Below are 124,109 nucleotides of genomic sequence, written 5' to 3'. Positions count from 1 at the left end.
TTTCAAGTTGGAAGTATACATGAACATACTGAAATAAAAGTCAGAGCAACTTCCGATTCATGCAGACTTTAACGTTTTAGGTTTTGTTTTTAAATCTCTAAACTGTAAGACCCCGTTTGTCTAAATGAGTCTCTACTGATATGAAATTGAACCCAATGTTTGGGTTAGACCATATTTGACCTAATATGGGTTTAAATAACCTGGCATAAGCCTACCAGATCTCTTCACTGAGATCACTTCCCATCAGGATCTTGGTTCCCCAAACCGAGACCAAACCAAATGTAGGTTAGATCGTGCTTTCTGTATTGCAACCCCCAGGCTTTGGAATGCCTTACCACCATCAATAAGACAAGCACCTTCCATCAATATCTTTGTCTAAATTAAAGACTTTTTTGTTCTCAGAGGTATTCGGCTGTTAGGAGGAGTGGGGGTTTCATGTTTGTTTTTGTCCGTTCCCTTTCTAGTTTACTTGCTGGAACTCACTTTGATCAACGAAGGTTGTTAAAAACTGACAAATACGAGAATTAAACTGTATCAGTATATTATTGTGCATCTGTAAAAAACCGTCTCTTGGACTTGAAGATATCAGCTTGTGAATGACTTGAGCATGAATTATTCAAGTTCTGGATGTTTGTTAATGGAGAAACACTGCAATTTGGGTGTTCAGAAACAGTGCTTACTGATATACTGTTATGAACCCAGTGGGCACCTTGATGTCAAAACTACATCAAAACAAAACATGTCAAAATTACAAATAAATGTAATGTCAATTCACTAGCTTGATGTCAAAATGACATCAAATTGACATCTAACATTCCATCAAAAATCTTACAGATGTCAAGTTGATGTTGTTTTGAAATGCAAGGTGGTTTACATGCATTGTAGAGATACAACATCCAGTGTAAATTTGCATTTAAAGGTGAAGCTTTAAGATACTTGATGATCAAAACATGCTTGCTTTGGAGAAGTTGAGATATATCAATAATGATAAATTAGAGATATTTGATAAAATATGGGGACAGATATTAGAACACCTTAATGCATTGGAAGAAATGCAACCAGTGACCTCTGTCAATAACAGTAATTAAAGATTGAGTGTAATTAATATTCACTATTTATAGTCTATAATGTTTTTAATAATGTGCCCAAACTATTATTTGTGCCCAAACTATTGGTATTATTATAAAAAAAACTATAGTCAGGATAATTCATTTTTCTGGTCCCTCTGTGTTCTGTCATAGGTAAGTGTTTTTATGTATTGTATTTTATATATATTATTATTGTATTGTTTTTATTTTCTTTTATATTTTGTTGTAGTTTTGTTGTGCAAAAATGCAAAAAGCACATAAACGATAAAAAAAAAAGATGGTCAAAAGGGCATCAATGTATGGATGTCAAATAATTATAAAAGTTTTGACACCAACTCGATTAGTACACTGTAAAACCCAACAGTCAACTTTATCAAATGAAATGAGTGTAGTTAACTCAATTTACTGAAAGTTAATTCTACTCATTTGAAAAGGAAACTCTGAAAAGAGTTTAGAACTCAGTGTTGAAGGTAATGAGTTAATTAAATACCTCATTACTTCAACTTAAATGGAGTAAGTTCACAGTACTCATATAGATTAGTTTTTTTTTACTCAAATGGTTTGTAGCAATCAGTTTCCTCAAATGGTTTGAGTTGCCTTAACTTACTGGGTTTTACAGTACTCAGTTGGTTTGAGTTCTCTTCATTTATTGGGTTTTACTTTGCTCAAATTGCTTCGTTTACTCAAATGGATTAAGTTCACAGTACTCATTAGGATTAGGTTTTGAATTTAAATGGTTTGTTGCAATCGGTTTCCTCAAATGGCTTGAGTTACCTTAACTTACTGGGTTTTACAGTGTATTTATGATCATTTTTGTCTGACATCGATGTCAATTTGATATGCTTTTGGCATCAAAGTGCCTGCTGGAAACTCTGAAGTATTTTCTGTTCATTGTAACTTTGCAGATGTTTTTCCAAGCTAAAGTTAACCGAAAAATCATAATCTGACCCTTTTAATTGAGTTTTGTTTGTATTTCAGGGGCATTTTGTAAATAAAAGATTGGCTTATGTGTTTAAACATTTTCCCCATGTGCTTTGTCAGTTGTACTGAATAACATGAAACTGGATCACGGCTGACTAAAATCCACAGAAACGTTCTTAAAGGGTTTTGCAGTGCTATAAATACACGCGTTTACAATACTGAGATGAAGATTGTTGGCTTTAGACTTCGTCCTTCCTCATCAGCAAACAATTTACCTAGACAATCCAGTAAAAAGCATTCCTGTGTTTTCAAGTTTCAGTCCAAAGCCTTTGTTTGGCAATGCATTTGAGATCAGCTGGCTTGAGGAGGTTTAGAGGGAAAGACAAAACAAAAAAACTGTAGTGTCACTGAACATAGCTAAATGATTACAACTGGTGATAAAATACAGTTTTAGTACTATAAAAAATAAAAAGGAACAAATCTCTTACAAAGGTAGATTCTGCTTGTTAAATGGCAAAACGGATAATTACATACTGATTAAAATTACATGACATCAATCGTGACTACTAGGTTGATTCAGCAGTTGAACGTTCACTACACAGAACACTCTGTACACATGACATTAGCTACGTTACAATAAGAAATCAAGTAAAAACAACTAAAAATAAACCCCGCTAGAGCAACCCACCCCGATAAAAACAGAAACACACACACACACACGCACACAAAAAACACATCAGTTGAGTTTTTGTCTCTTTTTTTACATTACTGTACAGTGGAGAGAAAAACGAGAGAGAGAGAGAGAGAGAGAGAGTGAGATAAAACGGGATAGAGAGCAAGAGTTGGGGAGCAGTGCAAGAATGGCACTGATGCATAACATATGTCTACTATTACAAAGAGTTTGTATGTCAAGGTCTGTTCACATCGCAGTTCCTAAAAACAGACACACGGTCTTCATGCCACGTTCAAGGTCTGAGGACCACATATCAAACAAATGAGAGAGGGCTTCAGTCTTGTGCATTCATTTTTGTGACAGCGATTAATCATACTTTTGCTAGCCAAGCTGAACCAGCAAATAAAAGTGCTGTTAGTCTCTCTGCTGCTCTAATCTACTGCGCCTAACAGAGGAAAAGCTAGTGTTTGTGAGCTTGAACTATGACCTCTGAACCTCTATCTACTCCCCTGAGAGTCCGATATCTCCAGTTAGGCAGCAGGGTTACTTTTATTATCGTTGGGTCTCTCTTTTTTTTGTCCTGTTATTTATTTATTTAATTTTTTTTTGCTACTTTCTAAAGTTAAAGATTGTGTTTTGTATATTTTTGGATAAAATCTTGAAAATATATATACTGTACATATATCATACCTTCATGCAGAGATTAATAAAGTGTACATAAAACAATGACTATTATGCCATCAGGCATTTTGAATACTGACTTTATCTGTGACCTGCTCCAGCATTTTGAGTCATCAAGCACATCTTGATTTTTATGCAATTAAAAAAAAACATTTTAAAAATGTAGGGATTTTTTTCTAAGCATACTTTAAATAAGACAAATAATATGTCCATTAAAATGTATACTACAGGGCTGATGTATGATTGATTCAAATGCTATCACTCGATTGAATAGGCATTATCAGTGGCTATCAGCTGATAGATATGGGCCAGTAGAGGCCCTGTGTGCCTACTGGTAGGCTCAGAAGGCTGTTATCATCCATCCACATGGTTAATCAGCTATAGATCACACACGGCTGTGGCCAGAAGTTAACAAGAATTATTTATATTATTTATTAAATTTCCCATTAATTGTATTTTATTAATGTCTACCCCAACCCTACACCCAACCATCACAGTAATGTAAACACAGATCTGGAGTCTTCTCTATTAGTATAGCTGATTAACCATGTGGATGGATGATAATAGCCTTCTGAGCCTACTAGTAGGCGCAGAATGACCCTACTGACCCAAATCTATCAGCTGATAACCACTGATAATGCCCATTCAATGGAGTGATAACATTCGAAGCGGATGAATGCTTCATTCTGATTGATCTGAGTTCAGACTGCATGATTTTCAAGGTAGTCGTGTCACAGATGTTTTCACACTGCATGACTATCTGGGGCAGCGTTCTGTCGGTGCTTTGTTTACATCGCAAGATGGATCGGCAACAGGGGGTTTCACACTGCATGACTTTACAATAGGAGAATCGCCAACAACTTTGTCTTGGTCTGCAAACTACGTCTCACAACCATACACATGCAAGAAGTGACATCGAAACATTTTAACGTCTCCTCTGATCTCCCGCTGGCCTGCAGATACCCATACTAGTGGATGCTGCTCTCTCATTGGCTGTAGGTAATCGCCAATGTTACTGTCAATCAGAACACATTTTAAAAGGTATGATTTGAATCGTCGACAGTGTCTGATATTTAGCATGCCAAATATCTGTCAGCAACTCATCGGCGATGCTCTCAGATCGCCTCTTTGATAGTTCACACTGTGTGATTGTTACTCACTTGAATGAGCACTGATTTACTTGTGATTTCAGGCATTTGTCTGCGATTTCCCAAACCTGTTGGCGAGTCAAAATCGGGGCTAAAAATCATGCAGTCTGAACTCGACATATGGTGTGCAATTATTTCAACTCGATCTCACGAGGAAGCTATTTTACGTATTGTCAGAAAGTGGCTAATTCTTATAAATGCATATGTAATTTGTATAAATACTAGGGGTGGTACAAAATATCGATTTATCATGAAATTTCCGGCCGCAATACAATATCAATACTCTGGCACCAAGTATCAATATGTACAAAAGATTTGTCAATTGATCAGTCTTGCACTGACTGCAGCCATTTACCAAGTCATAAGTTTTGAGGTTAAGTTTTGAAAAGCAAGATGACTTGTGATTTGTTAGACATCTGTTAAATTTTGACAACCCGAATATGGCCTTGTTTTAGCCACACCATCTACCATTTTAGATGTCTATTAGACATTTAGTGAGGGAAAAACAATTCTTGCCGTGCAGTTTTGTGGGTAAAACAAATTGAATCTGTCTCTTTACTGGTTTTAGTTTTGTTGTTTAACAAAAATCATTTGTTGAAGTGATCTGAAGTGATCTGCAGTCTAAACTTGCCTGGAACTAATTCATCTGTGTGTTTCCTCACAAATATCTGCACACAATAGAATATTCATTAACCAATAAGAATCAAGCGGCCCTGTAGTAAAAGCCACATTAATCAGATTGAAACATTTGTTTGAGCTTCATAAAAAATAAAGCTAACTTGAAAGTTGAAAATGTACATTATTTAACTTGTATGCATCCCGTTCAGACTCAAAATAACAGAGCATGTCATGTGTATTGCATTTCTCCTCGCACAAGGCAGGAGAGTAATAACTACTTTGACTATATACAGCGATTTACTGTTTAATCAGAAGTCTCTACATGGTGCATCAGCATATTAGCAGCTACGTTGCCAGACTTCCCTGTTAAAAGATGTCAGGCAACTTCCCAGACAATTCACAGTGTAACCAGGACTCTATATCCATGTATATGTGCCACTGCAACCGTTATGCATCGTAAGTAGGGGCCCTATTGAAACATCACTGGAATGATATGATATGCGGCATCTAGCCATACCAAAAATATGACCGAACTCTCGACACCAGTATGTCCCTTCCTTATTGGCTATAAAACCAAAACAAAACACACCTAATAGCTGTGTTTTCAGCTGTAACAATCAGACAGTTTGACGTTTCCAACTCTGTTACTCACAAAAGCTAACCAGCAATTACACACTGATGATTTTGACCGATGCTACGTTTTTCGTCCAGTCCTTCTGCACGCAAACTTATCTATAGTTCAGTGTTCAATCTTGCGACCGCTTGGCTCAGCACAGCCAGATGCCTTTAAATGACACATACACACCATTTCAAGTCTCGTAACGCAAGTAGACGACAAAATAATGTACACACAAACACAAACAAACCAACTAAAATCATCAGAATACAAAGGTCTGTGCACATGTTTTTGGTAACATGCCTCTTTTTAGAGCGGGGTTAGTGTGCATACTACAGTACTGCGTCTAATGAAAACTAGCTGCTTTAGTTATCGCACACATGCTCCCCTCGGCTCCGGATTGCCAGGAAGACTAGACAGATTTGGCATTTCACGTGGAAGTTCCTACATGAAAACCTCTCGCCTTCGCCTCTAACGCTCAACATCAGCAATAACTCATCTCAAGGTGTTGGAAAACGATTCGCATATATAAAAGCAAATTGTGTGTAACCCTGAGAATGGGCTTGAGAAGTTATATGCCTCGGTCCAGATACCTCAAGTCAGTAAGAGCTCAAGACCAAATATCCTTTGTTGTTTTTGCAGATGTGCCCTCACTTCAAGGGAAATAAGAGTTGATATTCTGTTGGCCTGTTGTTTTTTTGTGTGTGTATCAGCCAGAGCATTAACTCCAACATGTATGAATAGTCTAGTCAATAGACAGTAGACATCTGAGTTAATATGGTGCATTCACTGTCATTATATGCCAATGACAACTCTTGTGAATGAAAGGAGGGCGATGAGAACATAAACAGAAATGGAAACTGAAAATAAGACTCCCCTTAACAGTGCCATTGCAACATTGCCACAAAGAATATTTGGTCTTCAGCTTTTAAACCTGACCAGCACTGCCGCCACTACACGCGCACACACACACTCACTCTCACACACAAGCCAAATCTCACTGTAGCTCCTGCTGCCGCTACAGTCACATCTCCAGACTACTCAACACAGAGTGAAAATATTGTACAATGCGCTATATACACACTGCGTGTATGCGAACACCTCCTGGATATGAACATGTCTTTTGTTTCTTTAAAAACAAACAAACGGCTGTATTAAATTATGTGAACAACAGAAAAAAAAGAAATAGGTTTTGAATGGCAACCGATTTCTCTAGAGGTTAGATTTCATAAAGCCCTTACAATATGTAAAGGTCTCCTGTCCCGCAGTGTGGGAATGGGAACCGTCCTGGGGAGGGTGGGCGGGGGTCCTCTATGCGCTGGGTGTGGGGTTCAATGTCGAGCCATTGCTTCCTGGGATGGTCAGACCAATCTCGTCCTTTTTCTCTGTCTCTTTCTCCTTCTCCGTGAGTTTGTCTTTGCCCTCGTCCTTCAGATCTTCTTTGAGAGGAGACACCTCTACAGACTCGGGGCCTGCGGTGGCGTATCGACCCTTGCGGTGCTCCTGGAGAGCCGGGCCCCAGTCCGGGTCAGGCTTCACAGAGTTCTTCAAACGCTGCAAAACAATTCAAGTTGGTTGAGTTTTGGTTGTAAAAGTTGCTGTGCTTTAAAATATGGGGGCATTACAAGACATAATTCAAATTGAATCATCTAGCAAAAGCTTTTATACAAAGAGACTTACAAATTAGGATAAAAGAAGCACTTCAAACCAGCAGTGAGACATGACAAGTCTAAGTTAGTTTAGGAGGTTTTTTTCCCCAGAAGCATAAATAAAAAAAGTGTCTGGTGCATATAGAGAGGAAACTGTTTCCAACGGGTGGTTTGTCCAGTCCACTCACCTGTTTTTTATGCCTGTTTCACAGCGCATGCGTGATCAGATATCAGCTTTGCGTGACTAAAATAGTTTTAAAACAGAATATTACCTGTCTAAAAGAAATACTTCAGCCATGGTGTCATCCTTCCTCCAGCTTGCAAAAGCACGTGCGGCTACAGTTGTACAAATCTACATTTGTTGACAGACAGTTTAGGCTACTTATCAGAATTATGGGAATTGTCTGCCCAATAACATTTAATTGGATGGACATTTTTTAGTTGTATGCCTAACCCAGAATATAAAAATACATATAAACACATTTAGATTATTTACTTTAATCATTGTTATTGGAATGTGAAGAGACTTACAACCAGCACAACAAAGTAGTTCGGGCCCAAATAAACATTTGTTGCATTTTTTAATCGTTTAAGTTCCTTTGATTTTGATTTTGATAAAAAAAATCTGAGGATACCATCGATGCATTTATTGGGTAAAATTGCTACTTTTTTACTGATATTCAATGTGTTTCTGACAGATCCACGCTCGTGCAGTGTGAAACAGGCACTATACAGGTGTGATTTTTGTCCATTAAGTGACAAACTGTATAAAAAAATGTAATACCATGTAAAAAAAAATAGAACCATTAAAAATGAATCTTCAGTAGATTTATGACTTGACTGCGTCAATTATGCTTGTCAGTTGCATGTAAATGTACATCATTTTAAACATTTACCAAAAAAGTACAAACCAAAAAATCTGGTGTGAATTTTTTTTATAAGATATATCAAAGAATGTTGGAAACATCTACTCAATGACTCGACTCCCATGATGTTTTTATTTTCCTACAATTGGCAAAGTGTAGTAAGTACCTGGGGTCCGTTCTTCATAGCTCGCTTAAATGATCTAAGATGATTTGACAAATCCTGGATCTTTTAATCTTGATAACTGATCTCTGGCTAATTTGCTTCTTTGAACAAGTTCATGAATCAGATTAAAATGTTTGGCTAAACTGATCTGAGATCGCTGCGCGTGTTGTAAAGGACAGATCTATCAATCCTCAAAATCATAATCAGCAATGACACGATTGGCTGACGGCACACCAGAGTAATGACATCATCTGATTGATATTCAATTATCCATGTGAGCTAAATTACATAACATTCATAGAAAACGTTTTGTTAAATATAATACGCAATAACTTTCCACCTTTGTTGTGGATTGCAGGCTTTACACTTTCATGTGTCAAGAGTATTTAGCAATTTATTTAGTTTTACAGTTAGAGCGGATTTTCTTTATTATAGTAGCCATAACGTTAGTAGTATTATTGTAGCCGGTTTCTTAAATGGTGTTTGATATTGGTAAAGGTGTCTGCAACTTTTGTGAAGCATCAAATCACCGTCATATTAGCTGTCAAAACATGTTCATGACTGCATATGTATTATTGCTTTTTTAAAAAGTCACATATTGTGCATGTCTATCATAAGCATATTGTACTAAAGCGATCTAAAATGTTCAAATCAATAAATGTTCTCTTTGAACCACCAGGTGGCAGTCTTTGTACTTTTATTTCTGAGTGCAGATTGCATAAGTTTTATTAATAATTTTATATATATAGTTAAAACATATATTTACTATTTTCCCAAGTGTATATATCTACTACTGTAAGAAAATATCAGAATTCGGTACATACTTTCAGTATTATCTTTGCTTGAACTGACCCAATCTAATCCTGTTTATGTGAAATGAGCCTGCTCCATAGCAGGTTTGAGCTACCAGAACTGTTGCCATGACAACAACTCTCAGATCTGTTTTGAAGAACGAAACCATCCTGGATCGTGTCAAATCGTCAATATCCAAATCCAGCTAACTGAGTAATCCATGTACGAAGAACAGACCCCTGGATACTATTATCTAAGATTGTTCAAAATATCTCTTTTGTGTTAAACAAAATAGAGAAACTCAAATAAATTTTGAAGAAGTGTGAGGGGCGAGTATTTTCACTAATGGGTGAATAATCCCTTTAAGTACTTTATATACAGCACTTAAAGCAGAACACATCTTACCTCCAAAAAGGTGGATCCTTCAGACATGGCAATCTTGAACAGAGCATATATAGGTATACAGATAACAGAAGACAAAGCCATGGCAAACCCAATGACCAATGACCAACCGGGGTAGACGTAGTCATTGTAGGTAATAGGCTTATACTGTATCACTGTAAATATCAGAATGAACTGTGGGAGAAAAAAAACAACCAAAAAGAAGGATTAGTTTGAAGAATGTGGAAAGAAATGTATAATAATGAATAAAAACAGACTGTCTCTCACAGTAATAATGAAAGGAGACACATATCTCCAGCAGATCCTGAAGAAGATTGGGGGAGGGAAGCCCAGCATCATCTCCACATCTTTAAAGTAGTTCTTGTGACCTAAAAGGAAGACAGTTGTGAAAATGAACACCTCACCTAACATGGCTTATGTAGAGCATTTAGAAAGTGACTTAGAGGACTCACCATAGACATACATTATACAAATGCACATAATGCAAGAGATGATGACCAGAGAGAAACTGGCGGCGTAGTTGTCCATGAGCAGCAACCAGTAAATTCCTGCCTACATCACAAACAGGACAAAAACTCATGTCAGGCTATGGATAAAGGATGTGTGTGCGTACCTTGCATTTCAAAATTTCAAATGCCCTCACAAGTATAGCAATACTGGTAAACTATGAAAATGCACTCCTACATGCACAGCACAATTCACCTTTACAAAATCTAATTTGTCAATTTGTAAACACACAACTTGTGAATTCACAAGCAAAAATCATGAATATTTTGACCAAATGAACTAAATTTGTGTATTTTTAAATAATGTTTTAAATTTACGGATTAGATTTGTGTGCTTTTTAATCGTGTTTTGAACTTACGAATTGGATTTGTGTGCTTTTTAATCGTGTTTTGAATTAACGAATTGGATTGGTGTACTTTTGAATGCTGCTTATCCACTGCATAAAACATGTTGGATAAGTTGGCGGTTCATTTCACTGTGGCGACTCGATTAATGAAGGGACTAAGCCGAAAAGAAAATGAATGAATCAATAAATGAATGAATCTATTTTGAATTTACGAATTGGATTTCTGTACTTTTAAGTCATGTTTGTTCGCTGCGTAAAACATATGCTGGAAAAATTCACGGTTCATTCCGCTGTGGCGACCCCAGATTAATAATGAGACTAAGCCGAAAAGAAAATGAATGAATGAATGAATGAATGAATGAATCGTGTTTTGAATTTACAAATAGGATTTTGTAAATGTAACTTGTGTTGTGGATGTATGAATTGTATTCTATAAATGTATTATTTTTGTGACTGATTTGGCTCCATAGTAAACCTTGTGAGGGCATTTTTTGGTAAATCTCATAAATGTGTGTGTGTGTGTGTGTGTGTGTGTGTGTGTGTGTGTGTGTGTGTGTGCGTGTGTGTGTGTGTGTGTGTGTGTGTGTGTGTGTGCGTGTGTGTGTGTTTGTGTTTGTGTGTGTGTGTGTGCTCACCTGTGTAGTGAGTGGCACTCCAAGAAGGAAACCTATTACAGCAACTCCCAGTGTGACATAAGTCTTATTTTTGATAATCCAGTCAGTTCCAATCTCATCTACTACAGCCGTCACCAGAGTCTCCAACAGGCAGAACTACAACAACATAAAAAACATCAGAAATTATATGAATTTTTCATAAATTATTAGTAAACAACACTTTTTTCCATATATATTCTATAAACTTCTGATGACACTTCTGCCAAATTTAAAATAAAAATAGTCATTTAGAGGCTTTAAAGAACCAAAAATGAGTTTTTAAGATTACTAAATTCAATTCAATTCATGTTTATTTCTATAGCACTTTTACAATGTAGATTCTGTCAAAGCAGCTTCACATAAAAGTTCTAGTAAATTGAAACCAATGTTATAACTTCAGAACACTGCAAAACTCATATTTGGTGTAATAATCATGGTTTTCAAAACTAATTAAAACACTGTTATTTTAACTAAGTGTAATTAAAAATAAATTAATTAATAAAATTCAAATAAAAAAATTCCTCTATATGACTTTTCAATATATAATTTGAGATGGATATATTGTGTAATAGAAGTTTATATGGCTACTTTATATTACAATTTTATATTGCTACTTAATCTCTGGTTTTCAGTATTAGAAATGTTTAAAGACTGCAAACTTTTAAGTCAGTGTAATTATAGAAACTTTAGTAATGATATATCAGGAACAGTTACAGTACAAAATGAATACCTGAGTGCCCAAACCCAATAGGATGAGCATGAAGAAGAAGAGCAGGGACCAGAGTGGTGAGATGGGCAGCAGTGTCAGGGCCTCTGGGTAGGCCACAAATGCCAGCCCTGGACCATGATCAGCCACTTCTGACACGTCCACCCCCAAATGATGAGCCATGAATCCCAGGATTGAAAAAATAACAAAGCCAGCGTACACACTGGTGCCACAATTGGTTACACTGATGATGATACTGTCCCTGTTTGAAAACAGACAAACATTTCCATTCAATTTCCAGTCAAATCAAACAAGTAACGGGATAGTCCACCAAAAAATTGCTCTTCCATAGTTTTTTTCTTACTATAGATGTACGTTATCAATTTCAAAACATTGCTCAAAAAACATATTGAAACTCATAAAGGCTTAGAACTATTTGAATAAATGTTGAGTAAATATTTTCTGTGGTGAAGTATCAGGTTAAAATCTTTCATGAGTTAAAGTGCAGTCAGTATCATCCACATGGGGGCGCTGCAGAGTAAATCAAGCCAAAGGTATTGTGAGTCACCAAACATTTACAATAGCTACAAAGCTCTTGCTCAGTAATCAGAAATGAATCAATTCAGATGGCTGATGTGTTTATTACCTAAAACAGTTATTGTGGAACTTGTTATATGATGCCATGGTGATAAGGCCCCCCCAGGCACAGCCCAGCGAATAGAAAATCTGAGAGGCAGCGTCCCCCCATACCTACACAACACAAAATATTTCATTATGCCTATTAAAATCAGTGGTCACTTGGCAAATATGCAAATGTGAAATGAACAGACCTTTGCGTCTAGAATTTTCTGCCACTGTGGGGTCAAGTAGTATTTAATACCACTGATGGCTCCGTCCAGAGTGATTCCTCTGATGAAGAGAATCGTCAGCACCACATAAGGGAAGGTCGCCGTGAAATACACCACCTGATAAAAGACGTAATTGAGTATTTATTAATCATTTGAATGAGTTAACATTTTTAGTTTTTCATTAAGTTTTAGAGATTTTGATATGTACATTTGTCTTTTTCATATTTCTATTTAGCTTTATTTGTATTTCGGTTTTAGTAATTTCTAAGTCATTATGAAATCAAATTTTGCTAGCTTTCATTGTTATTCTTTAGGTGAACAATTAATCTGTGCAAGTTAATCTACTGAAAAAAAATGGATGTTTTGGTAATCTTTAATCAAAGTCTGGCCATTTGCTTCTGCCCCTCTAACTGTAAGTTTGCTATAAGTGAATGATGCGCAAACGAAAGCCCCACCCCTTACTTAATATTCACTTTTACTTGGAAGTACAGAAGTAAGTCCCAACAACTTCCAGTTCAGGTGGGCTTTTTTATTTGTTAGTTCTAATTTGAATTAACTTTAGTTTTTTTTTTTAGTTTAAGATTTTTATTTTATACAACAACCATATGTGTGTGTGTGTGTGTATTTATTTTTATTTATTTATTAATTTCTTTTTTCATTTAAAATGTGCTGTAACCATTTTAAAGTGACTTGCCTGATGCAAAATAACATTAGAAAAGCAAAACACACAAAGAGTGGACCTATTTGGATATATTTGCTTCATTCTCTAAAGGTTACAAAAGTCCCAAAGCTTTACATAAAATGAGGGATATTCCTAAAACATCCTCTTTTGGTTAGCACTGCTGTTCAATGACTTCATGGTGATCTTCCAATTTGGTAATTTTATGTTGACATATTAAATGTTACAAAGGATGTTTGGGACATCAATATAATGTTCTCATATGGTCCTCTGTTGGTCATATAATAGCATTCCTGATATGGCAAACAATGTTTAGTATTTTTAAATAAGCGGTGTGGTGTGTTGCATCACGCCTGGTGAAAGATAGGCTTTAATAAGCAGCAGCCAGCCATTCCGTCAGAATGCAAAATGCAGGGTATGGTCTCCACCCCAAAATGGCATAAAGTCTGTTTAAATGTATCTTTTGTTAGTTTAAGGTATATATTATAAAATGTGCCATGTATATTTTATAATGAGGCAACAAACACATATAGACTGCTGAGTATAAGCCAAGTCCCTTTAACCGTCATGTGTCATATCTCTCCGCTCTTAATGTCATTTTTGGTTGAATAAGGTCCTGCCTGTATTTTCGTTTATGTTAAAGCCTCAAAATACAAATGTAAATACATATTTGTCTGTCCCTTTTGTCGAGTATGATTATAATTTTGTCTATATTTCATCCACAACACAACTCACAAGCAAAATAGCTTACTCTGGTGGTTTATATTAGATAACTCACTCCATCTAGCTAAAATAAACCTCTACAATATGGAGCCAGATCAGTTACAAAAATAATACATTTATAGAATAAAATTCATACATTCACAACATAAGTTACATTTACAAAATACAATGTGTGAATTCAAAACACAATTCATTAATACACAAATCCAATTCGTAAATTCAAAACACGATTCAAAAATACACAAATCCAACTCCTAAATTCAAAACACAATTTAAAGATACACAGATCCAATTCATAAATTTAAAACATGATTTATAAATATGCAAATCCAATTCGTAAATTCAAAACATGATTCAAAAGTACGCAAATTCAATTAATTCTCTGAAAATATTTATTATTTTTTACTTGTAAATTCACAAATTGTTGGATTTTGTAAATGTAAATTGTGTTGTGCATGTATTAGTTTTATTTAGAGAGATATAAGGCATTTTAAAAGATATAAGGCATCAACTATATAAGGCATAAAAAATTTTTTTACAAATGAAACATAAATATTTTGCACAGGTTTACTTCAGAGTACACCATGCTGTGTGTATGCATGCACTGTAAAAAGTTGCTGTAAAATTTACCAGTGCACTGTAAATGAACAATTTTAATTGTGATGTAATTTTAATAGTAGTTTTTGTAGTGTCAGTAATTATTAGCACTGTGTGGTTGTACATTTTACTGTATTACTGGCAGTTTTGATTGCCAGTAATACTGTAAAAATTACAGCAATTGTTACAGTGTGTGTGTACACATGAGCATGCGTGAGCAATGCATGTGTAAGTGTGAGTCTGTTTTTTCCACAACAATGCAATTTTGACTCTTAACTTGTATCCAGACAATACAGTAACTTGAGAATATTTGTATAAAAAAAAACATTGACCTGCAATGACCTTGGCTTTCCTGACGCCATGTTTTACTCACCTTGCCTGATGACTTGACTCCCCGAATAAGACAGAGGAACACAACAAACCAGGACACAGCCAGACAGCCCAGGATAGGCAGACGCACCTCACCAAAATTCCCAATGCCGTCAGAGATATTTAGCACATAGTTCCTGACAGAACAAAAAAAACAGCAAGAGGCATAAGAGAAGCTGCAGGATGTGAGATAAAGCAGAACCGTTCCCTCATCAATTTTATCACACTAATCTAAATCTATTTTTGTAAGTCCTTCACTTCAGGTTTAAGCATTGAGTGAAAAAAATCTAAACAATTCATTTAGAAACCAACCTCTGTCACAATGAATGAGATAACAGAATGCAAGAACAAGAATGTCTTTCATAAAACACGGAGGGCAATCATTTCTAAAGATGTTACACGGTCCACACACGACTCTGACCACTGGCAGCATAGTGAAGCATTCATTACACACACCACATGCAATCGCACTCTTGGAAAACAAAACAAAACACTCTGTGCCTTTCTGTGCCATTGTCTTGTTATGTCAGCCTACATAGCGTTCAAACATTATTCAACAAACACATCTGTCAAGTCCAATACAAGCGCCAAACATGTATTAATTACTAGCTTTCAATTATAAACCTGTCATGAATATTCAGTGCTGATGAGCAATAGATTGACTGAATAATTATACTGATATTCAGCTCTCTAGGGCTTTTATTTCCCCCTGAATTTATGTATAAAGGTCAAAGACAACACCTCCCATTTTGGTTTCACATTGTTATATATGACATTTTGGTGGGTGTCTTTTGTAAAGTATGATAGTTGTGTTTTTTAATGGAGGAGAAAATTAAAGCTGTATTAAATCTCGTATTATTTTGGTCTGAAAATCTTCCAAAAACACTAAATATGCTAACGTTTGAACATCCTCTCTGCTATTTTCATTTCTACATTTGAAAAATAAAGTGAAATGCAAGACTTATACATTTGTCTTCATATAATAAAAAATATTTGTTATTATTTATTATACCATTTCATTTTTATTTTGTAAAATATGATTTTTTAAAAGTGCTTCACACTGCTTGAGATACATTTGTCCGATCAAAGTCATGCTGTTCAATCAGCATGCAGAACATGCAGGAAAAAAACAAACGATGGAGAGAATAAATATTGGTAACACTTTATTTTGATGGTCCATTTGAGTATTAGTAGACTGTCTGCTTAATATCATCTGTTGATACTGCTCCTTCAATAGATATTTAACTGATAATAAGAAACTTTGCAAGTACAGTCAACTTACACTAACCCCACCTTACAGCCTACTTATAATCTAATGAGAATTAGTTGCAATGTAACAAATTCAACAAACGGACCATCAAAATAAAATATGACATAAATATTATACAATATTAGTGTACCTCCGGTGGTTCATTGCACTGTGGTGACCCCAGATTGATAAAGCGATTAAGCCGAAAAGAAAAAAGAATGAATGAATGAAAGTATACCTCCAGTACTCTTCACTGGGACTGGTCCTCTTGGTGCGGTTGACTATCTCAGTCACCCCAGACACAACAGCAGACATGTTGGCGAAGGTGGCATTGGCACGAGCAGTGCTCACCACTCCGCTGCAGTCAGGGGTGTTCCAGGGGTTGTTACAGTACGTCCAGGGCAACAGATTTGTCATGGACATGAAGAAGTAATAAAATGCAATGCAAATCACCACATTGTAGTAGATGCCAATGTAGGTGGAGACTACCATCATTCCATAGCCCACACCTTAAAGAAGAGAGAAACAACACAAGAGATTAAAAATGAAGCATTTTAGGGATGTTTGGATTTCAAAAACTCAGAAGGTAATACTTAAACTACATTTTTTAAAAGTTTTAAAATGTTGTACATATTAAATATTTTAGGCTTTATTTAACGATCTATTTAACGATTTAACGCAAAAGCATTAAGGGCGAGTCCGAATCTACTTTTGCTATTTTAGGGATGGAAAAATATGATCTGCATCCTGCTGCATGTTCTGAGAGGGTTGTGCTTATTCTCTTAATGAGTTATGGGTGTGTTTTGAGCATAATGTATATTAAACCAATCAGAGACTCATCTCCCTTTCCCTTTAAGAGTCAGTTGCATCGTGCCATGGCACATTTGCCTTTTTACATGGTGAACTTTGTAAGAGAAAAACTGAACGCTTCACTAGCAAGAAAACAGTTAAACAGACCATCTGCAGCACGAGGATAAAGAATGCGCCTCCTCCATTCGGTCTCTTTACTTTCACTCTTTACTCCTTTACTTTCATGGAGTAAGGAAACGGTGGTGTTACATATTGAGTAACATTATTTTGACAATGCTAGTGTGTATTGTTCCTGTGTGTGTTGTATCCTCTATCTGTCTCTCTTTCTCTCTCTCTCTCCACATGAGCGGATATCAGGTGCAGCTGTGAGTGGGGCGGCGCCAGTTATAAAAGCGTGCTGTTTGCGCTCTTCATCGAGTTCTCTTCCTGTTTCCCCTCGCTGTTGTGTGTGTGAGCAGATCGCTCTAAGTTCTCTGTGTGGCAGTGATATCTTTCTGTCTAAAACCTTTTTCCAAAGTTATCTGGTGAGATACTCTGTTAAATTCGGTACTAGGACGGTAATTTGCATTAGCGGTGGCTGATCATTTATTTCATGTCTACAACCCTGTTTCAAAGTAATCTGGTGAGATACTCTGTTAAATACGGTACTAGGACGGTATTCTGTTAGCTGTGGCTAAATGTTTACTTACTGCTGAATGATCTAAGGGAAGGCCCCTTTTTCTTTTGTCCAGTTTTCTCTTGTTTAATGGATAGTTATGGAGGTTAGAATTGTTTTTCATTTACGGATCTTTATTTTCGGTTTTAGGTAAGAAAGTTAATAATAGGTAGCGTACCTTGTTTTGTTTATTGTTGGCCTTTTTGTTCCCTGGTTCCTATACTGGAATTTTTGTTTAATAAATTTGTTACCCCTTTTTCGCAAACTTGGCCTGTGTGTGAGTGCTTGGGGAACAGGAACGGGGACTCCGGGTGACCTCTTTTAATAGCGGTCATCCTTAACCTTATGTGCGTAGCGAGGTGCATCCGCTACGTAACATAATTGGGGGCTCGTCCATAAGCTATTGTGTGAAAGCCCATCTGCCTTTTGTTTGTCTGCACGTCTAAATTGGTGAGTAAATTTTTTTCTCTCTCTTTCCTCGTGATTTGTTGTAGTAATTTGGGTGAGGGGGAGGAAATATGGAAGACGAAGTGAAAGCTTTTATTGATTTTCCGTCGTTAGAGCGCTTAGATCGCTTTCGAAAAAAGGATTTGCTGCAAGTGGCAGAGCTCTATAAAATATCCGTTTCTTCTGCTGCAGCGAAAGATGAAATTAAAGCTGAACTACTCTCTGAACTGACCTCACAAGGTGTTTTTTCAGAGGAGCTCGGAGCTGCGGTTTCTCCTGCAGCAGATTATGACGCGAATGTGGCACTGAAATTAAAGGAACTCGAGTTAAAAATTAAACGACAAGAATATGAGACTCACCTGTTACGCATTCGTGAATTAGAACTACGTCAGGAAGCTAGAGAAGTGCGAACTGTTGAGGGTAGTCAGTTTGATCCCAGTCGCTGTATGAAACTCGTTCCTCAATTTAGAGAGTCGGAAGTGGACGCTTATTTTACTGCTTTCGAGCGGGTGGCAGGCAAATTGGGCTGGCCAAAAGAAATGTGGGCGATTATGCTGCAGAGCAGTTTTGTGGGCAAAGCGCAGGAGGTGTGCTCCGCGTTGTCTATGCAAGATTCGCTGAAATATGACGTTGTTAAAGCTGCTGTACTGAAGGCGTACGAATTGGTGCCAGAGGCATATAGGCAGAAGTTCAGGGGCTATACTAAAAAAGCTCAACAAACCTTTTTGGAGTTTGCTCGCGATAAAAAGACCATGCTAGAGAAATGGTGTACTGCATCTGAGGTTACCACTTTTGCAGATCTCCAGGAATTGATTTTGTTGGAGGACTTCAAAAATGGTCTGCCTGGGAATATGGTTTTATATTTAAACGAACAAAAAGTCACTACGCTGTCTAAAGCCGCTACACTGGCCGATGAGTACGTACTCACTCACCGCGCTGTCATTCCTGCAGCCCGCCCGCACCAAAGTTTTAAAGTTGATCGTGAGAGAGATCTCACGGATACGCGTCCCATGAAGCCGGAGGCTGCGCGCACTAGAGCATCCACGAGTGGAGTGTCTGGTCGCACAGAAAAACGACTTTGCTTTTATTGTCTTGATCCTAATCATTTTATTGCGGATTGCAAGGCATGGAAATTAAAGAATGCGTCCGGTAAATCTAAAAGTGTCGTACATGCAGTAATTGAACCTCGGATGATGGAGATTGAGAACACTGGGCTGCACACTGATATCTTTAAACCTTTTCTGCTCGAAGGTTCGGTTTCCACGTCTCCAGGGGAGACCGTGAAAGCCGTGTCCATCCTGCGGGACACTGGTGCAGCCCACTCTTTCATTCGGGAGAACATCTTAAATTTATCGGAAAGGACCTATACTGGTTCAGATGTTTTAATTCGCGGAATTGAACTGGGTTGTGTGAGAATTCCGGTTCATTCTGTGTTTTTAAAATCTGCACTGGTCTCTGGAGTAGTTAAAGTGGGTGTGTGCGCACAATTTCCCGTTGAGGGAGTAGATTTTATTCTGGGTAATGATTTGGCCGGAGGTAGTGTTTTCCCCTGTCCAATTGTGTCCGATTGTCCTAATAATGTTGCTGAGGTAACTGACACATCTAAATTTTTCCCAGCCTGTGCGATTACACGCTCGCAGTCACGTAAATTTGAAAATACTGTTGACTTGTCTGATTCGTTTCTGCTACACTCGGATCCTACCGAGCTCGTTCTGTCAGTGGATGACAATGTGGTGAGTAGAAATGAAAACGTATTGGATAATCAAATTGTTAATATTGGTCGTAAACAATTGAGTGAAGCGCAAAAATCCGACCCGTCGTTATCTTATTGTGTTGACTCTGCTGTCAAAACTAAATCCGAACTAGATAGCGTTAGAATTGGGTACTTTTGGGATGGTGAAATTCTGATGCGTAAGTGGACATCAGCGTCTGTGGTTGAGCCAGACACACCGCCCACCTATCAAATTGTGTTGCCAGCCTGTTATCGTTCAGCAGTGTTGAAATTAGCCCATGATCACGTCATGGCAGGACACTTTGGTGTTAATAAAACTTTTAGTCGCATCACAAAGTATTTCTTTTGGCCTAGTCTGAGATCGAGTGTTTGTAATTATTGTCGATCATGTCATGCGTGTCAGGTCGCCGGGAAGCCTAATCAAGTCTTGCGGCCGGCTCCCTTGCACCCTATACCGGTGATGGGTGAGCCCTTTGAGCGATTAATTTTGGATTGTGTTGGTCCCCTTCCAAAATCTAAGCAGGGTTTTCAGTACATTTTAACACTGATGTGCGCGGCCACTAGATTTCCTGAAGCCGTACCTTTACGCAACATTAAAACTCAATCAATTGTAAAGGAGCTGATTAAATTCTGTTCGCTCTTTGGTCTGCCTCGCGTAATCCAAACCGATCGTGGAACGAATTTTATGTCTACTCAGTTTAAGCGAGCGCTCGAGGCAATTTCAGTGTCACATCAAGTCTCCAGCGCATATCATCCACAATCACAGGGAGCGTTAGAGCGCTTCCACCAAACACTTAAAACAATGCTGCGTACTCGCTGTGTCGATGCAGACAAAGACTGGGCAGAGAGCCTCCCGTTTTTAATGTTTGCTGTAAGGGAAACCGTGCAGGACTCGCTCGGATATAGTCCGGCAGAGCTTGTTTATGGCCACGTAATCCGCGGCCCCTTAAAGCTTATGAAGGAGCAGTTACTAGCGAGTGAATCTTCTTCTATACCAGTAACTGAGTATGTGGACTCGTTACGCAAACGTTTGTCACGCTCATGTGATCTTGCCAAAATTCATTTAACGAATTCTCAAGCGAATATGAAGGAGCGTTATGATAAACAGAGTGTTGCTCGCTCATTTGAGCCAGGTGATTTAGTGCTCTCCTTACTGCCGGTGCCAGGCTCTGCTCTCCAGACTAAATTTGAGGGCCCTTATGTTGTGAAAAGAAAAATCAATGACACCAACTACGAGATAAAAACCCCAGATCGACGCAAGAAACTTAAAATGTGTCATATCAACATGCTGAAACTCTATCACTCAAGAAACCCCAGCGAAGCGATGTGTAAATCTGCAGTGGCAGTGGCAGTGCCAGCTGTATCAAAGGACAGTGATATGGAAGTGGAAACTTGTGACGCAATGTGTATGGGGAGTTTACAAAACTCTGTCATTTTAAAGGACTTGAATGCCCGTCTGTCTTACCTATGTGATGGTCAAAGAGACAGTGTGATGTGCCTAATACAGAGTTTTCCAGAGATCTTTACCGATGTTCCATCCCGCACGAACGTTTTGCATCACGATATTGACGTAGGCAGCGCATCTCCGATCAAACAACACCCATATAGAGTCAATCCTTTTAAGCGCAAGATTATGAAAACAGAAGTGGAATATATGCTCACTCATGGTTTAGCGGAGCCATCGCAGAGTGCATGGAGCTCCCCCTGCCTTTTAGTTCCGAAATCTGATGCGTCTTTCCGTTTTTGCACTGATTTTAGAAAAGTAAATGCAGTTACCAAACCTGACTGTTTTCCTTTGCCGAGAATGGATGACTGTATCGACAAAGTTGGACCTGCTAAGTTTGTCACAAAGCTTGACTTGCTTAAAGGTTACTGGCAAATATCTCTTACTCCACGCGCTGCTGAAATTTCTGCCTTTGTCACCCCAGACTTCTTTGGTCAATATTCTGTGATGGCGTTCGGGATGAGGAACGCCCCTTCCACATTCCAAAGACTTATGAACCTTGTCTTACGAGACATTAAAAACTGTGACGCATATCTGGATGATATCGTGGTGTACTCTTCTACGTGGGAGGAGCATGTTGAAACCTTACGTGAGGTGTTTTCAAGATTGAAAGCTGCATCGTTGACCGTAAATCTCGCTAAATGCGAATTTGCTAAAGCTTATATTACCTACCTGGGTAAACGTGTGGGACAGGGTCAAGTGTTCCCTGTCAGTGCCAAAGTGGATGCAATAATGGATTTCCCTAAGCCTTCTAACAAACGAGAGCTGCGCCGTTTTCTCGGCATAGCCGGCTACTATAGAGGGTTTTGCCGCAACTTTGCCAGCCTGGTTGCTTCCCTGACTGATCTTCTTCGGCCCTCCAACGTATTCCGCTGGTCACCGGAGTGTGAACTTTCTTTTAATGGTGTAAAAGATCTGCTGAGTAACGCACCTGTTCTCACTGCTCCGGACTTTGAGCGCCCCTTTCAGCTGGAGGTAGACGCAAGCGCTGTTGGAGCAGGAGCTGTCCTTTTACAAAGTGCTGAAACTGGCATTTTAAAACCCGTGTGCTACTTCTCGAAGAAGTTTAATCGAAACCAGTGCAACTATAGCACAATTGAAAAAGAAGCCCTTGCTTTGTTGCTGGCTTTAAAACACTTCGAAGTATATCTGGGTGGATCAAGTTTCCCGATCAAAGTTTACACCGACCACAACCCTTTGGTGTTTTTAAATCGCATGTTTAATTCAAATCAACGGTTGATGCGTTGGGCACTTTCACTGCAGGAATTCAATATTGAAATTGTGTACAAGCGCGGGACTGAGAATGTGATCGCGGACGCGCTGTCCAGAGCTCCGGGTGCTGAAAGCTTTGGATAAAGTGTGTAATAGTGTAAAAAAAAAAAAAAAAAAGATTTTTTTTTTTTACTATGGGTGGGGAGGAGTGTTACATATTGAGTAACATTATTTTGACAATGCTAGTGTGTATTGTTCCTGTGTGTTGTATCCTCTATCTGTCTCTCTTTCTCTCTCTCTCTCCACATGAGCGGATATCAGGTGCAGCTGTGAGTGGGGCGGCGCCAGTTATAAAAGCGTGCTGTTTGCGCTCTTCATCGAGTTCTCTTCCTGTTTCCCCTCGCTGTTGTGTGTGTGAGCAGATCGCTCTAAGTTCTCTGTGTGGCAGTGATATCTTTCTGTCTAAAACCTTTTTCCAAAGTTATCTGGTGAGATACTCTGTTAAATTCGGTACTAGGACGGTAATTTGCATTAGCGGTGGCTGATCATTTATTTCATGTCTACAACCCTGTTTCAAAGTAATCTGGTGAGATACTCTGTTAAATACGGTACTAGGACGGTATTCTGTTAGCTGTGGCTAAATGTTTACTTACTGCTGAATGATCTAAGGGAAGGCCCCTTTTTCTTTTGTCCAGTTTTCTCTTGTTTAATGGATAGTTATGGAGGTTAGAATTGTTTTTCATTTACGGATCTTTATTTTCGGTTTTAGGTAAGAAAGTTAATAATAGGTAGCGTACCTTGTTTTGTTTATTGTTGGCCTTTTTGTTCCCTGGTTCCTATACTGGAATTTTTGTTTAATAAATTTGTTACCCCTTTTTCGCAAACTTGGCCTGTGTGTGAGTGCTTGGGGAACAGGAACGGGGACTCCGGGTGACCTCTTTTAATAGCGGTCATCCTTAACCTTATGTGCGTAGCGAGGTGCATCCGCTACGTAACAGGTGGAAACTCACTCCACTGAAGACACCCATTAGTCTACATACCTAATTTCATTTGTTAAGCGCAAAGATTTGTTTGAAAACTATTTCTAAATTCAGTTCTAATTTCCAGCAAACAAATAAATGAACAATAATAATGAAGTGTGGTTATATCCAAACACACGTCCTATTCTTATGCCCCATAAAATGTTGCATACATCTCCAAAACCCGACAGATTAACAAATCTAAACTAGTTTTTATTAAAACAAATATAAATATGCATATAATAAATAATACTGCTAATAATATTAACTTTATACAAATGCAAATTGTCATGAATAAACTGAAAAAAAGACATGAAGAAAGCATGGGGGTAGTGGTTTTTTATATCTATGTAGTAAATAATAATTTTTGTAACATTTTATTCCTTTAATTTTTTTCACATGTAAAGATATTTGTGAATTGCTGTACATCCTGTGTGTATTAAGCAATGTGTAAGCATTTGGACCCGCATAGGTGCAACAAATGCTCTCTGTACTGGACTTTAGACCAGCTTTTAGTAGGTCAATGGTGCAGTTTATTTCAGTTCCTCAAAATAGCAACACGCCAACAATGAGCCTTAACACCCCTCCTTTTTAGGAGTCCACAAAGTGGCACAAATGGATTTGCTATTTAAACAACGTGGTGCAAAATGTGAAAATTAGAGTTGCGCTGGTCTGAAAATAGCAACAAATCGCACCAAACACATCTTGCACCTTATTGTGCCAGGTGTAGGATAGGGCCCTTTATGTTCCTAAATAAATGCGGCAGTCCTGCATTTCCAGTCCTAAGAGAATGTGGACAATGTAACTAATGAATAGGAGGGTTATTACAGTTAATCAAAACTAAAACAAAAACATATTTGTCAGATATAATAATAATAATACATTTATTCAGAAAAAACTACTAAAACACTGATCAGTGATAAGCAACATTGTTCATTTTTATGGTATTCTGATAGTAGTAGAAATAGTTCATTCATGCATTAAATCATTAAATCAATCAATCAATCAATCAATCAACCAATCAACTGGCAAACCAACCAATTAATCAATGAGATAAATTCTATCAAGTTTATCCGAATTGAAAAATCTGAAGTAATATACAGTGCCCAGCATAAATTGTACACCCGTTACAGATCTTTCGTATAATGTAGTAGTTTCTATAGAATGATATAGAATAAAATATGTGTGCATATACATTAGATTAGTCGGTACAAAAGCCAAAACCGGAATTGATATAACTCAATAACTTAAGATCATGATGCAAAAAAATTGTTATTAAAAATATTAAATTAAATTTTATTAAAGAGGTAAAATCAAGAAAACCATAAAAACTATAAAAAAAATTGCAAGACCTCATTTAAATTTAAATGTATAATCTTACTATTACTAAAGATGTTACACTGTAAAAAATTATATGATCAATTAGTCCTGACAGCCCATGGTTTAGATCATTGTAACTTACTAAACTAATCATGTTCTAACTTAATTTTATAAGTTATGCAAGCTGTTTTAAGTCAGTTTAACATAAGTTCAATGGACTCATAAGATTCATTTGATTGGAGCTTAAAAATTTAAGGCAATCAGGATTTTTTACAGTGATAGGTGACCACACTTAAATGAATATAACTGTTGTATTCATTGTTTAGATGCACCAAAATATATTGTCTATATTCACTGAGAAATTGATAAGAAATACCCCTTTTTAAAGGGCGATGTACACATTCATGCTGTGCACTGTGACAGTAACTGAACATTTAACGACAATTTACTAAACATGTTTTGACTTAAAATTACAGTAAACAAATTAAGTACTATAGTACGTGCATTTTTTATAGCAAACCTCTCTGACGTGAAGAAAACTCTGAGCCTATATTTAAAATGTATTATGTTTAAAATGCTAAACAAGCTAAACAAGCCAAGACATTCATTTGATGCCAACCCAGCCACAGAGTTCCAGCTAAATTTGTTTTAGTTGTAATAAAAATGCTTCAGAGGTATTCTCACGCTTTTTATAGGGGCAGTACCATTTACACATTCTCAATTGGTTTCATATAGCCTTTGACATCTTTAGTATGGGAAAAAATATAAGGCTCAAATGACTCAAATTTCCAACATTCTTCAAAATATCTTCTTTTGTGTTTATCAAGAAGAAATGGACTCTAGGTTTTGAACCATTGGAGAGTGAGTAAATGATGAGAGAATGTTCTTTAATGGCCAAGTGCTCACCTTTAAACATAGGGCTGACCTTCCAGACACCCAGGCACCCGAGAGAGGTGAACTGGCCAAAGGAGAGCTCCAGGAAGAATAGAGGGATGCCACAAAACACCAGCATGATGAAGTATGGGAACATGAAGGCACCTGTGATTAACAGACACACCCAAATCCACAGTTACATAACATTCATTTGATTCTGACGCATCAATCAAAACAGCAATAAAGGTGTTTTTAACACAAATACCAAGAAACCAAAGGCATTTTAGAAATGACATGAAAAATTTTCTGGTTCTATTATAGTATTCTTTATTTCTTCTGTAAATTAGTCTGACACAACTGATGTTATATTGTATAATATATAATATTTATTTTGATTGGATGAGCATTCCGGCAGTGCTGATATTTAGCATTTTGCCCTGTTTACAGATCACAGACATGTTGCCTTTTTCCACTACTTTCCTAAAATATTTGAGTGAGAGGGTCTAAGTGCGGGGTGTATGTATGCAGTGTTTTCAGTCAAATGTTGCAAAATAAGCTCATTTACATTTAAATGCAAAGGGGAAATAATAATCAAATTAAAATCATTAAATCAATCAAGATCAACAGGCGGTCTACAGAAGATGTAGGTAGTCTTTAGAGGATGTTTAAATGCATTTGATCACACAAGTGTTAACATAGCAAAAGAAATCTGAAGGAATGTGTACACTACCTGACAAAAGTCTTGTCATCTATCCAAGCTTTAGAAACAACAAATAATAACTTGACTTCTAGTTGATCATTTGGTATGAGAAGTGGCTTATATGAAAGGCAAAGGCCTCTTGATTTTGCTTATTTTATCAAAATAAAATAAGACTATGTCTTGATTTTTAATAATTTAAGTAGGACAGAAAGGTCTGACTTTTCTGTAACAAAAGTATCACTTGTGTCACTTAACAGAAATAATGTACAGTACAGAATATAATATATAATATAGAATATAAAGTCATGTTTCAGTGGAAAAAGAATTAATATTTTGTATGACTCCCATGAGCTTGGAGGACTGCATCCATACATCTCTGCAATGACTCAAATAAATTACTAATAAAGTCATCTGGAATGGCATTCGTGCAGGACTCCCAGTGTTCATCGAGGTTCTTTGGGTTCATCTTCAATGCCTCCTCCATCTCACCTCGAACATGCTCAATAATGTTCATATCTGGTGACTGGGCTGGCCAATCCTACAGCACCTTAATCTTCTTAGCTTTCAGGAACTTTGATGTGGAGGCTGAAGTATGCAAAAGAGTACTATCCTGCTGAATAAATTGTCCTCTACTGTGGTTTGTAATGTAACAGGCAGTACAAATATTTTGATACATCAGGCTGTTGATGTTGCCATGCACTCTGCAGCAAGATTATATTAGTTAACGAAAACGAACGAAAAAACGAAAACTAACATGTAAAATAATTGTCGTTAACTGAAATAAAAATAAAAACGAGTGTTTTTTAAAAAACTAGAACTAACTGAAACTGTATTGTGTACATAAAAAACTAACTGAAACGAACTAAAATTATAGCAAAAACCTCCTTCGTTTTCGTATTTGGGAATGTATTTAATACATAATCTTGCTGTAAGCCTTTTAGAAGTAAATATAATTCACGCTGCAGGTGTTTAACCCTTTCACACCTCGGAGTCTGTAATCCTGCTGCCATTGGCCAGATCGAGCCGGTTCTCCTCCAGTCATCCTCACTGTTGCTCCCGCGAAAAAACGAGTGGACAAGACAGCAGCACTGTGACAGCATTAAATACAGACACTTTAAACTATTACTTAAAACCCATTATTGGGCACAAATGTGTTATTTTCTGTATAGCGATCGAATCTTTTTAACCGGATCTTCCTAGCAAACCGGTTGAACTAGTTCACCAAATTGAACTGAATCATTTGAAATGATTCGCGTCTCCAGTAAGCACTTATCCACAAAATACTTACTTTTTAACAAGCCTAATACCCCCTCTGACTCTAAATAATCCAAAATATACTCTCATTCAGTTATTAGAACAGTACCGTTGCATTGAGAAGCGGTGAACCGATAATACTGCGCATGCGTGATTCAGTGAGCCAAACACAAACAGAACAGCCTGCTGTGTGATTCAACTAAACTTGAACAACTGCAGTGCGGGTGAACCGCGAGGGTCTGGTGAAAACCGTAAATTTATTTCATAACAGACAATTGTAATGGAATTTAAATAAGTGAATTGTACTTCAGTTGGGTTGCAAAACTTTACTGTAAGACATTTTTCAGATCATGGTGATGTTTTAACTGACAGAAATTACCATTGCTGAGTACATAATGTTGAGTCCTAACATCCGCGTTAAAAATCTGAACTTCCTTTCACTACTTTGTGTCTAACCTCAGAAGCAGCCTTGCCCACATATTGTACTTAGGGCTGTTATCTTGTGGGCTGTTGTATTTGAATTTGAAAATGGGTAGATGGTTGTGGTAGATGATAGTCTTCATGTGTTCTCTGAATACATGTTTCAAAAAATGTATGAGTTTATACTATACAATATTTATCCTGTTGATTTTGAATCTTGCACCTAAACAAATATCCTCATTTAGGAAAAAAACTAAATCTAATACTGAAACTAATAAAAACTAAACAAAAACTAAGTCATTTCAAAATATAGAAACTAATAAAAACTAGCAAATCTGCCCTTTAAAACTAATTAAAACTAACTGAATTTTGAAAACAAAAAGTCTAAACGAAATAGAAATTAAAACTAATGAAAAATCCAAAACTATAACCATGCTCTGCAGATCTCTCGCATGTCCACATACTGAATGTAACCCCAAACCATGATTTTTCCTCTACTAAACTCTACTGATATCTATGAGAATCTTGGTTCCATGCAGGTTCCAATACTGTAGGCCTTCTGCAGTATTTGTGATGATTGGAATGCAGTTCAGCAGTCTAAAAATCTACCTTCTGCCACTTTTCCAAATGATCAACTAGAAGTCAAGTTATTATTTGCTGCTCCTACAACTGGGATCGATGACAAGACTTTCGACAGGAACTGTATATCATTATCTCTGGAAGTAGTCGAAACTGGACAAGCTCCAAATGTTTAGATTCCGTTAGCACTAGTATTTAACGTCTACTTGTGAGCCGATAATAATCAAAAATCTTCATAACAGGAGTAAATAGTGCTTAAGACAAATCCATTTAGTTAGTTTTGTATGTCGCCAACTTCTGGTTTAATTTAAGCATTAAAAAAAATATACAAATATTTTTTTTTTTAAAAAGTGATTTGATCTACTTAACCCTTGTGTTGTCCTAGAATTCTGTATATACGTACACCATTTGGGTCAAAAATTACCCTACTACTAAACCTCTAAAATAAAGCATTTAAATTTAAATTCAATCCTCAAATCTATTTTGCATAAAGAAGTAGCCTCATCTTCATCACAAACTCTGTGAATGTCTAGGTTTGTGGACTCTTTTATCAATGTTTAATTAGAGGACAACACTAGTTTTTGACTAAAGCAAAAAGCATATTTTCTAATGCTAAAGGCAACTGGACATATGTAAAATAAATGTAGCAGAACAGCTTATTTATAACAGTTAAAGAAGCAGATTTTATGTTGTTTGGGCGGTGTGCATGTGTGTGTCAGTGTGTACCAGTATTTTTTTTTTTGTGTGTAAAAATGGCTTTATAGCTGGCGGGTCAAAACAATCGCTGTACTCTAAATGTGTACAGCCTTCATAGAAATTTAAGAATTGAAAATGCTAAATTTCAATGAATAACCATTTTTAATAACATTGGGGTCATTTTAAGTCCCCAAAAGATATAAATAAATAAATAAACAAATAAATAAATAATTTTTTTTGCTGCTAAAATGTTGCATGGGTCAATTTTGATTGGATGGTTAAAGATGGTTAAAAACAGGAGGGTTAAAGATGTTTATATCAAAACTATATTTTTGTTATCTCAGTACATCTCTAATAATTTGTCTTTTTGAGACAGAAATAAAGATACTGTTTAGCTGAAAAGACTTCTCTGAAGCTCTACATGAAAGCTGCTGTCTTGAGATCAAAACCAGATCTGAATGTTTGCTGTGATGGAACAAATGTTTAAAAGACAGCTGAAACACTGACTTTCAGTAATTAACATAATTAGCCAGGCAGCTCTACAAATAGTAAAAATTAAGGTAAATGAAAATCTACCCACTGGTGCCAAAGGACCTTACAGGACCATAATCTGCCTGGAGTTCAGTTACTTATCTGAATTATGGGCTAATTCAGGGTATGGCCCCCGATTATAAGCAGCTCTAGGAATATGAGAATCATGGGGCACAGGTTTCTGGGCCAGGTCATCTGGGAGCTTCTGCTGGAGTCCCTTGCTTACTCTTAGCCTGGACTATTTTAAGTGTGCTGTGTTATGAGACTTGATACCAAACGAGTACCCTTTTAAGGAAGCAAGGAATTTGAAAAGGACTTATTGGCATGACATAGAAAAACAAAACCCTAAATAGCATCGGTTTAACTTTAGATTACAATAGTTATATTGGTTAACATTTTTCTAATTTTGGAATCTGAATAGAAATAATAATATGCAGCAGTGCATGACAGGTACTGAGAGGATGGAAAACAGCTATTGGACAAAAAAAAGAAGAGGAGATTAAAACGGTCACCTCCTCCATTCCTGTAGCAGAGGTAAGGGAACCTCCAGACATTTCCCAGCCCCACTGCATAACCAACACTTGTCAGGACAAACTCAATCTGGTTGCCCCAGTTTCCTCTCCTGGAGTTTTCATCTTTCTTTACTGGCTCTCCTGGAACTGCTCCATTCTGAAACATACACACACACACATGTATGAATGAAAGTAAAACTATGTTGCTGGGTGGGATCATCCTGTTGAGTCTGACAGAAGTGAAAAGTGACATTTTTCATACCAAGCACAGACAAAACAGAAACCGCAGACAAAATGGTTACACTTTACAATTAGTTCTCGTTTGTTAACATTAGTTTTTAAAGGAATAGTTCATCCTAAACTAAAGTTCACTTGTCACAATAAGAGTTTTAGTCTTTTTTTCCCATAGAAAACAAAACAAGATATTTAGAAAAATGCTGAAAACTTGAAACCCTTAGGTTCCATAGTATTTGTTTCTCCAACAAATGAAGTCAATGGTTACAGGTTTTTAACATTCTTCAAAATAACTTGTTTTGTTTAACAGAAAAAAAGAAACTTATAAAGGTTTGAAACCACTTGAGGCTGAGTAAATAACGAGTCAATTTATCTTTTTTCATGAACTATGCCTTTAATTCAAAGTATGATTATTATATTTATGAAATGAACCTATTGTAACGAGTGTATTTTTTAGCTAATAAAAGTTATTTATTGCTTGTTTATTGCTAATTCTTTATTGCTTGTTCATGTTAGCTCAGGAAGCCCTATGGATAGCTAGTTAGCAAATATAACTAATGATTTTAACACTATATTAGAAACAATTGCAAATGTTTATACAATTTGAGATTCACTAAGGTTAATAAATGCTCTGGAAGTGTTCATTGTTTCTTCATGTTAAATAATGCAGCTTACTAATGCTAACAAATTCAACTTTATTGTAAAGTGTCCCTAAAAAACTGCAATAAGGCATGGGATGATAACCGTTTTCAAGGTACAGTATACCGCAGTTTGGAAAAGTCAAGGTTTTAAACCGCCAAAATCTTCTGTAATACCATTCCTAAGGTATGTGTAAGATTTTTTATTTACTTTTTTTTTTTGTTTTTTAAGACAACAGGTTTAGAAACAAATGAAGAAAGCAGAAGTCAAAGATTGATTTGAATTATTTAGCCTGACATGTTTACTGTTCCAAAATACTTTAAATGTTTCTCAAATTAAAATATATTGTGTTCAAAGAGGGGGGAAAAAAATCGTGAAACCGTGATATTTTTATCCAAGGTTATCATACTGTCAGAGTCTTACAACGGTCCATGCATATAAGCAATATGCCCATAACCTTACATAATCAACATCAAGAGGTTAATATCGATGGATGTGAATAAATGTGTTTTACACCTTTTAAAATTCATCACTTAGATTTAATATTTATCTTGAAATGGCATACGTTTACATATATAGTAGTGCATAATGCTTGTAGAGTCTACTGTACATTCCATATAGTCTTTCAAACAACAGACACTGAAAATCCACACATCATTATTGTTTCACTTCATAAGACCTTAATGTAGCACTAGGGTTTTATTTTTGTTTTGCCGGTATGATTTTCAGCAGTGCTGGTAGATGATGATTTTCTGAATGACCAGGGACCATGTTTTCAGTGAATAAATGTTCATCACATTTTGTCTTAGATGACCTGACTAAATTCAAGCGAAAACTTGAGGGGTCTTAATGGTGAAGATATTCTGCACTTATCGTACATATGGAGCTCCCATGGTGGTGCATGCTTAAGTTGTTGTTGTTGTTTTTTAAATCACTCCAATTTCACTACTTCCTATAACTATCTATCAATAAAACTGAGTCACAAAGAATTAAAACACATGATGGAGTGTCAATCACATGTCAAAAAGTTTCTGAGAATTTCATGAAAACTCTGAGTGTATATTGCATGCAACAATGTTGAGGTCGCAGAGAGCATGCTGGAGTGCACTTGATGCAAACTGAAATCCCAGTCATAAGCTCAAAACAAACATTTGGTCTTGTCGGCCTGATTTAGAGTTTATTCTCTCCATCTGTTCCCATCAGATGTTCTTCATGTTGACCGCTAAAGCAAGCTCACGATCTGATCGGAGCACGCGCTTCGCCTGCACAGTGAGACCGCTGCGGGAGATGAACATTCAGCGTTGATGCTAGCAGTCTTCCCAAAAGCCCTGGGGATAAGACCAAATCGCAATTTTGCTTAGAAAAATTTAAATTTGATTATTATCTTAATTATTTATTTATTTATTTTTTGTATGTAACAGCTACTACAGTATGTTTCAGTTCAGAACTTCAAAATTTCACATTTAATTCAAGGCGTTACTGCTTTATTGTAATCATTTATGAATTGTAGGAATTTCTGGATGAAAATAATATTTCAGTATAGCTGACCAGCAACTGTTGAACACAAAATAAGTCATTTCCCTATTTATTTTCCACTATGGTAGTCAATGGGTACCATCAATCAGCATTTTTCAAAATATCTTCCTTTGTGTTGAACACAAGAAAGAAATTCATAAAGGTTTAAAACCACGCGGAAGAGTAAATGGTGAGGCAATTTTTATTTTTGGCTGAACAACCCCTTTAAGATGTAAAAACTATAATATTGTGTCAATGTGGTCTTTCAATTCATTTGAGTTCATAACAATTGTGTGTATAATAATAATAATAATAATAATAATAATAATAAATAAATAAATAAATACTTAGACAATCTTTAGATGAACTACTTTTAATTTGGTGTTTTCAGATGCTTGATGGTACAAAAGGCGCTAAACACACACACATTCAGAGCTGCAGCATCTGAGTCTGAGCTCCCTGGGCCATCATTCCCTGCAGGATCCCACAGACACATGTGCTTAAGCAAAATAATAAACATCCCAGTTTCCTTTCAGGCCAATTCAAGTGTTCATTTTGGAAGGACTTAAATGATGCAGAGTTAATACATTTTATTCTTACAAAAAAATAAAAACAATATAACCCAGGAGAGAACTTGACTTATTTCTGTACCTGAAATTGACCAAAATGCCACTAAGCAGAGTGAATGATCAATTCATTCTCTGCAGGAGATGTGTGGGATTGACAGCAAAACAGTGCAAGTGGTGAAAGTGTCAAACGCGCCATTAACTAAGACTCTTAGCTTGATAAACTAATTAGCTGCTTATTAACATTTAGTAAGGAGTTTAGCTATTGAGTAGAGAGAGTGGAGAGTTCTCAATGAAAATGAGAGGTGCAGCAACCAATCTCTGTGAGTTTAAGTCACTGACGTCTGACATAACTGAGAATCAGATGAAATTTCTAGTGAATTGGTGTAAATTAATATAGTAGCTTTAATTATGATTAGGTTTTGACCATATATTGAAAGCAAACACTGCCATGCTGCTGTATATTTACAGAAACAACACAAAGTGTATGCTCTGTAGCATACCTTGCACTAGTGGACACATACAGTTAAAGTCACATACAGTTAAAGTCCCCCCCCACCCCCCCACCGTTCGGCGTGCAGTTTGTGCTGCTCTGCAATAACACTTCCGAAACGCTAGCTGCCAGTAGGTTTTTATGTTCCTGTGTCGAGATTCTTAGCGAGTGTTTTGTTTTTTTCTGAATGCTACAAGTAGCTAAAACAAAAGTTTCCATCTGGAGCTCCTTCATGGGATTGAACACATGTAAACACTTTCTCCATCGGGCTCACGGCTATCTGCACCGCCCATGCTCGTCACCGGTACCAAGCCGACCAATCACAGACCTTGTGCTATGTATCGCTGTGACATGTAGTTACATTTTTTTAAAGTTGCGCAGCATGCATCAGACATGGCAAGGGCTATGTCACTGTGCGACAGCTGCGCCGATGCATACACGTGCGCTTGACGCAAAAGTATAAATCAGCCTTAAGATTCAAAGTAAGCATAAACATTCATTCATTAATTTTCTTCTCTGCATAGTCACTTTATTAATCTTGGGTCGCCACAACGGAATGAACCGCCAACTTATCCAGCATATGTTTTACGTAGCGGATGCCCTTCCAGCTGCAACCCATCACTGGGAAACACCCACACACACACTCAATTACACACATACAGTACGGCCAATTTAGCTTATTCAATTCACCTACAGCTCATGTCTTTGGACTTGTGGGGGAAACCGGAGCACCCGGAGGAAACCCACATGAACAAGGGGAGAACATGTAAACTCCACACAGAAATGCCAACTGACCCAGCCGAGGCTCGAACCAGCGACCTTCTTGCTGTGAGGTGATTGTGCTACCCACTGGGTCACCTCGTACCCATGCATATACATATAGATGTACATAATACAAAAGTGTAGTTGAAATCACCTCACACACGCACTCGTCAACATGAAGATCTGTTATTTTTTGCTGTCTTCAGTAGTTTGTTGATGTTCTCATTCAATCTCCTCCGTTTTTGTTCAGACTAAGAAAGAATGTTTCATTTCAAACACCATGTAGGCAAACTAAGTAATGCAGAAAAAGATTATGTGTGGTTAAAAAATCCACAGTGATCAAATTTTTGCCAAGCACACTGTATACATTTTCTAGCGTATGCATGAAAACTAAGTGTGGCCCATACATCCTGAATAAAAAGTTAATAAAATAGTTTACCGCCCCCTGGTGGTACCGCGAAGTCTGTCATAACCCTGCCCTCTGCATGTAAACAAACGAGATGAAAGCTACAAAAATGTTACATTTAAATTAAGTTGTTTTTTTTCTACAGTGGATGTGTTGTCCATATATATTTTTAATCTATTATAAAAATTGAAGTACACTTGGACTAACTGATTAGACTGAGGGAGTCAATGAATTTGAACAGAATTTGTTCACATCCAGATTCACACACACACAGCGGTGAGTAGGGATTGATTCAGGGATTGACCTTTGGGTTACAAATCCAACTCTCTAATCATAAGGCCACAACTTCCCCTTTTCAGACTAAAGGCCAGCAGCTGGACACCTGTAATGGTTTGTGCTGATGGCTCTCTAAACAACTGCTATAGCACAGCTGAAGGCCCTGGGTAAAAAAAAAGATCTAGAGAAGAACCTGAAACAGGTGTGAACACCTGGAAGACGAACTGTCTGTTATAGTAAATATCCACCAACATACATGCTTCAACAAAATGCTAAATCCATCTAGCACGTCCAAAACAACAAAATAACAAGAGGAGTACAGGGAATATAGCTCTATAAAACAGATTGCCGCTCTCACGCTCTAAGTTGTGTTTACTTTCCGGTAAATGAATGAATTGTTTAGCTGAATGTTTCTCCGCTGCTCACTGTGATGTCTGTCCCTGTGCTCTGGAATGCCCAGGTGTTTCAGCCTTTGCGTTTGCTCCAAGGATCAGTCTTGCTGAGCACAAAGTGAAAGAGAAAGATCGTCCAGCTGGGCCCATCTGCCCTTTTATATAAGACCAAGACACACTCATAAACACACACGGTCATGGGGTCTCATGGGGACCGGAGTCTAATGAGTGGTTCAGTGTTTAGACTTTGTAGGAAAGAAATAGGAGGGGAAAAAAGAAGAAAAAGGAAAGAAAGAAAATGTAAAGGAAAATAATGGGAAAAAAAAGAAAAAATACAAGAAAAAAGAATACTTAAGGTAAAAAAAAAAGAAACAAAACAAAGTAAATGTAAAAGAGAAGGTAAAAAATACTTTACAAAAATAAATAGCCAAAGAAAAGACAAAATCGAGAACGATTAAATAATATTAGAAAAAAAATCTAATATAAACATTTTTATATTATTAGAAATTTAAAGTAGAAAACAGATACAGAATAAAATAAATGCCTTTCAACAGAGCTAAACATTTTCTTTATATCTTAAAAATAATACATTTCTACAAAAGTTAACTGTTCCAAATAGACTATACTACAACAGAAGGAGGAGCATCTCAGAGTGAAGCCTGAAGCCTTTGACTGACAGCAGCACAGCTCTCCCGGAGTAACTCAGAGCAGGTATGTGACCCTGTCAGCTTAAGATGGGAAGTGAGAAATAACCTGTGACTTCTCAACTTAACACAGAATGCCTACAGAGGTTTATGCAGAATGTGGTGTGTGGCATAATAATAATCCTTATCCTTATCTGTTTCTTTTTTAATAACATGATCAAATACCCCACAAAAGCAAGAGTGGCTTACATTTATTTTCTTCTTATGAGTCGTGACCATCACATTGATATGTGCTCTAATAAACTCTATTAAATAAGTGAACACTCAAAAAAAAATGGGGAAACATTCGATTAAATGTAATAATTATTGATGCATTACTTTGAGAAACCTAAATATTTATAACAGAAATATTTAAATATTAGTCTAAGAAGAAATATTTTGATTGTGTTCAATGTCTCTGATTAGGTAACACTTGGGACCTACAACTAAAATGACAGTAATATTAAGCTATATAGAATAATGCAACATTAAGATTCATTTAAATAGTGTAAGACTGTTCATTCATTCATTCATTCATTTTCTACCGCTTTTCCGGGACCGGGACGCAGGGGCAGCAGTCTTAGGAGAGAACCCCAAACTTCCCTCTCCCCAGACACTTCGAGGCGTTCCCAGGCCAGCCAAGAGACATAGTCCCTTCAGCATGTCCTGGGTCTTCCCCGAGGCCTTCCCGGTGGGAAATGCCTGGAACACATCCGTAACAGATGCCCAAGCCACATCAGCTGAATTCTCTCGATGTGGAGGAGCAGCGGCTCTACTCCGAGCTCCTCACCCTATCCATAAGGGTAATATAAAAACATTATTTCTAGCCAATTTTCCTCATTTTGACCCTTACAGATGGTTGAGTAACATAATGTGCTCTGGTTGTGCATGTGCATCACTGAGTAAACACATAAGCACACTTATCAGGAGACCTTTCGCATGCCAACTCGTCTGATCGTCTGATTTCAACGATTAATTAACCCTAACACTACAGAATGAATTTATACAAAATATTTTTTAGGATTCTGAGAAAAGTCATGGCATAGATGTCTAAAATATTTTCCTATATAAGCTCATCTTTGTTTTTGAAGTCATTACAGTTCTAAAAAATCCCATCGGTTGTGTTTCAGTTGGTTTAACTCAAATACGAATGAAACAGAACCAATACTTCTAAAGAAACCAGAAACAGTACAAGATGTCGTAAGATGCAACCCATAAAAACTACAGAATACTCAACATCTACAGGATTTCATTAACATTCGCTCACCAAACATTACCTTGACATACAGCACTTTTTTGATTATTTAGTTTAGTCATTGCTTTGTAACAACCTGCGATGCTGTACTTTCTCTTAAAATCTATATTGAGTGGACCTGATTTACATTTCACTGCTAGGGGTACATCTCAAGCATTTTCCTTCAACTTGAATGACATAAAACAAAAGTACAATTTACAGTAAACTTTATCCATTGTTCATGTAAAATAATGCAAAATTATTAAATATGATAGGGAGCATTTGATTCAATGACCAACTTTTGTTTAACTCATTGTGAAACTTGTTTTAACCAGAGTTGACAATAACAGTATTGACATTTTTTATCATTTTGTGCTTTAAAGATACAAACCTTAAACTACATCGATACCACACAGCTTTTAACTTATTAATAACTGCTAAAATACCTTAGATTTGTCATGGCTTTATTAGGTACATCTGTCCAATTGCTCGTTAACGCAAATTTCTAATCAGCCAATCACATGGCAGCAACTGGTGTGACTGGTTTCTTGAACATGACAATGAGTTCACTGTACTCAAATGACCTCCACAGTAACCAGATCTCAATCCAATAGAGCACATTTAAGAACGGGAGATTCGCATCACGGATTTGCAGTCGACAAATCCGCAGCAACTGTGTGATGCTATCATGTCAATATGTACCAAAATCTCTGAGGAATTTTTCCAGTACCATGGCAAAAAGGTACCAACCCGGTACTAGTAAGGTGTACCTAATAAAGTGTCCGGGAGTGTATGTTACTGTGTATGTAAGACATTATGGTGACCAGATTTCACAGAGTGGAACAGTATATGATATTGTGCATATATTCAGCATACTTTCCTTAGTTTTAGATACTGAATGTCTTTCACTCACATTGTTCCGCCATAGAAGCACAGATTCCTCAATGTCTGTGTGATTAAACTGCACTGTTTTCTTCAATATACCTTCTAATGTTCATTTATGTGCTTATCTTGTTATAACTATTAGTAAAATTGCTTTCATGCTTGACCTCAGCTACTCTCTCTCTATTATCTTAATGTTGGATAATACAGATCTCGCCTTCTCTAACTACAACTTGATCAACATTGAAATGTGATTGGATTCTTGCAAATATACTATGATATGGCTTTATTTGAGTAGGTTATATCCGTATGACAAAGGACTACTACTAACACTCAGCAATTGAATCAGAGCATGAGTGTGACGTAGTGAAGTGGCATAGCAAGTAAACAATTTAAGTCAAGAAGGATCACAAAGAGGTCGGCTGTAATTTTGCTAATTCCTCTGTGGTTAGTGACAATTACTCTGATAACTGTACTGAATGATGCTTTGTTTGCACTTTGTCTGTGTGCATCGGAAGTTCGGTTTTCCTTTGCGCAACAAGAAAACAGAATTCTGCCCCCCATTGAGCAAGAAGACACGTCCTCTAGCGCAGCTGCAGAACATGGCTCTCGTTTCACTCAGCTTTTGTCCATTTGGTGTGTTCATGCGCAGATTTTTGGTCTGCATGCGATCCAACACACTTGGGTTTCTTGGCCCTAAAAATTGGCAGAATGTTTGTAAAGCATATAGCTTTGTAAAAAGTTATCTAGTTTAGCTTTTACTCAACAAAATAAGTGCCTTACAACAGTGCTAAAGCTTTTCTTGATATCTTGAAATGATACATTTCTGCAACTGTGTCAAATATCTAGTTGTAAAAACTAATCTCAGAATCGATTCAAGAGAAAAATCGCAATGCATTCAGGAAATTCCAGATTTGATGAGGAGTCATTTCTCAAATCACAATGCATCAACTTATTATCCCAGGCCAATTTTTTTGGATGAATCAATAAGGGTGAAATAAAGAACAAAACATATTTTTGGTAAGATATATGGGTATATGTCAGGACTTTGCAGAGATATATGTCATTAGATTTGGTTTTAAAAATTGTGAATCCTAATCAAACCAGAACTCATTTTTAGGGCTAATCTGGAGGGTTCAAATCTGGAATTTTCTGAATGTATTGCATGATAATTCGAAAAAAGATTCCAATCTCGATTTGACCCTACACGCAATCTTAATTCAGCTTTTCTACAATTCAGCCAATTATATTTTCAAAGTCAGGAAGGAAGCATAAAGGCGGTCACACAGGTCTTCACATTGTTTTATATATGTTGCTCAGCAACATGGGCACCTCCAAATTGTGTTAAAAGTATCACATACTGTATTTATAGGTTATAATTCAGAGGGGAGTTTGAGCTCGGGTAGATCTCAAAAATTCCCCTGCTGTAGTAGCTAATGAACAGATAGTGATTGCTCCAAGAGATAACTACTTACTAGGAGCATGTCTATGATGCCGATTTGGATTAGTCAATTAACTTAAGTTGCATGGTTTTTAATGGTGGGAGGAAACCGGGAAACCTGGGGGAAACCCACGTGAGCATGGGGAGAACGTTTAAACGCCGCACAGAAACGTTGGCTGGCTTGGTAAGGATTAGAACCAGTGACGTTCTTGCTGTGAGGCAACAGTGCTAACCACTGGGCCACCGTGCCACCTGTCTAGGAAAGGAGGAGAAGTAGGGGTGGAAAGGGGGATTCTTCAAAACGAAGATTGCTATTATATGGAACTTTTTTGGTATTTGGTATACCACTATGGTATTTATAGTGGCATAGGAATCATCTGATTGGTGAATTATAAATTGGATAATGCGGAAGCAGCCGCAAGCAATCATAAGCACGTGATCTTCTTGAAATTAGTTTATAAATAAACTTCACAAAGTGACAGCAGCCATGACATGAGCGCACTCGGCAGTGAAAGTGAAACCAAAAGTGTGCCCATTGTTTAAATCAGTGTTTCTCAACCACATTCCTGGAGGACCACCAGCTCTGCAAATTTTCCATGTCTCCTTAAGCTCAATAGCAGAGACTGAAAGACCTGTAAAGGGTGTGACAAAGGAGACACCCAAACATGCAATGTTGGTGTGCCTCCAGGAACGTGGTTGAGAAACACTGATTTAAATGATCATATCACATTTTAGAGTTATGATTACAACAAGCATTTTATATGTTTTTTCTTTCAAAGCGAACACAAAGTGTTGTGCAAAAAAATAAATATTTACTGGGTCTGTATATGCACTCTAGTCTATATAATGTTGAATATAATTCATGGGGGAATCTAAGAATGACAAATGTTTCATTTTACCAGTCAACAAAATGGTCTAATAATGTTGTCAATGACAAATTACAAGCATATGTCTCAAACTGTGAATTAACAACCAGGCCACATTTAAAGTCTGTTTAAAACCATTTAAAGTCTATACAAAATGTAGCATTTTAACCAACGGTTGATTAATATTGTTGTTTTACAATATGTTTGAGAAATCTTTATTTCACATCTACAGAATCGTTGAGAATCTTGATTTTAAGCAAAAAAAATTGTGATTCTCATTTCAGACAGAATTGTGCAGCCCTACTAATTGTATCACTACAAAAAATGTATTACAAATGTGAAAACTCCCAAAAGACTAGTAATGCAGAAAAGCATTTGGAAAAAGAGAGATATAAATACCGTGATAATTCAATGACTTCCTGCTCTCTGAAGTCAAAAAGTCAAAGGTGTGGCCTATAGAGTGGCATTCATAAAAATAGCGTAGATTCCAAAACTCACCCTGGGCTGTGAAACTTCACAAGGCTGCACAGGTCCGAACATAAAAAAAATATTAGAGACCCTCTGCTGAGCAATGCTGAAAAACAGCATTCCCATCATTCTGGTGAGTTTACAGAAAGGCAGAGTAAAAAAATGACTCAATCAATTTAGGAACATGAAAGGAAAAAAACGAGAAGCAAGAAAACCAAAGGAAATGTGCTCTCAGCACTTCTGAAATGTTTAAACACTGTCCACTACAGGTTCAGTGTTCATCAGAGCTGACCTTTCCCCCTTCTAGTGCTCTCTGCAGACCCCCAGTTCACATTTCAAAGGCAACATCCTCAATCATTCTCTGCCGATGAGGTCTTCATTCTTCCCAAGAAGGGATGAGACGCACAACATGCTCATTTAAAGACTCTAGTATAACTTTCACCTCAGGTTTGTTTATCAAGGTCAGTTATAAGACCACACCAGTTGTAATTGCTACCAAAACACCTCATGTGAAGCTTCCATCCATCAATTTTTTTTTTTCTCTGAAGTACAACGTATTATAAATTTAAAAAGACCCATAGTGTTTTCTCCGATTGCAGAAACGTTCTTAGTGATATATTTTGTGATTTGGCACCAAATATTATTAGACGTTAATGTAAACTAATGCAAATTTAATAGACCCTTTTCACACTTCCGGGTTTCTCAGTAGCGGAAGTCATCATATTTGGAAAAACTTAGAGCAAAGTAAATGGGAGAATACAACAAATAATTTTACAATCTTATTTGCTCAAATAATAAAAGAAAAACTCCATGATGATGTCCTTAAAACGTTTAGAAAAAGGAAAAAAAAAATTGCGTGAGAATTATGATGTCAACCAGAGGAGAGAATAACGTCAAATTTGCTGTCCTGTCCCATAGACACTGCATTAGAAACCCCTCGCACAAGCGGTAATTCGTTTTTTGACTTTAAAAGATTTAAGATGCTGATGACCGTTAAACATGTCATAACAGGCTTGTGAAAATGGTCCATTAATGCATAACTTAAACTCACTACTTTAAAGCAACGCTCTAATCATTTCAAATTTCACTTCTGACTGAATAAAACTTAAGCATATGAAGCAGACATAAATATTTTCAACAAAACCATGCTGTGCCTAATTTATTTATTTAGTTATATATATTTTTTACATTGAAAAAAAATTCACATACAGTGCTCAGCATAATTGAGTAAACCCCATTTTGTAAATGAATATTTTTATCCATTTATTAGTGAATATAGGCAATTTATTATGGTGCATTTAAACAAAACAGATTTATTTAAACAGATATATTTATTAAAACAATACTTTAGTCACCAAACATATTTAGAAATTGAAAGATAACACAATTCAATTCAAGCAAAATATTGCAAAAAATAAATAAATAATAAGCAACAAAATTTCAATTAAATGTTTAAAAATGTTTTTGCTTCCCTTTTTTTTTAATTTGTATTTAATATTTTTCTATAACATATAAATTAGGGTGTATATAAATTAAGTTATTTTGTTAGATAAGCTCCAGATTTGGCTTCAGTACTGACTAATCTAATATATATGCACAAATATAATCTTGTATAGCTTCCTATTAAAAATATGAATTTAAAAAGATATCTTTGTGAGGGGTGTATAAAGACACAATTAATTTCAGAATAAAAACTACTCCAAATGCAAAATGTGCAAAACAAATATATTTTGAATCATTATATCAATATATATACACACATCAATAACAAATAAATAAATACATTTTAATAAAATAATAATAATAATAATAATAATAATAAATGGATAAAAAAATACTTATTTATTTTTTACTGTTTAACAAAGTGAACTACCAGACATCTGTATGATAACTTTCTTGTAAAATGTAAACACTACTGCAGCAACACGTTCTTATATGAGTAAATAGTGTGTGTTTGGGGCAGGACAATCCTAAAGGCAGATGAGGACAAGTAAAAGGTGTGGTATAAGGATTTGAGAAACAATAAAATCGTCACATTAATAACAATCCATGACATTGAAAAATGTGGAAAGAGTAAGAAGGAAATTAATTATTATGACAACTAAAATTTAAGACAGATGACTCTTCCATATTTCATGATTAACTTAACTCTTTTAGCTCCGGCCCCCTACAAAGCCCTCAATGAGCAAACAAGGGTGGGTTCTTTCTCTTCAACTGGAATGAAATTAACCAGCGTGGACAGTCCTTAAAGAAGCCATTATCCAATTTCTGTGAGGTGAAAGTAATTCTGCTTAAGATCCAGATCTGCGGCTTCTCACCCTGTGAGCGGTGGGTCATTTTCCCCCTCTCTCATTGGCTCGGGCCCTGAAAACACTCTTCTCATGCTTGATCAATCATCTGCAATGGTAACTTGTCAGGCAAGGCACCCAAAAACTGAACAAGGGGCACAAAAGTGGGGAAGTGACGGTGGCCTAAGTGTCAGGTCAGTGAAAGTTCATGTCACTCAATTCAGACTCTTGCTGTCACAAACACGCCCATATATGAGAATATCTTTCTAAAGACTGACATAAAGCAACACGTGCAGTACGGTTCCTCGTTCTAAGTGCATGGCCGGATTCTGTAATTATAACTAGAGGCAAGTAACCTGTTATGAAAAATTTTGGTTTAAAATGCAATGCTAATCGGTTGCAAATTAATACTTTATTAACTATATTTATGCACTGATGTTTGGGGTTACAAGTTATTTTTTTCAGGTATTCATTAGATTTTTGGTTAACTCTGTATAATAACTACACACTATTAATCATTTAAGCATTAGCAAATATTGAATTTATTATGTGTTAAGCATTAACTCTACATTAATAATTGTTGATAAGCAGTTTATAACTGCAGCTACAAATGCTCTATTCTTGACTTATAAGCACATGAAAATGTGCTTAATAATTGTATTTTCATGCTTTGTTAAGGATTCATCTTTCAGGACTAAAATGATTTTTACATTATTTACAAACCAGTTATTTAAGAATAGTTGGTGGTTTTTAAAATCATTCAGAATGTGTAAGTAAATGATTAATAAACTATTCAAATCAACATTTATTTATTATCATTCAGGCATATACTAATAGTTAATTTGTATGATAATAAATACTTTAATAACTAAACTTCATCCAGTTTTGTGAGCTAATCTAAAGTGAGGACTATTTATTCTTCATAAATCCCTTATGACAATTAAAGGCTCAGTTAAACAGAGGGGAAAAGGAAAATAAATGACATTATTTTATTGTTGTTTTTTTTATCCAGTTTTAGGCTATATTTTAAAGGACACTCCAGAATGTTTAAACTTTACAGTGATTTTACTTTTTAGATAGGATTGCAAAGATTATTGTTCATTTGATACTGAGCTTTTAATTGTCATTTATAAGGGATTTATAAAGCATAAATAGTCCTCACTTTAGATTAGGTCACAATACATAATGAAGTTGTGTTAATAAAGCATTTATTAACATACACAGTAACCATTACCATATGGCTGAATAATAAGATGTATAAATGTTGATTTCAATAGTTTATTAATCATTTACTAGCTCATTCAGAATAATCTTATAAACCACCAACCATTCTTAAATACAAATGGTTTGTAAATAATGCGATATTTAATTTAGTCATAAAAAATCAATCAGACAAATTATGAAAGTACAATTATTAAGCACATTATAAATGTGCTTATAAGTAGGGCCAGAAGGAATCTGCGGATATTTTTTGCTATTTCTGCTGAGAATTTTGGTAAAAAATCTGCGGATTTCTGCAGAATTATTTTGGGAGTATCATAACAAAAACCTTAATATGTAAAATAAAAAATAATATGTTTTTAATTTTTATTTATTGCTTAAAATGCAAATCCAATTCGATCCACTTTATTTGGTAAACAAAGCAAGTCTCTCATATAATATCTCTACTAAAAGACAATATTCATTTACAAACGGCATTGTACATAAATCAGATGGACATTTTCATATTAGTCAATAATATTACTGTAATTAATTTAAATCCTGAATAAATATAGATATTACACACATTTACTCAAGTAAATAAACAGAATTAATGATGGGCTAAAAATCTGCGGAATTCTTCAGAAAATCTGCAGAATTCAGCACGCGCAGATTCTGTGTGGGCCTACTTATAATCAAGAATACAGCATTTTTAGCTGTGGTTATAAACTGCTTACTAACGTCTATTAATGTAGAGTAATGCTTAGTAAAATAATGAATTCACTATATGCTTAATAAGCGATTCATAGTGTGTAGTTATTATAAAGTGTTATCGATTATTGTCACAGTAAATACATAAATTTACTCCACAATAAATTTTAGTATGTATTTTACAAAAAACATTTCATTTATCAAAGGATTGTAGAAAAAAGTAGCATGGTTTCCACAAAAAACATTAATTAACCAGCAAAACAAATCTCGCAGTCAAGCAGAAAGAGAAAGAAATCAGCATCTTTGAATGATTTATGTGATTGTCACATTAAACTTCATGAAACATTCAAAGATACAAATTCTGTTTCTTGATTTGTGACTGCCATGTTATAGTAAATGAGTAAATGAACTGTATACATTTTTAAATACAGTACAGAAAAAAACGAGTAGCCCAAAAATTATGCTAGGGAAAAATATTAGATAAAATGTTCAAAAATAGCAGAAATCAAGAGAAACAAAAATATTATATATATAAAAAAATATAAATGTTGTAGTTTGTAATTTTATTTTTTATTTTGCAATATTTTACATGAATTTAAATGTATTTTCTTTCCATTTCCAAAGATGTTCTGTGACTAAAATATTATTTTAATAAATATATCTGTTTAATAAATCTGTTTTGTTCAAATGCACCAATATATATTACCCAATATCTATATTATATATTTCCAAAGCATCTTTAACAACAATACCATTTTTACATATATATTTCACATTTAACATATGTTTTACTGTAGTTTTCAACAAACCAATGCAGTATGGGTGAGCATAAAACATGTAAAAAAACCACTAACAAAACACTTTACATCTACAGTAAAAAGTAACTACCTATGCTTGGACACAAACAGAAGTGTAAAGTGCACAAGAAGGTTTCATCACAAGTTCCAAAAGTGAATCAGTGTTAACCACAAAAGCAAATTAACAGTTTCATTATGTGACTTTCCCTTTCAGCAACCAGAAGCCTGCTTTCAACTAATAAAGTCAGATGCCAACTTTTAAACACCAACCAGGATCCACAACAGCTCTGGTAGCCATCTTGTGGGAGTGATTAAGTCTGTAGATTACTCTCCATGGCCATATAACCATGGCCATGAAATGGGCCATTATTCCTGACCAAATGCACTTCATAGTGATTCCTCTAATGAAATACATATGCCAGGTAGTTTTCTAAACTGGAGACAAACACATTCTGCAGTCCAGATTAAACCATCATTAAATGCACTGGGGGACAGAAATCAATCTCTGTTTATCCTCACATGATGCTACAAACATACAAATATCAACATGTGTAACGGCATTCCAATAAAACAAAACCTTTTTACGAGCAAACAGGGTGGGACTTTAATACCTGGCAAAACTAACTTCTAAAACAGCAGCTGACACTTACACTTGATCTTCCAATTGTTCAAAAACTTCTTCTTGAGGGGTTCCCTCACAAAATGTCGAACATAAAAGTTCTCCTTAATAGTCCAACCTTATGGTTCTATCTCTGTTCCTTGGGTCTTACCTTTCTGCTGTTCATTGTACACCACAGACTGTAGTATTGCCTTCCCAAGCAGGAACCTTCAGTATGCAGGCAAGCATCGGCGTGTAAGAGGGGTCAGAGGCAAAACACTCTCCAGGTCAGTCTGAGCAAACTGACACGGCTCCATGTGGAAGCTACTCTACCCTGGAGCCGTGGGCGGGGGAGATGGGAGGAGTCTGGGGCGTGGCTTCAGGGAGTTTCAATGGGTCATGAAGGACATATTCAAATTGGTCTCATCTACCTTTTTACTTCTTGTAAATACAGTGCTATCACACCTACAGTATTTAAAGGAGTGTATTCTTGGGTTAAACGCAAGGGTATGGTTGTTTGTATCAATATGTACTTTAGGGAACACATAATAACTATTCAATAATAACAAAGGTTTTTAAATCAACGAACACCTAATAACTGTGTACTGATGGCACGTAATGTAGCAGCTGTAGTAGTTAAGTTTAGGTATGGAGTAGATAAAATAAATTTGTTCAAGTAAAATAAGGCATTAATGTAAGTAGTAATAAACAAACATATAAATATAAGAAATCATTTGATAAATCTTATAAAAATTAAGCAATTAAGCAACATTAAGCAAATGCAATTTAGAATGTTTTTAGCACAAAATAACCAAGTACTATTATTTCTTGTTTCAGTAGGTTTATATTTTTAGAGAATTAGAGAACACAATACCAGAATTTTAATAAATCTAATTTTTGTGTAACCGCTGAATACATTTTTGATTCGACCAATATAACATTTCTGAAGAAAAATAAAACTAAGAAAGAAAGAAAGAAAGAAAAAGAAATCTGCATCTTTGATTGATTTCTGAAGGTTGATGTGACTTTTGAAATATATGCTTAAATAAACTACCAAAATAGTTCAAAATATATATACATTTCCATACTAATATTCAATAATACCAAATTTCTTTTAAAATGATATGTTTCACACTGTACTGTAGTTTTCAACACATAAATGCAGTCTGGGTGAGCATAAAACACTTACTTATCTACAGTGAATAAGCATGTAAATCATTATGTGTTTAAATAAAATTAATAATACTAATTTTATTCCATAAATGTCTCATAACATTTCTTGGCATTCTAAAATTTTACATTTTTTATTTTTTTTGCTTTAGAAAATTTATATTGGTCAGAATAATAAATGTTTTAATAAATGTAATAATATTTTACTATATATATATATACATATATATATATATATATATATATATATATATATATATATATATATATATATATATATATATATATATATATATATATATATATATATATATATATATATATATATATATATATATATTTTAAGACACTGGTATTCAGCTTAAAGTGACATTTAAAGGCTTAATTAGGTTAATTTGGTTAACTAGACAAGTTAGGGTAATTAGGCAAATCATTGTATATCAATGGTTTGTTTTGACAATTTAAAAAATATATAGCTTAAAGGGGCTAATCATTTTGACCTTAAAATGTTTAATAAAAAATTTAAAAACTGCTTTTATTCTAGTCAAAATGAAACTAATTAAAATAATTAAAAAAAAACTTTCTCCAGAAACAAATATATATATATCATTGGACATACTGTAAAAATTTCCTTGCTCTGTTGATCATCATTTGGAAAAAAATCAAAAGGGGGCTTATAATTCTGACTTCAACTATATATATATATATATATATATATATATATATATATATATATAAACAACAGATTTTTTACAGTGTTTAAAGCTAAACTGGGACTTCCATGTCTACATAAACTGTGCTTATTATTAATTTATTACTTCTTCTAAATACAACAATTTTTATTTTGTTTATTGATTTGGAATTACAATATTAGTATTACATAAAATAACTTTTGAATGTGTTTTCTAGTATTCTATAACTCATGTTTAAAACGTGTGTTAGTCTTTTTTTACTCAGAAAAAGAAAACAGGGCAAAAATACATTACATCACTGAAATACATTACATAGGAAACCAGGTCTAGCTGCAGACACACGCTTCACATAACCAGATCATTCAATTAGTGCTCAATGGGAACGATAAGGCAGTGCAGCCTGCGGATGTGTGAGCCAATGCAAGCTGTTCACCTGCACTTTAGTTTCGGGATTCTGCACAATTATGTATGTTCAACCAGCTTGTCCTAATGAATTACATATAGAAACAGTATCCACTGGCCTCTTTCTCACTGTACTTTGAATTCAGATTCTCATGAGTTATTTGCATTTGCAAACAGAACCAAATTAATTTGTTATGAAGGGATTGAATTTGGGGGAATGACCCATTTTAAATGACAATATGCTCAAGAGGGCCAATTAAAGGACTGTTAAAGGCCCATTGAAGGCATTCAGGGTAAGACATCCCAATTTTGGCTGACATCAAACATAGAAATATAATGTCATGCAACATTAGACTGAAAAACATCTTCAGAGTCGATTAGCATCAGATTTAGACAGTCGACCAAAAGTTCAGGTCATTTTAAAACATTGTTTGAGGTATATTATGAACAACACTGTGTCCATTGTTTACAGCAAGAGACGACAAAGTTTTTCTTGAAGAACTTAAATGTTCATCATTTCTTAAATGAAGCTGTATTATTGGATCTGTAGGCTTTTGTAAATCATAGACTGAGGTTGAACTACTGTTCCAGATGAATGAACTTCTGCTAATTCACCCTTTATGCAATATTTGTGGATACTGTCAAAACACAACACAAAAGTATGATGTTATGATATATGGTTTTGTTTTGATTGTTACATGTTCTTTGTCAAAGGTTATAAATGAATGCAGAGATTATATTCGGCTGATTTAAATCGACCGTTTTAAAACACACAACCTGCTCAGGTTGACGTAAACAAGGAAGTCATGACATCTCTTTCCTTCACACGTTTCATTTGTCTGATGTTCTTTCATCATAACAAAACAAAATGATTAAATTATGTTAATTTATGTTAATTTGGGCTCTGTAATTTTTTTTTATTGTTTTTAAACATATAGTTTACTGAGGTGTATGTATTAGCTCAAAATTATAGTAAAACACAAGTACTGTGAAATATTTAATTCATTTTTTTTTTCGAACACGGGAAGAACATGCAAACTCCACACAGAAATTACCCAGCTGGGATTCGAACCAGTGACCTTCTTGCTGTTAGGCGACAGAGCTAACCACTGAGCCACCTTCCTTTCTTTTCTAATTCTATAGTTTACTAATCTAATTTATTCCGATGAAACTGATCAGTTCTAACACATTTTTGTTGTTAACATTAAGGCTTCAAGTCTTGAAGGTGTGCATTATTAGTGTGATGATTAAGTTTTATTGTAAATGCTTTGCTTTAAACAGTCTTTTCTTGTTTTGTTTTTTTAAAAATCACTAAACTTGAGAAAACTAGATTTCGTTTAGATTTCTAGATTTCGATTTTTTTTTTTATCTTTAGATTCATTATAAACAGTAAAAAAAATATGTAAATATTCCCATGGCATTTAATTTAATTTAAATTTGACAGTACTGTTAAATTTAGAGTTTATCAAAGTGAAAAAGCAACATTATAATTTTGGACTTACATTTCAGGAAATTTTTCATCCACACAAGTGTACATGTTTTGTACAGTAGGGATTATTGTTATGATATTGTTAAATGAATGTTTACTGCATTTTGCAATACGGTAACTGACATTTAAATTTGCTGTATTTTTGGCTGAATCATTTTTCAGGGTTTCTGCAGGTTTCACCAAGTTAAATTTAAGACTTTTAAAAACATTTTTAAGACTGTTATGAATGAAATTTTAGACTCATAAAGAGCTAAACGCAAAGGATTTTTTTAATGGCCCGGACAGAAAAGAATTTTATTTTCCCTATCAAAAAAAAAAAAAAAAAAAAAAAAAAAAAAATATATATATATATATATATATATATATATATATATATATATATATATATATATATATATATATATATATATATATATATATATAATTTAATGGTTTTAATAATACAATAATAAACTACCAATAAAAAAATTTTATATTTTAGATATTTCATAGGAAAACATTTTAAATGTTGTGTTAAAAACGAGCAAGCTCTACTTGTATCCATACACTTTTTTCCAACATAAACTTAAAATAAATTAAACAATTTTTTTAATTTAAACAAATGTTTAAAAAATTACAATAAACTAAAAATATATTTAGTTTATTAAATTTTTTTACACATCAATAGTTATGCAGTGGCACAGAGTTAGACCTCTTGACTTCACACAGAAACAGCAACATGTTTGGCATGACATCACTTTGTTGCAGAGACGCTATTGGTTAAATGCTGGCAAATAGAACACGGAAGTAGCTTGAAGTGGAAAACGCGAGTATGTCTGCGGTCTGGAGGTATTATTAAGTGGATGACGACAACAACATTGCCACAGAAAACTATGAGATATATAAACTTGGGATAGCCTGCCAGGTATTTTAATTTGAGGTGCTATTTGTTTTTATATTAGATTTTTTTATATTTACAGTTGCACTAAAGTCCAAACATGAAGAATTGATGTTATTTAGTACTAGATTGTTCAAGCTACCTCACAGCTCTGTTTGTTAACGGGGTTGTTGAATGTTAAAATAAGGTGAAATAAATAAAAAATAAGGATCATCCTGAATATGTTTCTTCGCTCTTCTTTATTCTTTTTCATGTAATACAGAAGTATCAAATTGGGTTACGGTATCGCCAGATACTCAAAATCAAATGCCTCAGACTCCGACTCGAGGGGGAAAAACCTGATCGGGACATCCCTACTTTTAAACAAATGTTATTGTAAGGACAATAATTCAACCATTAAGATAAATAGAGTTTAAAAAAAGCTTAAAGTTTTATTGAGATGGATTGTTGGTGATTTATTGGGTTTTGGCCAGATTGGGTAGCAAAACATGAACAAAGAAAAAGACCTGTTTAAAAAAAGATTTAATACCTACAACAAAATATTTTAGTAAATGTAAGACTTTTTAAGGCCTAAAATTTAGATTTTGAGATTTAAGACATTTTAAGACTTTTAAGACCCTGCGGACACCCTGTTTTTGTTAAAGCACTCACAATTCACAAAATGTTGAACTAAATCGCTATACTGGATCTGTAGACTCTTGTTTGAAACACTGAACTATCATTCCATTCAAATGAAGTTCTGGTTATTCATCACTTACGTAATATTTGTGGCCATTGTCAAAATACCATACAGACACGTGATGTTATGATTCCTGCTTTTATTACGTTTCTGACAGGTCTGTTCTTCCCTTACGATTGATCATGCTGTTTATGGAAACTATCACCTGAAAGATTCCTTCTAATGTGACCTAAACAGTAAGGTTTAATTATGAAATTCTGTCTTATAAACACAGACAACTTATTTATTTTTTTGTTTCAAAGCATGCAATATTTACCAGTGCTCGAAACGTGCAAAAACCCTTAAATCAAACCAAGGCCTACCTTTAAAATGGGGACTATCACAAATACATGACATGTGACATTTGGGGTAGTAAATAAAGCATGTGGAAAGAGAGAGATCTGAGGCTGTTCTTCTGGCCTGACTGGCGTGACAGCTCTGTCTCGAAGCAATGGGTTTTTCATCTCCTGCATCCTGAGGGCTCAGTTTGTCATGGCATGTGCACGAGAGTTTTCTGAAGCCCTGACTGAGAGATTGTTCTACTGGGAGACCAGCACTCTTCCTCGGGCAAATCTCCTCAACTGTTTGTGAGACACTAAACTGTCCCTATTCACTGAGAATCAGCCATAAGCACAAATCCTCCAGTAAAACATTTAGCCTGTCAAGCTGGCAGTGCTTGAAATGACATATTGTGCAAAAAGTTGTATTTGCGGAGAGAATCTGTGCCCTTTGGTCAGCAAATAAGTAGGCTCACCGCTGTGACAGCTGCAGAGGTGGCAGTGGGGGTCAGCCAAAATACGCTTGTTCAAAAGACAAGTGTGTTTACACAGAATGACTTTGGTAACAGGCCACAAAAAATAAGAGCAATTCTTTGTTCTGGAGTACACTTCAATGCTAAAGCTACAAGGTTCAAATGAAATACGGTATTGTGTTTGAGGAGTCTTTAATTCTGAAAAGAATGCGATTGAGAAATTCGGTCTAGACATGAAAAATACATTTAAGCTAGGGAAGGCAATTTCATTGTGAAAAGAAATAACAAGCATCCCATCCTCTCCTCCTTTGAAAGCTATGACTCTTCCAAAACATTAGTCTTACAAAGTCAGTAGAGTATAGTTTGTAAATGACACAACAAATGTTTCAGATTTTCTCAGTTTTTAACTTATAATTGTAAGTCAGCAGTAAAAGAAGTTAAGATTGTCCTTTCTTCCTCTATCATGACATGAATGAAGTTTATAGATAAGAAAAAAAAATGTAGGGTGGTGCATGATTTCGTTCTTTGGCTACCTGTTGGATCATTGGAAGTTGAAAGCTAACAAATGGCCCGTTTCCACTGACTGGTACAGTAGGGTACGATATGGGTCACCTTTATCAGGCTTGCGTTTCCACTACCAAGGGTACCCTTTTAGTGGGCGTGGTAAAGGACAGAAAGGTTCAGTCGACGTCATTCTCGCTCGAATAAATGTCTACAATAAAGCTGTACAGGTTGTTCACATATCATATGAGAACCACTTCTCACGAAACAGATGCTTTATACATATAAATACTTGTCTACAAATGTTCAATAACCTTTCTATGAACATAATTAGATTATAACTGCAGATCAATGATCAAATAGCCACTGTAACGTCTGCAATTATATTAAATAAATAAATAAATGCAACATGTACACATAGAGACCCTTACAGTCTCCGATATGTTATCAATTACAGAAAAACTACACACAACATACATTTAGTCCTTATTTGGGTTCAAAAAGAACATAAAATATAGCCCACAGTCAGTGCAAACCTCTCATCTGTGTCTGTAATCTTCACCAGCACATGTAACCTCTGTAACCTCTCTCTCTCTCTCTCTCTCTCTCTCTCTCTCTCTCTCTCTCTATATATATATATATATATATATATATATATATATATATATATATATATATATATATATATATATATATATATATATATATATATATATATATATATATATATATATATATATACTGTATAACTATACTGTATAATATAGCCAAGTAAGAGGGTTTCAGTTTCAAGCAGTACATTTCTGCAAAATTAACATTTTTAAATAAAATACTGATAAGTAATCCACATTGAACCAAAACAAAACCAATTCAAATACTGAAATAATACGCATAAGAATCTAATTAAAATGCCAAATTTGTTGCATTGCCCAGCCCTAATAAATTCAAGTCTAAACAGTTTGCAAAATGTTTTGAGCTTGTCCATTTTCTTTTGCATTCAATAGAAGAATACATTTGTTCAGATTTTTTTTGTAAAGTATAAACTTTGATTATGCTGTCGAATGAGTTCAACCAGCCACAAAAGGTCATCATCTTACCAATTACTGACCAAACACAAATTGAAATTTCACTTAATTTTAAAAAATCGTAGTTTCCATCCATGTGATTTCATTCTTTCGCTTTTCTGCTTTCTTATAAGTTGGGCAATATGGGTAAACTTCTAGAAACTAGAAACTTCTAGTGTTACAATATAAAGAAAAACAAAAGTGAAAACTGAAAGAAACAAACATCTGTGAGCGGTAAAGGCAGTCAGCAAACCCAATGTAGATGATACAGCGAGAGTTTTAAAAGTTTTAAAAGAGACACGACTAAGCGAGGGGTCACTAACGCTGGCAGCTACGACAGCTGTTCAGACAGACAACATTCACCTAGCCATGAAGCTCTGACTGAAGGTCACATGGCAAAAATAACTCAAAGAAAAATAAGAAACATGAATTCTGTTGTAGAAAAAGAGTTCAAAAACAGAAATGTGTAAAGAGAATCATTTCTAAAATATTTCATATAAAATCAGCACATGAAAGGTAGAGACAAACAAATAAATATGAACATACACAGAGAGAAAGAGAGAGAGAGGGAGAGTGAGAGAGAGCGAGAGCAGCTGGAAGCCCAGGAGCGCAGTGAGTGTGAGACAAGAGAGACGGCTGCCTCCAAGCACACATATGCTTCTGAGCTGCTCTTTTACCCTCTCTAGCTCTCTCTCTCTCTCTCTCTCTCTCTCTCTCTCTCTCTCTCTCTCTCTCTCAAGCTTTTAAATGACAAAAAAGTAATTAATAATAATATTTTAAAAATAATAATTACTATTAATTTAGGTCTCTGAGTAAAGAAGAAAATTTGGGACAGTACACATGTGAACTGTGTAAAACATGAGGTGCTATTCTGATCAATCTAAAATTATGAAATATGATCTCCAGAGCTTGAGTGCTTCTTAATTCTACAGTAAAAATCGGGTAATAAGAAATTAAGTAATTCTAATGCACTTCAAACACTGCTATTTTTACTTTTTGAGCATAAAATAATGACTGTTAAAAGACACTATTTAGGAATCGCAGTCCAGTCCAAAAATAACAATTAATTGTCATTTTAAATCTTCATACTTTTCCATCATTCTTCAAAACAACTACCTATTTTACCTATTTAACAAGTGGCTAAGCTTTTATATGTGATCTAATTTAGGCACCTTTGATTTATTATGCATTCTATGCAATTTAACAATGAATTAACACAGGTCAGAATATGTTGTTTGGTTTTTACATGAATAAATCTGGGTCACAGTTTATTTTGAGGTACAATTCTTGCTATAAACCAAAAATAACTATGACATTTGCTTCAATAAACTCCCAAATGCTGCTTATATATAGTTATTAAAGTACTAATTGGCTTAGGTCTGGGTTTAGGTTGGGTATAGGATTACGGATGTCAAATAAGTTCAGAAAAAGTACTTTATAAGTACTAAACAGACAATATCTAATTGTAATAAGCCACTAACTAATAGTAAGAATAGCTTTAACTAAAGTGTTACATAAATCTGTTAAAATACAGAGAAATATCATACTGTACGTAGTTATTTAAATTATTTAAACCATTAAAGTAGGCACTTAAAATGCTTTCCATAATCATTTGTGCAAATTAAATTAAATATAAACACCAAAATGGGATGTGTTGTTTCTATAAAGAGGATTTATAGGAACTGTACCTCCATCATTCATCTTACAGCAATTCAGCAAACTCACACAACATCAACCCAAACAAGCGTGTCAGTACATCAGTACAAAAAAAATCAACATTAGGTGTATTACATAAACTTTATTGCATGCGTGCTCACACAAGCTGTCATACCTGTGAATGACACACCTACAAGTGCACGTGCAGTAGTTTTACAGCTACTGTACACTGTTAAAACAACACTGATAACTTAACTCTTAACTCACTCACTCTCCATGCATATAAGTGCCCTTTGAGTTACTATGAACTCAATAACTACAGCAAAAGAGCAGCATAAATGGTGAAGTGTTGCAATCAAAACAAACTTCATAATCATAGTTCACTGTGAAGTTCTGACCTAGTAGTAAGTGCAATGAACTTTATATTATCTCAATTATTATCAGGCACACTCAAACAGATATCATTAGACATTACTAAAATATCCTGCAGAATTAGCCACATCATCACACAGATAATATAAGAGATCCATAGAGCCTGAGCTTTCCAATAAGACAGAAGTGAATCTGCAGTACTAATTGGAGGAAATGATATCGCTGCGAGTGGAGAATGCTGCGTATTATAAGTGACCAAGTGATTTTGAATAGGGCTAATAACAAGCATTAGTGATGAATTTAGCTCTTTAAATAAAAAAAATCATGTATTTAAAATGTGCAAACTCAAAAATGCTGAATATTATTAATGAATTAAACTGAAATATCACTAAGATAAATGAAAGTTGCACTGGACAAAATGCAATTAACACAGTCATGTTATCTTGTGTTCTGCCATTTAAACTTTGGTAATGCAATCATTTGAGACAGTTCTGGGGCATAATTATACTGAATAATCTTGATGACAGACTTTGGCTCGGCCATTTCAGAGTGATTAAAACCACATTTGAATAGTTTCGTGATGAAATTGATCCATTGGTAAGTCCAGCTCCAGTTATCCAATAACATTAGCTATGATTCCATCCAAAGATGCGAATTAAATGTATGTGCAAAACTGGAATATCGCATAAAAGATGTCTGAATAAAGCAGCGTTTTCATCTAATGAGTCAAAGAGAGCAAAATCGCCAATTCCTGATTAACCCTAAATATCAAGAGTAAAAAACGAATTTACTGCGGTAGGAGAATCTGCGTGAATTTTTTCCTTATTTAATAAATGACTTGTGCCTCAAAAGACAATGCCGACACGCAATGAAAGTGTGGTGGTGTTTGAAGGCGTGACATGTGGACCGCAGATGCTCCTGACTGTCATGGAGGTGATTATTAATTTAATAACACAAATATTGAAATGGTTAAGGTGTTTAAGAATGACCAACATTTCTGATGTTTTACAATGTGCTCAGCCTGTTGGTTTGTCCAGTCGCACACATTTTGATCATCACATGATCTCTTATAACAAAATCACATGACTATTTTAATGCGCATACTGGAATTTGTTCGGTAAAAGTGTTTCCATGGTAGATTATGCACCTTTTTTCTTATCGAATAAAAAGTTTATCCTACTCAGTTATGCACATATATTTTTTTATGCACATTTTCAAAATTGATGCACATCTTGCTATTTCCATCAAAATTTTTTATGCACATATTCAAAATGCACATTAAAAATAGAGCAGAAAATATATATAGAAAAAGTCTCTTCTGTTTTATTTATTTATCTTTTAATAATGCCCACAAAGTACTTTCTATTTTCTGAATATTTCAATAACAGTTTCTGCAAGTGTCCAAATATCCAAATAAGTGGATGGACACATCAGTGCTAATGTGAACTCTGAATAAAAATGCACTACGGTACTAATTTACGCACATTTTAAAGCCTAAATGTATTCAGATGTGACTGAGTACACATGAGGGGTTTGGAGGCTGGAGGCTCTGGCAGATGCACCTGCTCCTTTCTGTGTGTGTGTGTGCGTGTGTATGTGTGTGTGTTTGTGTGTGTGAAATCAGTGCGCTCTACAGCTGGACACCTGAGTCTGCGATGTCTCTCAGGCTTCGGGCACAATAAATCAGCACACCTCATCAAATCCCCATTGCAGTGCGTCAATAAAACAAACAGTGTCTTTACAGGGGTCAAATACTATGAGGAATCGCATTTCCTGTGAGACCAAATGATTAAATGTACTATGAAAGCATACTTAAACTTGTAAAACTGCATTCCTAGTAATATGAATTGATTTTTTAAAAGACCACAAAGAAGAATTATCTCTTTAAAAGCTTCTACCATTTTTATCTGTCCCTTAAAAATCCAAAGAGGTACAAAATGAGCAATTAATTTAAATATAATCTCATACAGTCCCAATTAGTGTCAATTCAAACTGTGAGGGCAGTTCCAGCAGTTTAACTTTAACTCTTGCTAGTGAGTTTCACAACTTGTTAGCTTGTAAAACTATAACCCTATGATCGGATGCTTTCTGAACTTCTGTTTTCTGACTGCTGTCATTTTTAAAGTGTGTATTTTCATTTTAGAGGAAAGTGTGGGGCAATAATTGACACATTCATCTCAGTTTCTGTCCATGAAGACGGTCCGCGCAAACAGGACACAAGCAAGTTGAATGCGCAAAGAAAATGAGTCCTTGCAGTAATGCTGCGCAAGCATCTATCTGCACTTATCCATGGTTCAAAATGGTTTAACCGATGCAAGTACATGGCTGTGCGTGAAACAAAGCACGCATATAAAAACATGGAAAAAAAATTAAGCCAGGGTCAGCCCAGTTGTTACATAATCGATTGCCAATGATAGGTTAACATGCTTTATGACATCACAACCATAATGGTTTCTAGTTAATCAAAGCTGTATTTTTTTAATACATAATAGTTGAATTTCTAAAATAATTTAAAGGTAAAAATAAAACGAGCACACTAGGGCACACGTGTTTTTCTTTTCGACATAAGATTATTTTGCTTACCCCATTGGCAGATTATTTTGCTTGTTTTAAGGAAAAACTCATATTATTTCTTAAAACAAGACGAAATGTTTTGCTTGTCTAGAAAATGCTTCTTGATTTAAGAATTTTTAGATATTTGGACTAAAAACAAGATAAAAATCTAAGTAAGAAAAGCATTTTTTTTTGCAGTGCAAGTACAGAAAGCCAATAAGTGAATGGAGAGTTGTGGTCAACTTGATAAGGCCAGGTGAACAGTGCTCAGGTTTTATAGCTCATTTATAACCCATATAAGCAAAGACTTAACCTCATAACTCAGATAAGACTGTTGATCATAAACACAACCACCCCAAAATATGTATCCTCCTGACAAGGAAATAAATATGAGGGCAAAAACTAAAAAGAAAATTTATGGTTAGGGTCATCAGTATTTAAAAGCTGCAAACAAAGTCACGTTAAGATTAAAGCCAAGACCAAAATAATGCATTGCAATTGGCCAGGTCATAATAGCCCAATAAATGCTTCCTGGGACTAATTAAAGAATGAAAGAGATTTTGCTCATTAAAAACTGTTCACGTATATAACTTCCTGACAGTGCAAACTGAGACGGCACATCTCCCAGAACTTGAGATACATGATAGAAACAGATTTAATTAAGCCCATAAGTAAGCCAACGTTCATATCAAGATGAACAAGGTGACAACGATGAATTAATTTCGCATTACTCTAAACTCGACGCCCACCAAACACAAAAACTCTTAATTAAAGAAAATAAAACGCTTTATAACCTACTGCAAGTAACATTATTTTGCGGTGTCAGTTTTATGTAGTCACCAGACTGTTACTTTATCCTAATTTGCACACTCCCATCGAACGGCTGAACGGAAACAGAGGAAAAGGAAAGGATGCAACCAAAATTGGCGCTGAGACATAAATCTCCGAGGCACAAAATGCCTTATCGGATATCTATACGTTTTATTTCCAACAAATCTTCCCCCGTGATTGTTTATGTGACAAGTGCCTTGGTGACTTAAAAAAAAGAGGTGAAGGAAGACAGAAAAAGGAGGAGAAATATGGGCCAGCCCTCCTTTCAGCCTGGACACTTTCCTCCTTCCTTCTGTCCCTCAAACACTGCTCTCCTGCCCACTTCCTTGGAAACTTTATCACATACCCTTCCACCAGCGTCGCCAGAACTTCCCACTGCAATTTGTTATAAAAACTTTTCAGTTGGCCCACACGTGGTCTGGTTTTTAAAGAGCTGCAGCCCCTTTCTCACGTGGTCTGTGGGCTATTGAGTCGTCACAGGCCCCCTGAATGATGGCCGAAAAATAAGGCACCGCAGACAATGCTTGGTCTTGATTAATTCAGTTCTTTCAGGACCCTGCACCGTCGTCCGGGCAGCTTCGTACAATTGCTGCTTTGATGCATTGGGTACCGTGCTCGGCCGAGAGAAGAAACATTTTCAAATTTCCCTCCCATGTGTATGGAAAAGCAACACTCTGCCTGTTGCACAGATATGAGCAAAACGAAACACACACAAACAAGAACAACTGACCTGATCAGCCATAACCGCTGCGCTGCTGTTGGACTCCGACATGATTCGATAGTGCCCGGTAGTTCTCTCGTCTCAACTCTCGAGTTCTTCATTCACACCTCTCCGTTCGCTTCCGCAGAGAGAGGGGGAAAAAAAGAACAGCCTCCTTTCGGCCAGTCTTGATTAATGCCTGAATTATTTTCACCTCATTTCATCTGATGGAGTTCTGCTTCCTCTCCGCCTCTTTCAATCATTCGGCATGGAAGGTCCCCCTCCACCGCTGCCACTTTCTCTCTCTCTCACTCGCTCTCTCCCTCGCCCTCCCTTTCTGTTTCTCTATCCCCCTCATCCCTACCTCCTCCGCTGTACTGTGAGTTGGGGAAACTGCCCCCCTCCTCTTCTGTATCCCCCATTCTACAAAACAGACAGAGGAGATCCACAGCCACTGCCTCTACCTCCACAATGAATGGAGTCGTTGTCATTCCAGCACTTTGGCTGCATACTGAGTGCTAGGAGCTGCTAGCTTAGCTGCCTGGAGTCACAGGCGCTGCCAAGCTTTTCAGCGGCCGGCCCGCACGATGAAAGACAAAAGTAAGGAGAGGTCCACTTCCATGGGGCGCGCTACTCTCGCTGTCTCTGCATTTCTTCCACTTGTTCTTGGGGCAGCTGCACCCAGACCACCAACGCTCCCATTCAGCGACACTTGACTCTCAAATCCTCATCCCTTGACATTGCCAATTCTCCTGTAAGGTCCTGCAAGAGGACACAGGAGGGATATACCCTTCCCTATCTTCTGTCGGTCAGGCCGCGGCCTTGTAATTCATCGGCTCGCTGTAGGTTACAAGACTTTCTCAGCAATAAACAGGCAAAAATCAATAGCAGGGACATTCACAATGTGACAAGCTGCATTAAAATTCACACAGGGGAAAATAGTGTCCGACAGACAAAGAAAGCTCTCTGTGCCAGTTCTTGGCTTTGGACTCAACTGAGCATCCTGTTATTGGTGTTAAAAGTTGACAGACTTCTGGCATTCTGCCTAATGAGCATTTGAAAGAGGTGTACAATGATGGCGATGCATTTGGTGAACAGACTCCGAGACATATGATAAGTGCATAATACAAAATAAAGGCATTTACTTTTCTACTTGTTCAGCCCATTGTCTATCCATCAATCTGTCTTTTCAGTTTTGTATACATAATCCATATACAGCAGGCTAAAAATAACATTTGTATAGGCTTATGGTCACAATTAAAACATTTCAATCTAACTGCATCAGAAACATCTGAAAAGAAAGTATGCGAGAGATTTTACCAGATATTACTTTACTTTACTCTGCTATTTGTTTAATTAATATTAAGAAATGTAAGTCATTAACATGATCTGTAATTGCAAATCTATTCATCATCATCTATTATCATTTAGAATCAAACTCATTTTATGTTTTTAAATATCTATCCATCCATCCATCCATCCATCCATCCATCCATCCATCCATCCATCCATCCATCTATCCATCTATCTATCTATCTATCTATCTATCTATCTATCTATCTAATAAATGTATTGTGCTGTACGGACAGCCTTGTACTATGTCCTGTACATTTTGCACATCTAAACAATGTGTATTTATTTTTGTAAATGGACGGAATGCATGTGATTTTCCATCCATCTATCCATCCATCCATCCATCCGTCCGTCCTGATTTACTTCTGTTGTTGTCATTTTTACCAAATGATTAAACACAATGCCAATGATACTGCAAATCTTTAAAGAAGAAGAAGAAGAAAAAAGAAATATAAAAATACTGTAAAATTAAGAACATCGTCCAGCCACCTCAAAATACAGTTTTATGCCAAATGGTATATATATATATATATATATATATATATATATATATATATATATATATATATATATATATATATATATATATACATATATACATATATACATATATATATATATATATATATATATATATATATATATATATATATATATATATATATATATATATATATATATAAAGAAAAGAATTAGGAAAAAAGGAAAGCTGCTCCAACTACATCTGCTCTGTTTGACCTTTGGGCACAGATAGCATGGCATAAAGATGAGCATCTCTTTACACTTAACTACACAAACCTCTTACACAACATAATCATAGTGCAAAAACGTCAGAGCTATGACCTAGCGCTTAACATACATGCTTTAGACTGTTTTTTTTAAATCTGTCTTCTCTACATAAAACAACAACAAGTCTAGTTTGCAAAACACATTCATAATACTGACCTGACATCAAATTAGGTCAGAAATCAACAGCTAAGCTGACAGTCTCCTCTCAAATAAAGTCTGTTGCTCATTTTCCGTATTCTAATTCAACGTTGAAACTTTTGTTTATGTATTTGTGACACCTAGCCTTTCACACAAACACAAACACACACATATACACGCACATAGCTCCGGGCAGCTCCTTGTGTCTGAGCCACGAGCCCGGCTGTAAGGGAATCTGACACAGGCGGTCATTAGAGACTCCTCAGGGGCCTCAGCCAACCCCTATTAGTCAAGCAGCAGCACGGAGCCTCGCCTCCCATCACAAAAACTCTCGCTTCTAATGAGGATATGTACACTCCGCTATTGCGCTGCCCCATATCAATAGCATAATAGCGAGTGATGAGAACAAGAGAATGGCTGTGGCATTCAGATAGAATAAACACATCAAACAAAACTCATTAGATGGATACTAAACAAGCGTGCGCTCTTGGGAGTGGGAAAATAAGATCTCCTAATTAGATACATAACACTGATTAAAGCAATTAGATTTCATAATTAACAACACTTCTGTCCCCAGCAAGCTAATCACAACTGCATTTCTATTAGGGCTGCAGAATATATATAAAAAATAGCAGTTATTCCGATAATAGTGTATGCAATATCTATATCTCAGAGAAGTGCTATAAACTTAAAAGTTCAGTTTATGTGCCAAGCATTTGTGTTTATCAAACTCTGATGGGGCTATATTATCTTCATCACCACCTCTCCATGAGGTGCTGTTACAATGTAAAGTAGGTGGCCGTGATTTCAATGGCCGTGATTTCAACGGTAAAAATCTGTAGAAATGCTACAGTAAAAATCTGTAACCTGGTTAACAGTATGTTTCCTTAATATATACAGCGAATAACCGTAAATAGACTTTCCCATAATTCACTGCATGACACATCACTTTTTACGCTTTTTGTTGACATTACTATGGATCTTTTTAGTTGTTTCCCCACGAGTTATGTACATTAGAGATTGATGTTACATCTAATGTTGATAAACAATGTTTAATTTATTACTTTAATTTGATGTGTGTTACCATACTGGTGTTTAATAGCTGTGTGAATGACATTAAGCACCTTCTATACACTGATACACTTTTCTGCTAGTGGGAAAAATTATTTGTGATGAGCATTGGTTCATTATGTAACTTTCTCTTCACCACCTGCATATGGATGTGTTAACGTGTCTGTGTAACAAAAGATGTGTAGACGTTGGTAACACAAAAGACAGACATATTACATCTATAAATTAATGAAATATGGTAGTTTACTGTAAAAATGAAAAATTACTTTTACTGTTTGTACCGTATTTTTAACGGTAAAATACTGGCAACCACAGCTACCATTTTTTTACCGTAAATTTTACGGATTTATTTTTTAAAGTGTAAAAAAAATGAAAGCAGCCAATAAGAATTCAGTAATTTGTGGTGTTTTAAAGTCTAAATGTTTGCATCTTGACATTTGTCTTTAGATCTAATAAGCTCAGAAAAATATCTATTACCTGTTTATTATAGTAAGATCAATACATGAATAAATTAAGTTTTTATTTTTTCCGCCCACCGAATTGACTGACAGCCGTGTATTACCATGTCTCTGTAGTAACGTGTATAATCATATCAACAAGACAGGGCGTGTGCAAAGCAACTGGGATTAAAAGATCTGTTCATCTCTCTGTGATCATCAGTCATCATCAGATATGATAGAGAATGAGTTTTACAAGTTTAAAACGTTTTTTAAAACATTCACTCAAACACTCATTATTGCAGAAAGGCTTGAATTAACTTCACAACAAATACATCAAATAATCATTGGGAAAGTTCTTACTTTAGTATTTCTCACAAACGTTACGTGAGATCTGCTTCCTTCATGTCTGTCACTGTGCTGTTTAACTAATAGAGACAGAGTCACACTGACAGACACGTTGGAACGGCAGGCGGGGAGAATTAGCATTAAAGGCGCAGGTAACAAAAACAGCTACAAAGTGTTCAGAGGAGTAAATTCCAATGTCCTGAAAATTGTAATAAATATTCTGATGGGTGTTTTCAGCTAAAACTTTACAGACACATTCTGGAGACAAAAAAACGTATCTAAAATCTTGAAAAAGGGTAAAATAGGTGCCTTTTAAACTACTTTTCCACTATGTTGCCAGACCATTCTATAAACAGTCAAGTACTGATCCAGTTGTGTTCTCACATAATCCTGGAACAGCAAGGCATGGTTGCAAATTGTTCTCCATGCTGGACCTGTTGATCACGTGTGCGCATAAATTTTTTCCTAAACTGGCTAAGCAGAAATGCACTATTTGTTCGTATATTTTTTGCTATTTAATGAAGTAAATATTGGAAAAAAGAGTCTCAGAAACATATATATCTGATTCACTCTCCAACTGCCCCTATTGCTGTTTACACTAATGTTTACACTAACACAGTGATACCGGTAAATATCCGGAAAATTTCCGTAATGACTTTACCAGTAAATTTAGAAAAGTGCTGTTCACATGCAAATTTAGAAAAGTGCTGTTTCCGCTGTTTTTCAGAAAAGCCATCCATTCCAAAATATGGGTAAATTCTGACATCATTAACCAGAAATGATCTTTAAATGGCTTGTATTTGTAAACATTTGAATACATTCCAAACTCTGTGGATGGATAAGTATAAATGTTATCTGACTAACATCTAGCAGCTAAACGTGTCTGGAAAAATATTCAAAGGCCTCATAAACAGTGCGGATGTGAATGCGTCAGAATGTTCTGATTGGCTAAAGTAGACTTCTCACGTCAGCGTGTTCTAGGCGTGAATGCGCTCTTTCCGGCTATCTTCCATCTGCGTTCACACAGCGCAGCATTCCACCAAATTACCAGTAATGTTACAACTTATCTTTCCGCAAAATTGCCGCGACGAATTCACCTGTATTTTTAATAAGGCTCTGTTCACACATACAGACCTTTTTCTGAAAATTGCCGGTAATTTTCCGGAAAGGTCTGTACAGTATGTGTGAAAGGGGGTAATGACTGAAGCAGTGGTATTAGATTCAAAGAGTTCCATTATCAGTATCACAGTGGAAAATGAAACCTTTTCAGTAGCTATGTTTCTATCCAAAAATGCTAACTAAATGAATGCGCAAAACTGGAATATTGCATAAAAGGTGTGCGAAAAAAGCAACGTTTGCACTCAACGAGTCAAAGAGAGCAAAATCATCACTTTCTGATTAACTGGCGCCAAATATCAACAGTAAAAAAGGAATTTGCTGCAGTAGGAAGCTAGGTAAATCTTTTCTTTATTTAATGAATGACTTGCGCCTCAGAAGACAGTATGCCGACACACAATAAACGGGTAGTGGCGTTTGAAGGCATGAGACGTGGAGCACAGACACTCTTGACAGTTCTGGAGGTAATTAATATTATAACAACACTTATACTTATATGGTTAAGGTGTTTTAGAATGACCAAAACAACGTTTTAGATGTTTTACAATGTGGTCAGCCTGTTGGTTTTGTCCATTGACCAGACCGGATCAGCATGGAATTTGGAATGGAATGGTTAAGCAAGCACAACCATTCAGCCTGTTAGGAAAAGTGGCTTTTGATTGGATGCAAACACCAGAATGGCCATCAGTGATTAAAATTGCAAGTAAAAAAATAATAAATGCAAAAAATTATAATAATATTATTATTATAATAATATTAACGTAATAATATTATTAACACAAAAGTGTAATTCTGATCTATATTCGTGTAAAAAAAAAATAAAAAAAGTACAGGCACAGTGGCTCAGTGGTTAGCACTGTCGCCGTACAGCAAGAAGGTCACTGGTTCAAGTCCCGGCTGGGCCAGTTGGCGTTTCTGTGAGGAGTTTGCATGTTCTTCCTGCATTCACGTGGGTTTCCTCCGGGTGCTCTGGTTTCCCCCACAGTCCAAAGACATGCTGTACAGGTGAATTGGGAAGGCAAAATTGTATATAGTGTATGAGTGTGAATGAGTGTGTGGGATGGATTGAGCTGAGAGATGGGTTGCAGCTGGAAGGGCATCTCTTACGTAAAACGTGCTGGATAAGTTGGCGGTTCATTCCGCTGTGGCGACCCCGGATTAATAAAGGGACTAAGCCCAAAAGAAAATGAATGAATGAATGAATGAATTAATGAAATTATCCGTAGTGTGTGAGTGTGAATGAGTGTGTTTGGGTGTCTCCTAATACCGGGTTGCAGCTGGAAGGGTATGCGCTGCGTAAATCATATGCTGGAATAGATGGCGGTTCATTCCACTGTGACGACCTCTGAAATAGAGACTAAGCCCAAGAAAAATGAATAAATAATCATACTAAAATTGTATTATATTATAAATGATTAACGTTTTTCTGACAAATGGATTAAACCTAGTGGTTTGAAGGATAGTAGCAAAGTATTAAGATTTTAAATTACAATTAATTACACTTAAGTTAGTATTCTGATTACTAAGGCTGAGTTATTACACCTACAATAAGCCTTTCAATATCAAATCAAATGATAAAAAAAATCTTAAACATTTTTGGTAATAAAAACATTTATTTTAAAAAGGTTTGAAATGAACATGACAATTTGCACATTCCTAGTACAGCAGCTATAACAATTTTGGCACATCCAGTGCCTTCGAGTGAACTATAATCAAGACCAAATGAGATTTTAAGCTTAGCAACTGTAATTACTAGGTCACCTCAACTTGGAACCTTCACTTACAACCTACAGCCTGTGAGTCAGCAAAACGACTTCTTAAACATTAGGTTACCAACACACCAAATACTGCAAATTTGATAATTGAAAGGGTAGTTCCTCTGGAATATCCTGGGTCACTTTTAATGAAAGTAAAAGGAAAAACTATCAAGCTCTAAAATATCAAAAATCACCACTAGAATGTTCAGTATCATTTGTGTGCTGCTTCATTTGAAGCTACTAAATGTGTTTTGCTTGACCAACATTTTAGTTAATAATCGCAAATGATGTTTTCACAGAACTACTGTGTGTTTTTATTTTTTTTATTCACTTTCATTAAATGCAATAGACTTTTCTATTCAATTCAATTCAGAGACCCAAGGGTCATGTGGACCTCACAACAAGGGTTAATTCAGAAGCCTCAACAGTGTAACCTGAAAACAGGAAAGTAACACAAGAGGTTTCCAGATTCACCAGGGAGTTTCAGTAAGTGTGGTTTCCAGCAAGAGCCCTTAAGCAGGTGTTTCCCATTCAGGGCACGTTCGTTCTATTGACAAGCTGAACAAGAGGGCCTCAGTGAGGGCTAAAATACTACTGCTGACTAAAAACGTCACTTTTTCAAACTTAGTGCAGGCTTTGATGAGCCGTCTCCTTCCGGAGCTCTCTTTCCCCCCATTTACAATCTAGAGTGGTATGTCCAACACACAAAAACAACCCTAAGCAAACACACACAAAACAGAGGTCCACGGTTTTAGACAATCAGCTCGCATGATTTTTACCCCCTGCACATGACAGCACACAGGCTGAAAGACTGAATGGCTGAAATACCATTCTGGTAAACGGCTGACTGTTTAGATCTACTATGAAATATAATATGTCAGACATTTTCATGCTCTCATTTAGAGTTTAGAATGACTTGAAAGATAGTTCACACAGTTTAAACATTATTTATTCACCGTCATGAGAGCGAGGAAATTATGGCAGAACCTTAATTTTTGTTTGAAGTTTATCTTTAATATGTGAGTGAAGCCAGATATCTTATATTAGTGTCTGCAACGAATAAATGTGTAAATGTGAAATGTGTAATAACATACATACTCAACGGCCACTTTATTAGGTACACCTGTCCAACTGCTCGTTTACGCAAATTTCTAATCAGCCAATCACATGGCAGCAACTCAATGCATTTAGGAATGTAGACATGGTCAAGAAAATCTGCTGCAGTTCAAACCAAGCATCAGAACGGGGAAGAAAGGTGATTTAAGTGACTTTGAAGGTGGCATGGTTGTTGGTGCCAGACGGGTTGGTGTGAGTATTTTAGAAACTGCTGATCTACTGGGATTTTCACGCACAGCCATCTCTAGGGTTTACAGAGAATGGTCAGAAAAAGAGAAAATATCCAGTGAGTGGCAGTTCTGTAAGCGCAAATGCTTTTTTGATGCCAGAGGTCAGAGGAGAATGGCCAGACTGGTTCGAGCTTATAGACAGGCAACAGTAACTCAAATAACCCCTCGTTACAACCAAGGTATGCAGAAGTGCATCTCTGAACGCACAACATGTCGAACCTTGAGGCAGATGGGCTACAGCAGCAGAAGACCACACCGGGTACCACTCCTGTCAGCTAAGAACAGGAAACTGAGGCTACAATTCGCACAGACTCACCAAATTTGGACAATAGAAAATTGGAAAAATGATGCCTGGTCTGATGATTCTAGATTTCTGCTGCAACATTCGGATGGTACAGTCAGCAACATGAAAGCATGGATCCATACTGCCTTGTTTCAATGGTTCAGGCTTGTGGTGGTGGTAGTGTAATGGTGTGGGAGATATTTTCTTGGCACACTTTGGGCCCATTAGTACCAATTGAGCATTGTGTCAATGCCACAGCCTACCTGAGTATTGTTGCTGACCACGTCCATCCCTTTTTGACCACAGCGTACCCAACTTCTGTTAATGACGTTATCCTTCAGCAGGATAATGCGCTATGTCATAAAGTGCGAATCATCTCAGACTGGTTTCTTAAACATGACTATGAGTTCACTGTACTCAAATGGCCTCCACACTCACCAGACCTCAATCCAATAGAGCACCTTTGGGATGTGGTGGACCGGGAGATTCACAACATGGATGTGAAATCTGCAGCAACTGCGTGATGCTATTATGTCAATATGGACCAAACGCTCAGGAATATTTCCAGTACCTTGCTGAATCTATGCCACAAAGGATTAAGGCAGTTCTGAAGGCAAAAGTGGTCCAACCCAGTCCTAGTAAGGGGTACCTAATAAAGTGGCCGGTGACTGTATATAGAAAGCATATTTGTAAAAAGTCGACTTTAATGCTTCAAATAGCTTTTGTAAAGTAAAATAGCAAAGTATAAGTAAAATAATCATATCATATTTTGATAATAAAGGAGTTTTTGGATATTTTTATATATAAATGGGTATATAATGGATATATATGGGTGTGTGTCTTTTGTAAATCATGGTAAAATATCGCAATTACTTTCACAACACTATTTTGTCAATAGTCTTTAGCAAAACATCAGATGCTCTTGAAATAAACGCAATTAAATAAGTTAAAAACAGAAATGTAGAAATACGCTGACATCATTACGTTATGACATCGTTATTATCATTGCACATAAAACATGAGTAATTAAGTCTTATTTTAAAATAGAGACATTAAAATAGAGTATTTTGACAAAAAATAATATAACTATTTTTCTATGATTGTAGTCATAATTTACCATCAATGATGGTAACTGTTAACAAAAAAGCAATCAAATGTGACAAGCCTTGGAAAACAGTGGAAAACGCAATCAAATGTACAAACTTTGGTTCAGGAAAATCATCTGAATGCAATGTGACTTGCATCTTGTGCATTACAAAATTGTGAAACATCCTAAAAAGTAGAACTAACGCAAAGAGGGAAACAGTTGATAGCCTCAACCTAATCTTTGAGACCTAAAATTAACCCAACACACTGTTAGTCAGATATCTGATGCAGGTCTTTACTAAATTTTACTGATGAATTAAAAACATTCACGTGTTTGTACAATAGCTTCAGAAAATTGGCTACTACTAATAACGGAACTATTTTCTTCACCAGTTCCCATTACATCACTCTGAATTCATATTCATGTCTATCATAACAAATCAACTTAATATGCTTTCACAATGGATTACGCTTTAATGGTGATCATAATGATGCTAAAACGGTTATCAGTTCTTTTTTTTTATACTATAGAAAACCTTTTTTGTATAAGAGGAAGTAATTCAGTGAATCGTACTCTTAGCCTACATTGTTAAAGACACTATATAGGGAAGTCATTGAAAAGTCTGGCATGACTATTGTATGGGGCAACATAGAGACAAATTTATGGACCTTCTTTTAAAAACAACTTCCTGCCCCATTCCTTTGGTGTGTGTCTGAGTTTGTGCGCGTATAAGGCAAAGAGAGAATTTGTGACGTCCACCTGGTCCAAACGGCTTTCGGGACACCGAAGAGCAATTTCTAACGCTTGGATTAACCTGAAGCTTCCATGATTACATCCCCCCCACTTCCCCCCCAGCCGCCATAATTTGGCTGGAAGGGCCCCAGCTGCTAATTCTTTATAAATAGCGTGTAGCTCAGACCTCCTCCGGGGAGAACGGGGCTCAGAGGAATGGCTTGGGCACAAATCGGGCCGGAAAAAGCACACAACATACACATTTTGACAAACATATGGGACCATCACTGAGGATGAACTTGAGATACATGTGACTTGGATTCGCCTCACGTGGATTTAACAATCAGCCAATTAGAAAGCGACAACAGGATATCAAGCCATGGTTCAGTTTGAGAAAAAAAGAAAAAAGTTCTGTCATTATTTACCCTGAAACCCGAAGCCATGTTCATTTTTGTAAACACAAATCAATATTTTTTCTGTCCATCCATAAAAAAAGTTTTTAGTTTTTTTTAACAAACATTCATAAAGAAATCAACAACAACAACAAAAGTGACATGTGTTTAAACTGCTTGATTCATATCTCTTTGCACCAACACACGCTCATTGTAAACATGTGCCTCAGCCTACATTATTGTGAAACTGCACATACAGTTTGTTTCATTATAGTTTCAAGTTAAAATTAACATTATGGGGCAGTGTGACGGCAACAACTTTCCTTCCTTTTCACACTAATGATATTTTTAAAATATTATTATTATGCATTATTATTATTGGTATGTGCACAACATTAAATAAATCCCATAAAAGGTGCACTTAAATGCAATATGCAAGTTTGGCACCCAGTGGTTGAACTAGGTATTGCACTCCTGGTTCAAAACAAGTGCAAGTGCAGGTTGCCAGATTGACGACACCAACAGGAGCAAGACTGACTATGGAGCCTAAAGGAAATTTGAAATTTATATTTTAGAAACGGCTTCTATTTCTTGCAGCAGAACAAGTGTTAAATGCTAATAATGTGAGTTTATATGCCATTTTACATGACATTTATTGCCATACTACTGAAAGCAGAAACAGGAAGTTTACCTCATATATTGAAAATGAAATAAACCGTTTTGAATTGAACTCTAGAATTGTGACTCAGTGCAAACCAACACACATCAGTGATTTAGCATCTATAATTATTAATGTCAAGGAGGTTTACAGTGTTGGCTACTTGAAAAATGTAGTGAGCTAAGCTATTAACTACTCAACTTAAAATTAAGCTTAACTACACTCAAAGCTACCCTCTGGGAAATGCATGTAAGCTATTTTTGCAATTTTATTTTTTTAAATCGAAGCAACTTAAATCCGAGTCAATCATATCTTAGTGATCAATAAAACTGTCAATAAAACATGTGGACGCTTCTGCGCTACTTGACTAACAAAGTAGCTTTGCTACTGAAAAGCTATTTGATTTAGAAAGTAGCAACACTACCGCCACGCTACTGAGAAATGTAGTTAAGCTTGTAGAGTCACTACTTGTAGCGATGCTACTGCCCAAAACTGGAGAATTAATATATAGTAATTAGAATATAAACCTTACCATTTCATTGGAGTCAAGTAAGTGCACTATTCTGTGCTTCTAAATGGCTGTGTTTAATTTTATGTCATGTTTTGTCTGGTGCAAACAGCCAAATTGCTTATCACTGCAAAATGTGTTGTTAGGAAGCAGGGTTACAATGTAACCTGCTCACCTTATGTTTATGCTCGTAATATTTAAATTATTTGTTAATTAATAACCTCCTGTGGAACTCTGAATCTGCGTCTAATTTCAGAGTCTGCTATTGTCTACCGGAGGTCGTATATCAGTCGCGAACACATACTTTAAGAGCCTTTATGACTGAATGAATAAAATATGTTGTTTTCCACCAAGGCAACCCAAGGTGCAGAAATATAATTGGCTAAACAGGCATTGGGCCGGTTAAATGACCAAAACAAAGACAGATGTTCCGGCACGTAATGGGCGTTTTCAAATCAGAATAACTGACAGAATCTAGGGAAAACACTTTAGAAAAGCTGTGAATAAGCAGGTAAGATTGTTCATGTTTCTTAAATATCTGCAAACATATTGTATTTGTTATGCTTTAGAATGATCAAAAACTTACATACAGAACCTTTAATGATGTCCATAATTTGTAACAGAATACATTTGCTTTATCTATGTATCTTGATATCTTTTCTTAATTGGTCAGTTTACTTGGTAGCACACTTTGTACTTGCTCCGGTTCAAGTCTGGTGAAGCACAGTTCCACAAAAGAGATAAAAGGTCAAGGTGAAACTACATGGTCACAGTGCACTTTTCTCATTTGCTTTTAAAAACATTGTTGGTTGGATTTAGTTCAGTGGTCCGCTAGGTGTCTGCACAAATTCAAGTAGGTATCGCTGCAGCCCGGAGACTTCCAAACGGGGGGGATTACACCGCAAGTAGGTTGGGTGACCTCCAAGTGGGAGAGACTTAAACCAAAAGTAGGTTGGTTTTAGGTGGTGTAGGTGGAGCAGATATTAATAAAGCACATCAGGTTAATGTGAGGTTGGGTTTAGGTTTGGGGAAGTGTAGATATTATTAAAACACAACAGGTTACTGTGAGGTTAGGTTTAGGGTTGGGGTAGGTGTAGACATTCATAAAGCACAATATTGGACTCTGTGTCATGTACAAGACATTAAATAAATAAAAAGTACAGGTTTGTACAGCCCACTTGGAGCTCGAAGGCCCAACAACTTGGAGCTGGCTCCGACCTCCGTTTATACCACAAATTTGCAAAAATGTGCACAGTGCCCTCTAGAGGATTTGCCTTCTGAAACCAGCAAATGATATGTAGTGGCCGCAATGTATTTTATGTTTCACAAGGCACATATTTCCAATGAGCCTGGGTTGCTTATATATATATATATCTCATATCTCTCATTATCTCTTTAGAAAGTATCAGAGTTTTGGTTGAACAGACTTTTAATGGAGGGACAGAAATATCTTGTATTTTATTAAGTATCTTCATTTATATTCCAAAGATGAACATAAGTCTTATTGGTTTGAAATGAGATGATTGTGAATAAATGGTGACCGAATTTTAATATTGGCGTTTAACTAACCTTTTCATTCCATAAGCCCTCAAAGGGCCATCTATGTTTTGAAAAAGAGAGGAGGCCAGAGACCCTGGAAATCAGAGTTTACAAGCTGTCGGTGGGGTGGAGGCCTTTTCTCTCACTCACAAAGAGAACTAGTTTGAAAAGAACCAGAGGAGGCTCTCTGACATTCGAGTGGGACTTTCTGTCAAGGGTACATGATAGGCATGCAGTGAGCACCGTGTACTCGCACACAGAGTTCATGTTATACGGTGTAATGTGTAATTTTCATCGTATGCTATTTCATACAGCCCAAAAAGTGATTGGTATTGCGATTTCTAAGTGTCTAGGTCAAGTTAGCAGGTCAAAGTTATCTGAAAAGATGATCCATTTTGAATTTGGAAAACTACAAAAACTCAGATACAAGTTAGAAAGTGTGTTTGCTCCGGATTTCCTGGCACTTAATTTATCGCTTCAAGTGCTCAACACAAAAGTGTGGGTTTTGTTAATGGGATCTTTCAACATGGAGAGCTTCAAAATGATAAATATTAGGTCAAGGGGCTGCTTCTGTGGAGAAACCCTGAGAACAGCGGACCCCCCCTCATCCCATGCCTTTTTCTCCCATTCACAACACCACGGGGGGAGCAGGTCGGGTTCAAGCGCAACAAATTACCTAAATATGGGCTGAAAAGGCTTTGAGGGACTTCAATTCAACCGTTAAAAATAATATTAATAAAAGAAGATTTAGGAAGCCAGGTGGGTGGAACACAATGCTAAACTGCAGTCCATAATTTCAGCTAGCGAGGAGAAAAAGTGCCTCTTTCTTGGTCAGTATTTGTGTTTAGCCTGGGCAGAATAGGGGTACCTCCGCATATAAAGGCGAGAGGAAGAAACACAGAAAAACGAAATTTTCAGCCTGAGTGGTTACTTCAAATGAAATCTAAAGGCTGAGGCTCAATGGGCCCTTTTAGCGGAGGGGAGTGTTTTTTAAAGGAATCGCAGCAGTGGACGTGTTTGGCATTTGGTGGCCCTTGTCCTCCAATTGTGTGTACTCCACGGTGGCTGCTTTCTCTGTGGGCTCGCTAAACTCCACAGACAGTACAGTCTGGGGCTCCAACGTAGACAGAAATCATGTTTGACTTCACTTTTGCTCAGCCACATCTGTTCCCATGCCCCTGAAGGCACTATGCTTGCGCAGCTACAAAGATGTGTACGCTAAAGTTAATGTGAGTGAGTGACAGCTCAATATGTTCCTTATGTAAGTCTGAAAGTGCTGCTGACCTACGCATGGCCTTGAACTTGATGTTATTAACAAGACTTTAGATTGTGAACAACACAAAATAATCAAACTCTGTTAAAAATGCTGGACATTTCATAAGTTACTGGTTGACTTTGAGTCAAGTCACCTTATACAATGGAGACTGTGTAAAAGCAGCTTCACACCAAGGTTATTACAGTTAACAAAAAATTAAAACTAGAATTGAAAAACATTTTTGTTAACTGAAATAAAAATGAGTTTAAAAAAAACAACTAACAAACAGTATTGTGTACATGCAAAACTAACTGAAGCTAAAAAATAAAAACGAAGCTAAAAACGTCTTTCGTTTCGTCTTTGTAAATGTATTTAATACATACTGTAAGCCTTTAAATCTATTTGCTTTGCACTGCAGGTGTTTGACCGTACAGCACTTCAGAGTCTGTAATCTTGCTGCCATTGGCCAGATCAAGCTGGTCCTCCTGCAGTCAGTCCTTGCTGTTGCTCCCGCGACAAACACAACGGTTGGACATGACCGCAGCACGGTGACAGCATTAAATACGACCCGAGCAGACACTTAAAAATATTAATTTAACACATTTGTGGCAAATGATGGTTTTTTTCTGTATAAGTGATCGCGATCGAATCCTTTTTTTTTTTTTTTTAAAGGCAGTGAACTGACTGCGCATGCGTGATTCAGTGAACCAAACACAAACAAGTAATTTAAAAAATTTAACTGGAAAAATCAGACCGATTATAGGTTCTGAATGTCGATTTTGATTACTTTTCCAATAATCGCCCAGCCCTATTAATATCTAATACAAAAATCTTAATGAACACAAATAAATTACCCACCTAATTAATTAAAAAAAATCCCTTTTTCAATCAGCATACATGTGACTGGTCATTGGCAAGTATTTTTGTGCTCATCCACCCGTCGCTTGACAGATTAGTGACACGTATTAACACAGAACCATAGTAAAACAAACCTGCATGAAGTTTTTTTGGTGCAAGCACACATGTCAAAATTAAGCAGCTAAAGCATTTTTGTATATAGATTTAATTTGGGATGTTGCTTACAATGAGAACACTCGCTATAATGTCCTTTAACATTCTAAAAAAACAGAAAGGAAATTTATGAATGTAACAGTCTAATTATGAAGTAACATTCGGTCTAATGCTAATTAACTGACCTCTGCTTTGAAATGTTTGAGTGATTTAAAACGTGTAGCGGTCGCCCAGCATCCGGAGGGACTACACGATCCAAAATTTGTTTGCGTTTAATTTCCACTTCACAGACAGCAGCACACATTAACAACCCTTGGGAAAGGGCTGGAGAGCTGCCAGCGGGACAGAAGAAAAAGTGAGTACAGCATCGGGTCATCACAGCTTCATCAACAGCTCCTCCGCAACAGCTTCAGAATGTCTGACAGCTCCAGCATTAATTCCTCTCACATCATTCTATGCCTTTAATTATGGTTTGGGTTACAGAAGCTCTTCCATTCACTACATTCACTGTCAAGAGGGTAACAATAGGATTTACACTGTCCGTAACTCATTGTGAATACTTCAAGATGTTCGTCAGGATATTCAAACAGCTTCTGGCGGAGACAAAGAGCACTAAACACCATTCAAAACACTGATGGAAGCTTCATGCCTTTTGACTGTATAAAAATCATCAATCACGGTACTGGGACCTCCGCTGGGTTCGTTTTTGCACATTGAGTAAAATTATTCTGAGGTGTCACGATCCTAATCAGTAGAAGTCATTTAGAGTCATGAGTAAACAAATGTGCCAGTCAAAATCTTCTAGAGAGCCAACTGAACCTCAGTACTTTCCACTAAATAGTGCACAACACAGTGGGTCTTATAAATGCCACTGACTGCCAAAAGCACATTTCACCACCAAAAAGGGAGTAACATGCCCTATAAGTATAAAAGCCAGGATGTAAATTCAAGTCTCTATAGAGCATGAAAGAAATTAGCATTTGGATAGCACTGTATGTTATTAACATCTTTTAAGGAGCAACCTTGGGTTGGATTTATCCGACTATAAGTAGCTTTGCTGTATGTCAGTGGCCATTAAAATATTTAAAACCAAGATAATCTCAAAAAACTTTGTAAGTATGTAAACTTATTCTTATCCCTAATCTAACAGTCTACTAGTTCTACAATTCCTTTTTTGTCAATAAAATGTCTAAAGTGCACTATCAAAATAAAGTGCAAATATGATATACATTTAAGATTTCATTTTTATCATTCTGACTGGGATTTAATTCAGGTGACAATGATAGATAGATAGATAGATAGATAGATAGATAGATAGATAGATAGATAGATAGATAGATAGATAGATAGATAGATAGATAGATAGATAGATAGATAGATAGATAGATGGATAGATGGATAGATGGATAGATGGATAGATGGATAGATGGATGGATGGATGGATGGATGGATGGATGGATGGATGGATGGATGGATGGATGGAATGTAACCAATCAAACAAGGAGAAGAGGAGGGTGGGGATAAATCCTGAAAGGTTTATTTTCTATTGAACCCCTGCAACTCTGTTACCTACACTGTTAAACCCAACAGTCAACTTTATCAAATAAAATGAGTTTAGTTAACTCAAAATTTATTGAAAGTAATTCTACTCATTTGAAAAGAGTTTTGAAGGTAATGAGTTGATGCAATACCTCATTACTTCAACTTAAATTTAGTAAGTTCACAGTACTAATTTAGATTAGTTTTTTTGACTCAAATGGTTTGTAGCAATAGGTTTCCTCAAACGGTTTGGGTTGCCTTAACTTATTAGGTTTTAAAGTACTCAATTGGTTTGAGTTCTCATTTACTGTGCTCAAATTGCTTCATTTACTTGAATGGATTAAGATCACAGTACTCATTAGGATTAGTATTTGAACTTATATGGTCTGTTGGAATCGGTTTCCTTAACGTTTTAGGTTTTACAGTGTATAGTTTTTACAATGTTCCTCAAATCCCCAGATGTTTCAGTCCTAAAATATGTTGTAAAGATTCCATATTATAATCCTAGATTTGTATACTGTTATTATATCCCAAAATGTACCGCTTTATGACATAATCCTCTGTTTGTCATCCTAACATATTACATCCTATATATTAATGTGTCACAGAATTAATGTAATGCAGCTTGGAAACAAAAACACACATCCACATAAAGCCATATAAGAAACAACAACATCACTCACAAAAATCACGTTCAACCATTTCTCCACACAAACCACTGACACTTGGCTTAACTGACAATAGTCAAACAACATAACCTTTTTACTTTACTCACAAATATTTGAGTATTCTATTCTACAGAATCAGGTCCTCTTGATAAACACTTTTTATAAGTATCACGTCAGAGACAGTTTTGACACAACTATATACAAGACGTCATACATCTCTTGTGTTATAGTCTTGCAGAATGCTCTTAAACTGCACTTCGCAACTGTCTCACCAAACATTACAGACCACTTCACATTTGAATTTAGAAACAACGTGCTTCACTTATACAACATATTTTAATTTCAGCTTTAAATTACTTTCACAAACATTTACAAATGTATTTGCGTTCAGTAATTAAACAGTGGCTTGACTTTTTTCACAACACAAACAGTCATGAAATTTCACAGAATGCAGAACACTGAGAAAGTCTTTTTTTACTCTCCATAATTGAAATGTCTTTACATTCCCCTAATCATTAGTTTGAAACATCCATGAGCTTTCATGGCATTTTGTAGTACTCTTGAAGGTTTTATTAATAAAGCCGTAAGTAGAAAAACCCTGTAAGTAGATTTAAGCTCCAAAAAAATGTCTCTTAGGCAAATTAAGGTTGTGAAAAAATAAATACTTTTCTCTACACTCTGAGAGGAAAATAATAATGAAACCAGGACTGGGGCCTGATCCAAAATGCCTGACTTGATTGAGAACTAACCTTTAACTGTACAATTAAAAAAATCCAGGTCATATGTGACTGAGAAATTAGCATATGATACAAAATTAAAATGTTGTAGTGAAAACTTGAGCAGAATGGGAATAAATTCACAAAATGCAAGTCAGAGTAACTCACCAATATATTAGAAAACTGTTTTTCCGCCATGCTTCAGAATCTCTCTTCGGCGTGGGTCCCCTCTCCGGAAGGATGCCCGTCCTGGCCTGTCTCTCTGGGACTTGTCCTGAGCTGCTGGGGTATGTGTCTCGGTTTCTGGCGCACACAGCTTCTTCCTCAATCGTTTCCTCTCTCCGCTAGCTCAGTCAGTTTGCAATGTTGGGCTGAGGTGGCGTCTCTGCTTTGTGCTAATTCTGCGTTAATCCAGGAACTTTTCTATGCTGTGAAAGGAACATGTGACAGGGAGAAGGAGGGTGGAAAAGGGGGGAAAAGCAACTATTAGCCCCCAAATGTGATGTGCTTTCTCTAAAACAATCATTTCATAACTGCTGATAAGTTTCGGGAATACTGTCCATGACTAGAAAGATATTCTGACATTACGAGAAGTGATGTAGAGAATAGTTACTGTAAACTAGGATGAAAAGATTTCGTTTTTTTTAAATAGCCAACACAAAGAGATACAGAAAATAACACTGTACAAGCATAACATCTGTAAAACAATGATGATTTACCAATTTATCATCAGCTTTTACAGATTTCAGATTGTTTTGTTGCAATTAATTGTTATAGCTTTTATCATGATATACAGAATTATCATGATAATGACCTAAGTTACCATAAAGATAAGTTTTATCAGGTATAATAACTTAAAAGTACTTTGTTGTTTTATTGTACATACATGTTCAAAGTAAATAAAGGTTGTAACCAAATTAAACTGCAATAGGATTATAAAGTGCAACAGGTAAAAGTAAGAAATAGCCATATTATAGTTATTAGGTGTTAGAGTTGATTAGAAAATGTGAATGAATCTTAGCTATTAACTCAGTTTATAAAAATCATTATAACATTTGATTTTAATGCATTATTAATTGTTTTAAATTAACTGATGTTAACCAATGGAATTTTATGGTACAGAGTAAACTAACAAAAGCCCTGTAAATAGTCTGCCCTGCGAAATTTCAGTATCGCAGGGCAGATTAAGGGCTTTATTTTAAAGACCTAGGCGCTAAGTCTAAATCCACTTTTGCTGTTTTAAGGACCAAAAATTATGGTTTGTACCGTGGCACATGGTCTAACAGGGTTGTGCTTATTCTCTTAATGGGGTTATGGGTGTGTTTTAAGCATAACATGCATTAAAACTATGGGAGTCTCATCTCCCATTCCCTTTAAGAGTCAGTTGCGTCGCGCCATTGGAGCATTCGCTATTTACATCCCGGACTTTGTAAGAGGAAAAACTTAATGGAAAAACTGAATGCTTCACTAGCGAGAAAACAGTTTAACAAAGCATCTGCACGAGGATAAAGAACGAGTCTCCTCCATTCGGCCTCTTTACTTTCTCTTTACTTTTACTCTTTACTTTAGTCCTTTACATTTGTGGATAAGGAAACGGTGTTGTACGCACTCCACTGAAGACATCCATTAGCCTACTTTTTTAATTTCGTTTGCTAAGCACAAAGTTTTGTTCCAAAACTATTTCTAAATTCAGTTCTAATTTCCAGCAAACAAATAAATGAACAATAATAATGAAGTGTGGTCAAAAAACTGTTAAATCAGTAATATCTAAACATGTGTCCTATTCTTATGCCCCATATGGTGAGACATACGTCTCCAAAACTTGACAGGTGGACAAATCTAAACTTAGGATAGGATAGAATAGAATAGGATAGGATAAACTTTATATGTCCCCTAGAGGAAATTTGTCTTGGGCAAAAAGGTGCTAAAACGTTGCTCTAAGCAGACAATAAAATAAATAAAACAAACTAAACAGTTAAGAACAAACAATTAAGAACATACATTGTTGACAAAATAAGACCGTATATAAATATATAAATATGAAATACGCACAGAACACAGTCGGGGTGCTAATGTACTACAGGTGCATTGTTCTTGGTAGAGTTTTATAGAGGTAGAACAAACGAAAGCTTCAATCTATTGGTCTTACACATTGGCATGTGTAATTGGAACTTGTTTTTATTAAAACAAATATAAATATGCATATAATGAATAATACTGCCAATAATAACATTATAATAAAGCTGCAAATTGCCATGAATAAACTGAAAAAAGCCCCCCAGACATGAAGAAGGCATGGAGGCAGTGGTTTTTATATTTATGTAGAAAATAATAATTTTTGTAACATTTTAATCCTTACTTTTTTTTCATATGTAAAAATATTTGTGTATTGCTGTACATCCTGTGTGTATTAAGTGTTTGAACCTGCATGGGCGCATAACTAACACTCTCTGCGCTGGACTTTACACCTGGTTTTACTTGGTTAATAGTGCAGTCTATTTCAGTTGCTCAGAATAGCAAAACAGTAACAATGCACCTTAACACACCTCCTTTATAGACCGGAACACCCATGAGTCCACATAGTAGCGCAAATGGATTTGCTATTTAAACAACGTGGCGCAAAACGTGAAAATTAGGGTTGCACTGGTCTGAAAATAGCAACAACTCGTGCCAAACATCTTGCGCCTTATTGCGCCGTGTGTATGATAGGGCCCTAAAATGTCAAAATGTCAACTTGTGAAAATAAATTGGTCACACTTTATTTTGATGGTCCATTTGTTGAATTTAAGTTACATTGCAACTAATTCTCATTAGATTATAAATAGACTGTTAGGTTGGGGCTAGGGTTGGGGTTAGTGTAAGTTGACATGTACTTGCAAGTTTCTTAAAGTCAGTTAAATGACTGTTAAAGGAGCATATCAACAGATATTAAGCAGACAGTCTACTAATACTCAAATGGACCATCAAAATAAAGTGTTACCAATAAATCGCCTAATAAGTCTTATTCTGAAATATTCTGAATAGTCTTCAAAGGCACTATGAAAAATTTTAAATAAAACTATTTGAATGTTGTGCATGTTCATTATCACAATAAATATTTAATTACAGAATTTTATTTAATTACAATCTACAGTATGGGTTGATTATTTCACAAAAAAAAAATAATAATTATAGTTATACTATAAAAATGCTGAAAATCCAGCACATGAACACCTTAGGTTTTAGAATAGATGATGCACTATTATGAACTTTCCACAAGTACGAATATGCTGTCAGTTTAGGGCCTCAAGTAGCACTTCAGCAACTGGAGCCTTATAAATCACTCTGGTGTTGTGATAAACTTATCCTGACACAAGCCAACACAGTTGATCACCCATCCTGAATTAAACAGAACGCTTCTCCAGACCCAGTATTTGAAATTAATACCTTAGCCTGGACAAGTGAACTTTCACTCATATTTATGGCAAGAGAACATGCACTAACATTTCAGTGGAAAATTACTGCTGTATCCAGTTCAACCAATGAGAACATCGAACAAGGAGGGATTTACAGGAAGGTATCCAAATACAATAACAAATTAACAAATGTAAACAAAAAAACATCACATTGGACATGAGGAAAGATAAAGAGTAGATAAAAGCAGGTTAAGAGACAAATGTACCATCGCTCAACCTCCCGACCCTGCACAAAAGATGTTTTTATTTTCAAAAAGCAACAAGATAAGACAAGAGATAAGCTGAGCAAACACTATAAGCCGACAACTCTATAATCAGTATTGAGTTGACTATTGCACCACACAGAACATGCTTTTGACTGAAAAGTAAAGTCAAAAACAAAGCCTTGATGTTTATTTGCTCAGATCATCCAAGATGTGAGATTATTTTCTTCAGTGGAACATTTTAAAAGTTTTTAGCTGAAACTTTGAGCCTTGGTTATTCTGGAAAATGCACATTTATGGCTATCGGCACTTTGAGAGTCGCAAAAAAAAAAAACACACACATAGAGAAAAAATTGTGCCATTCTACTTGCTGCTATTCGGCACTACAGAAGAAATTATTTAAATCTATCCAGGTGTGAAAAATACCCTGCAACAAGACACCTAATTTCCATTGTCAGTCTCATGAAAATCTCAAAATGCTTATCATTTTATTAATTTTATTAATTTTATTGATGTCATTTCAGATTCATTCTTTTCCCTTTTTGGTTCCACTTTATATAAGGTGGCCTTAATCCAAACAAATACGTACTTACACTGACCTTAAAGTGTACCTTCTAAAGCATAAAAATAACATAATATGTTTGCAGATATTTAAGAAACATGCTAAGTGAACATTCTTGTTTGTCTGAAAAACAATGCTGAAGTCAGATTTTCTGCTTTGAAAATGTCTGTTACGTGCCAGAATGATGTCTTTGTTTTGGTTCTTTTAACCCACCCACTGCCAATTTAGCCAATTATAGTTCAGCACCTCGGGTTGCCTTGGTGGAAAACTGCGTATTTCATTCATTCAGTCATTCAGAAAGACTCTCAAAGCATGCGACCGTGACCAAAATGCGATCTCCGGTGGACAGCAGCTGACTCCAAAAAGAGATGCAGATTCAGAGTTCCACATTAGGCTATTAATTAGCAAATAATATAAATATTAAGAACTTAAACATTAGGTGAACATTGTAACTACGTGTCCTAACAATCGAAGTGACGAGATACGCAGTAATAAGCAATTTGGCTGTTTACACCAGACGCAGCACGAAATTTAAATAAAGCCATTGAGAAGCACAGTATAGTGCACTTCAACAAAATGCTAAGGTTTATATTCTATTTAACACATATTGAACCTCTTTAAAATTATTAAATGTAGATGCTGAATCACTGATAAGTGTTGTTTTGTTTATGAAATTATTTCACAGTTCTAAAGTTCGATTTCAAATGGTTTATTTTAATTTCAAGACCTGAGGTGAACTATCTGCTGCTGCTTTCAATAGTATGGCAATAAATTTCATGTAAAATGTCATTCAAACTCACATTATTAGCATTTAACACTGAATAAATCACATGAGATGTACCTGAGGTGATCACTGTCAGTTTTCTGTTGTTCAGCTGCGTTTCTAAAATCTAAATTTCATATGTTGGTTAAAACAAAACATTCTTTTTAATATGGAAAATATTCCTTCTATTGCGTGCTGTTGCTTTTATGTAGAACACGATTTAAATAAGCCTTTAGGCTCGATAGTCAGACTTGCCCCTGTTGACCATCAATCTGGCAACCTGCACTTGCATTAGTTTTGATCCAGGAACACCTAGTTCAACCACTGGGTGGCAAATTTATTTGTTACAATGTACTTATTGTGTAAATACATGTTTTACATTGTACTTATGATTGATTAAATACCAACATGTGATCTCATCTGTAATTAATTTCTGTAATTACATTTGTAATTACACTGTTGACCATGCCATACCACTTAACCCACCCTTAAACAGAGTTTTGCGATCTGCTGACCACCTTCAGCTTGAAGTCCTTCGGTCAAGATACAAGCAGTGGGGGGATCGCTCTTTTGCAGTGGCAGGCCCTAAACTTTGGAATACCCTTCCTACTGAGCTTCGTACAATCTATGACCTGCCACTTCTTAAAGCCAAGCTTAAGACCCACTTGTTTAAATTGGCTTTAAATGCATAGCACTGACACTTCTTTATGTTTTAATGTTTGTAGTATTTTATTGATATTTCTTGCACTGTTTTTCATTGTCTGCTTTTTTGTTGTGCTGTATAATTTGTTTTTACTTGTGTAAAGCACTTTGGTCAAAATTGGTTGTAGTAAAGTGCTACTTAAATAAAGGTTGATTGATTGATGAAACCTACCCATCCCACCAAACCTGTTCCTAACCCTATTCGTACCCCACCTCAAGAGCACCAAATGTGTTCTGAAATACATTATGTACACAGTAAGTACATTGTTTTTTATTCAAGTACATTGTAGTTAAGGCCACCTAATATAAAGCAGACCTTTTTTAAATGTGAAATGCTTAAAGGCTCCGTTAACCTTTGAAATTATTGCAAAGTCTGTGATTGTTTTGTCCTTTGGAATGCCCCTAATATGAATGGCATTAGAATAGCATGCTGTGTTCCAGAAAGTCAGTTGGATGTGGTGGGTGGAATTTGGGAAGTCACCTTGCAGACGGTGCTTGAAGAGGCTGATGAAGTGTCTACACTACAAAGCTTTGGCAGGTCATAGGGTGACTCTCATTAGCTGTGACTAGTGGAAATGACCGCTTCCAACTGCCACAAAGACTTAAAATGACATAACTGAACTCTCTCACATTTCTCTTTCAACAGCCCTACCTTAACTGTACTGACTAGGCGGCCAGTGGGAATACGATTCCAGCAACTCATTATGCATATGTGTAAAAAAAAAACTTGAAATCAACTAGTCTTTGAACCTGAACTATGCTTATGTCTGTCCTTTTGCTTTTGGAGAGCCATGAGTACAACTGAGCATCTGTAAGTGCGTGATACAATGTACTGTAACTCCTCAACTCCACCCAATTTAGATAACAGAGCAGCTTCAAAACACTGTGGTGAACTCTACATTGAAGTTTACCACTACACTGAACATGAATGAACAAAACAATGTATATGTTGTTTAGGAAGAAACCCATACTTTTCTTCATAAACAACATTTTTTTTTAAATAAGACAATTATGATAAGATGTACAAAGTGTACAACATATTTGAGTATTTTACTCCAGTTTTTGCTATTTATTTGCATTTTTTATGATTTATCCAGTAAATTAGAGACACTGGTAAATTTAGCAATATGTAATAATCATATTGTAGCACTGATTCTACAAAAGTCACTAAAAGTGACAAAAAATGTAAATCTTTTTTCTATAGTTTAGTTTATTTATTTATAAAGCACAATAACAGTTGTTGACCATTGTGCTGAACAAAAGCAAATGATCAAAAACAGACAGCAACAAATAAAACAACATAGAATACATCCAACATGCCACACAGCATCAACAACAAATAACAAGACACCACATTGGTACAATAGGATAAATTTTCTCCCAATTTAAAAGCTCTTTCTAGGAGGTATAGTTGAAGTTTCCCTCTAAAAAAAATTAAAAATTCAGTTGAAGTCAGAATTATGAGCCCCCCTGAATTGTTAGCCCCCCCTGTTTATTTTTTTCCCTAATTTTCAACACATTTCTAAACATAATAGTTTTAATAACTTATTTCTAATAACTGATTTATTTTATCTTTGCCATCAATGCCAGTAAATAATATTTTACTAGATACTTTTCAAGACACTTCTACACAGCTTGAAGGGACATTTAAAGGCTTAACTAGATTAATTAGGTTAACTAGACAGGTTAGGGTAATTAGGCATTATTGTGTAACGATGGTTTGTTCTGTAGACAGTCGAAACAAATTAGCTTAAAGGGGCTAATAATTTTGACCTTAAAATGGTTTAAAAAAAAATTTAACTGCTTTTATTTTAGCCGAAATAAAACAAATGAGACTTTCTCCAGAAGAAAAAAATATTATCAGACATACTGTGAAAATGTCCTTGCTCTGTTAAACATAATTTGTGAAATATTTTTTAAAAAGAAGAAATTTCTCAGAAATAAAGGTACGCGAGCTGTCACTGGGGTGGTACCTTTTCAAAAGGTAGAAATTTGTACCTAAAAGGTCCATATTAATACCTTAAGGGTACATATTAGTACCTAAAAAGTACAAAAGTGTTCCTCTTCAAGTTTTTAGGTACTTTTGAGGTACCAATATGGACCCTTTAAGTACAAACGTGTACCTTTTGAAAAGGTACCACCCCAGTGACAGCTTGTGTACCTTTTATTTCTGAGAGTGTAGAAAGCTTGATTCCCTTTATTTCTTCAATCTGCCGGATATTTTAACAGTAATAAGATTAGAGAGATAAATCGAAGCCTGGCCATTCAATACCTTAAAAACATACTCAATATTCAAACTCAGTTATTATCTAATTTTATTAAAACAGTTCTGAAGTGAAATAAAACTATATAATAAATAATCTGCAAATACGTTTAATATTTCAAATACTCCAAATTTAGTATTTTCCTTCTCCCTATACTACGCTTATAGGGTCATTAAAAAGCAAAAAAAAAAAAAATATGATATGCCAAGTAAATGACAAACACTTTAAAATGAATTTAACCCTATTGTTAGAAAGTATAGCATAGATATTTTAGAATGAAATGGACTGTATGCAGGTGTTTTCTCCAGAGAATTTAAAGCACACAAGTTATGCTTTATCTAAATTCATTAAGATAACAACCTTTGCGCAACTGTTTGGCAAATGTTCAACTCAAGTTCAATCTATCTGAAGTACCTCCTTCAATTATTGTACATCCTACAAACTTGTATAGCTGGATATATAAGCAACACGTGATAAATAGAAAAAGAAAATCTATAATCAAGTTACTATTGGGGTGTGAAGATCATAATTTTCTACAGATGCTATTTTTTCCTGTTTTTAACTCCATATTTCTGCAGTTTGTTCCTTTATTCAAGCAGTTTAGGATGTATAAATACTTTAAATGGCCATAATTACATTTAAAGGAATGCCTAGCCATTTTCTGAAACAATATTTGGATTACACTGAAAAATTCTAGATTCCCAACATTAGGAAGTTCAAGCATGACAGCACATCCTACAGTAAACCAACAATAACATTCCCAATTTCCAGTCAACCAGCAAGCAAATATTGTTCATACAGCCATTAATCCCTTTACTTTACATTGTGGACAAATGGTGGACAGTCTGTCTGGCCAGGAAATTCCCCGTTTTGGTTTTCGGTCTGATGAAGGTGGCCGTTCATGGGAGCACTAATTGTTAAAATATAGAACCTTCCCAGGCTACATGTGCATGAACGTTTACAGATCGTTTTTAGGCCTAAGGAAAGTAAGACAAAAATCTGTGAATTTATCAGAGATTTCTTTACAACTACTGCATCCTGGAATTCAAGACTGCACACTGTTTAAACTACTCTAAATAGATCTTAAAAGCAGAAGGTGTCACTAGCCATACATCTATTGATAGACCATTGGGGGTGGGGTGGGGGCGGTTTAGAAAGGTTATCATAGTTTTGTATTTTTATTTATTTATTTTTTTTATTTTAATAGTATTTTCAGATTTGCTGTAGATTTAGTTTAGTTTGTTTCATTAATGTTTTTTTAGTTTTAGTTTAGTTTTTATTTTGTGAACACGTTTCTTTTTAGTTTTACATATTTAGTTTCAGTTTTAGTAATTCTTAACAGAAAACATCCAGTATGAACCAAAGCAAAGTTTAATATAATATATAAAATACATTATGTTTTGTAAATAAATTTGTGCTTGACTGACGTGTTCAAGCCAGGCTCATCCTGAAAACGTACTGCTATATACATTTCTGGAGAGCGCCAAATACGTCCCAGGAGCTACGTTTTTTTAGCAGTTTTTGTTTTTGCAAATCCACCAGAGGCCAATGTGAACAAGATCTCAAATTTCTCTCACGAGTGCCTGCTCTTCTCTCGTAAATCTACCAAAGGCCGCTGTCAACTGACTGACTGATTGGCTGACCCACCCTCCTCCTTCCCTAAACCCAACCAATAATTTTTTCAGAAGCACTGATTGACCCACTCATTTCCCTAAACCCAACTGACAGTTTACAAAAGCAATCCAGATAAAGAAAAAAGGAAAAGCCCTTGCCTGATTTTTACCATATTCTCACCCTGTTATTTACTTGTTTATTTTATTTTTTGGCTTCTGTTTTTGTCTTATTTGCTTTCTGAAAGCTCGCTTTCCAGACTCGAACCCCGTCATCATGGTCAACTCCTCTCTCCATCTCAAGTTCGCCGACGTACATGGCGAGCTAACTGAAAAAACTAGTAACAACAGGAAAGCCGCACATACAGAGGTAAGCGGTTAGCTGATAACCGCAAAAATGAATGGCATCGTACCACCCCGTTGCTAAAGATACTTCTGGCTATATAATTTGGCTATATAATTTCCAGAAATATATAGGGCTACGTTTTCAGAATGAGCCTATGTTGGATGTGTTTGGCTGTAGAAGCGCCAACTACTGTTATTTCTCTAAACAGTCGCAGGTCAGATTTCCCACCACAGAATGAGTGCTTACATAGTCTGAAAATTATGATTTATTTTACTAATTACTATTTCAATTCACTTAGTTTTTCAGTGATTGTTCATAGTTTTGTTCATTTTTAGCTTTTTCATTTATTATGATTTTTCTTTTTAATTAACAAATGTTTTTTGACCAATTGTTTTAGTCTTAGTTTGTGTTTACTAAAATAACCTTATTTTGTAGTGCTTTGAATCCCTAAAATTGCTCATAAATCAAATGTTAAACCATTTAAATAGTGAATTTTAGTCATAGCAAAGGACTAAAATAATAAAAATCGAATACACTTTTTTTTATGAAGCGCAATGATGTAACCCATTCTGGCACTTTTCCAGCTTGTGACGTAGAATTGTCAACAGAGGACACTTTATTATGTGTTGGAGCCGAACCACACCATGTATGGTACAGAAGTTGTGCTTTGACAGTGTGGTCACTTAACGCATGATTTAAGACGCATTTATGCGCTGCTCTGCTCTATCATAAATGATCTCGACATGTTTGCGCGCAGATTGGGCCCAGATGTGGCTGTGTGCTGTGATTATCCTGCATCTTCTCATCTCTTTGGTGGTAAAAAAAAACATTATCTCAGCGTGCCCAACATGTGCTTAAGCATGATGGACAGGCATGTGGAAAACATACTATTATAATCTGTTACATCATGAGTTAACCTCATTCCATCCTTGTGTGTAAACGAATATTTATGTACTTATAAAAAAGCCATGGGGCCCGCAAGGGAGCCTTAAGATGGCTTAAAAGGATTTTAAAAACAAGAACAAGTAAACAATTGCAATAATTAATCATTAATATAACTTTATAAATTTTAAATGACAATTTTTCTTGTTTCAATTTACACCCTAAATAAATATTTAATTTTACTTAAAAACTCAATAAATGGAGTAGCCTAATTAAAAACTTTTTACATTTCTAAACCTGGAAATGTCTTGAAAATTAATATTAATTCATTAAATTAATATACAGACTATTTGGGTATAGCAACCTTTAAAATATTTATATTTTTTAAATATTTTCAGAAATACTTTTATGTTATGGGACCTTGGAATATTGTTGTGGATAGTGTTTTCAGTCTATAATAATCACACAAACGTGTCCAAAAACATTTCTATGACGATTAATATATGGAAATTGCCTACAGAGATTTGACAATAGTTTCTTGTAAAACATGCCAACTAACTATGATATAAAAGCTTAAGCTTAAAATACAATAAACAATAAAACAACACCTTTAACTCATGACAAAGTTACAAATTAACCATAAAAGGAAAAGTGAATGTTAAAATAACATAACTAAATATCTGCATAATCCTGAGAAGCACTAGAAAGCATGCAAGTCAAATAAAGTAGGGTAAGACTGTATTATTTCACAACTTGAAAAGAATGTGAAAAAGTATTAAACCCCAACTACTGTAGAGGTTCTAGACAAATGACATGAAAAACAACTGTCATACGTTTTGCTTTTTCACTTGTAAGTCACTTTGAATAAATGTAAATGTAATATGCCACCGTTTTTTGGAGTTTCCTGTGTAACAACATTCTGAATACATAACTTACTGTACTGACAGTAATGTAATTTATTTATTTATATATTTATTTAACAATCCCACTTACACTACCGGTCAAAGGTTTGGGGTCAGTAGGATTTTGAAATGTTTTAAAATAAGCCTATCCTGCTCACCAAGGCTGCATTTATTTAATCAAAAATACAGTACAAATTGTACAATTGTGACATGTTATTGCACTGCAAAATAACTGTTCAAAAGTAGTTAATCAATTAATTTAATAATTTTTTTCAAGTGATTTTAAAGATGAATTTTCAGCTTCATTACCCCAGTCTTCAGTCACATGATCCTTCAGAAATCACTCTAAATATTAATAATTATTATTATATTAATTATTATTATTATTAGTGGTAATAGTAGAAAAAGCAATAATGACTGAAGTAATAATTTCATTTGAAACTACAGACAATAAGAAAGCAGTTATTTAAATGTTTAATAAATATTTAACAATTAAAAATAGTTTACATTTAATAAATAAATTTCTTAGAAAAAAAAAAGAAAGAAGAAAAAACTGACCCCAAACTTTTGACCGGTAGTGTATATTAGATGAACCATATTAGATGTCTTCAAAATATTAGCGTCAAAAAAAAATTGTTGTTAGTTTGTTACACATCATGTTTATGCACTACAAATCACGTGTATTGACATTGCTATAGGATACACTATTTAGGCAGACGTTAGTAAGATGAACAGTGTTTTTAATGATCTATTATTTACAGAAATTATTTACAGATGTATTAATGGAGGCATATTTAAATGCATCTACAGTCTAAATATATGTATAAACACAAAAGGTGCACTGTATCAAATTATTAATTATCATTTTAGTACATATTAGTTAATGACACTTAACAGAAATCCCTAATGTTTGTTAATTGTTACTCAACAACACAGTTTACATATTCATCAAGACATTGATTTGAGTGTCAGAGTGTGGAGAAGAATCTACAGGTGCTAGCTACTGTGTTGGGTAAACTTGTAATAACTCTAGTCACCTAAAAAATGACTAAATGTGTTACTAAATGTGTTATCTGAAAGTATGTGCAGCTGTTATTTTGCTTTTTAAGAGTAAAATAGGCTTAAGTATATTAATATTAAAATAAACTTTACTTAACACTGCTGTTAGACAATAACAATTATAATAACAACATAAAATCAACTCAAATGTAAAATGTTACTCAGATCTGGAGTCCTTTGATTAAAACTGAAACTATACACAAGAGAAAGGTACTTTAAACCACAAAAGCAACGTTTACTACCATGATGTCATGGAAAAATTCAATTCAGCAGGTCAAACATAACGAAATTCATTAATAAAAGTAACAAAAATAGTTAAAACTGAATGGTGTGAGTCAATGACACAACATATTGTGTTACAAAAGTATAAACAGCATCACCTTTGACACTTTACCCGCCCTCTCACTAATGATGTTAATGAGTTAGAATGATCTGAATCTGACCTGAAAACGACTAATAACAAGTAGTTCACAGTTTTTTTTTAACACTTTCTTTAAAATGAATACCTGTGCAGTTATACTATCTTTAAACGCTGGAATATATTCCAGGTTGTAGCTAATAAAAAGAAACACGGAAGGGTTTTTCGGCTGTATAGCCTACACCTCGTGAAGCATTTGTTGGTCTTACCATCGCTTCCTCTTTGGTGTCAAACAGAAGACATCAAACTGAGTGGATCTGTTAAACAAACGGACTGGGAGTATTACCGGCGTCTGGACAGTTTTGGACACGACCTCCTCTTTAAATTGATGGACATTTCTTTGTTAAACTTCCAATATTCAGCGAGGTTCATATGTGACCCTGCCCCTTTCTCCAAAGACCCTCCCACACACGTGAAGACAGCGTGGTTAAGTTTAGGGCTTTTTAAAACCTATTCATAACTATATAACCAAAACAACATAACATATCTAACCAAACGATACGCAATATGGTTCTTATCTCAAAACAGAGTTATCTCAAACTAAGCAATAAACGAACATACATAAAACAAACAAATAAACAAACACAATAATAATAATAATAATAATAATAATAATAATAATAATAATAATAATAATAATAATAATAGCTTAAAAATATCCAATTCGTTTAAGATAAAGATATTTAACAGAGCATGAGTTGTATAGCCTTGTAAGCATTTACCGGTATTGCTTTTAGGCTAGTGTGTTGCTGCGGTTGATGTATCCGGTAGACAATAGACCTCACTGACTGATGGATGTTCAGTGGAAATACTAATCAAAGCGCCAAACTTATTAAAAAGATATTTTATATTTCAGCAATTTTGGCTCCTGCACCCCGTAAAATGTAATACTTGTCAAAGGAATGCGAGGTGCGCGGCAAACACCAAATGCCCTGTCGCATAGCAACACATGTGGTAGCAAAAACAGTTATAAGAGAGCGCGGAATGAACACCGTGGGTGAAATGAGGACATTTAGTGACAGACGTAGCTACATTTGTTACCTTTTTGTTCTCTAAAAGATGCTGGAGGCTGATATAAGAGGATACAAATGCTTCTCCATTCACGCACCGTTGCGCAGCGTAGCGGTGGGTTTAACAACTGCTAGTGCTACGTAGTAATACAAACGACTGGATTAGGGTGTAAGGTGTACTGGTTCTTGTAAGCTTATCACTGTCGAGAAAATAACGCGAAAAGGCAGAAAGATTTCGGCAAATTTTGCACAACCTGAAGTATAATCAGCGGTTAAGTGTGTCGGTAAGTCAATATGTGCCTATCACAAACATACAGAACAGCCCGATTTCTGTTTCCATTCCTCTATTAATGTAAAAAGCATAAAGCCGCTTATGAAAATGAACCTTACTAGCTTCAGAGGAAATATTTAATTAGACTTAGTTATATTGAACAAGTTAAAGGAGGTGAGCCAAAATCAAAACATAATGCCGCATTCTCTCTCATGATTAAAGCTAATTATGTTTTTAGAAAAACGAGAAGAGCAACTACACGAAAAAGAATATACTTTTAATTCTATGAAGTAACCCTAATGATTGTTGGAGTATTAGCCGGCCTACATAATGTAGTAGTTTTCTAACGTCTAGCCCTATACTACAGGCTACTTGAAGCATACTAAATGTAGGCTAAATTTGTCCACTTTTTAGTAAACAGAAGTATTCGTTAAATTTATTACAAGTGTAGTAAACTTTAAGTGCACAATTAGTCCAAAATTAAAGTGATATTTCACCCAAAAATGAAAGTTCTGTTATCATTTACTCATCCTGCACTTGATTTTAAATGCCTACCAAAGAATTCCTTAAATATCCTTTTTTTGTGTTCAACAGAAGAAAGAAATTCATAAAAGTCTGGAACCACTTGAGTCTGAAGAATTTATATGATGAGGACATTTCCTTTTTTTTTTTTTTTTTTGGTGAACTATTCCTTTGAGTTTTTTTATTATTTGTACTGCAAGTGAACTTATGAGTGGTTTACTTTTGCAACATTATGGGAAATAATTAAATAATTACACACACACACACACACATACTTTCTGGCAGTAACCTTTGTAAACTTTATAACCACGATGCCTCGATTCACAAATGCTCTCAGTGCACTCTTAATTTACTTAGTGCACATTCTAGTGTTAGGTGTTTTGTACAATTATTTAACTAGTACTTTTATTTTTATTGAAAATAGACATAACAGAAGCCAAGTATACTTAGAACATGTTTTTTTTAAGTATACTAATAGTACACTTGAATAAACTCTTTTTTCCCCATAGGGGAATTTAATAAATTGTTTTAATGTTTTTAAAATAAATTTTATTTCTTCTTCTAAAGTTCATATTTACTCTTATTGATGTATATGATTTATCATCCCGTGTACATTTTTAAAACCTTTATCTTGCTCTGTCTCTAAACTCAAAACATGTCTGTTTGTGTATACTTCACGTTTTGTGGTATTGCATCAGCAATAGAAATAATAAAGATATACATCAAAACCAAAGACAAACATAAACTGAATCAAATTAACCTTATGAGTGCTTTGAACTTAAATTAAGCTGACTTAAAACAGCTCACGTAACTTATAGAATTAGAACAAGATTAACTTAGTTTAATAAGCTACAATGATATTAAAACATACAGTATGCTGTCATGACTAATTGACCATATAATTTTTACAGTGTCTGGACAAACATGCATTGTGTTCTGCAGCACTGCTTCCTCGCCTTCTAATACAAGTGAGAAGGTTTGTGTAAACTAATAACTGCACAAAATAAGTTCTTGTAAAATAAGATTCGTTAGCAAAGTTAGCTGATCATTAACACGTTTGATGTAGGCCTAGACTGACAATTAGTCTGGCTGCAAGAATAATTAGCATATTTGTTTGCTTTTCCACCTGGGGCAGGCCTAAGTAAAAATTAGGGCATTTAGGCACCTTTTAAAACAAATAAGACACACATTACTGATGTGCATCTTGATTCAAAACAATGACACTGGTGTATTTTGGAATGTCACTGAAAGTCATATTCCGTTTAGACAGCTTAAACATGCAGTTTAATCTAATTAAAACACATCTCTGAATCTAGAAATATGCATTATCATGTGAAAAAAAAATTAATAGGCCACAATCAAAAGAGTAAAAACTACAAGCCAAGAATACTCAGAACATGTATGTACTTTTCTTTTAAAAAGTGTACTAATAATACACTTGAATTAACTTATTTAATTAACTGTTTTAATGTTTTAAAATGGTCGAATTTATTCTTCTTCTGAAGTTAAAATGTATTATTTACTCCCTTTGATGAATTTGACATCAGCTCTGTCTCAGAACTCAAAACATGTCTGTGTATGCTTCACTTTTTGTGGTATTGCATCAGCAGGTATAATCTAAGAAACAAAACATAGGAAAGACTGCCATCTTGGGGTACATATTGATAACTGCAAATCAACTTTACTCAAAAATGGTCACACAAGCCAACATAATGGATTATTATAACATCAACACCATGATAAACGACGTTACATTGTGCTGTGATTGCCAGAAATTGATTATCATTTTTTTTAAACATCCATTTAAATATTCAACGTAACGGAACAAATGCCATGTAGAAAGCTGTTTTGATGTAGTATGAGTGCTTGCCAGCAGAGGGAGACCGAAGTGTCAATAATAAAACCCCCATAACAAACCAGAAAGTGCATTCAGCCAGTTGTTCTTGGAGCAAACTTATACACAAACTAAACATGACTGGCTGAGAATGAAACTTTACTCAGAACAAACTAAACAATTAAAACACACACAACTATAACACTGGACAGATGGAACAGTCCAATTAAATAAACTGGAATGCTATTTGGCTTTAAGCAAAACTCAACTGCACTTTCTAAAATACGAATTATGTACAAATTAAGCACATTTTCTTTCTTCATTTCACAACCAACACAGACTTTAATCAGATATATAGTGGACAACAAGACTCATGATAGTAAGATGATGATAATAATAAATAAATAAATAAATAAATAAATTTCCCAAGAGACAGAAACAGGTGTGAACATAGATGAATTAACAACTTTTAACAATTCCAAACTTTGTATAAACACTGTAAAACCCAACAGTCAAAGAGTTTTGAACTCAGTGTTGAAGGTAATGAGTTAATGAAATACCTCATTACTTCAACTTAAATGGAGTAAGTTCACAGTACTCATATAAATTATTTTTTGTTTTTAACTCAAATGGTTTGTAGCAATCGGTTTCATTAAACGGTTTAACCTATTGGGTTTTACAGTACTCTGTTGATTAGTATGAAAGACAACAGAATGGTGATCATTTTGGAAAATGTTTTTCTTTCTCGATTTTTTTATTGCATGTATGTTTTCACTGTATGTAATTTCAATATTAATCCCTTCTTGTGGCAAAGTTAAATAAAAATGTAATAATGGGAGTAATAATTAGCAAGATTTTCAAAATATCTTGCATTTTATAGGAATAATGAAATGCAATGTTCAATTGTTTTGTCTTGTAAAATGCACAATAAACATGCTTTTAGTCAAGGTGTCCACTATAGTATAAAATAAAAGTTTCATAACAGTCATATTTTGATTTGGCTTCCCAGAGATGGGTTGCGGCTGGAAGGGCATCCGCTGCGTAAAAATGTGCTGGATAAGTTGGCGGTTAATTCCGCTGTGGCGACCCCGGATTAATAAAGGGACTAAGCCACAAAAAAAAATGAATGAATGAATATTTTGAATTGAAAATACTTTCCTGAGATGCTGATTTTTGACAAACAACATGTCAAACTTAAATTATAAAAACAAAGTATTTTCATGTTTCCATAAGATTGTTAGGCTACTCATGGTCCAAAATGTTTAAGAACTGTCCTAAGACAAGAATGGGTTGTTTAGCAGTTTTAGGACAACTTTGATGAAAGGTTTTGATCAAACTCAAATGTTGACTATTGGCCTATATATAATGCTATAAGGCAATGTTAACATCTCATTCACCACAGCTGGTTGTAGGTACATCCCATTCACCATAGGTATAACACACGTGGCGTTTGACTTTTTTCATACCAACTTATAACTGGTTTGAGACCCCATGAGGTCATGTGGCTAAACTGCCTGTTTTGAGATATGATTTTCAAAATATTATCTTTTACTTTATAGGAATAATGAAATGCAATGTTCCCCTTCGATTGTTTTGTCTCCTAAAATGGTCAATAAACATGCTTTTAATCATGGTGTCCACTTAAGTATGAAATCAATGTCTCAATGTTTCATAACAGAAAGTCATATTTTGATTTAAAAATACTTTGAGATGTTGATTTTTGACAAATACCCTGTCAAACTTAAATTTTAAAAACAAAGTATTTTCATATTTCCATAAGATTTTTAGACTACTCATGGTCAATACATTTAATCTAAGCCATGTTTAAAGACTCAGACTGCTAAGGAAAGGAAGTGTTCACAGTGAAACTTCCAAGCCTTGAATGTGCTCTGTGTATATCCAGACATAAAACTATGACATAGTCTCAAAGAAATTCACTTAAATATAATGTCCATAAAAGTCCGCAAATGTCTATTGAAGTGGATCAAAAAAAGTACATCAAAATTGTCCTAAGACAAGAATGGGTTGTTAAGTAGTTTTAGAACAACTGTGAGGAAAGGTTTTGATCCAACTCAAATGTTGACAACACTGGCCTATATATAATGCAATATTAAAATCCCATTCACCATATGTGGTGGTAGGTACATCCCATTCACCATAGGTACTAACCAATAGTACTAACGCACGTGGCGTTTGACTTTTTGGACCATCTTACAATTGGTTTAAGACCCAATGAGGTCGTTTGGCTAAACTGCATGTATTGGGACATGAGAGGGCGACATAATGCAGTTTTTCGTGACTAAGTAACATGACGCATATAATGAGAGAATGCTGTATTCGACACAACTGAAGTTGTTATTCACAACATTTGTGATGATGATAATTATGATGATAATAACTGTTACCAATGATGGTGATACATACGTTAATAATAATTTTAGATTAGTCACATACTGTTCAATTGTTGCTATGGTTATTAAAAGTAAAATAATTCTCATTTAGTACAATGTTGTTAGATTCAGCCTATAACCGGACAGTTTTTTAAAGACTATTAAGAGTTAGAGTTAATAATAATTAAATCATTAGGCATGTGAATTGTAAAATGGTTAAATATAAAGATACAATAGAAAGAGAGAGTATATAAACATTAAAAAAAATTGTATGATCAATTAGTCCTGACCGCACATGTTTTAGCTCATTGCAACATATTAAACCAAGGTAATCATGTTCTAACCTAATTATATAAGTTACACAAGTTGTTTTAAGTCAGTTTAACATAATATAAGTTCAATGGACTCATGAGGTTAATTTGATTCAGCTAAAAAACTTAAGGTAACCAGGATTTTTTTTACAGTGAAAACACAAATATAGTAATAAATACAAATTTACAACTGAAGCTGTTTTAATTTACTAGAACTTCATCTATGTTAAGCTTCTTTGCCACAGTCTATATTTTAAAAAGCTCTATAGAATAAAGATGGACTGAACTGAAGACGACATATAAATCAATTTTTTTCTTTGACAAATGTTTCTATGATAACACCTATTTTGGATGCTGTTGTTGTATTTGTCTTACTCATACTCAGTATTTTTATTTGTGAGAAGAAAAAAAATATTTGTGAAAAAAAGATTTTTTTTCATCCTGGAGCCAGTTGCAACAGCTTAGTAGTCTAATTTATTAAAAATTAAAATTAAAAATTAATTTTGAAAAAGAGTATAGCGGCTATTTATGCCTTGAAAAATTGTTGGTTAAACTAGTTAAAGCAGAATCTTGCAACATCTTGGCCATGTTTATGCGAATAGCTCCTGGTTTTACACCTTACATTTCAAGTGAGAAAAAGAGACAAACAGCTGAGTACAAAAAAACAAGGCTTTTAATTATTCTGAAAATTCATGAAAAATACTCCCTGACTTAATACAAATGTATAAATGGGAATACAAAAAAAAAAAAAAAAACATATATACAAAAGTATGGGTCCTGCCCCGTTTTTACATCTGAAAAAGTACTACATAATTTACCTTCTAAATGAACAAGAATCTCCTTCAATTAAATACTGTCATAATTTAAATCAAATGACATTATACTGCTATTCACATGTAACTGCTGTCCCAAAATAGGAGTTGTCTCGTCGATATAAAATCCTCTTGTTGCTTAAAATAGATATAGTCTCTCTCTTTTTGTTTACATGTGCCTCTTCATGTGCAGAGCCAGGTGATCTGAGCGGGAGAAAGCCCTCTCGCACAGGTGGCACTGAAACGGCCTGTGTCCCGTGTGTTTCCTGTAGTGACGCGTCAGCTCATCTGACCTGGCGAACTTCCAGCCACAACCTTCCCAACTGCAGTGGTAGGGCTTCTCACCTGTGAACACGACGAAACGAAACATTTAGTATTGTGTACAAAGTTTTTTTTAAAGTTATTTGGAATTGAAAAGACTGTTAAGCAAAAACAACATGTAATGAAAATCTTCACCACATACCTGTGTGCGTCCGCATGTGCGCTTTCAGATGGGAGCTTTTCGTGTACGTTTTCCCGCATCCAGGGAATTCACAACTGTGCGTCGCGGTCCTTTTGCGCGCCCAAGAGCGTCGCCCTCGTTTAGGCTTGCTGTCTTCTGGGTTTAAAAATCCCAGGAGAGGTGATGATGGTGGAGTCAGCATCACACCTGGCATGGCGGGGTGATTTGCCCGCAGTGGTTCGCTAAACATATTAAAATGTCCGTGGTACTGTTGATGCTGGGTGTACTGAGGTGGAAAATGCGCATTGTTTATAAACTGCTGTTGATGCGAGATGTCAATGTGATGCTGAGTGTTCATTTCTGTCAGGATGCAGTCTTTCCTCCCTAAAATATCCCGAGGCACATCTTGCTGCACGTGATGCCCGTACGTTTGATGCTGCATTACGCGCTGGGGTTCTTGTGCGTAATAATGACCCATGTAGTCGTTTACCATCATGCAGGATTGCTCTTGGTTCTCGGTTTTTATTTTATATCCTGCGTTATTCGCGTTGGACACGTGTTGTTGGTTTCGGGCGTTTAGAGCTCTCAGTTCGGTGTACTCCAACCTGTCTAAATGTCCTTTTAGATTATATTCGCCGTGATAATTCATGTCAGGGGTAAACAGCTCGGCTACCAGACTGTGTCCTGGACGTGCGTTAAAGTTGGTGCCACAGTAGGCGTTGGGGGTCGGGTGACATCCATCGCTGTCATACACGGTGCTGCAGCTCTCCGGTGATTCCGGGAGGGAATAGGCGGGCGGCGGCGCTGAGGTGTTGTCGTTGTCAGACGTGACCGAGTTGGACAGAATAAACTCTAGATCCAAAAACTTGGAAAGATCATCCTCGTCTTTGGCCAAAGGTGGAGATTCGACAATGCTGAACTCCACCTCGATGAGGGGTCTCACGTCTCCAGCCCTCGGGCTAGTTTTGGTTATTTCAACTTTCCAGTCCTGAAGGAAAAGAAAACACAACTTTCGAGTTAGACTGCTTATTTCTGCAGACGTTGAAGCCATTTTTATTTTAGTCTTAATAATTAGGATAGTTTTTTAAATCCACAATAAACATGCAACATTAGCCTATATGACTTCCAATGTGTCAACTTTATAAAAAATTTAATGTTCCATTTGAAATTAACAACACAAACAACCGCGAAATAACGTCAGCTAGGCCTGTTTTAACAAAACACTTAAGCTCTTACTTTCTTGGCATGTAAACATCATTTAGCTGATAACGCAGTAAAGAACTTTAGTTTGTTGACGCAGGCTACAATATTGCTTAGATAACTTATACTCATTTTCTAACAGTTAAAAAGTAGCTATAAACAAACACGCTGAAATGTAGAACTATCCAACATTTAAAACATAAAAAAAGTTGAACTCACCCGAACTATTTCAGACTGTTTCTCGTCTAAAATGTGGTTGTTAGAAAAAGTATTTATCGAAGGCAACATCGCATCTGCAAGAGCCATGTTGCAAATGTTAGGGAACTCAGTAGGTGTTCACTCTCATTCAGTCCGAGGCAGACAATGCGTCTCTAATATGTTTGACTGGATGTCTACCTGTCTCATTATAAGGAGGGTCTGAATGCATAGTGGGCGTGTTCTCATGACGCCGGGCATGTAGTTGTAGCCTATCAGGTACTTATTCTGGCTGTTTTCAACAACATGTAAATATTGTAAAAGCACAATTGATTATTTGGACTTCAATTAAGCGCATCTCCTTATTTCATTAAATTACGAAGACTATGTTGTAGAAGATAAATGCGTTTTATGATGATGTTCCCAAGTATAAATTACAGTATTAGATTGCCTGTTGAGTTCTCCTTTTAATAAGCCTATAAAAATCACACACTATAATTGGTTATAATTATTCTTTCATAAGCATGAAACTCAAAACGATTGCATGCTAACAATTTGTTTTATGTGTAAGAGCAAAAATTGAATTGAGATTGTTTGGATGTCTTTCCCAAATGTATTTTCTCATTTCAAAGTTCGTGTGCTAAAGGGGGCGCCACAAACCCCTCTGTCCAGTGAAACTTCGTGCATTTTTTGGAGGGACGTTTAAACATCATGTTGGTAAATTATGAAATGTATTAAAAATGTAAATTGTAATAACAATGAATGATTTCTTATTTATATACGAGGCTAAATTATAGTATATACTTAACTAAACAAGTAAAAACAAAAAGGTCAATATATATACATAAACATTATTAATTAACTATAATCATTCCTAATATTTTTTTTTAAATAGTAAAACAAATATGAGGCAGGCTAGCCTATTAAATAGAACTATTGTGTTTTCAATAAACTAACTACATTACTGTGAGTTTCACCTCTTCATTCGTATTAAAATAGACCTGATCTCATATGTCTGATATAAGTATTAATTTATCCGTCCAACTCCGGCTTAATTAACATTTGAATAACCAGCTGTAAAATCTCGGAGCCATCGAAACAACATGATAATCTCAATGTTCAACAATGCAGGTACATGTTAGTTAATGATCTCTGAGTCAATAGACCTCTTCTTTCAGTTGATTAAAATGCAAATTAACGGGCTAATGCTCTCGGGCCAATGTTTAGAGACAAGGTGGCCAGTGTTAAACAAAAATACCCAGTTCCAAAAAAATGCCTCCGGGTCCGGGACGCGGCATTTAATATCTCCGCCACAATCTAAATGTAGATGTAGAGTTCAAAAGGACATTTATCGCTTCTAAACTGTCATGCCTGTATTCCAAGCATTTTTATAAAAGCGTTTTGCGCGCGCAGCTTCTGTTCTGAGTGCGCAAACCAGCAGCATTTGCACAATCGGATTCTTCTGCAGTTTATATAGTCCAGCTATTTTTGCCCCTTCTACGTAATTCAGGATCCGCTACAATCGCATTGTCTGGACAGAGGTGGAAATGGAAATGGAGAGAATTTCCTGAAATACAAAGGGTGTCCTTTTCCCCAGCAAAAGCAGAGTACAGTTTATTTATTTTAATTGTAAGAAAGAATTACAGATGAGACGGCTACAGACGTGCGAAATATCCTGGATACTAAACTGAGTTGATGATCTCTGTTCTGTGTGCACATCATTTATTAAATACACATATAATTAAACAGCATATTAATGATAATTAAACCGAATAAATCAAACTATTATTTTATCGTTTTAATTAATCAAATCTATTATTATTATTATTATTATTATTATTATTATTATTATTATTATTATTATTATTATTATTGTTATTTGTAGGCACCGGGTTTATTTCAGATGGGGTTTTTTTTTGTGATAGCATTTTTCCAATACGGATTTGGATGTTTTTTTGTTTTGCTATATGACCTGCAAACGTCCTGCACTTGTTTGAAAAAAGCGGGAGATTTGTTTCGTTTTCCCTCTTTTGTTGTTTTCTAAACACAATTAAGGAGATAGCAGACTTGCAGACAGGACGTTTTCCCGGAGACATGTTGTATTTACAAGATGGCTAATTTGGCCGGCGTTTAATGTCCAATTTAACTGATTCGTGGATAAAAATGGATATCTTAGATATATGCAAAAAAATTTCAAGAAAATAAAATGCTAATGCACTGGTCCTGGGATATAAATAAATCCTTAATATATTTTTATACAGTATCATATGCATATTGCATGTTTTAAGAATATTATAATGCTTAACAATAACATTGGCATACAAACATTATTTTTTGAGGGATTTCACAATGTACTTCGTATAGTTATACTGTAAAGAAAAATCCTGTTTGTTGTTTTTCCATTGTAAGATGAAATGAGATCTGCGTCCTTGGCTGTGTGTGTTGTTTTTGCATAGGCTTCTAATTTCCTTGATGGTTTTTACAGCATTTCCCTGATAACATAATACAGAAAACAGACCTTTAATAAACACATGCAGCACACCTGACACTAATTAAACCCTGGTTTTAACACATCACCATTTTAATTTGATTTAATTTGTCACTTGTGTGACAAGATAAAACAAATCAGGCAGTTAACATTTATGTTTAGGAGCAAACACACAGAGCTAAAAGTTTATATATTTAGATTTATTTAACAACAATTCCACTCATTCGGCATAATGGAGTGAAGCCATCTAAACAAAACTTGCATTTATTTTCTAAATAAAACATGTGATAATAATTGTGAAGCGAACTGTGCTTTTTAACAGATAAAGCAGCAGATAAATGGGTATTTAGTCTAAGGCATGCAAGTCTTTTTGTTGGATTTTTGAAGAGATCAGATAAGGAAAATGTTGATTTTATGAAGGAACACAATCTCTGAGTCTCCACCCTTACACGCTTATGGTTTGTGAATGATACGTGAGCTTTGTCAAGTGTATATATGTACATGATATACTGTTGCAAATGTTTATGCTTCCTGGTTTACATGCATCCATCTCTCTTTCTGCACATATTTAATGGATTCAATGTGTTGTATTTTACATTTTTTGCACTAATGTTCTTTATCAGTTTACAGGGACGTATAGTTGCACTGATATATGTAAATCAGACTGCAGTGATACAAAAGAGCTGCATTTGCTTCTCACATTCTCACATAAGGCTGGACAATCAAACACATTGACCCAACAGATTACAGCCTGAATTCATGCATACACATCTATTTATCACTTCTGCATTAAAGGCAAACAGGCAAGTTGTAGCAGCACTCCTTAAGACTTGTTGAGAAGAAGTGCCCTTCGGGGAACACGGGTCCCTTCATCATTTGTTATACCTCTTAATTTCAGCATTTAGCGTTGTGACTAACGCGTGAGTCAGGCACCGCACTCCCACAAACGATTGTTTCAATCCAAAAAATTCAAAAAAGATCTCCTGCTTGTGCCATAAACACTTGTTAAATATGTTATTGTGTTTATACTGTAAACATAACATTAAATATGTGATTTATTTTAATTTGAACTTACCATTTATTTTTGGCTGTTTTATTTGGACATTCTGTTGATTATACTCAATTTTTTAAGCAAGCTTTCATTTTGTCTTATTTGTTTTATTTCGGCTAGAATAAAAGCAGATTTAAAAAAACAAAACATTTTAAGGTCAAAATTATTAGCCCCTTTAAACTTTTTTTTTTCGATAGCCTACAGAACAAACCATCATTATACAATATTATGCCTAATTACTCTAACCTGCCTAGTTAACCTAATTAACCTAGTTAAGCCTTTAAACGTAACTTTAAGCTGTATAGAAGTGTCTTGAAAAACATTTAGTAAAATATTATTTACTGTCATCATGGCAAAGATAAAATAAATCAGTTATTAGAGATGAGTTATTAAAACTATTATGTTTAGAAATGTGTTGACAAAATCTTCTTTCTGGGAAACAGAAATTGGGGAAAAAATAAACAGGGGGCTGATAATTCAGGGGGCTAATAATTCTGACTTTAACTGCAGTTCACTGTAAAAATGCAGGGTTCCACACAATTCATTCACGTTGTCCCAATTAGTTAACTTGACACTTTCAACAAATTTATGTGGACTAAACATAAAAATAAGTTGTTCCAATGAAATCTCAATAATTGTGTTGTTTCAGCTCATTTTACATAAGTAGTTTGAACAAGCAAGAAAAGAAATAAATCTGAGTGTTGGCTTAAAAAATTTAACTTTTAAAAAAGATAAAATTAATTTAAAAAGATTGCTGAAACCATTGTCCTTGGAGATTCCTAAAACGCAAGCCTTCTGACAGTCAATCTGCAAGAAACTGAAAATTATTTACAACCACAGCCTTGGCAAATCGTCCTGAGCTATATCATAAACAAACAAACAAACAAACAAACAAACAAACAAACAAACAAACAAACAAACAAACAAACAAACAAACAAACAAACAAACAAAAACTTACATCTTTAATGGCCTGAGGGTGAGTAAACTGCAAATATTCATTTTAGTGGGAATTAACCCACGAGCAATCCCAATATCTGCATAAACTACCTCTTTTGATTCACTGTAAAAAATGCTGGGTTCCACACAATACCCTCATGCTGTACCAACAGAAATCAATCAAGTTAACTTTTTACAAATTTAAGTGGATTGAATATAAACTAATTAAGTTGTCTTAAAAAAACATCAATAACTATTGTTTTAGCTCATTTTACATAAGTAGCTTAAACAAACAACAACAAAAATATCCCAATAGACATTCCACTGAAAAATGTCAGCTTCTACAAACCCTAACCTAAAAGTTAACTAATGCCTTACAAATACTTCAGTGAGAGTTTGTGGCAAACTTGCAATAAAGACGACTATGCAACCAAATAAGGTTTATATTGATCTTTACTGTACATTTATATAGTCATGGTCTGGTATAAGTTTCTGACATTTTCACAGTATCACGGTATTGTGATTACTACTCTAAAATAAGTTCTTTTTAAAAGTCTCAGTAAAAAAACAACTACTCTTTTCCCCATTAAACAGGAAACGAATTAATTTACCAAATAACTAAATAATTTAAATAAATCTTTGACTTATGATGTCTTAATTAGTTCCAAAAACACACATTTCTTTACAATACATGGATAAAACACTTTAAAAAACCTTACATATACCTTAGGAACGGTATAACAGAAATTGTTTGTGGTTTTAATACCCTGACTTTTCCAAACCACTAATGAATTTAAATAGAAAATACTTTAAATAATATAATAAAATAACTAATCTAATAAAAAATACATTCAAAATAGAAGATCTGCTCCTTTCCCTTTCATTGTTCTGTGGTGTCTAAGTGCAGGTAATTACCTAACTATCCCTCACCAACTCAACCAACTAGACAAATTTGTGTGGACATAGGAGCAAATATTTGTGTCCACTGCACGACCACCATCAGAGTCTTCCACTCGATCTTCCTGTGCTTGTCTAGCACACAAGAACGACAAAAGGACAAGTCCTTTCACTTCCACTGGACCATGATGAAAATCCAAGACCCATTGCGGGGTCTCAGACAAGACAAGGTACAGGTGAGGACAAAAACCTCTGTCGACTCAAAGGTGGTCTGAATGGCCCAGGGGCCAATTTAACCCCACAAGTGGTATTTGTAAATTTAAAAATAATTATGAAGTGAGGTGCTAATCACTATATTTACTGTGCTGATGTAAATATATTTACATCATGATGCCTCAATCGTCATTCAATTGTATTTATTTCACTCAGCCACTATATATATATATATATATATATATATATATATATATATATATATATATATATATATATATATATATATATATATATATATATTGACAATCTAATCTAGAGTCTCCAGAGTAGAAATTATCCCAAATCACCCAAGCAGGAGGAGACACTCAATGCTATCTAACATAAGTACTGTCTCTAAAAAAAAAACGCCAAAACCATATACCTTTGCAAATTTATTAAAGGTCAAACTGCATGGTCTACAAAATGTGTGGGCCCTGCACAATCTCACAGCAATTCGTAACTTTTTGATTTAGTGGCTAATTCGTACGATCTCATTCATACAATATAGTACTATTTGCTCATCACGTAATGAAGGTTGGGTTTAGAAGTGGGCTTGAGTACCACGCCTCCTTTTTAAAATCCTACATTTTCGTGCCACTAAAACTCCACAACGCCACTAAACTGACAAAACGTAAAATACTTGCGTTTTCTCGTGAGATCAGGCTGGTGGGCCAGGGATTGAGATAATCATATGAAAAATGAAAAAATTATAAAAAAAGACGATGGTGAGGAAAATTAAATACTGAAACTGTGTCAAACAGCATATTTTCCAGCAAAACAGCACACAGATCAGTGCCATTGTGACTTCCAGTAGCTGCTGCTCCATGTCTCTCATCTCCCCTGGAGGCCTCTTTGTCTCCAAGTGTAATTGCTTCTGCCTGCTTTGGAGCAACTCTTGTCTGGGGACACAAAACTTGTCTCTGTGAATGACTGCATGTGTCTGAGGTCAAAAGTCCACAGAGTCATTCCATAAAGCCCTGTGCTCCCACATGCCAGTCAGCCAAAACTCTACTCTGTCTTGTTTTTTTCTTTTTTTTGTACTTTCCGAACACAATTCCATGACACATCCATAACCGTCCATCAAGACCAGTACGAACATGCCGAGGACAAGTGTATTAGCAATTAATATAATTGTATGAGTAATTTACTCACATTTGAAATTTTGAGACAGCTCAATTACACTGCCATTCATGTAACTCGTAACCCAAAAGTCGTCAAATACACACCTTCATGTTATTCCAAAACATTTAGCACTATTTTATGCAGAAAGATAAAGTGTTTTGTTTGTTTTAAATACATGAACCTTCTGTCCATGCACAGAAACATTTTATGAATGTGACTTTTTTATGAATGAGTCAATTTCAATTCAGACCTTTACCTTAATTATAACTAATACGATTAATATAATTACATCTCACAATTTTGACTTTGAAACTTGCAATTCTGAGAAATTAAGAAGTGCGGGAAGGTGTTTTTTCTCAGAATTGCAAGCTACTTGATATTCTTAGAAAAACAAGTCAGAATTGCAGGTTCATATCAAATATTGTAAATAGTCTGTATCCAAATTGCAAGATACAAACTTGGAAATGTTTAGGGAAAAAGCTTGAATTGAGAGTTTGACAAGGTGGCTCAGTGGTTAGTACTGTCAACTCACATCAAGAACGATGCTGGTTTGAGTCCCAGATGGGCCAGTTGGCATTACTATGTGGAGTTTGCATGTTCTCCCTGTGTTTGCATGGGTTTTCTCTACAGTCCAAAGACATGTGCTATAGGTGAATTGGGAAAACAAAATTGGTCGTAGTGTATGAGTGTGTGTGAATATGAGTGTATGGATGTTTCCCAGTACTGGGTTGCAGCTGGAAGGGCATTCAATGCGTAAAACATATGTTAGAATAGTTGGCGGTTCTTTCGGGCCCTGATAGATAAGGGACTAAGCCGAAGGGAATCTCAGAATTCCTAGTTTATACTAGAATGTTTGAATTTACATCAGAATTTCAAATATATGTCAGAAATTTTGCTTAAGTACTGCAAGATATAAACTTTTAAAGGGCACCTGAGATGAAAATCATCTTTTGTAAGCTGTTTGGACAGAACTGTGTGTATTGTGTCCACAGTCATATTGGGGGGATATAATGACAATGAGTCTAGTTTTATAAATTTCCAAATGTTAAAATAGGATCCAAATCCCTCCCATTTTGAGGCCGACCACAACTTGACGAAGGAGTGTGGTATCCCCGCCCACCGAATTGATTGACAGACGCATATTAACATGTGTCCGTAGTAACACGTATAATCATATCAACAAGACAGGACAAAGCAAAGCAACTGGCATTAAAAGATCTGTTCAGCTCTCTGTGATCATCAATCATCATCAAATATGATCAATAATGATTTTAAGAAGTTTAAAATGTTTTTAAAACAGTGCATGTTTGTAGTGAATTACACAGATTTTACCGCCTTTACTTCATCACCTCAGCTGCATGTCAGTACAATTAAAAAAAGAAGATGCTTCAATCCCAGTTTGTGGACGTTAAATCAGATTTAATTTGTACAGTAACATAACGGATGTCCATACAGCGGTGGATATTAACGTGTATCCTGTCACATTTGCTGTGCAAAAACAATGTGTGTGACACATCGTTACAACTCCACAGCAAATACATCAAATAATCATTGGGAAAGTGCTTACTGTATTATTTCTCACAAACTCTACGTGAGATCTGCTTCCTTCATGTCTGTCACTGTGCTGTTTATCTAACGCAGCCGAAGCAGAGATTGAGGCACACTCTGACAGGCACACGGGAACAGTGGGCAGAAAATTCCGATATTCTGAAAGGTATAATAAATGATCTGATGGGTGTTTTGAGCTGAAACTTTACACACACATTCTGGAGACACAAAAGACTTATCTTAAATCTTGAAAAAGGGGTAAAATAGATGCTCTTTAACTGTGAGGGTCACAATTATGAGAAAAGATGCAAATAACTAATAATTTTATAATAATTTTGGAGCCCAATGACATCGTATGAACAGAAATGAGGTGAGGGTGAGGAGTAAATTATGACTGAAATACACTTTTTTTTTTGGTGACAATTTCCTTTTAGAACATTTTGACTTGTAGTTTTTTGGTTGAGTAGGTTATCTCACACGTGAGCCATTTTGAAATGTTTTCCTGAAAAACTGAGCAGCCAGGATGCGATAAATTGAACATCAAATCTGGAAATCGACCAGACAAAACATTTTTATACAGAAAGAAATAAGTATTGTCGTCACACATTCCATCAAACAATCAGCAAACGTTGTTGCTCTCTGTGTGTCTTTATGTAAGATTGCAGTATAGTTCTGACAACTGAATAAGAAGGAAAACACTCAGCGCAGCTTAAAGAAATAACACCTGCCCACAAAACGACAGCCTTTGTCCATCTGCCCACGGTGGGCCATGTTTTCATTCATCAGGGGTGACTTCTACTACATAAAGAATGAGGGAAAACGCATTGGAGGGAAACCCATGCTATGAGCTCAGTGCCATTCACTTCTGACAGACCTGCACTCTGCCATTGTCACTGGTCCATTCATCCATTGACGCAAAATAAACGGAAAAATGGGAATAAATGCTCGACTTGATCTATGAACAGTAAGGAGAGAATCTTTGATTACAATGCAAAGCGACAATCACAGTGCATGCACAAAGTAAATAAATGACATATTTCGGCAGCTACATCAGTGTTAGATATGGATCAGCTACGTGATTACAGCCCTCACACTTTCTCTTATAGCAACAGGTTGGCCTCAACAGGCTGTAGCATTGCAGATAATGCCCATCACAAGACAAAAACAATGTTGCGTATTGTGTAACCAAAGCAGAGCATCAAGACCTGCAGGCTTTCAACACAAAATGAGCACAACAGAAGACTGAGTGCATGTATGAAATAGACCTGCTATTGTGAGCAACACTGCTTGAGTTTCCTGTACAATATGTACGGCACAGTCTCCGTAAGGTGACCCAACTGGGGCAGTTGAAGTAGGTTTTATCTGTTAGCACCCTGGAGGTTTGATGAGAAAGTTAAAACCAACAACATGTTTTTCAACAATTATTTATTGGTTTAAAAAAAAAATCATCTGTTCTGAGTGTGGTTACAAGAACGGATATCTAACTAAACACTCAAAAATACTTATAATATTTTTGCTTGTTCAGTCTACTTTTAGAATGTGTTTTATTTCAAATGAGCTGAAACAACACACTTCCAGAGTTTTTTTGAGACAACTTAATATTTTATGTTCAATCCACTTCAATTTGTAAAAAAATTTCTTGATTTGATTTATTTATTTCCAACAGAAAAATCATAAATAAAAAATCTTTAACAAAAAATACATTTCAACATGGTCAAAATAGAGCGGGATGAAGCACAGGCTTATTATTTTCCCACCTCATTATCACACACATCATTAGTCTATTACTTCAGCTTATCTCTTCTTTAACTTATCTCTTCTTTTTGCGCGAGACATACGAGCTTTACATGAAACATATTTTATCTTTTTGGCATCTTTGACAATGTATGTTTGATTCCATTTGTACATTTGCATTTTATAAAATAGACCCAAAAATACAGTATTGTAAACAGCCATTAATTGAAATGTCATAATACCTTTCTCATTTTGTTCTTTTTCAATCACCTCTATTCATCATTATATTCCTTTAATAATATATGAAGAGTTCCATCTGTGCCATCTGAAATTTCCATCAAAAATTTACATTTTTCTCAGTCTCCTTAGTTTATGTTAAGATATTTTACTTTAAAGACCAGGAAAAAAACTTTTTCTTTGCCATATAAGTAATATTACTGAACATACACTGAACATATCAGGCATCAAAGGAGCCTGATAAAAATACTAATTTTAGAGGAAAATTTCAGATGGCATTAAGAGGTTTTTGCATCTAAACTCTTCATATATTTATACAACTTTTTAAATTGACCTTAAAATACCCTGACATTGTTTGAGAATTTGTTCTAGACTGTTCCATAATTTCACACCACTTATAGACAAACACAATATTTTAAAATGTCCTTGTTTTCAACCTCCTACGATTTTGTTGTTCTCTCAGATTATATCGCCTTTGTCTTTCTTCAAAAAACGTTTGTATGCATTTCGGAAGTAATTTATTCCTAGCTTTAAACATAAATTGTGCTGTTTTAAATATAACCAAATCAATGAACTTAAATATCTTCAATTTTAAAATTAAAGGATTTATATGCTCCAAATACCACACATTTTCTATTAGTCTAATTACATTTTTCTGCATTGTATATAAGAAACGTAAGTTAGATTCCCCCAAATTTCAACACAATCACTCGTATAGAACATTTCAATGTGGTCATGTCATTGGCCCATGAACATTTCCTGCTTGTTATGAAACTATTTCATAACTGTAACAAGAAGCAATTCAATCATAACTTAATTTTAAAACAGCTATCATAACATTATTTATCAATATGTGGCTCTTTTGGGATTCTCGGAAGCTATAGAAATTAAAAATGTAAAGCAGGAAATATGTTAGGACCAAAGTTTTTGTTTACATCCCTCTATATGGCAACATAAGTGTGTTATATAATACATACATTGATTTATTGTCCAGGATAAATCTTGCTTTATACACTATTGCTACAGTTTTTACTAATTTTGATATCACATTATTTATTTGCGTTTTCCAACTAATTTTATGATCCAATACAACACCAAGAAACTTAGATGTATACTGTATACTCTTTATATAAGTTCATTATCAATTTTTAAATCTATATTAGGACTACTTTTTAATTTCCCATATAAAATAACCTTTGTTTTACTTATATTTAATGACAAATTGTTTACGTCAAACCACAATTTCAATTGATTCATTTCTGTTTTAATCAACTCCATATCAACTCTTTAATCAACTCCATAACTCCACTTAATTGATTTGCGTTGGGACAACATGAATAAATAGCATGGAACCTTGCATTTTTATACAGTGTAGATGATTATGGAGCTTATGTTCATCGGCTAAACTTGAAATGTATTGAACGTGAACCAAACATGATTTGTCATCTTAAAAGGTCAGTTTAGCTGAAAATAAAAATTCAGAACACAACAATTCTTTTTTTTTAAAATCAAATCTGAGAGATATCATTCATTAATGTGAATATCATTCACCCAAAACCTGGACACATTTAAAAGAGATCGCAAAAATAAATCTATATGAATGAAATACACTGAAAATAAAATGATTCAAAGACGATTAATTGGATTTACTAATTTATCATAAGCTAAGTGGTTGTAAACACTTTGTTTGGCCTAAATTTAAACAAACAAAGTTGAACATTACTACATTTAATTTGTTTGTTTAAATTCAACCCCTATAAATTGTTTGCAACAATTTTGCAGGAACCTTTTTTTGTCAGTGTAGTATATTTATTTCTATTATGTTTAGCATATAAACAGGGATCATGGTTGAGCTCCAATGACAAAACTGCAGATTGCAGTGTTGTACTTTGTAGATCAAAGTTTTTAGATAAAAAGCTTAAATTAAATTAAATGTTTCATCTTGTGCCTTTTCAAAAAACAAAACCTCTCAATTCATTTCAATTTTTTTTATTTTATTTAAGGATTTGTTCAGTTCAAAACAAAACTTCCCTGATAATGTACTCCCCTGATAATTCAACCCTATGTGTCATTCTAGATGTTGATGTCTTTCTTTGTTCAGCTGATAACAAAGGGCATTTTCTGAGGAAAACATTCTAGGAGTTTTCTCCATATAATGCACTTAAATGGGAACCAGCTTTCAATGAATTCCCTTCTGGACATTGTGACTTCACATTGGAAATGTCATGTGAGACATACACTTTATAAAAATCCGTAAAATAACAGTTTTCCATATTTGTAATTCATGTTTTATTCTTTATTTATGCATTTAACTTGCATTATGCGACCTTAATATATCCTCCAACAGCTTTTGATGTTTAAAAGTGTGAAAAATATACTTTTATTGACATTTTAAATAGTATGAAGGGAAATCTGTGATGGTATTGTAAATTACAGTACAAAAAAGTTGGCAATAAACTGCCTGTATATTTTCTGTTATTTTACAGACTTACTTGTACATATATTATTTGACATACAAATATAACTTCAAACTACTAAAATGTCCAAAGTCACTCTGTTAAACTGTAGAGTTGAATAACAAAAAAAAAATCAACAAAGCAGAGATCAAGGTCCCGTAATGCAATTCATAACTATTAATAAACTGAAAACACCAGTGAATCACTAAATAATGAACCTGTGAGAAAATGGAGATTTTTTTTAAATGTACGCAAATGTATAGAGCCAGTTTTTACAAAGTGAACATGCAAAGACAACAGTCAGCACCCAATAACAAAGGTTACACAATGATTTCAGATCATTTGAAGTTCCGCCATACTGTTATTAACTTATTTTACTCTTGTTACTTATTTTACATGATTACACATACAGTAAGACGTTTTCACTGTCAAAAGGTACCAAAAAAGCGAACCACACCGTACCACTTTTTGGGTACCCTTTCAAAAGGGTACCTAGCACAAAATAAAGGATATCAAAAGGCGGAGCCAGATGTGCAGATGAACGCTATTGGTTTACAGAGATAGGTCACTAGCTTGTGCACAAGCCAGTAGAATGAAAACAAAGGAAGCACCATTTTTAAAAACAAAGCTGAGACATTACAGTGTAATAATATATAATAACAAGACATGGTCGTCGCAAGCTTAAACAAACCTTGTCGTCATCTTGAAGAACAGCCACAAAGCAAAGAAGAGCAGAATCTACCCTGTGCCCCATAGTTGTTTACAAGGCCGTCTAAAGCATGAGCGGTTTCACTTTCTCGCTTGCGCGTCTATATTTGAAATAAGGAACTTCTTGAGCTGATAATAATAACATGCTCGTGATTATTGAAGTGCTTCTGACATTTGATGCTTTCAGAAAAGGTAAAACTTGAGAGTGTTGTGCGAAAAAACAAGGGAGGAAAAAAAAGGAGCAAATGATTCTTTCAGCAACCAAAAAGATGAACAAACTGCCATGTTTAACTTTTATCATCACCTTTTGGACTATTATGAACTCGGAATGACGAAATTACTTTCTAACAAGAGGTTACATGTGCTGGTGAAGATTACAGACACAGATGAGAGGTTTGCACTGACTGTGGGCAATTTGTTGCGTGTAGTTTTTAAACCCAAAAAAGGCCTAAATGTATGCTGTGTGTAGTTTTTCTGTAAGTGGTAACATATCGGAGACTGTAAGGGTCTGTATGTGTTCATATATGTTGCATTGTAAATGTCTGCAATTATATGAAATAAATAAATCAATTACAGTAGGCTATTTTGTACTATCATTGATCTGCAGCTATAATCAAATCCTGTTCATAGAAAGGTTAGTAATAAACATTTATACACAGCATACACAAGTATTTACAGAATGTGTTTAAAGCATTTGTTTTGTGAGAAGAGCTTCTCATATGATATGTGAACGACCCCTACAGCTTTACTTTGACATTTCCTCAAGCGAGAATGACGTTAACTGAAACTTTGTTGTACACCAAGCCCACCTTTGGTACCCTTTTGGCAGTAGTCTGATAAAGACCCGTACCAACGCGCACCGTATCGTGCTGTACCACTCAGTGGAAACGGGCCAATACTGCACATGACTATTTAATGTGTGAAGTTGTGTCTCATGTGACACAATATTGATCAACACTATATCAAAGTGTTGGTCTCTTTTGAAGTTACATTATGAAGGCAAAAAAAAAACTTGATTTATTGTAAATGAAGAAAGAAAGAAAGAAAGAAAGAAAGAAAGAAAGAAATAGATGAACATCTTGTGTGATTTGAGTGAATAATTCCTGTGGTGAACTAATCCATTGACTTCATTTTGACCACAGTGTTCGGTAAATAGACTTTCAAAGGAGAGACAGAAATCTTTCAAATTTGATTAAGAAATTGTGTTCAGACGACTGCATTTGGTTTACATTAACTAACATCTAAATGCTCCTTTGCGCACAAGTTTGGAATAATCATCTTTCCACCGTGTAAGAGTTGTCTACTAAAATGCCCCATGCAGCCACCAGCATGAGGCCACATTCATTAAATCCTCCTTTGTTTGCAATGGAAAGTTCCTTGCAAATGATTTGTGGAATCAGACTGCAAATATCATCATTCACGCCACCTAATGAGATTAAAAAGATATTAATCTGAATTACCAGGTTAATTAAGTAGAACTAATTAACCATAATCATGCTGATAAGAGTGCGGCTATCAATGTATTTCACAGCCAAATATTTGAGGCAAATAGTTGCTTTAGGATTTTAACACTTAGGTTTAGTCTAGTCCTGGGCTGGACTTACATGGCAACTAACAAAATAACAGCATGCTGTGAGCAGCATGTTCAGACTCACAGAACCTATAAATACTCTCCCGGCATCAATCAAAGCAGCTTATACAACTATCAATAATCACCTTCTCAATAAAAATTGCCCCGCTTACAAAATGTAAATATTTTCGACACCCTGGTCATTTCTGTAAGCATTCCATTTTGAATACTCTCTTCTGTGTTTACTTCTTTTGTGTGTAAATGCATTTTTCTACTTCATTATGCTTGCTCATGACAAGCAGAAATTCAGGAAAAGCCCTACTCTGACGGTTAGCTTAGTTTTATAAGCAATTCAGGGTGTTTTCGGGCTTAAACAGGTGGAACTAGTCCCAGGTTGGCTGTTAGTAGTCAGGTCTTTGAGCTGCTAATAACTCTGAGAGACTCCAGAGAGCCTAACGGCTGCTTCACACTCACAGGAGACCCGTTCACACCTGACTGGACAAGACCTAGGCTGATTTGTCACATCATTTACTCACGCTAATCCAAACCACTTTCTGTGGGACACAAAATAAGAGGTTTTGAAGAATGTTTGAGCTGGCTTTGCCCATAATTTGGGACCAAAAATCAATTAACCTATGCAGATGAATTCATTGTGTGCATATAAAGCCATGAAAATTCGTTCATTTTCTTGTCGGCTTAGTCCCTTTATTAATCAGGGGTCGCCACAGCGAAATGAACTGCCAACTTATACAGCATATGTTTTATGCAGGGGATGCCCTTCCAGCTGCATCCGAATGCTTGGAAACACTCATACACTCTTGCATTCACACACATACACTACGGCCAATTTCAAATTCAATTCACCAATACTGCATGTCTTTGGACTGTGGGAAAAACCGGAGCACTAAGAGGTAACCCACACGAACACAGGGAGAACATGCAAACTCCACACAGAAATGCCATCTGACCCAGCCGGGGCAGCTCCAAAATACTAAATAATTTTAAATCTTCATATTTTGGCACCATCCATCAAACCTAACCATTTTTTTTCAGCAATATGTCTTATTATTATTATTAATATTATTAATAATAACATTTAGTATCATGACTTGACATTTGTAGAAGTTATCTCAACTATTAGACAGACATTTTATTTTTTTAAATTAGTGTAATTAATAAAAGTATTAATAAATTAATAATGACAAAACCAATTATTGCATTATTTCTCTCAAGAACAAAATTATGATCTGGTATGATCATAATCAATCACCTGAAATAGTGATAATGAATTAGAATATTGAATTATCTCTGCCTTCATTTGTATTCATATGCAAGCAATTAGCAGAAGCAACACCAAAACCAAAAGAACAACAGACATAGTGCAAATTGCACACATCAACATTTCACAACTCAACTGGGAGTTGAGGGGTAAAAGGGGTAATTTGGGCGTAAAATCAATTAACCTATGCAGATAAATTTATAACATAAAGCCATGAAAATTAAAAAGGTTAATGTGTCACATTTTCCCTGTACATCATTATGTTGTTTATAATTAATAATATTTGTTTCATGTCATACATTTTTCCGGGACCAAGGCAAATAACACAGAATAAAATGCCATTTAAAGCAATAAAAGCCCCCAAAAACTAAATAATTTTAAATCTTCTTATTTTGTAACTATCCATCAAACCGAACTATTTTTTCAGCAAGATTTTTTATTTATTTATTTATGTATTAGATTATTTATTTATTTATTTATTTATTTATTTATTTATTTATTTATTTATTTATTTATTTGTTTATTTATTTATTAGATTATTTATTTTTTTATTTATTCATTTATTAACATTTTGTATGATATCTTCACATTTGTAGACGTTATTGTCAACTATGAAATAGATATTTTATATATTTTTTAAATTAGTATAATTAGTAATTCTTTCTATGAATATAAAATATCAATAGTCATAAGGGCTTATAAATAGTCTACTTGTAGAGTCAAGTTCTATGGTGTTTTGCTATGCATGATAAATAAAGTCATACAGATTCTAAATGGCAAAATTATTAATGACAAATCCAATCTTGATTATTGCACTGCTCTAAATTTCTCTCAAGAACAAAATTATGATCTGGTATGATCATAATCAATCATCTAAAATAGTGATAATGAATTAGAATATTGCGGGAATTATCCCTGCCTTCATTTTATATTCATATGCAATTAGCAGAAGCAACACCAAAACCAGAAGAACAACAGTCATTGTGCAAATTGCACACATCAATATTCCGCAACTCATCTTGGAGTTTCTGTTTAGAACTGGTCATCTTCTCTTTTCCATGTGCTGATTTCAGTACAGCCAAGCAGGATATGCAGGATAACACAAGGAACAAAGCAGGACTATTATCTACACGAGTAAAGGGTGGTCCTCCCGACACACTTACACACACACACACACACACACACACACACACACACACACACACACACACACACACACACACACCTCAGGAATTCCTGACATGGACTAATGCCAGGTCAGCCAGAGCCACACCAAGGATAATCTACTTTCAATTTGTCTGCTGTTAGAAAAAAGAAGTGTTTCTGTAGGCGGGCATGGAGTTGGTGAAGAGCCCTCTCACGTGGCAGAGTCCTAAACTGAACCACCTAAAAAGCTGTTAGTGCACTGGAAGACAAATGCAGAAAGGAAAATGAAAGAAGGAGAGTGTTGTTAAAATGTATCGCATGTGTTCAGAACATGTGACACTTCAGTGGAACAGGGAAGAGAAATTTTCAAAAGAGCTTGTGGTAATAATAGCAAATATGTCAGTAATGTAAACACTGCTTAAACAATAGTGATATTTTTAGCTTTTCTATAGCACCTTTTTGAAGTTTACATTTTAAAAGTCATTGTAGTATCACACTATTAGAAAAATGTGAACACATGCATCGCTCAGCATAGATTTATTAATTGGATATATTAAATAAATGACAATAAAGTTGAATCTAATCTAAATCTAATCTATAAAATAATATTTTAATCACCGAACAGCTTTAGAAATAAAAAGATAATACAATTAAATTCATCCAAAATATTGGGGGGAAAAATGGCTACAAAATGTCAACATATTTTGTTTCTCTTGAATTTAGCTCTTTTTAAATTTGTATTTATTGTTTTTCTCTTACATATAAATTTTGGTGTACTGATTTTGGATCATTATCTTATAACTTATTTTGTTAGATTAGCTCCAGATTTATGCATGTTTATGCACAAATATAATATTGTAAAGCTTCCTTTAGAAAATATAAATTTAAATGAGAGATTTGTGAGGGGTGTACTCATATATGCTGAGCATTTTATACACTTTAAGGTGGAGCGATTTTCTAACTTTCATTTAAAACTTTTATTATAAGTCAGTTTCATGTGGAAAATGCAGTTAAGCTCATCTTAAAGTTACTTCATAGTTGTTTTACTACCTTTGATAAACTATTGTCTTTTTGTTAACAATGTGAATTCATTTATTTATGAGATTTTTGTTTTTTATTTGAATATTTTAATAATCTACTTGTGTTCTTGTAGTGTTTCTTAAAATATATGACCCAAAAATGAACATTTACGCGCCCTTTACTCACACTCAAGTGGTTTTAAGTTTTTATGATTCTTTTTTTCTTCTGTTGATCTCAAAACAACACTGCAAAAAATCCAGGTTTCCTTAATTTTTTAAGATGAATCAAATTAGCCTTATGAGTCCATTGAACGTATATTATGTTAAACTGACTTAAAACAACTTGCGTAACTTATATAATTAAGTTAGAACATGATTGACTAAATGTGACGCGGTAGCGCAGTGGGTAGCATGTTCGCCTTACAGCAAGAAGGTTGCTGGTTCGAGCCTCGGCTGGGTCAATTGGCATTTCTGTGTGGAGTTTGCATGTTCTCCCTGTGTTTGCGTGGGTTTCCTCCGTGTGCTCCAGGTTTTCCTCACAAGTCTAAAAACATGGGGTATAGGTGAATTGGGTAAGCTAAAATTGTCCGTAGTGTATGTGTGTGATTAAGTGTGTATAGATGTTTCCTAGAGATAGGCTGCTGCTGAAATGGCATCCGCTCCGTAAAAAACATGTGCTGGATAAGTTGACGGTTCATTCCGCTGTGGCGACCCCGGATTAATAAAGGGACTAAGCCGAAAAGAAAATGAATGAATGATTAACTAAGTTACAATGACCTCAAAACATATGCTGCCAGGACTAATTGATCATTTATTTTTTTACATTGAAGATATTCTGAAAAATGTTTGAAACTAGCAGCAATCGACATCCAAAGTACACTGTAAAAATTATATGATCAATTAGTCCTGACAGCATATGTTTTTAGGTCATTGTAACTTATTGATCTAAGTTAATCATGTTCTAACTTAATTTTATAAGTTATGCAAGCTGCAAGTTTTAAGTCAGTTTAACATAATATAAGTTCAATGGACTCATAGGGCTAATTTGATTCAGCTTAAAATTTTAAGGCAACCAGAATGTTTTTACAGTGTAGGAACCAAAAATACCATGGAAGTCAATGACTGCTGCTTTTCAACATTTTTTTACAGTCTTCTTTTGTGTTGGAAGAAAGAAACTCAAACAGGTTTGGAACAAGTGAGTAATTGATAACATAATTTCATTTTTGATTTACCCATCACATTAAAGTGTTTTATTTAAATACATCTGTAAAAATAATTATATCGTAGGTAGTTTTTTGTTTTTGTGATTTGTTACTAAAGTACCCTTGGCCACTTACATAATCAGACATGTTTCTTGCTTGTCTAGCTTGAACAACAATAGCATAGACATTGTTTTATAAACATTATTTAAACAATGTTTGATTCTTATTATTTGAAGGCTTTTGTGTGGATTTCCCCAGATCAGGCTGCAGGTTCCTCTTGTGACTGCCTTCATTTTATTGCAGTGTTAAAGTTTAATCACTTCAGCACAGGGCAGACTGACCACAGGCGGCCAGTGATAGAGTCTCAGCTCTAACCGAAACACAAGAGGGGACGACAGATAACACTTCACGCTCTCTCACACACTACTCTCGCTTTTCTCAGAACGGACTGAGAGATGACAGTCTGAACGTTCAGGAAGCTTCAAGAAAGCTCCTGACCCACAGATGGACATCTCTTGAACTCTAGGACAACGTTCTAGAATAACAACAATATTAAGATGTGTTTGGTTGATCAGATCTCAAGTAGAGATACTAGTGTTTAGATGCATCTACTCTTATGGCCCCTTCTAAACACATTTTTGTTTATTGAAGGTAATGTAATATTGAAAAATAGGCACAGACAAATTATTTACATACTGTACAGTCCAAAAAAAATGAATTCATTTATGTTAACACTAAAATGGTGAAAATAATTAAACATACTTCAGCAAAAAAAATAATAATACATTTCTTTTAGGGCTTTTCACCTTTTATTGTATAGGACAGTAGAGAGTATTGACAGGAAAGCATGGGGAGCAGAGAGAGGGGAAAGATCGGCATAGGACCGCGAGGCGGAAATCGAACTTGGGTCGCCGTGAGCACCGGAGTGCTTGTGTCGACGCACTAACCACTACACCACTACACCACTGACGCCGACTATTAATAATAAATTTTTGGATGAAACTGCATCTTAATAACGTGAGCAGGTATGAAGTGCTGTTCATACCTGCTGATGTTATTAAGATGCAATTTCATCCTAAATTCATTTATATATTTTTTGCTGAATCTCTTATGATCTCTCTCTGTCAGCCTGTCACTGCTGATTCAGTGGAGGGACTAGAAAATCTAAATGTCAAAACTGATGAAAATTGGGACAAATATTGCACTGCAAAGAGCAAAACTAGTTTGAACTTAGGCTTACCTTGCCAAATGACCATGGAATAAGTGGGATAATCAATGGCTTGCCGTGCCTTAAAGGATTTTAATGCACTTCACTGCGTGTCGTGTGGTCCTTCGCCTCCACGTTGTGCATTAAAACCCTTTAACGCACAGCAAGCCATTGATTATCCCTTACATAATTACAGCTTTAACCTTTATTGTCAAAAACAACAAATAATATCTTCATTTTTATGTGAAGGATCAGCTGTTTTCATCATGGAAGAAGACTTTTTACTTAACGTTCTAGTAACTAAAATTTCATTCCTCTTTGTTGCTTGATTAACAGCACATCAATGGTTTTAAAAAATAAAACATTGCAAACCCATCTTTCAAGAAAAAATGCACCCATTTACTCATTCATTCATTCATTCATTCATTCATTCATTCATTCATTCATTCATTCATTCATTCATTCATTCATTCATTCATCAAGCACAAAAACAGCCAGACACAGGAAAAGTTTCTTTCCTCAGGCTGTCTACCTTATGAACAGTTAAATATTCCCCTACTGTGCAATAAAAATGTGCAATATTTTCTCATACGCACTTGTACACAACACCTTATATCAATGTACAATGCAATACTTTCTACATTCGCACTTGTACACAGCACCTTATAACTGTCTTTGTATATTTATAACAATCTGTACATACAACTCAACATCCAGGTTTCTTGACTAAGCGCATCTGTTTAATGTTTATCATTTTTATTTTATTTTATTTATTTATTTATTTTTTATATTTATTTTGTGTTGTCCCTTGTCACTTTATGTACACTGGAAGCTTCTGTAGCCAAAACAAATTCCTTGTGTGTGTGAAGCACACTTGGCAATAAAACTGATTCTGATTCTGATTCATTCATTCATTCATTCATTCATTCAAATGCATGGATGTCAGTGACTGCTGCATGGCTTCCAACATTATTCTTGTTTTGTGTTCAACGAAATAATTAAATGAATAAAAGTTAAGAACTACCTTAGTATAAGGAAATGATGAGGAAATGAAAATTGAATTATTGTGTGAACTATCCATTCAAAATCCAAATAAAATATAACTAAGGAAGAACGAAAGAAAGAAAGAAACAGGATTACCGTGTACATGTTGTTTATGATATCCCTTTCTTTTTTGTTTTAGCTAAATGTGGAATTTAATTCGATACATTTTTGTGATTTGTGAGATTTCATTTATATTATATGCTGAATATACTTTACAGCATATAAACATTTAAGAAAATAACCGAAAGCTATAGTGTTAGAATCAGGACTGGTAAAAGAAAATGTGCTTTTAACATTTATTCACCTTTAAACCAAACCAAACCAAAGCAGAGTATTTACAGGAATCAAAGAGTGAAATTCAATTTTAAGAAATAAAAGTTTTAAGCATCATTTCATACATTTTAAGACCTTATAGCCACTTTAGGTTTCAACCCGGAAACACTGGCGGGATTTTAACTTTAAGTACACTTACTAAATATTAATGTAAGAAACTAATCCAAAACTAAAACATTATTCATATACTGAATA

At 35.2% G+C, this 124,109-nt stretch overlaps 2 protein-coding genes across 3 annotated transcripts; both read right to left on the bottom strand.

Moving 5' to 3' along the window:
• Positions 1-4,440: 4,440 nt before the first annotated feature.
• Positions 4,441-93,018, bottom strand: slc6a9 (solute carrier family 6 member 9). 2 transcript variants are annotated; one of them, XM_056477794.1, is made up of 14 exons: positions 92,904-93,018; positions 79,697-79,956; positions 30,559-30,715; positions 25,900-26,031; positions 16,533-16,803; positions 15,050-15,182; positions 12,660-12,794; positions 12,476-12,579; positions 11,854-12,091; positions 11,106-11,240; positions 10,070-10,169; positions 9,885-9,985; positions 9,621-9,791; positions 4,441-7,299 (listed from the first exon to the last, which is right to left on the bottom strand). In XM_056477794.1, exons 2-14 carry the CDS (start codon positions 79,724-79,726, stop codon positions 7,057-7,059), a joined length of 1,950 nt encoding a protein of 649 aa, XP_056333769.1. In that variant the 5' UTR covers positions 79,727-79,956; positions 92,904-93,018; the 3' UTR covers positions 4,441-7,056. The 2 variants fall into 2 exon arrangements, with proteins under 2 accessions (XP_056333769.1, XP_056333770.1); XM_056477795.1 differs by lacking the exons at positions 79,697-79,956; positions 92,904-93,018 and adding an exon at positions 47,182-47,281.
• Positions 93,019-99,687: 6,669 nt separating this feature from the next.
• On the bottom strand, positions 99,688-101,852 carry klf17 (Kruppel like factor 17). Its single transcript, XM_056467207.1, has 3 exons — positions 101,706-101,852; positions 100,308-101,274; positions 99,688-100,189 (listed from the first exon to the last, which is right to left on the bottom strand). The coding sequence occupies exons 1-3, from the start codon at positions 101,790-101,792 to the stop codon at positions 100,014-100,016; spliced, it is 1,230 nt and encodes a 409-aa protein (XP_056323182.1). The 5' UTR covers positions 101,793-101,852; the 3' UTR covers positions 99,688-100,013.
• Between the last annotated feature and the right edge of the window lie 22,257 nt (positions 101,853-124,109).

Source organism: Danio aesculapii, chromosome 2 (genome assembly GCF_903798145.1).
Source record: "Danio aesculapii chromosome 2, fDanAes4.1, whole genome shotgun sequence".
NCBI classification, from domain to species: Eukaryota; Metazoa; Chordata; class Actinopteri; order Cypriniformes; family Danionidae; genus Danio; species Danio aesculapii.
Note: the sequence above shows the minus strand (reverse complement) of the source record. Positions and strands in the feature narration are given on the sequence as shown.

What these genes read in the sequence shown, in the direction of transcription:
- slc6a9 (XM_056477794.1), bottom strand. Translation starts at nt 79,726, where the DNA reads ATGGCGGAAAAACAGTTTTCTAATATATTG. An exon ending in AACAGTTTTCTAATATATTG is followed by an intron (nt 30,716 to 79,696) that starts GTGAGTTACTCT and finishes TGTATGTTTCAG; the next exon opens with AATGGAGCAGTTCCAGGAGA. An exon ending in TTCCACAATAACTGTTTTAG is followed by an intron (nt 12,092 to 12,475) that starts GTAATAAACACA and finishes GTTTTCAAACAG; the next exon opens with GGACAGTATCATCATCAGTG.
- klf17 (XM_056467207.1), bottom strand. Translation starts at nt 101,792, where the DNA reads ATGGCTCTTGCAGATGCGATGTTGCCTTCGATAAATACTTTTTCTAAC. An exon ending in AACAGTCTGAAATAGTTCGG is followed by an intron (nt 101,275 to 101,705) that starts GTGAGTTCAACT and finishes CTTTTCCTTCAG; the next exon opens with GACTGGAAAGTTGAAATAAC. An exon ending in GCACATGCGGACGCACACAG is followed by an intron (nt 100,190 to 100,307) that starts GTATGTGGTGAA and finishes TCGTGTTCACAG; the next exon opens with GTGAGAAGCCCTACCACTGC.